This window comes from Oncorhynchus clarkii, chromosome 6 (assembly GCF_045791955.1).
Source record: "Oncorhynchus clarkii lewisi isolate Uvic-CL-2024 chromosome 6, UVic_Ocla_1.0, whole genome shotgun sequence".
Lineage (NCBI taxonomy): Eukaryota > Metazoa > Chordata > Actinopteri > Salmoniformes > Salmonidae > Oncorhynchus > Oncorhynchus clarkii.
This window is the reverse complement of record NC_092152.1, coordinates 42,267,274-42,384,508: the sequence shown is the minus strand read 5'-3', so window position 1 is coordinate 42,384,508 and position 117,235 is coordinate 42,267,274. Positions and strand designations below refer to the sequence as shown.

Here is a 117,235-nt window from a genome sequence, read left to right as displayed (position 1 = left end):
GGCCTGAAAGCCAAGCACAAGTCTGGAGGAAACCTGGCACCATCCCTACGGTGAAACATGGTGGTGGCAGCATCATGTTGTGGGGATGTTTTTCAGCGGCAGGAACTCAGACTGGGGAGAAGGTTCACCTTCCAACAGGACAATGACCTGAAGCACACAGCCAAGACAATGCAGGAGTGGCTTCGGGGCAAATCTCTGTGTGGCCCAGCCAGAGCCTGGTCTTGAACTCGATCAAACATCTCTGGAGACCTGAAAATAGCTGTGCAGCGACGCTCCCCATCCAACCTGACAGAGCTTGAGAGAATCTGCAGAGAAGAATGGGAGAAACTCCCCAAATACAGGTTGCCAAGCTTGTAGCGTCATACCCAAGAAGACCTGAGGCTTTAATCGCTGCCAAAGGAGCTTCAACAAAGTACTGAGTAAAGGGTCTGAATAGTTATTTAAATGTAATCTGTTATTTATTTATTTTTGCTAAAATTTCTAAAAATCTGTTTTTTCTTTGTGGGGTATTGTGTGGAGATGTATGAGGGAAAAAACAATTGAATACATTTTAGAATAAGGCAGTAATGTAACAAAATGTGGAAAAAGTCAAGGGGTCTGAATACTTTCCGAATGCACCATGTATAGTTTGATATACCACCCATTTTAGCCAATCAACATTCAGGGCTAGAACCAGTTATATAATTGTAAACAAACCAATTTTGCGCATCTGATTAATTATAAATCCGACAGGGGAGTTTGAGTGATGAAAGTTGAACACAGGGTGTGAAATCGTTATAAATGGCCCCTTTGCAAGATTGACTTGTCATTTCAATAGGCATAGGCTACAGACTAGAATCGGCGTTCATGATTGCATTTAAACTTTGCCTTAGTTTGCCTAGATAAAGGCAGGTAGCCTATTTTTTTGTTGTTGAGAAATGTCATGGCGACCGCGGTCCAATCCGCAAACAAAATATTTTGACGACATCGTTTCCAATGTATCCCAGTGGGTTGAACCACTGGGCAGATTGAGTCAACACATACAGTAGACTGTTCATAGAAGACGTCAGAAATAACTACGCCCTCTAGGGGTCTCGGTGCTAATTTAATCATGATTTTAGGATAATTTGTAGCGTATTTTATAGCTGAAACTCATCAGTTTCGTTTATAGTACAACATCGAATAAAACCCCACATTTAATGCAAGTATTTCACAGCTGGTAAAACTATTGTGGAGAGAAAATCTCTCCATTTTTCAGCTAAAAATAATTCCGTGTGTGCTATAATTTGTTTACAAACTCTTGACACGCCCTTTATGGCAGTGAATTGGCCCCATATGTCGAAGGACTACCTCTGTCGAAACCACACTTTCGACATGCCTAAAGAAATGTCTGACTGGCATAGTTCAACGAGTAGTGACTCACATTTAGGGTGTCTCCCTCCTGCTCAAGGCGAGCTCAACTTTTATTCTCTTTCCCTCCACCACCGCTTGCATTCTTCCAATCATTCACCACGCTGTGTGCACGCGAGTTCAAAATAGTTCCTGTTAATTTGTTTAGTATATTTGTACGTTCTATTTGCCTTTGAAACGAACGGCATTGTTGTTACTGGATTAAGTTTTATTTGTTGTTATGGGGGACTTGATTTCGAGCCACCTGGATGAGGGCAAGCGGGAGATCATTAAAGGTGAGTGCGTTGGGATTTTGTCAACATTTGCTTTTACCACAGTAATGCATGTTTTGTGTGTACATACATACTACAGATCATAAATGCGTGAATAAGAACTAGGGAACTGAACAATATAGCCGTCATAGTCAATGTTACCAGCAGCATTTTAGTGATCTGAATGGAAACACTGTCGTTCTCTATCATGAATATAGCAGGTAAAGTAAACTACTAGGCGTGTGTCTAATATATGGAATAGTTCGATTCCAGTTCCCAAGTTTTAGTGTTACCATAGCTCTCGAAAACCGCTCTCCATTGGTAGGGTTTTCAGCTTACATTCGCCCAAGGTTGGCTCCACGTGAACAACAATTCTGATGCTGTCGTTTAACGTTCTAAAGCGTCAATCAGCGCTTTTCAAACCGGTTTTCAAAACATATTCTTATATTTTATTATAAAAAAGATACACATACTCTAGCAGTTTTGAACAGATACGATACACAAGTTCTGTGCCCACAGTCAGCATGGTCTCAGACTTGACGTAACATAGTAAATGTAATTCCAGGATACTTTTAAATGAGTATATTTTAGGTTTGGCATGGGTACAAAAGACAAAGGTTACTTAAGGCGAAAGCGAAAGGTGGGTCGGTGGACATACAATTGAAGTCGGAAGTTTACATACACTTAGGTTGGAGTCTAACTCGTTTTTCAACCACTCCCCAAATTTCTTGTTTACAAACTATAGTTTTGGCAAGTCGGTTAGGACGTCTACTTTGTGCATGACACAAGTAATTTTTCCAACAATTGTTTACAGAATTATATTTAACTTATAATTCACTGTATCACAATTCCATTGGGTCAGACGTTTACATACACTAAATTGACTGCCTTTAAACAGCGTGGAAAATTCCAGAAAATTATGTCATGGCTTTAGAAGCTTCCGAGTCAATTGGAGGTGTACCTGTGGATGTATTTCAAAGCCTACCTTCGAACTCCGTGTGTCTTTGCTTGACATCATGAGAAACTCAAAAGAAACTCCCCAAGACCTCAGAAAACAAATTGTAGATTTCCACAGGTCTGGTTCATCCTTGGGAGCAATTTCCAAACGCCTGAAGGTACCATGTTCATCTGTACAAGCAATAGTACACAAGTATTAACACCATGGGAACATGCAGCCATCATACCGGTCAGGAAGGAGACGAGTCCTTTCTCCTAGAGATGAACGTACCTTGGTGCGAAAAGTGCAAATCAATCCCAAAACAACAGCAAAGGACCCTGTGAAGATGCTGGAGGAAACAGGTACAAAAGTATCTATATCCACAGTAAAACGAGTCCTTATATCGACATAACATGACAGGCCGCACATCAAGGTAGAAACCACTGCTCCAAAACCGCCATTAAAAAAAACCAGACTACGTTTTGCAACTGCACATGGGGACAAAGATCGTACTTTTTGGAGAAATGTCCTCTGGTCTGATGAAACAAAAATATAACTGTTTATCCATAATGACCATCGTTATGTTTGGAGGGAAAAGGGGAGGCTTGCAAGCCAATGAACACCATCCTAACAGGTGGTAAACACGGGCACCCTCATAGATATCATCCTGACCAACTTGCCCTCCAAATACACCTCTGCTGTCTTCAACCAAGAGCTCAGCGATCCCTGTCTCATTGCCTGCAGCCGTAATGGGTATGCGGTCAAACGACCACCCCTCATCACTGTCAAACGCTCCCTAAAACACTTCAGCGAGCACTTCACAAAATAGATGGCATCATGAGGGAGGAAAATTATGTGGATATATTGAAGCAACCTGTCAAGACATCAGTCAGGAAGTTAAAGCTTGGTCGCAAATGGGTCTTCCAAATGGACCCTAACACGGAACCCAAACCGTCTGCGTTTTTATTTATTTTAGCTAGAAATTTAGCTAGTTAGCTTGCACTTGCTAGCTAACATTTAATTTGTCCTATTTAGCTAGCTTGCTGTTGCTAGCTAATCTGTCCTGGGATATAAACATTGAGTTGTTATTTTACCTGAAATGCACAAGGACCTCTACTCTGACAAATTAATCCACACATAAAACGGCCAACTGAATCGTTTCTAGTCATCTCTCTTCCTTCCAGGCCATTTCATCGTTGAACTTATATGGGGATCGCATCTAAACCTTCATAGTATTACCACGACTACAGGCAAAACAGTTCGTCTTCCGTCTTTCAACAGTTCGTCTTTCAATATAACCAATGAGGAGATGGGAGAGGCAGGACATGCAGCGCGATCTGCGTCAGAAATAGGAATGACTTCTATTTGCTGTTGGCATCGCAGACACTCTTTGGCGCGCGCAATAATTGAATAACATGGATTTCTGCATTTATTTTGCGACGCTCGCGCACGCGACGTGTCCGGTCTGGTCAGCATGTTAGCATTCTTCCAAAGTTGTGGCAAAATGGCTTAAGGACAACAAAGTCAAGGTATTGGAGTGGCCATCACAAAGCCCTGACCTCAATCCTGTAGAAAATTTGTGGGCAGAACTGAAAAAGCGTGTGCGAGCAAGGAGCCCTACAAACTTGACTCAGTTACGCCAGCTCTGTCAGGAGGAATGGGACAAAATTCACCCAACTTATTATGGGAAGCTTGTGGAAGGCTACCCAAAACGTTTGACTCAAGTTAAACAATTTAAAGGCAAGGCTACCAAATACTAATTGAGTGTATGTAAACTTCTGACCCACTATTGACCATAGGTGGGCATTAATATGTAGTTGACCCCCCCCCAGGATTTCCACTAGATGTTGGAACATTGTTGCGGGGACTTGCTTCCATTCAGCCACAAGCATTAGAGGGGTCGGGCACTGATGTAGGGCGATTAGGCCTGGCTTGCAGTCGGCGTTCCAATTCATCCAGAAGCGATGGGGTTGAGGTCAGGACTCTGTGCGGGCCAGTCAAGTTGTTCCACACAGATCTCGACAAACCATTTCTGTATGCACCTCATTTTGTGCATGGGGGTATTGTCATGCTGAAACAGGAAAGGTGGAAGCACAGAATTGTCTAGAATGAGTTAACTAGAACTAACTAGTGCCAACTTTACAGTTGGCACTAATAATTTGTGCAGGTAGCATTTTTCCTGGCATCCACCAAATGCAGATTAATCTGTCAGACTGCCAAATGGTGAAGCGTTTCCACTGCTCCAGAGTCCAATGGTGGCAAGCTTTACACCACTCCAGTCGACGCTTGTCATTGTGCATGGTAATCTTAGGCTTGTGTGCGGCTGCTCTGCCATGTAATTCATGACAAACAGTTCTTGTGCTGACGTTGCTTCCAGAGGCAGTTTGGGACTCGGTAGTGAGTGTTGTCTGTCCTCAGTTGCAATCTTTACACGCTTCAGCACACGACTTGCTGGAAATGTTGCATTCTATGACGGTGCCACGTTGAAAGTCTCTGAGCTCTTCAGTAAGGAGTTGCACCTTCTTCACCACACTATGTGGGTGGACCATTTCAGATTGTCAGTGATGTGTACGCTGAGGAACTTGAAGCTTTTCACCTTCTCCACTGCTGCCCTGTCGATGGGGGTGTGCTGTCTCCTGAAGTCCACGATCAGCTCCTTACTTTACTTTTGTTGAGGGAGAGGTTATTTTCCTTGCTCCACTCTGCCAGGGCCCTCACCTCCTCCCTGTCGGCCGTTAGCGTCTATGAATGGGTTAGTGTCACCACAGACGGTAGTCTGATTAATCAGGCTGTAATACACAATGAATTGGTATATACAGCCTGTAACTTTTGAATGCAAAATCGTGTAAATGTTCCTTAAATGCCAGAATGTTGAATAATAAGTTATACAAAAATGTGTGGATTGTTCTCAGTCCTCCCATGATTCATAGTATATTATTTTCATTGTCATGGAATGCTTGGTTGAATAGCTATTGACAAGAGAACCGAATATCCAAAATAAAGCTTTACCTTGGTGCCAAACCATATACCTACCGGCTCTCTAAAAATGTGGTGAACAATATTTTCCTGTGGATATTTTGTCTCAAATTTTGAGCAGCTGAAGGACAAAATGCACAGAGATATGTTAAGTTCAAATGTAACATTTTTTTCAGAATTCTGTCTTTTATGGAACATATACACGATTATGCACACACGTTTCAGGCTCTATATACCAATTCATTGTGTATTACAGACTGATTAATCAGACAACCCAGAGGCATGGTTTAAAGTGTGTGTGTGTGTGTGGGGAGGGTAATTGTTAATTTTCTATGTAAATCCCCTTTACTTGAGTTGATAGCAATGTAAAGCCCACGTGGCTGTGGAAATGGTGACCATAAGAACTGAGTTTTATCTCACTGTATAATCATACTCTTGTGCAGCAGTCTGTATAATCCCAGTAGCTTCAAGGGTCTGCCTGTAGGAACTTGTCCACAGGCAGCTGAGAGGATGTGCCTTCATCAGAGAGGAATAACATAACACATGATTAACAGGGTTTTTTTTCTGAGTAGAAAAGTCTTGGGCAGGCTGTCAGTTGTTACGGGCCATCTACAGTACCAGTCAAAAGTTTGGACACACCTACTCATTTCAGGGTTTTAATTTATATTGACTATTTTCTATATTGTAGAATAATAGTGAAGACATCAACACTATGAAATAACACATATGGAATCATGTAGTAACCAAAAAAGTGTTAAACAAATCAAAATATATTTGAGATTTTTCAAAGTAGTTACTCTTTGCCTTGATGACGGCTTTGCAAACGCTTGACATTCTCTCAACCAGCTTCACCTGGAATGGTGTTTCAACAGTCTTGGAGTTCCCACATGTGCTGAGCACTTGTTGGCTGCTTTTCCTTCACTCTGCGGTCCAATTCCTCCCAAACCATCTCAAATTGGGTTGAGGTCAGGTGATTGTGCAGGCCAAGTCATCCGAACGGATGTTAGTATTCGAATACTTGACTATTAATTTTGTTGAGGGGGGGGATATTTGGCCATATTTTAACACTGAAGCCTTTTTCGAAATTAAAATATCCATGTGACGTTACATACAAGTGTATACCATGACATTTCTAATTATTCATTTGAAAAGCTTGTCGCTTTATTAAAGTCGTTTTTATGATGTGCGTGGTGCTCCCCCCAAAAATACATGTGGCCGACCAGTAGCCTTGACCTGTGTAGCTTTGCCAAGTTAATTGGCCAACATAAACTACAAAGAGACTCAATGTGTAGCAAGTGGAGCGCAAGTTTACTAATGCAATGCAAGATGGAATAAATTTACGGAATTAAAAGTAAGCGACATGAGGAGTAGGCTACAACGAGCAACCAACAGGTAGGCTGCTGTTTTTTCTGAACCGGGCTGGGGAGAAAGCGTAGCAGGTGGCCTCAGTTAACCTAGCTAGCTTCTCTTGGCTACTCCAGTCAACAGGCACTGTTGTATGGGATGATAAATAACATTGTGGCTTTCTACAAGTCTTAGCTGTAGCCGAGTTGCCTTGGCATCTCTCTCTCCCTCGTTCTGCTCGCTACAACAACGCCCCGTACCTTCTGCAGCGGCAGCAATAGAGCGCTAGCTTCTCCCTCACTCAGCAGGGCTTAGGTAAAAATAAGTATTTAGAATATCCGGATATCCAACGAAAATTCATGATACTATTCGAATAGTGAAATTATTTCAAACTCCCATCCCTAATAGCTAGACAGTCAGGGAGAATCTTTGATTTTATTTTTAATGATGCATTCAGGAGTTTATTTTGTTGTCATGACATAAGGCCACCATTGATTTTGTTATAAAATTTGAGGCACTCCGATAGCATAAACTGCGGCAAAATGTGTAGAATTGCTGGAAATCTGCTTTAAAACTGCAAAATGTTATCTCCACCACATGGAAAAAGGTGTAGAAATGTGCTTTAAAACAGCTTTCGGGCTCCCGACTGGCACAGCGGTCTAAGGCCCTGGATCTCAGTGCTAGAGGCGTCATTACAGACACCCTGGTTTGAATCCAGGCTGTATCACAACCAGCCGTGATTGGGAGTACCATAGGGCGGCCCTCAAATGGCCCAGCGCCGTCAGGGTTTGGCCGGTGTGGGCCGTAATTGTAGATACGAATTTAACGGATTTGCCTAGTTAAAGGTAAAAAATGTATTATGATAATAATACATTTTGTCACTGTGGCCAACAGGAGGGCTTCAAGAAATACAGTACCATTGGCCATGCCCACCACCTAAGCCCCATTTTGATCCAGAAAATAACCATGGGTAAGGGTGTGTTGGGCAACAGGAGAGAGTGAAGGCTCCCTCCCAACATTGACATTTAGGATCTACACCTACCTAGCCGTAGCACACCAATGCTTATATTCTTCATTGAGGTATCCTGACTCCTAATCAACTACCGATTTTTCTTTTGAATGGCCATGTGGCTTTATAAACCCTGGCTGCACACAATACATCAATATGAAGAATGTCGAGCTATCTTATGAAAAAACAAACATTTTTGTAGATAACAAGTGAAGTCTTTCTCTATTCCAAGTAATCCTGTGCCATTAGCAGGGAAACATCTGAGAGAGTGATCCTCTTGATGATAAAGGGAGCAACGTTCTTTTGGAGTCATACTTTTAATGCGTTGGCCAGCCAATCCAGAGACGCATATCAGATGTGGAATTACAGGAATGCATGAAAAAAAGCATGTGTGCTTGTGGCTGGAAAACTAGAATATTTGGGGCCTTGGGCTGCAGTCAGTCTCTTGCGAGTCTCGGACAGAGAGCGGAGCGCCACACAGTCTCTAAAGTACTGACTTTCAAGGGCCTGAAGACGTCAAGGTATTCTTTCAGTCTGCTCTGAGGAAATGTCTGTTCGTTATTATGTGCTGAGACGCACATACACACACATAGGTGCCCGCCTGTTTGCGCACACAAACCACATATTTACCTTAACAGCATGCCAGACAGAGAGGGACAGAACTCCTACTGAAAATCAGTCACTATATTCTGGATGTAGCCAAGGTGACTGTTCCTTTAGTTTGGATAGTTAATAATTGAATCATCAGATATCATTGTCATGACTCATTTCCCTGTTTTACTGGCTGCTTGGTGCGTTCTTCACATGTATATTCTGTCTCTGTTGAGAGAGAGTTAGAGTTGCCTTGATGCTGATAGGATCTACAGTCAGGGAATCCACACGTGGCCATGTTCCAAGACTGAACATCCTAACTGTATTCCAGTAACCCTTGAACGAGGTCATCATCTTGAGACTAGTAGGATAGGGTTGCAGCAAGAGCTGTGGCGGTCATGACATTTTGTCAGACCGTTATTGTCTTAAATGACTACTGGTCTCACAGTAATTGACCGTTAATTAACATAAACATGTTTGGAATCTCCAGGCCTCCATGCTTACAAGCCACTGATGCGTACCTTTGGAAAATCTATATTTAAAAGAATAATACATTCATTTTAATATACACCATCACAATAAATCCATTATTTATTTTAGGCAGGTCTAAAGAAAGAACCGAAATATGAGTAGGCCTACTCTATGTTATCTGGCTATGCGCCATGTAAGGTCGTTAATTTAGCGGACAAGATTTGCTTAAGTCCCATGCCATTATTTTATATGATTTTATAGTAAGAATAATATTATTGAACTTAGCTACATGAAATAGAACAGATATTGTTCCCATTCATATGCTCAGTCGCTATGGAAGTGGCTATGTCGAGCGTAAAAGTGATAATTTGAAACAGCTCCAATACACTAGATTTAAAGTTATTGGCTAATTTAGTTGTGATTGATTACAAACCTTTAGAATGTCTTAGAAATCAAAATATATATGGGCTGCGTGATGTGATTAGGTTATTGACTATTTGAAAAAGTCGCAAAAAAAGCTTGCTCTCTGTTCCTTCCCTCAGACTGAACACGCTGTTCTCTCAAGGGATCATATTTTCACCCATCAGACTATTCTCAATTTAATCTGGTCTTTACTGATATGTAAAATTAGTTTCGATATAGAATGGCACATTATCAAAGGGGCAGGGGAAAAAAATACATGTCACCCGTAAGCACTTGAATAGTGAATGGAAGCAGTTTCTTTTCAAATCATGCCAGGTAGCCTACTCTGGTTTTCATAGTGGAACGGCAGAAAAATAAATATAGTTGCAGCTGGGATCCTCCTCATTTTAGTGGCAACCATCAAAACTCTACTATCACAAAGGAATGCATATAGAAATGTCTGGGCTTATAAGAATACTTATTTCACTTCATTCATCAACCACTGTTTGAGGAGCATGCAGCCTCTTGCTGCATGACAGGTGACATTCTGCCCATATTCTGTATGCCATGGGCTCTCCAACCGTGATTCCTGCTGCTACCCAATGGTTCATTCGGGAAACTAAGTGAAATCTGTTCGTGAACACTGACAGTAACTTCGCAACAAAACATATTAAACTGTTTACAGCCCATATCTCTGCGTACTTGAGAAATAAATTAAGGCGAGAGAGGAGATAGAAATGCTCGGTGGTGAGATATTCTGTAGCTAAAAGGTCATGTTTCAGCCTATTAATTATGAAAATATAAAAAATTTCTCTATTACTAGGCTATTCAAATCGAATACAAATTCACTATAATTAACTCTGCAAGCCGCCCTGCACAATCAATGAAACAGCATCGCCTAGGCATATAAACTCAGCAAAAAAAGAAACGTCCTCTCAAATATTTGTATGAACATAACAAGATTCAACAACTGAGACATAAACTGAACAAGTTCCACAGACATGTGACTAACATAAATGGAATAATGTGTCCATGAACAAAATCAAAAGTGGCCACCAGCTGCATTAAGTACTGCAGTGCATCTCCTCCTCATGGACTGCACCATATTTGGCTGTTCTTGCTGTGAAATGCTACCCCACTCTTACACCAAGGCACCTGCAAGTTCCCAGACATTTCTGGGGGGGGGAATGGCCCTAGCCTTCACCCTCTGATCCAACAGGTCCAGAAAGTGCTCAATAGGATTGAGATCCGGGCTCTTCGCTGGCCATGGCAGAACACTGACAGTCCTGTCTTGCAGGAAATCATGCACAGAACGAGCTGTATGGCATTGTCATGCTGGAGGGTCATGTCAGGATGAGCCTGCAGGAAGGGTACCACATGAAGGAGGAGGATGTCTTTCATGTAATGCTCAGTGTTGAGATTACCTGCAATGACAACAAGCTCAGTCCGATGATGCTGTGACACACCGCCCCAGACCATGATGGACCCTCCACCTCCAAATTGATCCAGCTCCAGAGTACAGGCCTCGGTGTAACGCTCATTCCTTCGACGATAAACGCGAATTCGACCATCACCCCTGGTGAGACAAAACCGCGACTCGTCAGTGAAGAGCACTTTTTGCCAGTCCTGTCAGGTCCAGCGACGGTGGGTTTGTACCCATAGGCGACATTGTTGCCGGTGATGTCTGATGAGGACCTGCCTTACAACAGGCCTACAAGCCCTCAGTCCAGCCTCTCTCAGCCTATTGTGGACAGTCTGAGCAGTGATGGAGGAATTGTGCGTTCCTGGTGTAACTCGGGCAGTTGTTGTTGCCATCCTGTACCTGTGTGATGTTCGGATGCACCGATCCTGTGCAGGTGTTGTTACACGTGGTCTGCCACTGCGAGGACGATCAGCTGTCCATCCTGTCTCCCTGTAGCACTGTCTTAGGCGTCTCACAGTACGGACATTGCAATTTATTGCCCTGGCAACATCTGCATGCCTCCTTGTAGCATGCCTAAGGCACTTTCACACAGATGAATAGGGACCCTGGGCATCTTTCTTTTGGTGTTTTTCAGAGTCAGTAAGTAGAAAGGCCTTTTTAGTGTCCTAAGTTTTCATAACTGTGACCTTAATTGCCTACCGTCTGTTAGTGTCTTAACGACCGTTCCAAAGGTGCATGTTCATTTAATTGTTTATGGTTCATTGAACAAGCATGGGAAACAGTGTTTAAACCCTTTACAATGAAGATCTGTGAAGTTTTTTAGATTTTTACGAGTTCTTTGAAAGACAGGGTCCTAAAAAAGGGATGTTTTCTTTTTTTGCTGAGTTTATGATCTTTCCCAGACTCATGGATTGAAAGTTTGGAGCGTAGCATAAGGTAACCTGTCCATCCAGTATGTATAATAATACGGTCAACACTCAAAGGCGATTTACTAGAATTTGTTTAATTTTGGAGTGTAGGCTAGACAATATATATATATATATATATATATATATATTATTTTTACCAAAGACACCTTAAATCTTTAAAAAATATATATATATTTTTGCCATGAGTAAAATACAGTAGGCTGTTATGCTATGTATTGTTTAACCACACAATCATGATGTTTGTTGTGTTACAGCCTGAATTTTAAATGCATTATATTTAGATTTTGTGTCATTGGCCTAACACTGGCAATAATGTCAAAGTGGAATTGTTTTTCAACATTTTTACAAATTAATTTTAAAAAAAATTAACAGCTGAAATATCTTGAGTCAATAAGTATTCGACCCCTTTATGGCAACCCTAAATGAGTTCAGGAGTAAAAATGTGCTAAACAAGTCCCATAATAAGTTGCATGGATTACCTTGATTTTTGAATGACTACCATCTGTACCCTACACTTACACACTGAACAGAAACATGAACGCAACATGAAAGGTGTTGATCACTTGTTTCATGAGCTGAAATAAAAGATGCAAGAAATTTTACGTACGCACAAAAAGCGCATTTCTCTCATGTTTTGGTCACAAATTTGTTTACATCCCTGTTAGCGAACATTTCTCCTTCGCCAAGATGATCCATCCACCCGACTGCAGGAATGTCCACCAGACCTGTTGTCAGATAATTGAATGTTCATTTACCTACCATAAGCCGCCTCCAACGTCGTTTTAGAGAATTTGGCAGCAAGTCCAACCGGCCTCACAACCACAGACCACATGTAACCACGCCAGCCCAGGACCACGTCCGACTTCCACACCTGCAGAATCGTTTCCATAACCAAAGAATATCTGCACAAACTGTCAGATGCTCATCTTCGATGGCCACTAGAACGCTGGAGAAATGTGCTCTTCACAGATGAATCCCGGTTTCAACTGTACCGGGCAGATGTTAGACAGTGTGTAAGGCGTTGTGTGGGCGAGCACTTTGCTGATGTCAACATTGTGAACAGAGTGCCCCATGGTGGCGGTGAGGTTATGGAATGGGCAGGCATAAGCTACTGACCTCGAACACAATTGCACTTTACAATGGCAATTTGAATGCACAGAGATATCCTGAGGTCCATTGTCGTGCCATTCATCCGCCGCCATCACCTCATGTTTCAGCATGATAATGCACTGCCCAATGTCGCAAGGATCTGTACACAATTCCTGGAAGCTGAAAATGTCCCAGTTCTATCACGTCCTGCATACTAACCAGACATGTCACCAATTGAGCATGTTTTGGATGCTCTGGATTGATGGGTACGATAGCGTGTTTCAGTTCCCGCCAATATCCAGCGTGGGAGTGGGACAACATTCCACAAGCCACAATCAACAGGCTGATCAACTCCTATGCGAAGGAGATGTCGCGCTGCATGAGGCAAATGGTGGTCACACCAGATACTGACTGGCTTTCTGTCCGCACCCCTACCTTTTTTGTGAACAACAGATGCATATCTATATTCCCAGTCATGTGAAATCAATAGATTAGGGCTTAATCAATGTATTTCAATTGACTGATTTTCCTTACATGAACTGTATCTCAGTAAAATCTTGAATTGTTGCATGTTGTTTATATTTTTGTTCAGTGTAGTTCACATATGCCAGTCGTGGACTAATCGAACGGCTGAGAACTGTAGGGAGAAGGAAGAAGGTCACCTAGAGTTTGAGAGCTAGTGCATACCATACCCACCCACCCATAGGCTATTTAGCTGTTTAAGTGCAGTTGTTCAACATTTACTTCCCTAAAGTAATTAAGTAGTCAATTTGATGTAAGGATGTGGTTGGTAAAGATTTCGGCTGTATTCCAAAATGACACCCTAGGGTAATTCCACTCAAAAATATTTTGGGTATCTTAGATTGTTCTGGATATTCTCACACAGAAACTTCATTAGGAGGAAGGATGTTTGATATGCATTTTACATTTTGTATCACTTTTTTGAAAATAATTTTCAAAGTTGCCATTTTAGGCCCTTTTTAGACCTACCTCTTGTAAGAAGACTTTGTGAACCCTACATGATACAGCAGCATATTGGTGTCATTTTACTCCTTATGTGCTCTTAAAAATGAAGTATGTCTAGATTCTTCATAACATTTTTCACATTAATTTATTCAACATAAAAAAATATTCATATGAATATCTCAAAAGTACTCTTGATTTAAAAAAAAAATAGTTTGGAACAATGTGCTCTTCAAACACATTACATTTCTGCTGCCTTTGGCCGCTTTCATGATTTTCAAAAAAATGGTTTGATACAAATGTAAAAAGCATATCAAACATCCTTTCTCCCAGTGAAGTTCTCCCTATTCCCTATGTAGTGTTGCTATGGGGGACTTGAAAGTAGTGCACTAATATAGGGAGTAGGGTGCCCGTTTGGCTCTGCTCAAAAGTAGTGGCTTATAAAGAGATTAAAGTGCTATTTGAGACTGAGCGTTCTCCTGTGAGTCATTGGAACATGACAAGACAGTAACCCAGCTTTCACCCAGACTCAGCACTGCTGAGGCCCCCAACACAATTAGCTGGGACACGACGGCACACCAAATGAACAACCTAGCACAGCGTCAGCTTGTCTCACAATAACAGAGCCAAGATGCTCCCCGTCTCTATTTCTTCCATCTTTTTAACTCGTTTATCTCTTCTTCTCCATGAAAATATGAAAATGGATTAAAGGGGAAAATGAAGTGTTTCTTTGAATAGAGGATGGTAATATGGTGAAATGCAATTACCTTATTGCTCTCAGCCTCGGTGTTACTGCTTAACGGTGTAAAGATTAACTTTACAGTATACACAATCATGAATTTGACCTGGATTGCCAAACTAACTCCCACATAGTTGCCGCCTAGCCGGGCTGAACATGTACACAATGCACAGAAGGAAAGATACTCTTCAGTCCGGGCACTATAGCATATTGTATCTGACTGCCAATTGTCTGCAATAGTGATTTGAATTACAGTACTCTGATTTTCTCCATTTCAATTGCTCTTTTGTGCCTCCTAATTTGGGGCGGCAGGTAGCCTAGTGATTCGTGCGTTGGGCTCCCGAACAAGGCAGTTAACCCATTGTTTTCTGGTAGGCCATCATTGTAAAATATGAATTTGTTCTTAACTGACTTGCCTAGTTAAATAAAGGTTAAATATATATATATATATAATACACACACACACACACAGTGGGGCAAAAAAGTATTTAGTGAGCCACCAATTGTGCAAGTTCTCCCACTTAAAAAGATGAGAGGCCTGTCATTTTCATCATAGGTACACTTCAACTATGACAGACAAAATGAGAAGAAAAAAAATCCAGAAAATCACATTGTAGGATTTTTAATGAATTTATTTGCAAATTATGGTGGAAAATAAGTATTTGGTCAATAACAAAAGTTTATCTCAATACTTTGTTATATACCCTTTGTTGGCAATGACAGAGGTCAAACGTTTTCTGTAAGTCTTCACAAGGTTTTCACACACTTGCTGGTATTTTGGCCCATTCCTCCATGCAGATCTCCTCTAGAGCAGTGATGTTTTGGGGCTGTTGCTGGGCAACACGGACTTTCAACTCCCTCCAAAGATGTTCTATGGGGTTGAGATCTGGAGACTGGCTAGGCCACTCCAGGACCTTGAAATGCTTCTTACGAAGCCACTCCTTCGTTGCCCGGGCGGTGTGTTTGGGATCATTGTCATGCTGAAAGAGCCAGCCACGTTTCATCTTCAATGCCCTTGCTGATGGAAGGAGGTTTTCACTCAAAATCTCACGATACATGGCCCCATTCATTCTTTCCTTTACACGGATCAGTCGTCCTGGTCCCTTTGCAGAAAAACAGCCCCAAAGCATGATGTTTCCACCCCCATGCTTCACAGTAGGTATGGTGTTCTTTGGACGCAACTCAGCATTCTTTGTCCTCCAAACATGACGAGTTGAGTTTTTACCAAAAAGTTATATTTTGGTGTCATCTGACCACATGACATTCTCCCAATCTTCTTCTGGATCATCCAAATGCTCTCTAGCAGGGGGACACGTCTGGCACTGCAGGATTTGAGTCCCTGGCGGCGTAGTGTGTTACTGATGGTAGGCTTTGTTACTTTGGTCCCAGCTCTCTGCAGGTCATTCACCAGGTCCCCCCGTGTGGTTCTGGGATTTTTGCTCACCGTTCTTGTCATCATTTTGACCCCACGGGGTGAGATCTTGCGTGGAGCCCCAGATCGAGGGAGATTATCAGTGGTCTTGTATGTCTTCCATTTCCTAATAATTGCTCCCACAGTTGATTTCTTCAAACCAAGCTGCTTACCTATTGCAGATTCAGTCTTCCCAGCCTGGTGCAGGTCTACAATTTTGTTTCTGGTGTCCTTTGACAGCTCTTTGGTCTTGGCCATAGTGGAGTTTGGAGTGTGACTGTTTGAGGTTGTGGACAGGTGTCTTTTATACTGATAACAAGTTCAAACAGGTGCCATTAATACAGGTAACGAGTGGAGGACAGAGGAGCCTCTTAAAGAAGTTGTTACAGGTCTGTGAAAGCCAGAAATCTTGTTTGTTTGTAGGTGACCAAATACTTATTTTCCACCATAATTTGCAAATAAATTCATAAAAATATGATTTTCTGGATTTTTTTTCTTCTCATTTTGTCTGTCATGGTTGAAGTGTACCTATGATGAAAATTACAGGCCTCATATTTTTAAGTGGGAGAACTTGCACAATTGGTGGCTGACTAAATACTTTTTTGCCCCACAGTATAGTAGAGTCCTGTAAAATGCCACACTGTATGTTACAGTATGTACTAGGACTATACAGCACACGTATTACAATCTGTTGAGGGACAAGTATTGCATAGGAGTGACCCCCATCTGATGTGAGATAATACACATGCCCTGTCAGCACTCCCTTCCTCCCCCTCACCGCTCTTGACAGTGGGGGAAGAGACTTCTTGTTCTTCATGAAGAACAAGAAACCCTCACCCATCCTCTCACTGCAGAGAAAACTCACACACACATCTGAATCACATTTCTCACACTCGGGCTCCAAACCTCTAGGGCACAGGGTTGGTTATTATGGGATCTAGTGTCAACTAAGGCTGCATCTAAAATGGTACCCTATTCCTTATATTGACCTATGGGCCCTGGTCAAAAGTATTTCACTATATAAGGGATAGGGTGCCATTTGGGATGTACGTAAGACAGAAGCCCACAGTACTGTAGGATAGTTTTCATACAACACAATGTTTTGAAATTGAGTTTCCATTTTTGATTCAGGTTAAGTTTTACGAACGGCAGCAACAGCACAAAGTCCGAGTCGGAGAGTTTGCTGTTCATCAGGAAAGATTTCAGTGGACTGTTTCACCTTCACAGAAAAGTTCCAGGGAAGTTTATTCAACTGTAGACTACAAGACACTAAAGGCCAGTTGAATAGGGGCAGTATTATCTGTGAGCCCAGATACCGCATGCTGTCTAGTTAGACATCATGTACTGAGAGAAATTAAGCTTTTCATTTTTTTTTAAAGAAGTCCAGTGGTCCTGCCACCATGTGATCATGCCTCACAAACAACCGAGTAAATCAAAGGACAGTGTTGAGAGCATGTCAACTGTGTCATGCGCCAAATCAACCGCTCACACCTCATTGTGAATATTGTTAAGTGTTATGAAGTCTGCCAATGCCATACAGAGTGCTCTTTCAAGTTACCTTGTGACTTCAATCACTGGTAGGCTTTCTAAACACGTTTAACAGAGGATAAAGACTGCCAATCTGGCTGTATAATTTCATCGTGATTGCTATTCTAATGTCATGTTTGGGAACAATGAGAAGTGTCACTGTCTCGCCTTGATCACATGAAACTAAGTCAGCATGTGACTCAATCAAGTGACACACACACACACACACACGCACTGTTGTATTTTGTGGTTGTTACTCCTCAGGCCTGTCATTCCAAGCTTTCAAAAGTGACCACACCCCCAACATGGGAACCATTCCCAGGCCAACTCTCTTTCCTAGCTCCCTCTCACTGGTTCAGTTTTTCAAAGGGACTTTTTTTTTTTTTTTGCTGGAGTGGGTCTAAGCCCTGAACTGATTTCCAGGTTTTGTTCCATCAGTAGCACTGAAGACACGAGAGCCCCCCCCCCCCCCCCCCCCTCCCCTGACTAAGTTGTTATTAATAGTTACGTAACGCAGACACTTCCTCACCAGTCAGCCAGCTGGCCCACCAGGACATTCCCCAAGCTTTGTGTCATCTTATTTTGGGATAAATGGTTGGTCATACTCACATCCTAAAAAAAAAAAAACGGCATTCACTGTTTACTTAGTTCTAATTACCACCTTTTAATGACTTGGGCCCCTGAGTGGCGCAGTGGTCTAAGACGCCGCATCTCAGTGCCAGAGGCGTCACTGCAGTACCTGGTTCCAATCCAAGCTGCATCACATCCGGCTGTGAGTGGGAGTCCCATAGGGTGGCACGCAATTGGCCCAGCGTCGTCCAGGTTTGGCCCGGGGTAGGCAGTCAATGTAAATAAGAATTTGTTCTTAACTGACTTGCCTAGTTAAATAAAGGTTACACAATGACAATGTTTTGATCAAGAAGATCTTCATCAGGTCAAACAAAAGTTGTAATTACAGTGTTTGGCCTTTTCTATTCTTTAACCTTATTTCATTCCAAGAATTAATAATAACATTACTTTTGGTGGGTGCTTATACAGTATTTGTCCTATTTCAAATGTGTGTTTTTTGCATATGGTCACAGCCAGTATTACTACTTCTGACCTGACCATATTTTGGGCTTTTTCTGTAACAGAGTTGCAGTGCTTTAGACTCACTTTAGCCTGGTCCCAGATTTGTTTCTGCTATCTGGCCAACTCCCTATGAAATTGTCATGTTTGGCATGACAATAGCTGACAAGGAGAGCAGAAATATACTGACACACAGGCTCGGCTCACTCCACCTAGAGGTGACCTATGTCCGAATAGTTGTGGCCTGTTTAACCATCCATTGTCTTTGACCTATAACTAAGGGATTAAGCAGTCAGAATCTGTGGGAGAGAGTTTAGTTGAGCAAGCATCTGGTGACTGGATGGGTTTGGACTGACTGGAGGAGTGGAGGAGCCACTTGCAGTTTTAGTCCTCTGTCTACAGTCAGATGTTTGTTCAAGATGGATTGTGAGTCACTGCACAAACAGTGATACAGCTATGAAAGGCTACCCTAAAACCACCACCAACGTGTCACCTGCTATTCCTTCTCTGTACCATGGTCCTCAAGTCTCTGATAGACCCACTCTGATTACTTCCATCAGTAATCTGATGGAAGGCCTGTGTTGTGTTGGAAGGCCATAGGAAGGAGTGGCACAAGGTGCACTTTGCTGTGAGCCTATCATTCCCACAAAATAATTGGTGATATTTCAACCCCTCCCCATGTCTTCTTAGCCTAGTTCCTTACTAACCCGGTTCGTTCTAATGTCCAGTCCCCCCCAGATGCTGCTCCTGCTTGCCTAATGTCTTTACCAGAGCCCTTAATTATACTGTAGCCTCAGTCTTTAGAAAGCAAATCTGATCCACCTCTCATTATTTTCACCCAACCACCTCTCTCCCAGTCCCAGCAAAATAAACATTCCATAAACTTAATGCAGAACAGATGGGATCAGAGAGAGATTATCTCTGCTCCAACTATAATTACTATCTAACATTATCGTATTTCCCGTGTAAGTGCTATAGTATCAGTAATACACAATTTTCCAATTTTGTTTTGGCAATACCATTTAGTCACTCACTCGGTTGGGCTACTACTCACTCAATTATTTGTAGCAATTTTTCTCCTCAGCTGGGTCTTGGGTTGGTGGTCTTAGAATATGATTGGTCTAAAGAGCAGCAGATGGAAGGACTCTTGCCGTCCTCTTTCAGGAGAACCCAAACTATTTGACACCAGTCAGGTGGTTCTTTATTTCCCCAATTGGCCTCGTTCCATTTCTCTCTTTCTCTCACTTTCTGGTTGCGCGTCCCAAATGTTACCCTGTTCCCTACACAGTGCACTACTTTTGAGCAGAGCCCTCTGCCCTGCCAGCAGACCATTCCTCGCCACGCTACATTTATAGCACCACTCTCTAAATAGACAAGAAAAAACAACATTTGACTTATTTTTTTTCTTTATTCCCTTCTCTCCAAAATAGCCTAGACATAAAGAGACGATAACATCAGAAATAGCCTAGACATAAAGAGACGATAACATCAGAAATAGCCTAGACATAGAGACGACAACATCAGAAATAGCCTAGACAAAGAGACGATAACATCAGAAATAGCCCAGACATAAAGAGACGATAACATCAGAAATAGCCCAGACATAAAGAGACGATAACATCAGAAATAGCCTAGACATAAAGAGACGATAACATCAGAAATAGCCCAGACATAAAGAGACGATAACATCAGAAATAGCCTAGACATAGAGACGACAACATCAGAAATGGCCTAGACATAAAGAGACAGACAACATCAGAAATGGCCTAGACATAAAGAGACAGACATCAGAAATGGCCTAGACATAAAGAGACAGACAACATCAGAAATAGCCTCGCTCGGTATGAGAGTCACATAAAGAAAATAGTTTGTTGGAGAAGATGGTGAAATAAATCGATAGTTAGATAACGGGATGTAGTCTTTGGTATATCATATTTTTTTTACAATATTGCAATATAGTTTTTGTGCTTGTTGGCTGTACCTGCACCAGAACTCCAGTATTTGTCCTTCATAGCTTGTTCTCCACCCAATTTGGTTTCAGCACTTTTCATTTCCATGACTGATCAAATAAATGTTCTTATGGCTCTTGTCTCTTGGCTCTCTCTTGTCCCTCTGCAGCAGACATATGGGAAGCAATATGTTTGGAACATCGAATCGCAATAAAATTACAGTATCAAATAGCAATACATATAGAATTGTGAGAATCGCAATACATATCGTGTCAGCACCTAAAGTATCATGATAATATTCTATATTTTAGTATTTTAATAGGATCCCCATTAGCTGTTTCAAAAGCAGAAGCTACTCTTCCTTGGGTCCACACAAAACATATTGCAGAACATCAATAGACAAGAACAGCACAAAGACAGAACTACATAATAGAAAAAGGCACATGTAGCCTACATATCAATACATACACACAAACTATCTAGGTCAAATAGAAAGATCCCTGGCAATTTCCAGCTCTAGTCCAGGATATAACTTTGAAGTCAGGGCCTTTTCAGTTTCACAAACAAATTGATAATGTGCCAGATTTGTTTCCATGCCAACTCCATTACTGGGTAGAGTAAAAGGATCTGTGAACTGAAGGCTAACTCCAGGTAATGCAAACATGACTGTGTGGACATTCTGATAAAGGACCGTGTGAAATGCTGTACATTCTTCAAAGCCTGTGCTTTACTTTCCACTTGGAAACATTTTGTTGTTTTACACCGTGATAAACGTAGTAAATAGGAATTGAGGTAATGGTGCACTAGAACGAGAGAAAAGTGCCTGTTTGCTCTCTCAAAGACTATTACATACAGTTGAAGTCAGAAGTTTACATACGCCTTAGCCAAATACATTTAAACTCAGTTTTTTTTTTATTTTTTACAATTCCTGACATTTAATCCTAGTAAAAGTTCTCTGTTTTAGGGCAGTTAGGATCACGACTTTATTTTAAGAATGTGTAATGTCAGAATTAAAGGTCAACCGATTAATCAGAATGGCCGATTAATTAGGGCCAATTTCAAGTTTTCATAACAATCGGAAATCGGTGTTTTTGGGCTCTTATTATTATTATTTATTTATTTTTAATTTATTTTTTATACCTTTTATTTAACTAGGCAAGTCAGTTAAGAACACATTCTTATTTTCAATGACTGCCTAGGCACTGTGGGTTAACTGCCTTGTTCAGGGGCAGAACGACAGATTTTCACCTTGTCAGCTCAGGGTTCCAATCTTGCAACCGCAGTTAACTAGTCCAACTCTCTAACCATTGCACTCCATGAGTAGCCTGCCTGTTACGCCAAGGTAAATTGCTAGCTAGCATTAAACTTATCTTATAAAAAGCAGTTTAGCAGGCAATATTAACCAGGTGAAATTGTGTAATTTCTCTTGCGTTCATTGCACGCAGAGTCATGGTATATGCAACAGTTTGGGCTGCCTGGCTCATTGCGAACTAATTTGCTAGAATTTTACGTAATTATGACATACATTGAAGGTTTTGCAATGTAACAATAATATTTAGACTTAGGGTGCCACCCGTTAGATAAAATACCGAACAGTTCCGTATTTCACTGAAATAATAAACTTTTTTTTTCTTCGAAATGATAGTTTCCGGATTCGATCATATTCATGACCAAAGGCTCGTATTTCTGTGTGTTATGTTATAATTAAGTCTGATTTGATAGAGCAGTCTAACTGAGCAGCAGCAGGCTCATTCATTCAAACAGCACTTTCGTGCGTTTTGCCAGCAGCTCTTCGCAAGCACAGCGCTGTTTTTGACTTCAAGCCTATCAGCCTAATGGCTGGTGTAACCAATGTGAAATGGTTAGCTGGGTGTGCGCTAAAACTGTTTCAAACGTCACTCGCTTTTGGAGTAGTTATTCCCCTTGCGCTGCAAGGGCCGTGACTTTTGTGGAGCGATGGGTAACGATGCTTCGAGTGTGGCTGTTGTCGATGTGTTCCTGGTTCGAGCCCAGGTAGGGGCGAGGAGGGGGACGGAAGCTATACTGTTACACTGGCAATACTATAGTGCCTATAAGAGCATCCAATAGTCAAAGGTATATGAAATACAAATGGTATACAGAGAAATAGTCCTATAAATACTATATTAACTACAACCTAAAACCTCTTACCTTGGAATATTGAAGTTTCATGTTAAAAGGAACCACCATCTTTCATATGTTCTCATGTTCTGAGCAAGGAACTTAAACGTTAGCTTTTTTACATGGCCCATATTTTATATGGCGCACATTTTTACATGGCACATATTACTTTCTTCTCCAACACTTTGTTTTTGCATTATTTAAACCAAATTGAACATGTTTCATTATTTATTTGAGGCTAAATTGATTTTATTGATGTTTATATTAAGTTAAAATAAGTGTTAATTCAGTATTGTTGTAATTGTCATTATTACAAATAGAAAAGGTAAAAAAATTGGCAGATTAATCTGTCGGCTTTTTTGGTCCTCCAATAATCGGTATCGGCGTTGAAAAATCAGAATCGGTCGACCTCTAGTCAGAATAATAGTAGAGGAAATTATTTATTTCAGCTTTTATTTATTTCATCACATTTCCAGTGGGTCAGAATTTTACGTACACTCAATTAGTATTTGGTAGCATTGCCTTTAAATTGTTTGACTTGGGTCAAACGTTTTGGGTAGCCTTCCACAAGCTTCCTACAATAAGTTGGCTGAATTTTGGCCCATTCCTCCTGACAGAGCTGGTGTAACTGAGTCAGGTTTGTAGGCCTCCTTGCTCGCACACACTTTCAGTTCTGCCCACAAATTCTCTCTAGGTTTGAGGTAAGCGCTTTGTGATGGCTACTCCAATACCTTGACTTTGTTGTCCTTAAGCCATTTTGCTACAACTTTGGAAGTATGCTTGGGGTCATTGTCCATTTGGAAGACCCAATTGCGACCAAGCTTTAACTTTAGCTTTAACTGATGTCTTGATGTTGCTTTCTATATAGCCACATCATTTTCTTTCCTCATTATGCCATCTATTTTGTGAAGTGCACGAGTCCCATCCTGCAGCAAAGCACCACCACAACATGATGCTGCCACCCCTGTGCTTCACGGTTGGGATGGTGTTCTTTGGCTTGCAAGCCTCCCCCTTTTTCCTCCACACATAACGATGGTCATTATGGCCAAACAGTTCTATTTTTGTTTCATCAGACCAGAGGATATTTCTCCAAAAAGTATGCAGTTGCAAACCGTAGTCTGGCTTTTTTATGGAGGTTTTGGAGCAGTGGCTTCTTCCTTACGGAGCGGGCATTCAGGTTATGTCGATATAGGCCTCGTTTTATTGTGGATATAGATACTTTTGTACCTGTTTCCTCCAGCATCTTCACAAGGTCCTTTGCTGTTGTTCTGGGATTGAGTCGCACTTTCCGCACCAAAGTACGTTCATCTCTAGGAGACAGAACGCGTCTCCTTCCTGAGCAGTATGATGGCTGCGTGTTCCCATGGTGTTTATACTTGCGTACTATCGTTTGTACAGATGAACGTGGTACCTTCAGGCGTTTGGAAATTGCTCCCAAGGATGAACCAGACTTGTGGAGGTCTACAATTGATTTTCTGAGGTCTTGGCTGATTTCTTTTGATTTTCCCATGATGTCAAGCAATGAGACACTGAGTTTGAAGGTAGGCTTTGAAATACATCCAAAGGTACGCCACCAATTGACTCAAGTTATGTTAATTAGCCTATCAGAAGTTTCTAAAGCCATGACATCATTTTCTGGAATTTTCCAAGCTGTTTAGAGGCACAGTCAACTTAGTGCATTTTAACTTCTGACCCACTGGAATTGTGACACAGTGAAATAAACTGTCAGTAAACAATTGTTGGAAAAATGACTTGTGTCATGCACAAAGTAGATGTCCTAACCGACTTGCCAAAACTATGGTTTGTTAACAAGTAATTTGTGGAGTGGCTGAAAAACAAGTTTTACTGACTCCAACCTAAGTGTATGTAAACCTCCGACCTCAACTGTAACATATTAATTCAGAATACACTAACTAATACATCACTGTTAACATGGGGAATGTGTCATTAAGTAAGCATTGCCGGAGCCAGAATGGCCTATAGAGCAGGAGCCTCTTGTTTGGAGCATGTGGCTGTGTGTCATTATACACCACTTAATTTGTAACAACTGACCCCGCATCTCCTCCCTTCCCCATGCAGCCCGGACAGGCGAGGTGATTGGAGAGTTTGGCCGTCTGTATGAGCAGCAGTATGCAGTGGCCCTCTTCAACAAGGTCCGCTTTGACATTGAGGGAGGAGGGGGGCCCCAGCCACAGCTACTGCGCCGTAAGGTAATGAACACGTCCTCCTCTCCTGTCCCTGTTTTTTCTCCTCTTGTTCCCCTCTTCCATACTCCTTTATTCCTACTGTGCCTTCCCCGAGAAGGCGATGGAATAATATCTACAGTTTCTCATGAAGTGCTGACATTTGGAACACTTTGCCCACATTATGTTGAACCTGGAGCTCACATCACACTACATCAAATGAATGGCAGTCTAAGAGGGACTCAGGACAGATGCTGATTTACACTCCCATGCTTTCAGTGTGTTCTGAAGATTTAAGTGTGTTTAGATCACGAGATGGTTTATTATAAATACAGAATGACAGTCGCCTTGATTTTTGAAGGCCACATCCACTTCAGCCAAATGAGTCTGCTTTAGAGTTACATGGTACGGAGGGAAAGATCTCAGTTACCCTTGTATGGCTCTGTCTCTGTGTAGCAGATGTTAGCTAGCAGGCTAGTGAAGAACAAGCAGCCATGCTGTGTCGTGGTGACCTCATCTGCAGTGAGATCTCAAGTTAACCGTGCTACTGACAAAGTGAGAAGTAAGCTTGAACAGCTGCTACAGTTGACTTTAGGGCGAGTGGCGTCACACCTAGTAAACTTTTTATTTGTATTCTCCTGGATGTCCAGTGTCTCTAGCCATGGTTTAATTCACCTTTTTCAAGCCTGCACAGTGCCATTACCTTCTTAAAGAGAAACCGTTACATTCTGCAAGGAGTCATCATGTCAGGTAGTCCTGAGGCTTGGTCCTAGGGCTGAGGTCCTCCGAGAGAAAGAGAGAATTAGAGAGAGCATACTTAAATTCACACAGAAGACCGGGCAAGTACTCCAGAATAAACAAACAGACCCTAGCCCCCCGACACATACTGCAGCATAAATACTGGAGGCTGAGACAGGAGGGCTCAGGAGACACTGTGGCCCCATCCGATGATACCCCCGGACAGTGCCAAACAGGAAGGATATAACCCCACCCACTTTGCCAAAACACAGCCCCCACACCACTAGAGGGATATCTTCAACCACCAACTTACCATCCTGAGACAAGGCCGAGTATAGCCCACAAAGATCTCCGCCACGGCACAACCCAAGGGGGGGCGCCAACCCAGACAGGAAGATCACGTCGGTGACTCAACCCACTCAAGTGACGCACCCCTCCTAGAGACGGCATAAAAGAGCACCAGTAAGCCAGTGACTCAGCCACTGTAATAGGGTTTGAGGCAGAGAATCCCAGTGGGGAGAGGGGAACCAGCCAGGCAGAGACAGCAAGGGCGGTTCGTTGCTCCAGAGCCTTTCCGTTCACCTTCACACTCCTGGGCCAGGCTACACTCAATCATATGACCCACTGAAGAGATGAGTCTTCAGTAAAGACTTAAAGGTTGAGGCCGAGTCTGCGTCTCTCACATGGGTAGGCAGACCCTTCCATGAAAATGGAGCTCTATAGGAGAAAGCCCTGCCTCCAGCTGTTTGCTTAGAAATTCTAGGGCCAATTAGGAGGCCTGCGTCTTGTGACTGTAGTGTACCTGTAGGTATGTACGACAGGACCAAATCAGAAAGATGGGTAGGAGCCCATGTAATGCTTTGTAGGTTAGCAGTAAAACCTTGAAATCAGTCCTTGCCTTAACAGAAATCCAGTGTAGGGAGGCTAGCACTGGAGTAATATGATCAACTTTTTTGGTTCTATTCAGGATTCTAGCAGCCGTATTTAGCACTAACTGAAGTTTATTTAGTGCTTTATCCGGGTAGCCAGAAAGTAGAGCATTGCAGTAGTCTAACCTAGAAATAACAAAAGCATGAATACATTTTTCTGCATAATTTTTGGACAGAAAGTTTATGATTTTTGCAATGTTACGTAGATGAAAAAAAGTCAGTCTTGATATTCTCTGCTGCCAATGACTGGAACGAACTACAAAAATCTCTGAAACTGGAAACACTTATCTCCCTCACTAGCTTTAAGCACCAACTGTCAGAGCAGCTCACAGATTACTGCACCTGTACATAGCCCACCTATAATTTAGCCCAAACAACTACATCTTTCCCTACTGTATTTAATGTATTTATTTATTTTGCTCCTTTGCACCCCCATTATTTTTATTTCTACTTTGCACATTCTCCCATTGCAAATCTACCATTCCAGTGTTTTACTTGCTATATTGTATCTACTTTGCCACCATGGCCTTTTTTTGCCTTTACCTCCCTTATCTCACCTCATTTGCTCACATCGTATATAGGCTTGTTTATACTGTATTATTGACTGTATGTTTGTTTTACTCCATGTGTAACTCTGTGTTGTATGTGTCGAACTGCTTTGCTTTATCTTGGCCAGGTCGCAATTGTAAATGAGAACTTGTTCTCAACTTGCCTACCTGGTTAAATAAAGGTGAAAAAAATACAAAATTTGTCAAAAGAGAGATCAGGGCCAGAGTAACGCGGAGGTCCTTCAGTTTTATTTGAGACGACTGTACAACCATCAAGATTAATAGGGTGTCATTTGGGTTACAAGTTGTTTAATTGTCTGTGGTGAGTAAGTGAGGTTCTTGAGAAATGCCTGCTGTTTTCCTGAGAACAACAATACTGACTGGGTGGGCTTATGATTGGGTAAACTAAACAACACTACTCCAGTGTCTAGGCTACAGTTGAGATATCACGTATACACAGTAGTATCACACATGGCATGCAGTATAAGTATGCCTGATGTTTCTAAAGGAACGCAAAGGCTTAAAGTTTTAGGCCACTCCTTGGCTTTCTGGAGTATTACAAAATCATGGAATTTATTGTTGACGTAAAAATGTACTGCCCATGAATATGGCTCTATCCACACAGGTGATGTCCGTTCATGCCAGTCATCATTGGGATGTGTACTGATTTCCCTGTCTGTCCCACTCAGGCCCCGCTGGAGAATAGGTCCATCTTCTCTGGAGCTCTGTTCCAGTTTCTGGAGGAGAACAAGAAATGGAGAAACCGTTTCCTCTTCGTTCCTGACTCCTACAACATGAACTACTATGACAACAAAGCGGTACGGGAGAATTTAATTAAAATGTCCCACGTTTATACACACAGTGTACTAGTCAAAAGGTTTCAAGTTAATTTGTGGAATTTGTTTCCTTCTTTATGCGTTTGACACAATTAGTTGTGTTGTGACAAAGATGGCCCTATTTGGTATTTGGTAAAATACCAAGTCCATATTATGGTGAAAACAGCTCAAATAAGCACAGAGAAATGACAGTCCATCATTACTTTAAGACATGAAGGTCAGTCCATATGGAACATTTCAAGAACTTTGTGCAGTCGCAAAAACCATCAAGCGTTATGATGAAATTGGCTCTCATGAAGACCGCCACAGGAAAGGAAGACCCAGAGTTACCTCTGCTGCACAGGATAAGCTGATTAGAGTTAACTGCACCTCAGATTGCAGCCCAAATAAATGCTTCACAGATTTCAAGTGACAGACACATCTCAACATCAACTGTTCAAAGGAGACTGCTTGAATCAGGCCTTCATGGTCGATTTTTGCTGCAAAGTAACTACTATTAAAGGACACCAATAAGAAGAAGAGACTTGCTTGGGCCAAGAAACACGAGCAATGGACATTAGACCGGTGGAAATCTGTCCTTTGGTCTAGTGAGTCCAGATTAGAGATTTTTGGTTCCAAACGTGTGAGACGCAGAGTAGGTGAACGGATGTTCTCCGCATGTGTGGTTCCCATCATGAAGCATGGAGGAGGAGGTGTGATGGGATGGGGATGCTTTGCTGGTGACACTGTGATTCATTTCGAATTCAAGGCACACTTAACCAGCATGGCTACCACAGCATTCTGCAGCAATACACCATCCCCTCTGGTTTGCGCTTTGTGGAACTATCATTTGTTTTTCAACAGGACAATGACCCAAAACACAACTCCAAGCTGTGTAAGGGCTATTTAACCAAGGATATTGATGGAGTGCTGCATCAGATGACCTCGCCTCCACAGGTCCCGACCTCAACCCAATTGAGTTGGTTTGGGATGAGTTGGACCGCAGAGTAAAGGAAAGGCAGCCAAAGTTCTCAGTATATGTGGGAACTCCTTCAAAACTGTTGGAAAAGCATTCCAGGTGACGCTGGTTGAGAGAATGCCAAGAGTGTGCAAAGCTGTCATCAAGGCAAAGTGTGGCTACTTTGAAGAATCTCAAATATTTTTTGATTTGTTTAACACTTTTTTTTGTTACTACATGATTCCAAAGGTTATTTCATAGTTTTGATGTCTTCACTATTGTTCTACAATTTAGAATGTAGTAAAAATAAACACCCTTGAATGAGTAGGTGTGTCCAAACTTTTGACTGGTTGTGTGTGTGTGTGTGTGTATGTGTATATATATATATATATATATATATATATATATATATATATATATATATATATACACACACACACACACACACACACACACACACACACCTACACACCTTATCTCAGTTGCATTACGATGGTGTATTTTATGTCCGTATTAGCTAATAAAATGCTACTATATCTGCAAGTATCATTCTCTTAAGTCTACCATGTCCTTGTGTTCCTGTCCAGTCTCATGAGAGAGGGCTGCACCCCAAGGGAACCATCAACTGTGCCGGATACAAAGTGCTGACCTCGATGGATCAGTACCTGGAGCTACTCAACAATAGCCTGCCTGGTGAGAACATTTTACGGCTGAAAACCAGGGGTGGGCGTGAGGCACATGTTGCAACTGCTCACCCAATTGTCATATATAATCCATTAAATTGGAAGGCTTAATACTGTTCTGATTATGAACATCTCAATGTCATTTGATGTTCTGAAGAACTTGAGGCTATAGGTGTGATCATATGTTTCTTAATTTCACAGTGTTACTTTTTATTTAACTAGGCAAGTCAGTTAAGAACAATGACGGCCTAGGAACAGTGGGTTAACTGCCTGTTCAGGGGCAGAACGACAGATTTGTACCGCCCCAACTATCTTAAACTACTAGTATTCAAATACCATATAAAACACAGTAAAATCTGTTTTTTGACTATACTGGGCCTTTAAGTTGTTTTCAGTGTGAGTGTATGATTCCAAAACCATGCAGAAAGGGCGATGTGGCCACCGACTGATAGAGGAATGTGTGTGTTTCAGATGTAAAGGCTAAAGTGGGCAACACTCCCTTCCTGAAGTGTGCCACCGAGTTCCTTCTGATCCTGTGGCACCCGTATGCCCGCCACTACTACTTCTGTGTGGTAACGGAGAAAGAGCAGAAGAAGTGGCATGCAGTTTTTCAGGACTGCGTGAGACATACCAATGATGGTGAGTAAAACCTACACAAACATTCAACAAACATTCAAACCTAGACACACTGTAGAGCCCATAAAAATCCTATAATTCACATTTAATTATGTGGTAGTGGAGCACATATTAAACACAAAATTCCACAGATCTTAGGGTCATTCCACCAATCCACCAATTCACCTCATTTTAAGTCTGTCATAAAGAGCATCTGTTAAACTTAAAGAGCAACTGCCCCTAAACTACATTTTTGAAAACAGCCCATGAGGCATTGATATGAATCATAAAGTTTTGTTCTACTGACAAAATTCACTACTAAGTGTAAATAGGATAATTTTGGTCAAAAGGTCAGTCTTGACTGCATCACGACGTAAATTAAGGTTAGGTTTGTTTCAACCCTGCCCACAGCTGGCAGCACACAAGTAATCATCAATTCAGAATGCAGCTGCACGCTGTGTGTGTGTGTGTGTAAGGGTTGGATGTGTGGAGAGGGCAAATAGTCTCTAAGGTGAAGATGGTCTCAAGGGTGTAATAGTCACAAGGTGCAGGTCTGTTCAGGGAGACCGCTAAGGATATCTGTTCAACCGTCTGAAGGTGATAGAAGCTGTAGCAGAGTGAACAGTCAATCGCTCGGGTGACTGGATTCCTTCATAACCTTTTGGGCCTTCCTCAAACACCGTCTGGTGTAGATGCCTTGGAGGACAGGGAGCTCGCCCCCAGTGACGTTTTGGGACGCCTGCACCACCCTCTGTAGAGCCTTGCGGTTGAGGGCGTTGCCATACCAGGCGGTGATGCAGTCTGTCAAGATGCTCTCGTGGTGCAGCTGTAGAACTTCTTGAGGATCTGAGGGCCACCTCCGCTTAGCTGACTCTCAACACGGGGGCCTTCGAGGGGTGTGATCAGCCCCCTCCTGTACTCCCTGATTTTCTTAAGTAGCCTGAGGTTGAATAGGCGCTGTTGCGCTGGCTTCTCTACGGTGTTGGCGTGATTGGTTCATGTCAGGTCCTCTTTGATGTGCATGCCGAAGAACTTGAAGCTTTTCACCCTCTCAACTACAGCCCCGTCAATGTCAATAGGGGCGTACTAACTCGTTACCAAACTTCTGTCGGGAGTCGAATGCGTTGGATGCAGGGGCGGGGATTTGTACCCCCTTTGGTCCCTGGGGCCAGGACTGGGGACGCTGTATTGGCCAGATGGTATTTGAGCTGCTAGTGGAGAATAACTATCATTTTATTTCAGTATAGGCAGTTATGTCACTGGCTACAGTGTGTAGATAAGATTCCATTGTTATTGTGAGACCTAATTTATTTTATTCATTGTATTTTCTCTTTTGTGTATATTATTTATTTAACTTAAATGGTATTTTTTTAATCATTCTGCTTAAAAACATGTAAATAAATGATGCCTTGGTGGGGTGGGTGGGGGGGATAAAGGGCTGGATATGTTGTATTGATGTCAATGTCTCCATGTTCGCAAATTCAAAACGTACAAATAAAGAGCTTCATCAATACAACATATCCAGCCCTTTATCCCCCCCACCCACCCCACCAAGGCATCATTTATTTACATGTTTTTAAGCAGAATGATTAAAAAAATACTCGATCAAGCTCCTTGGTTTTGCTGACGTTGAGGGAGAGGCTGTTTTAACCTCCTCTCTGTAGGCTGACTTGGCAATCAGGCCCACCACCGCCATGTCGTTGGCAAACTTAATGATTGTGTTGGGAGTCGTGCATTGTCACGGGTGTACAGGAGGGCACTGAGCACACACCCCTGGGGGGCCCCCCGTTTTGAGTCAGCGTGGCGGAGGTGTTGTTGCCTAACCTTAGCACCTGGGGTCTGCCTGTCAGGAAGTCCAGGATCCAGTTGCAGAGGGAGGTGTTCATACCCAGGGCCTTGAGCTTAGTGACATGCCTGGAGGGGACTATGGTGTTGAAAGCTTGGCTGTATTCAACAAAAAGCATTGGCACATATGTACAGTATTCCTCTTGTCCAGGTGGGAGAGAGCATTGTGCAGAGCAATGACGATTGCTTCGTCCTTAGATCTGTTGTGACGGTATGCAAACTGTACTAGGCCCAGGGTGTAAGGTAAGGTGGAGCAGATGTGGTCCTTGACCAGCCTCTCAAAGCACTTCATGATGACGGAAATGAGTGCTACAGGGTCACCTTTGTTTGCTTGGGTACAGGGAAAATGGTGAACATCTTGAAGGATCACAGGGAAAGGTTGAATATGTCCTTAATCACTCCAGCCAACTGGTCTGCGCAAGCTCTGAGGACACGGCCAGAGTTACCATCTGGTGCGGGTGCTTTGCGAGTGTTCACGCTTGAAAGTCTTACTTACGTCTGCCACAGAGATCCAGAGCTCACAGTCCTCTTCAGAAGTATTGGGGGTTCTCATTGGAGGACCCAGGTTGATTGCCTCGAAGTAGAGCATGAAGTGTTTAGCTCGAGGTTAAATGATAAAATGACTATAGTAAGTGCATATTAAAGGCCAAATAAGATTGTCAACCCTGTTACTTTATCTTAAGCCATAAATCCCCTTGTGACAGGGGGAATGGAAGTTTGTTCTGTGCAACAGGGAGGGACTATTCAATTTAAAAACATTTCTAGTCTGTATCTGTGGGTAACAGGGCTGACGTGTTATGCTCGACCTGCTCAGTTTTCCACCACAAATATGCTTGTTTTTTTGCCAAACCAGCTCACCTGCTTTTACACTATGATTGAACTATTAGACGCTCAATGTTTCATTTGAATTTATCATTCTATTTTAAAGGAATAGTTTCGCCATATTAAAACGAGAGTTCCGTTCACGAAACAAGGTTGGCCTTAAAATGAGGGACACTTTTTTTATTAACCTGAAATGAATCACCAACCACATGAAATCACTCACTGTAGTCAAAGAAACCAAACAATAACAGCCCTTACAATGACGGTGAAAACTCTGAGAAATGTTGGCACTTTAGCAAGCTTTAAAGTCAGAAGATATATTTATTGAGTTTTAGCAGGTCCGAGTTATAGAATTGTTAATGTGCTCTATATTAAAAGGGCACTTCATTTAATATAACAGGCTTTTTTAAATGCAATATTTGTGCACAATTTCCACTTCAAATATCAAAGGGATGCAAAAGGCACCCCTTTTTGGGTTTGGTTATGTAGCTAGACTAGTTGTTGATGTTATGGAGGTTGAATCAACATAAAACATGCCTTGCAGTAATAACCCTTCAACTTCACTGTGAAGTCAATTTTCCATTTTGCAAGATGCATCACTAATTGACATGTTCATTGGTTACTCCCTAACTTTAGATGCGTTGCCCTTCCGAAAGTCTTCCTCTTTTTCCATTGTTTAGCTTTGTTTGCTTGTATTTCATGCCTGTGGGACGAGTCTAGGCTCTGATTATCCAACCTTTTGTCTGCCCTGCACAATGCACCGAATTGTAAACAAGACCGTGTGACACATGCACAGACAAGTGCCTGTCAATGTTAAACCTGTAGTTTCACATACCCGTTCTCAAACTTAAATATAGGGAATCAGGTGTGTGGCATAATGTTTCATGTAAGTTCAGAAATATGGTCAAATGTCAGCGGCAGCTCACCAGGCGGTACAACAAAACGGACCGTTAAGAGTGGCGGGCAGGTACTCCCGGCAAAATGTCTCTGCTGTCGTTACGGGGACCAGGTAAACAGCCGACATCACGTGCAGTCTATTCCATAGTCAAAACCTTTCCAATGCAACATCCGCCGGAGTTTCTGTTTCAGTCCACTTGAAGATATTACAGCTATCTAACTGTATGTTACTGCAGATGTCAATGATTGTGTGCTGTGGTTGCTAATTATACTGTAGAGAAACGGATGCATGCCCAATGAAGTCATGCCAAAACCATAGAACTATGTTTAATCTATGTAGTTATACTTTAGGCTGTACCAGCATCGTCGTTGCATGGCTCTTCAGAGCCAACATTTTTTATTTTTTTAAATTTATTTCACCTTTATTTAACCAGGTAGGCTAGTTGAGAACAAGTTCTCATTTGCAACTGGCCAAGATAAAGCATAGCAGTGTGAACAGACAACACAGAGTTACACATGGAGTAAACAATTAACAAGTTAATAACACAGTAGAAAAAAGAGTCTATATACATTGTGTGCAAAAGGCATGAGGAGGTAGGCGAATAATTACAATTTTGCAGATAAACACTGGAGTGATAAATGATCAGATGGTCATGTACAGGTAGAGATATTGGTGTGCAAAAGAGAAGTAAATAAATAAAAACAGTATGGGGATGAGGTAGGTAAAAATGGGTGGGCTATTTACCGATAGACTATGTACAGCTGCAGCGATCGGTTAGCTGCTCAGATAGCAGATGTTTGAAGTTGGTGAGGGAGATAAGTCTCCAATGGGTGCCCTAACCGACCCAAGACACTATCAATAGGTCCCTAGAAGTTAGTTAACATAATGTACTGGACTGCAAAACCTACTAAGCTCTTTTATTTTACCCATATGTGGATAGGATCTTGCATGAGAAACATGGGAGCCATCATGAAACGGTGAGGCTGGTGAGCAGAGAACAGCTAGAAGCCACAGTGCCTGGGATGAGTGGGTTCAGATGACATCACTTCACCACCAGTCAGTGTACTTCACACTGCTACAATGTAAACTACCTCACTCATATCTCTCCCCCTGTTTGAGTTATGGCTACTCTGGTATTAGGGAGCAGCTGTGACGGGACCTGGGTTCAAATACTGAATTCGTTGAAATATTTTCTGCGTTTGCTTTAGCCTGCCACAAGTGCCAGACGGGCAGGGTTAGGGACTATTCCATTGGTTCATGAAGCAAGGCAAGCTCAATCAAGCACAGATGAAGTATTTGTAAATGATTTCAAAGGGTAGTCGAACCTAGATCTGGCTGTGGGCGACCCTACCTGCTGCTGGAGTTCACTCTGCGTGCACTGTACATGGACAGGTGAGCTAGCTGTCAGTGGTACAGACCAGACCAGGCAGTCAACACAACCAGAGATGGAGAACAGAAGAGAGAGAGGAAGGCTCCCTCTGACTCACATGCTCTGGTACTCCTCAACACAGGACTCACAGTGCCTTTTGATTAGTACTCCAGGGGGAGTTGAATGTTGTGGGAGAGGAGTAAGAGGGTTCAAATGAACACCTTGGTCAAACGTGGTGCACTATAGGGAACAGAGTGCCTTTTGGGATTGACATGGGTCAGTCAAAGCACATGGATTGACTTACTAAGCACTCCCATTCCAAAATCTGTGACGGCTTAATAGAAGTCATTATGTGACATAATTGAGTTGTTAGTAGGCATGCTCAGCGCAGCCTGTGAGGGAGTATGTGAGTGGGCGGACAGTTTGTTGAATGACCTAACAAGTCAGGGTCGGCAGGCAAATTAGCCCAAACTGGAGGCATGAGCTGGTAACATGTTCTTGGTTGAGGTGAAGACATAATGAAGGAGTTGACTGGCACCAGGGGCTTTCCGTAGACGCCTTTTTTAGGCAAATGGTTACATGTAACAAGCTCTAACTCGATAGAGTGAACTTGGTAAAGGAATCTGTTAGCAGGCAGCTGTCATTCTTGGGATTCTCGACCGACACAACTTTGTTACTTTTCTAATCCGATTTAGTCCTCAGTGAAAGATCTCATCTGCCTGGCGGCCAGGGCTTCCGCAGATGTACAGCTCTTTCTTTCTGTCATATCAAGGAGTCTAGAATCAGTGTTTCCCAACTCCGGTCCTCGAGTACCCCCAACAGCACACATTTATGTTGTAGCACTGGACAAAAACACCTGATTCAACTTAGTTGACAAGTAGAATCAGTTGTGCTTGGGGGCCGCAACAAAAAATATGTACAGTTGGGGGGTACTCGAGGACCGGAGTTGGGAAACACTGGTCTAGATCATGCCCCAAAATTCACATTTGTACTCACTTTAAGTACTATAAGTAAGTTTGCCTTCTCCAGAGCCAGATCAGCCCTTAGAACATTAGTCCATCTCCATTTTCTGTAGCTTGAGGCAAATACTTCAAGTACTATTTGATATGTCCCTGTAGCCTTGTATGACCAGAGCAAAGACACAGGCCAACCTAAAAACAACACATCATTAAGTGTATACAATGTGTAGAAGCTCCAGCCTGAGCCTCATAAAGAAGGGGACCACAATGTTGTGATTCTGTAAAGGTCACATCATGTGCGCTTCCCAAATGGCACCCTGTTCCCTAGATAGTGCACTACTTTTGACCAGGACCTATAGTGCCCTATATAGGGAATTAGGGTGCCATTTGAAACATGCATGTCTTCATGTAGTCAAACCCTGAGTGGTCGGTCAGAGCAGTGTATGAACAACTGCTCTGTAGCTCGATGTTTAGACTGCAGGCTCAATAAAGTCTGGTATGTGGCGGCAATTAATTTCCTCAGGCGGTCCGCCCTGCTTTGGCTCTACCCACCCCCACCCTCCTTCCTAGAGCAGGCTGGGGGCTAGGGGCCGAACACAGAGGGACCCTGTCCAGCAGATGGACACCCTGCTGACCATGAATGAAGACTTCACCTTCAGGGGCCATAGGATTTACTCCTCATTCATCGCTTATGTCCAGCACTAGGGCTGTGTTCCAAATGGCACCCTGTTCCCAATGTATGTAGTGCACTATATAGGGAATGTGGTGCCATTTGGGACACATACTAGGACTCATGCAGACTGAAGTTAGCATGGTGGGGAGTGGCAGGAATAGCCAACATTGATGAGGTTGTAGAAGGGAAACGGAGGGCCGAGCACTCCCCCATTCACATCGATGGGGCTGTAGTGGAGACGGTCGAGAGCTTCAAGTTCCTCGGTGTCCACATCACTTTTTTTCTTATTTTACTAGGTAAGTTGACTGAACACTTTCTCATTTACAGCAACGACCTGGGGAATAGTTATAGGGGAGAGGAGTGTGGATGAATGAGCCAACTGGAAGCTGGGGATGATTTCTTTAGTGCCTCCTACTGGCCCTCCAACACCACTTCCTGCAGCATCCAGTGACTGACCAGGGCCAACACAGCTTAGCTTCAGCGGTAAGCCAGCAGTGGGATGCAGGGTGGTATGGACCTATCACTAAGGATCTATCGTGGCCCAAACACAGTTGTGAAGAGGGCAGGACAACTCTTCTTCCCCCTCAGGAGTCTGAAAGGATTTGATATGGGCCCTCAGATCCTCAAAAAGTTCTAAAACTGCACCACTGAGAGCATGATCACTGGCTGCATCACCGCTTGGTATGGCAACAGCTCGGCATCCGAACGCAATGCGCTACAGAGGGTAGTGCGTTCGTCCCAGTACATCACTGGGGCCGAGCTCCCTGCCTCTATACCAGGTGGTGTCAGAGGAAGGCCCTAAAAATTGTCAGACTACAGCCACCCAAGTCAGTCTGTTTTCTCTGCTACCGCACAGCAAGCGTTACCAATGCACCAAGTATGGAACCAACAAGACTCTGAACAGCTTCTACCCCCACGCCATAAGACTGCTGAAAAGTTCATTAAACGGCTACCCAAACGTTCTGCTTTTTACCGCCGACCTACATGTACATAGTACTTCAATTACCTAACCAAACCTACATATACTGTACATATTACCTCATTCACCCCAACCACCTTGTACCGGTCGGTACTCCTTGTGAATTGCATCGTTATTTTATTGTTATTCTGTTTCTGTGTTCTTTTATCTATTTGTTAATTTTCTTACTTTTTAACGGCATTGTTGGGAAAGGGCTCGAAAGAAAACATTTCACGGTAAAGTCTACAGCTGTTGTATTCGGCGCATGTGACATACGATTTGATTTGTATCTGTCAGTGGTTTCTATTGACCTCTGTCTACATTGGCAGTTGTGATCATGTTACTTTGTCCAACTCGAGAATATGATACTTCTTTATGGAAACCCACACTGTATGACTGTATATGATCTGGAAAATGTTGCAATGCCTGGAAAAACAGCTATGATCACCATGTCCGAAAAGCATTATGATATAGGGATTTTTAAGTTGATTAAAATCTCCATAGTCAGCTCTGAAGCTGGACCCTCTGACAACAAAGCAGACTATTAAAAAATAATTTAAAAAACACACACAACACTACTCACTATAAGGAGGTGTTGCTGAACCACAACCAGCCTCAAACTGACCAGGCCATTCTTTCTCTACAGATGCTGATCAATTGATATACAGTACTGGAATTTCAGCATAAACGTGTCTTTTAGTCTAGTTTGACTTTAGATCTGGGGTACAGACTTTATTGGGCTGGCAAAAATCCCCTCCACGTTCTCATGAGGCAGTGCCAAGATAAATGGCCTGGCTCCCACCCTCACACTCTTTCAACACACACGAACGCACACACACACACACACACACACACACACACACACACACACACACACACACACAGCTTTCAGAGAGGGAGGTAGTCTGGGGCTGTGGACTTCCTGCTTTACTTCCCCTCCCCCCCTAATTCATACTCCCAGGCCCCACTCTCACTCTCACAGCCCACTCACTCCCCCACCCTGCACAACATACTTCCTGTCTTTGTCATGGCTAGAGTTAATTTATGAATTCCCCATTTTTATCACAAGACAGGATTTCACATGCTTTGTTCTGATGCTGTGGTTAGACTAGCTCTCTCCTCATTTAAAGTACAGTGCATCCAGAAAGTATTCAGACCCCTTGACTTTTTCCACATTTTGTTACGTTAGACTTATTCTAAAATTTAGTTTGTTTTTATTTAAGCCATCTACACACAATATCCCATAATGACGAAGGGAAAACAGGTTTTTAGATTTTTTTTGCAAATGTATAAACAAAAATAAAAACCTTATTTACACAAGTATTCAGACCCTTTGCTATGAGACTTGTAATTGAGCTCAGGTGCATACTGTTTCCATTGATCATCCTTGATGTGTCTACAACTTGATTGGAGTCCACCTGGGGTAAATTCAATTGATTGGACATGATTTGGAAAGGTACACACATGTCTATATAAGGTCCCACAGTTGACGGTGCATGTCAGAGCAAAAACCAAGCCATGAGGTTGAAGAAATTGTCCGTAGAGCTCCGAGACAAGATTGTATCAGCACAGATCTGGGGAAGGGTACCAAAAAATGTCTGCAGCATTGAAGGTCCCCAAGAACAGTGTCCTCCTCCATTCCTAAATGGAAGAATTTTGGAACCATCAAGACTCTTCCTAGAGCTGGCTGCCCAGGGAAACTGAGCAATTGGGGGAGAAGGGTCTTGGTCAGGGAGGTGACCAAGAACCCGATGGTCACTCTGACAGAGCTCCAGAGTTCCTCTGTGGAGATGGGAGTACCTTCTCTGCAGCACTCTCCCAATCAGGCCTTTATGGTAGAGTGGCCAGACGGAAGCCACTCCTCAGTAAAAGGCACATGACAGCCTGCTTGGAGTTTGCCAAAAGTCACCCAAACACTCAGACCATGAGAAACAAGATGCTCTGGTCTGATGGAACCCAAGATTTAACTCTTTGGCCTGAATACCAAGCGTCACCTCTAGAGGAAACCTGGCACCACCAAAATATATGTGCAGCAACGCTCCCCATCCAACCTGACAGAGCTTGAAAGGATTTTCAGAGAATAATGGAAGAAACTCTCCAAATACAGGTATGCCAAGCTTGAAGCTTCATACCCAAGAAGACACAAGGTTGTAATCGCTGCCAAATGCGCTTCAACAAAGTACTGAGTAAAGGGTCAGATTTTTTTGTTGTTGAAATGTACAAAGAATTCTAAAAACCTCATTTTTGTGTAGATTGATGAGGGGGGACAGACAATTTAATCAATTTTAGAATAAGGCTGTAACGTAACAAAATGTGGGAAAAGTCAAGGGGTCTTAATACTTTCCGAATGCACTGTATGTTTGGATGGTGAGTCTACATACCAGAGTCTGATTCCTGATCCAAACACAGCTGGATACATTAATACATTCTTCAGGTTGACTCTTTCAGTAGAGGTGAAGATGATATAAGCGGGAGGTGTGTGTGTGTGTGTGTGTGTGTGTGTGTGTGTGTGTGTGTGCCATCTATTAGTAGCCTTGTTCACCAGTCACTCTGGCCCAACGAAGATGCTTTACCTTTGCCGTCAAAACAAACCCTGTTGCCAAAACAACATGTACAGTTATCATGCTATTACTGGCACTTTGTGTAGCTACTACTTCAATATTTGGAAAATGATTGTGTGGTTATAAAAAAATTATTTTAAATTTACTTTTTGGGGGATGACGACAATAATTTACTTCCCTAAAGATGGATAATGTGGAATCTCCCTGGGTTGCCATGGCAAAGCTCTGATAAATAACCCTAGCCACTCGTGACATGAGAATGATCCAGTTGACTTTACAGAGTGTATGTGGTGTGGTCATTGCGTATGACTGTTTCACTCTTCCCTCCATATTTAGATGGTGACCCTTGGTCCACGTACAGTGCATTCGGAAAGTATTCAGACCCATTGACTTTTCCCACATTTTGTTATGTTACAGCCTTATTCTAAAACTGATTCAATTGTTTTTTTTCCCCTCATCAGTCTACACACAATACCCCATAATGACAAAGCAAAAACCGTTTAAAAAAAAATATTTGCACATTTACAAATAATAAAAAACATCACATTTACACAAGTATTCAGACACTTTACTCAGTACTTTGTTGATGCACCTTTGACAGCTATTACAGCCACGAGTCTTCTTGGGTATGATGCTACAAGCTTGGCACATCTGTATTTGGGGACTTTCTCCCATTCCTTTCTGCAGATTCACTCAAGCTCTGTCAGGTTGGATGGGGAGAGTTGCTGCACAGCTATTTTCAGGTCTCTCCAGAGATGTTTGATCGGGTTAAAGTCCGGGCTCTGGCTAGGCCACGTAATGACATTGAGACTTGTCCCGAAGCAAGTCCTGCATTGTCTTGGCTGTGTGCTTAAGGTTGTTGTCCTGTTGGAAGGTGAAACTTCGCCCCTGTCTGAGGTTCTGAGTACTCTACAGCAGGTTTTCATCAAGAGCTGTCAGTGACCATCGAGTTCTTGGTCACCTCCCTGACCAAGGCCCTTCTAACCTGATTGCTCAGTTAGGCCGCACAGCCAGCTCTAGGAAGGGTCTTTGTGGTTCCAAACTTTCTCTATTTAAGAATATTGGAGGCCGCTGTGTTCTTGGGGACCTTCAATGCTCCATAAATGTTTTGGTATCCTTCCCCAGATCTCTGCCTCGACACAATTCTGTCTCAGAGCTCTATGGACAAATGCTTCGACTTCCTGGCTTGGTTTTTGCTCTGACGTGCGCTGGTTACTGTGGGAATTTATATAGAGGAGTGTGTGTGCCTTTCCAAATCATGTCCAATCAATTTAATTTATCACATGTTTTTATTTAATCAGAGTAAGACTAAAGTAACAATGTGGGGAAAAAGGTGTCTGAATACTTTCCAAATGCACTGTACTAGACAGTTCTCTTTCTGCACAAGTTGCAACAGACTCTAGGAATGCATGGAAACTCATTTTCAAGCATATTTCTGTCAAAACTGAATTCAAGATTTCAATTGAGATTAGCCTGGTGGAACCAGTCACAATTTGGTTTGAAATGTGAGCACAGCAGTCAGTCTGCTTGACCAGACTAGTGCTGATTTTATGATCAATTATCAAACTTGTACAATGTTTTCAAATCAACCTTCACAATGTCCACTTCCACTAACAATGCTAATCCTCTGTGGTTACCCCATAGGTTTGTTGGAGGAGAGTAAGGTGCAGACGCCAGCCTTCACAGACTCGGTGAGGCTTTTTCGCCAGGCCCATGGGCAGTATGGCACCTGGGAGATGATGTGTGGCGCACCTCCACAGGTAAGGATGGCACAGCCAATGACAGTGTCTGTGTCCCAAATGGCACCCTATTCCCTATATAACAGCACATTCTTGAGCTTTCCTCAGTACGAAGTCCTCGTCCACCCACTGTGCTGTCAGGCTCTGCGTGCTAATGGGGCTGACATCACTGGTCCAAATGTCAGTTGTGAAGCTAATAGCAGTGATGCCCATAGCAAGTAGCTCCATGGATGTGCCTTTCAACAACACAGGGCAACATCTAAAAAATAGCACCTAATTGGTAGTGTGTACCGGGGCTCGAGATGCTCGACCAGTTGGCGAAAGCCAACATCATCCACAACAGAGAACGGTTGATTGGGCAATGAATTCCATTATCTTGGCGTGAATGGATTTCGCCTTTGAGTTGTCTCGCTGAAATGTTTTTACTCTTTCAAATGACTGCTCGATACACACAGCAGACAAGGTGGGCTAGGTTAGGAATGCTGTGTTGCACGTGTAGAGCTATATTTTTCGTGCTGTCATTACATCATCGACCTACATTATATAGTTATGCACGTCAGCTTTGACGGCAGTAAACTAGACATCAGGCCGATGTTAGCATTTTTAGCTAATATCGTCTGTTTTCGATATGCTTACCGATTTCTATATTGCGCATCCCTAGCTGTAACGTAACAATGTGGAAAAAGTCAAGGGGTCTGAATACTTTCTTAGTGCACTGTAGTGCACTACTTTTGACCAAAGCCAAATGGGTCTATGTGGGGAATAGGGTATAATCTGGGATACAATCAGGGATGTAGAGTCCAGCTGAGAGATGATGTCACTATGCCCCCTGCCCTGGTGACACAGCATCCTGTGGGCATGAGCTCACTGTGCCCCCCCCCCCACATCTGCAGAGCTGTGTCTTTGTTTGTCTGTGTGAGTGTGATGTCTGTAGCTCTTACATCAGGGCCTGGGGGCCTTGACTCATACCCATCATTCTTAGTATCTCATAGACAGATTGCTCCAGTGGGAGATGGAGGGAACCAAAGGCCAGACGAGGAGCCTTGGGCTCAGAGTTAACCACAGAGTCAGGACTCCCATAGACCCAAAGGTCAGACACAACACAGCACTTTCAACAGACAGACACAGCCTGTGTATATACAGTGTACAAAACATTAGGAAAACCTGCTCTTTCCATGAGACTGACCAGGTGAATCCTATGATCCCTTCTTGATGTCACTTGTTAAATCCACTACCAATCAGTGTAGATGAAGGGGAGGAGACCGGTTAAAGAAGGATTTTTAAACCTTGAGAGTTGAGACATGTATTGTGTATGTGTGCCATTCAGAGGGTGAATGGGCAAGACAAAATATTGAAGTACCTTAGAACAGGGTATGGTAGTAGGTTCCAGGCACAACGGTTTGAGTGTGTCAAGAACTGCAATGCTGCTGGGGTTTTCACACTCAAACGCTTCTCGTGCGTATCAAGAATGGTCCGCCACCCAAACGACATCCAGCCAATTTGACACAACTTTGTGAAGCATTGGAGTCAACATGGGCCAACATCTTTGTGGAACGCTTTCGACACCTTGTAGAGTCCATGCCTCGACGAATTGAGGCTGTTCTGAGGGCAAAAGTTGGTTTAACTCAATATTAGGAAGGTGTTCCTAATGTGTTGTGAAATCAGTGTATACGAGATACATTTTGCACTTTGTCAATCAAAAAGAAAGGAAGACCAAGGCACTCTTCATATAATTAATTAAAATGCCTTTATTAGTTCAATAGAAACAAAGTTTTTTTTTTTTTAAACAACGCGTTTCGGCTGCATGGCCTTCGTCCCTCCCTGACGAAGGCCATGCAGCCGAAACACGTTGTTTAAAAAAAAAAACTTTTTAGTATGGCATGTTCAATAGAAACAAAGGCATTTCAATTAATTATATGAAGAGGGCCTTGGTCCTCCTTTCTTTTTGATGACCAATTTACCCCTTTTACCAAAGAGCACCTATCTACCAAAATGTACTATTGTGTACCTTAGTAGCGCTTCCCTTCCTCCTCTTTCTCCATCATTTTAACATTGTAATGAAGAGCACATATTTTTCAATCTCAAGTCGTTAAATAAAAAAACTACAATAGTAAGTGCCAAATAAAGTAACAGAGTTGACGATCTTAAGTCAGCCATTAACCCCCCCTGTGACAGGGGAAATGGAAGGTTGTTGTGTGCAACAGGAACGGACAATTGAATGCAAGCTCCACCAAAAAAACTATTTATTGGTCAAATAATTCTAGCCTGTCTATCTGTGGGTAACAGGGTTGACGTGTTACGCTTGACCCACTCAGTTTCCCACCACGACACACCAGAAAATTGACAAAAAGAGTAGAATGAGCTATGTTTATTTTTTTTATTTTTAAAGGAATTGTTTCACAATATTAAAATGTGAGTTCAGTTCACGTAAACAGGATTGACCTTAAAATGTGGGACATTTTCTTCCTGAAAATATGAAATATAATGATTTTCAGAAATGACTTTGTCAAAACAACAAAATAACTATGGCTTTACACTGATGAAAATGCTTAAACATTCTGGTGTTAAGTGGGTTCAAATCTTCCTAGAAGTCAGTGCACAGAGGGACATGCCCAAAATCATTAAATAAAAATATGATTTATTGAATGTTCAATGTTCTATTAAATGAAGTGCCCTTTAATATAACAAGCTTTTCAAATGTAATGTTGACGCACAATTTCTATTTAAAATATCAAAGGGACTCATTTTGTGGAATGACCCAGTAAATGTGAAAAGTATTAATTTGTATTGATTTTTTTATTTTTTATTTTTTTCTGTCAGCAGTGCACTGTGATACTGTTATTATTATACCATATCAACGTGTCACTGAGGTGTCAAACACCCGACAGAACATCTAACCTTTTGTGTCAGTAAAGCCTTGTTCACATTGGTCAGTTTAAAGTGACTCAAATCCCCCCAAAAATGTATATCGATTAGAATCTGAATCGACAACCAAAAGCCACATTTCAAACCACCTTCATAAGTGGTTTGAAATCTGATACAAATCTGATTCCTATTATTTGCCCTCAAGTGGTTTTTAGACTGTTATTTGGCATATTTTGCTTTTTTTGCTAGCTACTCTGTTGATAGTTTGACAAGAACATGGTAGCTAACTAGCTAACTGTTTACAAATAAATTAGTGAATGTGCTAGAAAGTTAAATGGCTACCTAGCTAGCTAGTTGGCTGTTGTTTCTAGACAAAACTGACACATTTGAGGCATTTAAAAGTGTTCTTACACTATGATTTTTAACATTCAAAGCAACTGGGAAATGTCCATGGCAGGCATTGTCAACTTAACTTGCTACATAACTTGCAATCTGTGCACTCCTTGGCTAACATTTTTACAATAACCAAACAGTGGTTGTCATTCATCGTGCCCTGCTGTGACACACCACCAATGAGACACCTACAGATAAGACCAGCACTCATCTTTCTGTTTCAAGTTGAAATACACCAGAATGGTAGAACAGAGATTCTCTGGCAGCATTGCCAACTCTACTCCTACACATTCCTCTGTCCCATATCATCAAGATCAGTAACTCACATCCAATGCAGCCTAGCCCAAAGCTCTTGACTTCAAGGCCAAATAAGTACAATAGAAGATAGTAATGATAAATATGTTGTGATGAATGTGTTAGGCCCCTTATATTCAACTCTGGACCTCAAAGCCAGTTCCACTTATTTTAGACCTGGGGACACCAGGTGGGTGCAATTAATTATCAGGTACACAGAAAACCAGCAGGCTGCGGACCTCATAGGGTAAGAGTTTAATACCACTGATCTAGAGCAATCAGGCTAGAAAAACCAGTTCTCAGGTTTCGATAGCTCTGACATATCTGTAGTGTAGAGTGCCGACCACACCTGAGAGGGTAAAGTACAGTAGACTAGTATACAGACTTTTGGAGGATGCCCTCCAGCAGATACAAAGCATGAATAGGACCTTCAATGAACCACTTCCCATGTATAAATAAATACTTTGCCCCGAGGCCATAGATTAGCCCCACTGCCCAGAGGTGGGTCGAGGGTGAGCTGGTATGACCTTAGTAGGTCATAAGAATTGTATCACTCTGGAAGTATGGCTGTATTGGTCTCAGTAGTTCATGAATCACTTTGCGTCTCTTTTTGGGAAATGTGTCTTGCATCTCAAACAGCACAGCGTCACCACACTTATTGTTGTCATCTGATCTTGAACCCACTACCATCCCTGTAGATTCTGGCCAACCTGGTGATGGAGACACTTCTCCCTGAGGTCAGGGATCTCATCACCCCGGGACTGAAAGGCAAAATGCACGAAAGGCAGAGGAACTGGATGCTGGTAAGTCATATCTCACACAATGGACCAAATACCCCTTTATAATAATAGGGAAAATGTCTTCTCCTTAACCAGCTTCTGAGTTCCCTGTTTTACATGAATCCATGTCATGTTGGGATGCAAGAATGCTGGTGATCTACATCTTTGTATTCCATGTTCACAAAGGTGGATAATATGGCACTTTGGTCAATGTTTCGGCCCAGTGGCTTTTCTCAATACAAGATGCAGACATAACACTCCTCTGTGTGTCCCATGCAGATCTGCGATGCTGTTTATGGTCTGGTGGTGAGGCAGGCCCAGGCCCAGTATGAGGCTCTGGTGCAGAGCTGTGAGGCTGGACGCCCCCTTCTAGAGGCCTCCATACGCACAGACATGGATCAGATCATCACCTCCAAGGAGCACGTCAGCAACAAAATCAAAGGTGAACCCTCAATGACCTGTGTGGTCCACCTGTTAGAGCTGCAGACCCCAGCTCATGCACACTAGAGTCGGCATGAGTTGGAATCCACACCATTGCACTTCTGACTTGCCAACTTTTCCGCCTTTCATGTCTCCTCTTCATTATCCCATCTTTATAAAATAAATAAATATACCACAATAAATATATTTAAAAGGTTTGAGCCCTCCACAGTAAGATGAAGTTGAGCCCTAGTCCCAGACATTGACCCAACGTCAGTTTTACAGTCCACCCAGTAATGGATTTTGGGGGAGTAAGCAGATCCTAGATCTGTGCCCAAGCCAGGTCAACTTGGGACCAACTGTAGGTAAATACCAGTAGTTGCAGTACAATGGTAGATTCTAGTTCATACTCTGAATACCTACAGTACATGTCTGGCCTGTATGTCATTCTGGGCTCTTTGCCAGTGGTGTGACAAATATTTGCCAACAGTTGGACAGGTGGTTGTCATAGCCACAGACAGTTTTGTGCTATGTTGACAGCCTGCGTCCATTGAGTTGAAGTCAGGAAGAATAGCAGCATTCCATCAACAGTTACATGGGGGACTTAGTCTGTCGCAATAACAGTCTTATATGGAGAGGAACTGAATTCCTTTGGACGAATCATATCTTGAGAAAAGCATGTGTTGCACTATGAGTCACAGTGGAACTTCTGCCAGTTTATAAAGTCATGTAGACTAGTCTGTGTGTTGACATCCTCTCTCTCTCTCTCTCATTGTGTTTCCTCCCAGCGGTGGCGCTGCCTAAGGCAGAGAAGCTGCTGAAGGTGAGTATCCAGCCCTACATCAGCTCTATCCTGGAGGCCCTGATGGAGCCCACCAGTCGAGGCTTCTCTGAGGTCAGGGACGTCTTCTTCAGAGAGCTGGTGGACATGAGCAAGAACACAGTGAACGACAGCACCAAGGAAAAACTGGGAGAGGTGAGAACGTTGTTATTCATTTATATGTGTGTCAGTCTAATGATCCAGCATAACAGTTTAGCTGCATGCTTTTATTCCACCCATTTTAGGTGATATCTGAAGTGTAGCATACAAATTGACGAGTGAATTGAAAGATGTATATCATCCAAGCCTGGTCTCTATGGTCTATGTGTTAATTCTGTCAACCCAGCCTCACTCTTCCTTCTCTCCCTCCTTCTCTCCCTCTCTCGTCAGCACATGGAGAAGATCTCTATGCTGGCTTTCCACCCGGTGAAGATGCAGAGCTGCTATGAGAAAGTAGAAGACCTGAGTCTGGACGGCCTGCAGCAGAGGTTCGACGTCTCCAGCCCCTCCGTGTTCGTCCAGAGGGCACAGATCCTCATGAGAGAGGTACAACTTAACTTGCACTGATTGAGGATGACGGTTTTACTTGCAATGACTGTGATAGGTTGTCGTACCTAGCTTAATTGAATGTGCTCCAAATGCAAACGTAAACTACACCCTCCTACACCTTATTACATTCTGCAAAACGTGACACAACCTCTTACTGATGATGTGGACAGTTAATCACTAAACTGACATATGGGGTATGAGTATGGTGAGGTACTAATTCAATAATTGCTGAAATGTCTCCATTTGAGTTCCTGACTGGTGTATGAGTGCTGAAAGGATGTGGCCTGCAGGTCTATTTTGTGGTTGTTGGTTGTGCTGTTTTGTCTGAGATCCTCAGAGCTACAGTATGGGGAGTTCTTTATTATTGTGGTTGGAGAACAAGCACATTCTGGTTAGTGAGTGGTGGTTTACTGTCATTGGCTGGCTGGTCTCTGTTGACAGGCTGTTGGTTGTTGGAGAGATATCCTAGAGCCAAGTATTCACCACTCTGTCCCCCACTGTGAATCACATAGGCTGTCCTCTTTGTAGTGGCTAGAAGCTGCTGGGGGTGAGACCTCTCAGACAGGGGCTAAGGTCTCAGAGAGTTCAACAATTGAACTTTGCTTTGCACCCAAGATTCTGTTTATAGTTCAGATATACAATAGCAAAGATCTACCCTCAGGGTTCAGAGTGTGATTAGTTTAGAATGGAGGGAGGGAAGGGTTTTATTGGACAGGATTCAACTAGTATATAGAAAGCAATCCTATTTTGTTATGCTACACTTTAAAAGGAATTGTTGGGAAGATGGTGTCCCCTTGTGGTGAATATATGAAAACTGATGGAATGTTTTGTTCTTGGCTTGGCATTTTGTGATTTCAGCAAACAGGCAAATCATGGACTTTATCTATATACTGTCGGATGACTTGCCCACATGATGATCCATTTTATAAACCGATTTCTCTGCGTTCTCTTTCTGTCTGGTAGAGTATAGACCATTTTAAAGATAGGTTTACTTGCAATGACTGTGATTTGTGGTTGTTTTTCCACTACTAAGCTTAGTTGAATGCACTGACTGTAAGTCACTCTGGATAACAGCGTTTGCTAAATGACTAAAATGTAAACTGATAAACAAACCTTTATCTGTGCAGCAAATGGACGATGCGGTGTACACCTTTGAGCAGATCCTCCACCAGAGTCTGGAGGACCAGGGGCCAGAGGGTCTCTGTAAGAACATCCAGCGCTGCCAGGACCGGGTCATCAAGGTAAGGCAGACAGGAAAGGGATGGCTGTTGGCCCAGTGCACACCATGACATAGGCACGATGACTACTCAAGACCATTGCGCTCTCCCCCAAAAAAGTTTAGTTTGTGCGTAAAATCAGTGAAGCACACAAATGTCATATATGGCTTGCTAGGCACATGGATGGATAACATTGTATTTTTATACATTTTATTTAACCAGGTAGGCCAGTTGAGAACAGGTTCTCATTTACAACTGTGACCTGGCCAAGATAAAACAACAACACAGAGTTACACATGGGATAAACAAACATACAGTCAATAACACAATATAAAATATGTATACAGTGTCTGCAAATTAAGTAAGGAGGTAAGCCAATAAATAGGCCATAGTGGCGAAGTAATTACAATTTAGCAATTAACACTGGAGTGATGGATGTGCAAGTAGAAATACTGCTGTGCAAAAGAGCAGAAAAAAAACAACTATGGGGATGAGATAGGTAGTAGGTTGGATGGGCTATTTAGAGATGGGCTGTATACAGCTACACCGATCGGTAAACTGCCCTGACAGCCGATGCTTGAAGTTAGTGAGGGAGATATAAGTCTCCAACTTCAGTGATTTTTGCAATTCGTTCCAGTCATTGGCAGCAGAGAACTGGAAGGAAAGGCTGCCAAAGGAGGTGTTGGCTTTGGGGATGACCAGTGAAATATACCTGCTGGAGCGCGTGCTACGGGTGGGTGTTGCTATGGTGACCATTGAGCTGAGTAAGGCGGAGCTTTACCTAGCAAAGACTTATAGATGACCTGGAGCCAGTGGGTTTGGCGGCTAATATGTAGCGAGGACCAGCCAACGAGAGCATACAGGTCGCAATGGTGGGTAGTATATGGGGCTTTGGTGCTTAAACGGATGGCACTGTGATGGACTGCATCCAATTTGCTGAGTAGAGTGTTGGAGGTTATTTTGTAAATGACATCGCCAAAGTCAAGGATCGGCAGGATAGTCAGTTTTACGAGGGTATGTTTAGCAGCATGAGTGAAGGAGGCTTTGTTGCGAAATAGGAAGCCGATTCTAGATTTAATTTTGGATTGGAGTTGCTTAATATGAGTCTGGAAGGAGAGTTTACAGTCTAGCCAGACATTTAGGTATCTAAAGTTGTCCACATATTTTAAGTCCGAACAGTCCAGAGTAGTGATGCTAGGCGGGCAGGCAGGTTCGGGCAGCAATCGGTTGAAGAGCATGCATTTAGTTTTACTAGCGTTTAAGAGCAGTTGGAGGCCCCGGAGTGTTTGGCATTGAAGCTCGTTTGGAGGTTTGTTGACACAGTGTCCAAGGAAGGGCTAGATGTATACAAAATGGTGTCGTCTGCCGATACACAGAGTCGAAAGCCTTGGCCAGGTCGATGAAAACGGCTGGACAGTACTGTTTTTTTGTTGATGGAAGTTATGATATCGTTTAGGACCTTGAGCGTGGCTGAGGTGCACCCGTGACCAGCTCGGAAACCGGATTGCATAGCGGAGAAGGTACGGTGGGATTCAAAATGGTCTGTGATCTGTTTGTTCACTTGGCTTTCGAAGAATTTAGAAAGGCAGGGCAGGAAGGATATAGGTCTGTAACAGTTTGGGTCTAGAGTGTTTCCCCCTTTGAAGAGGGGGATGACCGCGGCCGCTTTCCAATCTTTAGGAATCTCAGACGATATGAAAGAGAGATTGAATAGACTAGGAATAGGGGTTGCGACAATGGTGGCGGATAATTTTAGAAAGAGAGGGTCCAGATTGTCTAGCCCAGCTGATTTGTAGGGATCCAGATTCTGCAGGATTTGGGTGAAGGAGAAGCGGGGGGGCTTGGGCCAGTTGCTGCGTGGGGAGCAGAGCTGTTGGCTGGAGTAGGGGTAGCCAGGTGAAAAGCGTGGCCAGTCATAGAGAAATGCTTATTGAAATGTTCTATTATCGTGGATTTATCGGTGGTGAGTGTTTCCTAGCCTCGGTGCAGTGGGCAGCTGGGAGGATGTGCTCTTATTCTCTATGGACTTTAGTGTCCCAAAACTTTTGGGAATTAGTGCAGCAGGATGCAAATTTCAGTTTGAAAAAGCTAGCCTTTGCTTTCCTAACTGACTGTGTATATTGGTTCCTGACTTGTAGTTGCATATCACGGGGACTATTCGAAGCTTGTGCAGTGTGCAAGGACAGTCAAGTCTGGAGTGAACCACGGGCTATATCTGTTCTTAGTTCTACATTTTTTGAAAGGGGCATGCTTATTTAAGATGGTGAGGAAGGCACTTTTGAAGAACAACCAGGCATCCTCTAATGACAGGATGAGGTCAATATCCTTCCAGGATACCTGCTCGCAGAAGTGTTTTAGGGAGCGTTTGACAGTGATGAGGGGTGGTCGTTTGACAGCGGACCCATAACGGACGCAGGCGATGAGGCCGTGATCGCTGAGATCCTGGTTGAAAACAGCAGAGGTGTATTTGGAGGGCAGGTTGGTCAGGATGATATCTATGAGGGTGCCCATGTTTACGGATTTGGGGTTTGTACCTGGTAGGTTCCTTGATAATTTGTGTGAGGTTGAGGGCATCTAGCTTAGATTGTAGGACGGCTGGGGTGTTAAGCATATCCCAGTTTAGGTCACCTAACAGTATGAACTCTGACGATAGATGGGGGGCGATCAATTCACATATAGTGTCCAGGGCACAGCTGGGAGCTGTGGGGGGTCTATAACAAGACGTAACAGTGAGACTTATTTCTGGAGAGATTCATTTTTAAAAGTAGTAGCTCGAACTGTTTGGGCATAGACCTGGATAGGATAGTATGACAGAACTCGGCAGGATATCTCTACAATAGATTGCAACTCCACCTCCTTTAGCAGTTCTATCTTGATGGAAAATGTTGTAATTGGGGATGGAAATTTCTGAATTTTTGGTGGCCTTCCTAAGCCAGGATTCAGACACGGCTAGGACATCAGGGTTGGCAGCGTGTGCTAAAGCAATCTTAGGGAATAGCAATCTGATGTTTACATGCATGAACACAAGGCTTTTACGGTTACAGAAGTCAACAAATGAGAGTGCCTGGGGACACACAGGGCCTGGGTTAACCTCTACATCACCAGAGGAGGAGAAGGATAAGGCTACGGCTAAAGGCTATAGGAACTGGTCGTCTAGTGCGTTCGGAGCAGAGAGTAAAAGGAGCAGACTTCTGGGAGTGGTAGGATAGATTCAGGGCATAATGCATAGACAAGGGCATGGTAGGGTGTGAATACAGTGGAGGTAAACCTAGGCATTGGGTGATGATGAGAGAGGTTGCATCTCTGGAAGCGCCAGTTAAGCTAGGTGAGGCCTCCGTATGTGTGGGGGGTGGGGCAAGGGATCTAATCTAGGCATGTAGAGCGGGACTAGAGGCTCCGCAGTAAAACAAAAACAATGAGAACTACCCTAAACAACAGTATACAAGGCATATTGACATTAGAGTGAAGCATAAAGCAATCACAGGTTTTGATTGGGAGGGCTAAGACAACAACTGGTATAAAGCTAAGACCACAATAACGTGTAAATGGCGATGAATGGGCAGAGGGGTCAGTTGGCTACACACAGGGCCTGAGTTCGAGGCTGGGGCCGACAGATAAACAAAATGAAGTACCGTGTTAATGAACAGTCCAGTTGGCATCAGCTGTGTAGCCAAGTGATCATAGTGTCCAATAAGCAGCAATGGACGAAAAGGGAGCCGCTCGGCAGTCATCACTACGCTATGCGATTGGGAGACACGGCGCTCAGAGAGCTAGCAGGCCGGGGCTAGTAGCTGGGTCCTGACCGACATCAACGACGCAGAGGCCGGTTGAGAGCACATTGGCCGAAATACGTCAGCAGACCAGTCGTGATGGATTGGAGGGGCTCCGTGCCGACAAAGGGTACAGGCCAATTGGCAAGAGAGGTATTGTAGTTGGTTTGCTAGCTGGGCCTAGCTCGAGGCTAACTGGTGCTTGCTTCTGGACAAGGGCGTTAGCCACGATAGCCACTTGGTAGCAGCTAGCTAGCTGCGATGATCCAGTGTAATGGTCCAGAGCTTGTGGCAGGAATCCGGTGATGTAGTGGGGGGGAAAGGCAGTCCGATATGCTCCGGGCTGATATCGTGGATATCCAGGCTAAAGCGTCTGGTGTCTGTGCTAAAGGTAAAGACTGCTAGCAGTAGCTAACAATGACTAAATAGCTAGTAGCTAATTAGCTGGATAGCTTCTGAAGGCTAGCTTCTGATGGAGGTTCCGGTTATAAGGTCTAAAAAATAGCAGATCCGTACCACGTTGGGTGAGGCGGGTTGCAGGAAGCTGTATTTAATTCTAAAATGGAAAAAGAGTTTGAAATGTATACAGAAAGACGAAAAAAGCTGAATATTTACACGGAACAAAAACAAACGCGTATTGCTGCTACTCCATCTTGGAAAATGTAGGATTGAGCTGATTGATACTACATAAATGTTCTCTAAAAAATCATAACATCTCCTGTCTTTTATTTCCCTCCTGTCTGTCCACAGAAATTTGACTATGACAGCAGCACAGTCCGGAAGAGGTTCTTCCGAGAGGCTCTTCTTCAGATCTTCATCCCTTACATGCTGAAGCAGCTTACTCCCTCCGTCGCATCTGTAAGTCTAGCAGCTGTAGCCGGCTAGACAGTGTGTCTAGACGGGTCAAACGCATACATTGTGTGAAACTGACATTACACTTCCATGCAATAGCATTCCCTTTGTCACTCAGAAACTTACTGTTTCTCTGCATGTCTCTCCTGAGTGTATTCCTGAGTGTGTATGACACCTTTTATGGGTCCTCTGTTCTCATACTTGTTCCTATGTCGTGTCCAGGAGCTTCCTCGTTTCCAGGAGCTGATTTTTGAGGACTTCTCTCGTTTCATCCTGGTGGAGAACATCTTTGAGGAAGTGGTGTTGCACTCTGTCATGAAGGACATCATGATGGGTGAGTCTCACAATGGAAACAGTGGCTTTGTCCTTAATGGCACCATTACTCCCTTTGTATTGCATTACTATGGGCCCTGATCAATAGGAGGAATAGGGTGCCATTTGGGACGCAGACATATACTTCTCTTGTATTTCAATGCCTTATGTCAGGGTTAACCAACTGGCGGTGATTTCATTTGGCCCTCCAAGTTTTCTGAGCAAAAAATGTATTCAACATAAAATACTATAGAAACACAAGCAAATCTGCACCCAGTGAGTGTACAAAACATTAGGAACACCTGCTCTTTCCATGACAAACTGACCAGGTAAATCCAGGTGAAAGCTATGATTCCTTATTGATGTTAAATTCACTTCAATCAGTGTAGATGAAGAGGATGAGATCGATTAAAGAAGGATTTTTAAGCCTTGAGACAATTGAGACATGGATTGTGTATGTGTGCCATGCGCAGGGTGAATGGGAAAGACAAAAGCTTTAAGTGCCTTTGAACGGGGTATGGTAGTGGGTGCCAGGCACACTGGTTTGAATGTGTCATGAACTGCGACACTGCTGGGTTTTTCACGCTCAAAGGTTTCCCATGTGTATCAAAAATGTTCCACCACCCAAAGGACATCCAACCAACTTGACACAATTGTGGGAAGCATTGGATTCAACCTGGGCCAGCATCCCTGTGAAACGCTTAATTGAGGCTGTTATGAGGGCGAAAGAGGTGCAACTCAATATTAGGAAGGTGTTTCTAATGTTTTGTACACTCAGTCTACGTGAGCATATGTAAATAAGCAAGGTTTAAAATTATGTTTCAGTCAAACATTATATCTGTTGGGCTTCTAAGTGTGTCAATTTGCAAATTGTTTGTAATTATGTTCCGGCCCCCTGACCATCCACTCAAGAAAAGATCGGCCCGGTGCTGAATCTAGTTGATGATGTGCCTTATGTGTTCAGTGTATGGAATAAGAGTACTCACAGGCTATATTTAGGCCCCAGAGTTCTTCGTCACCAAATGACCTCACTAGGAAAAACTCCATGCTCTAGTGATATGCAAAATCGATGTGTTAGAAGAGATACCGCTCCTGAGTCGTTTCACCTCAAAAGCACAAGAAAGAAGATTGACAGCCACCATCTCTGATTGTTCTGAAATTGTTTCTGTAGTTAGAAACAGATAATATAAGCATTATTTTGTTGAAAGATTATTTGAAACATTTGAGAAATTAAATATAATGTTGCACATATTTGCCATTTTAATTTATAGGATTCATATAATATTCAATAAATATATTACCCATCTTCCAGTTTGGTGCAAACCACTTCTTAATAGTGTATGAAACATGAGAAATCCAAATAAATGGTCAAAAGCCTCCCACGGACCCCCCAAGCCCATCCCAATGGCCAGTATACAGTATCAGTTATCTATATTTGACAGGTAGTATGACAATGCGGCTTGGATTATTGTTTATTCATACTATGTAATGCATTTTCAGTGAATTTTGTGATGTCTTTTCCCTCCCCGTTCAGACAAATTTGCCATTGACGTTTCTTCCATTTCTGCCCATAAAATAGTGTGAAAGTACCAGGTTTTTCCCACTAGATGCCGCTGTTCATGTGTTTACTTGTGTTTTAAGTGGGGGAGGGGGGGTCTGAACGTTCTGATTAAGGCCTTGTTTTTCGGCTTGGTCAACAAGAAATGCAGAGGCCATGAAATCGGGGTTTGGGCATTATATTGAATTAATATTATATGAATCCTGTAAATTGAAATTGCCTATTTGTGTGCAATCAATTAGCTTAATTTCTCAGAATTCCAAATGTCTTTCAACAAAATAATATTGAAGTACATATATAATGTTAAAACAAATAATGCAACTACAGAAACCATTTCAGAACAATCTGAGATGGTGGGTGTCATTAATTTCTGAAATTAAATGGAACGAACCTCCGGTGTACAATGTCTTAATGACCTTTCTCTCTCTCTCTCTCTCTCTCTTTCTCTCTTTCTATCCTTTCTTTCTTCCTCCCTGTGTAGCTGTGAAGGAGGCAGCAGTCCAGAGGAGACACAACCTGTACAGGGACAGCATTGTATTGACCAGCAGTGACCCCAACCTGCACCTGCTGGGGGACAACCCTGCCATTGATTGGGCTGGGGAGTACGGGACAGGACCGGAGGAAGGACAGGGACAAGATGAGGTAGAGGGGGAGGAGACTGGTGATAGTGGGGAGGCCCATAGGAGGCGCAGGATGAAGCAGGTGGTCTCTATGATCCAGCTGGATGGCTCCCCCATCCTGGTCAACGAGTCCTGCCTCGAGGTGCCCAGTGTGGATGGCATCCCTGAGGAGAGGGAGGGGGAGGACCAGGACGCTCCATCGTCTCCAGAGATCATCCACCAGGATCCAGTCAAAGTTAATGCAACCACTCCAAAAGAAAAGAGGAAAGCCCCTCCACCTCCTGTCCAGCCAGAGAACAGTCCATCCCCTGCCCTAACGAACGGCTCTGTCCTGAAAGGAGGAGAGTCGGTGACGATCGTGAGTGTGGCCCCAGAGGTGCAGACCAAAATCTCAGAGGATGTGACCCAGGAAGCTGAGCGTGAGGAGAAGTACCTAGAGATTGAGAGCTCCTTACAGGACTCAGAGAACACAGCATCAGACATCGAGAGTGCCATACAGGAGATAGAGAATGCTGTGCAGGAAGAGGACAGCGAGCCAGGCGTGGAGGTGGCTGCAGTTTCACAGGAGACCGCAGCAGAAGTGTCCCCCTCAAGCCAGGAGGTTAGAAGTGTACCCTCAAGCAAAGAGAAGGAATCTCTGAAAACAGTTCCGGAAGAGGCTTCGGCACCAGCAGCTCTAACCCAAGAGGATATGTCTCCTAGTTCAGAGGCGGTATCTTCCCTACCCTCAATGCAGATGGAGGCAGTAGCAGTAACACCCATAGCACAAGAGGAGATCCCCATACCAACAGCCCTGGACACAGAGCTCCAAGTGCCTGCACCCACACAAACAGAAATTCCTGCAGCCACAACAACAGCCCTGGAGAAAGTCCCTGTCCCTGCACCAATGCCAGAGGAGTCGGAGAGCACTGAGAGCACTTCAAATGTCCAGAGAGCAAATCCACAACCCACGATGGATTTGAACTCCCTGCCCCCTCCACCTCCACATGACGACAGTGGCTTCCAGTCTCCCACCAGTGAGGCGGTGGAGAAGGCTGCCCCCAGTACAGAGGAGCCAGAGGCAGCAGAGGTGATCCCTGAGGCAGGGGGAGAGAGAGTGACTGTGTCCCAGGAGGGAGCAGCAGCGCAGAAGGAGGACTCAGAGAAGGCAGACGGCCCCAGTGTGGAATGAGTCATTGTTTGGGCTGTATACTGGTGTCAATTTGGAATTAGTTTTTTTTACCAAGACCGGGATATTATACACAATTAATCTCACAATAGCATAGACAATTTCATCAATGGAAATGGTTTGTATACAGTAGTTTTGCCAATAATTTTACCGCTTAGTTTTCGTTGTCAAGATTATTCTCTTAATAACGGTTACTTTTTTTCACCAATATTATCCACCTCTACCAAATCATCAGTCTGTATGTACATTGATCGGGGTTCAGGTGCAACTTCAATGCCTGTATATGTTGTTTTCCTATTGTTTCTATATTTTGACAGATTACGTCCACATTCCAGTTGATAGCATGTGCATTGTGGCTTGAGTGCCAGATGTTTGTGTGCTCATGCCAACTCTCACTGTCACTCATTGTCATTAAAAAAAACATGGCTTGGCAATAGCAGCTTTGGAATTAGAAAGGCCACAAACTGATCTGGAACCAGATTTAGGGACTCACTCCATTGTCCTTTTTTTAAACTATATATTCACTGGGTAGTGAATGAGGAGCACAATAGAAAGACCCAGTTGTGTCCATATTATGGTGTGCTGTGAATATGAAATTAACTCACACACTTCAGGTGTTCTTGGTGGGGTATATAACGTTCAATATCATCATTGATTTGTCCTCTATGATCTGCGCTACTGCTCAACCACTTGAATTGGCTTTACCCTGAATCCAAAAGCTGTCAACGGTCTGACTTATCTAGTTTGTGTTCAATTGTATTTAGAGTGGACCATGACAACATGAGCAAAGCTACAGTTTAGCTAGCCATGGCTAAATTCAAAATCACAGAGTATTTATTCCAATGGGTTCAACGACTGATTATGTCCATTGTTGTCATCTTATTGGTGTTCTTTCATTGTCACTTTCGTACAGTTGCTCTCTACTCTGAAGTTTCCTGTCCGTTTTTGAAATCTCTTTTTCTATCAGAGTAATTCCAATACTTTTATAATTGTGCATCAACCTCCAATAATATTCTTCTGACGTGTATTTATTGAGATATGTTGAAAAGGTGTCTGGGAAGCAAGCAATTTGTGCAAGCAATTCTGTAGTAACAGTGCCTTATGAAATACTAGAAAACATCTCATTCAAAGTACTTTTTATTTTCTGTTTCAAATTGAAATGACAATCCGTCAAACATATTGATGTGTTAACTGTTCTGTTATCGCAAGACATGGAAAGCAAGGCAAACGAGTAATGGTATTTGATATGTTGTCCTTAATATTTGACAAATTCTTATTGACATGAATACCTCAGTTAAAACATTGAGCTATTCCCAACAGAGAAAGCACCTGTACATACTGTATTTAATGCTATGTTGACTTCATACGTTTTTGACCCTTTTCACTGTCATATAGTCTTTCCACAGATGCTCGTCTTAGCAGCTGTGACACGTTTTTATTTTTTACTTTCTCTTCAGTGCCTTCATTGATACACTTAATATGATCTCCTCAATTATTTGTATTTATTATGTATTGCGCTCTGCATTTACGTCCCTGTCCCGCATCCCTTTTGATGCCTGTACTTTTAGATTTATTTTACTCAATGTTATACACAGGACTGTTACTGATAATAAATCATTGTTGATTAAATATGTTTGTATGTTTTTCCTTTGGAACACAAAGGTTTGTTAAAGGGGCAGTCTGGGATTTGAAAAACGACGTGGACATCTTGCCACTTTTTTTTTTTTTTTTAACAGCTCAGGGATGGGACTGGAGATATTTGAACTACTCACATTTTGAAAATGGATGGACCATCAATGATTGTTGGGTTCAAGTGGCGCAGTATTTAGTCTTGCATTCACATTGACTGTCATATTTCCATCTGGGCACAATCTACAGTTAGTCTGAAGAAAGACTTGCTACTACGCCTTGCATCGTTGCACCTTCCAGAATAGGACAATGTAGTAGCCTGCCATAGATTAATTGTGGTTTAAAAATGTTGTCTTGGGAAATGCCAAATGTATAGACCAGGGGTACACAACTCTTAACCTAGGAGGTCCAGAGCCTCCTGGTTTTCTGTTCTACCTGAAAATTCATTGCAAAATTAATTGCACACACCTTGTGTCACAGGTCTAAATCAGTCACTGACTAGAGGGGAACAATGAAAAAGTGCAGTGGAACTGGCTTTGAGTTTGAGGGGTACAGACTAGAGCCCTCAAATTCACTTCTGGACCTGGAAGCTAGTTCCACTGTGTGTGTTTTTTCCTCTAACTAGGGACTGATTTAGACCTGGGACACCAGGTGGGTGCCGTCAATTATCAGAACAGAACCAGCAGGCTCTGGACCGGACCTGTAGGGTAGGAGTTGAATACCCCTGCTCTACAAACTATAGGCCTACAACAAATGTATAATATGTATAACCCACATTAAGTATTGATCTTCCACAAACCAAACACTCGAAAAACGATATTTCAAGAGATATTGGTTCAGCACATAATTAAACAATATTTGTATCTCTTTTCAAGACTTAATTGATCTATTTCAGCCTTTTATTATGTAACCTTGGTGTCATATTATGTATGAATCATCAGTGTGCCCTTATACAGATTATTTTAATCCTTTAAAAAAATAGCAAAGGGCTTTTTATGAACACATTTCTCTCAGAACCGGGGAGGCACTAGAGGCACTATAGTCCCTTAAAATGCACCTGCTTCGGGAATGTGGCTTGTATTTGCGGCTGTGCGTACGGTAAAGCTGATTAGGCGCGCATCGTGACGACATCTACGTAACTCTCTCACGACACTATAGAAAGTCTGTGACAGACAGCAGCCCTGCCCTCACTCGTTTCTTCAACCGTCACACATAAAGCGACATAATGGGATCCTGCGCAAAACACATAGCAGACGAAATCGTTGACCAGCGCTCTATTACCGAATCTGGTTCTTGCAACTGAGCGCATTTTCTACCTCGCATTCTGACTACATATTTACAAAAGCTGAGCACCTTTCCAAAGCTTCTTTCTGTTCTAAGGGGATGGGGGAATGATCAACCCCGACTCCCCATCTCCAGCTCAGTTGTATCAGTTGTAAGAGCGCTTTGCAGTATGCCATCCCCGAGAAGAGGTGTCGATCACCGACCGAGAACCGCCGCCACGCTTCTAACCCAGGTTGCTGTCTTTGCAACCTTCGTTGCTATGAGCGCATGCATGCCAGGTAAGAACAGCTCTTTTAATATTTAAGTCTGCGTGTTGTGCGCACATTTATGAAAGTTGATCCCGATGTGGATGATGTCATATGCTGTCAATGTAAACATATTAATGCGCAGGTGTTACCGCGTTCCCTACAAAAGGTAACATATGGTAGGACTCTAGGCCTACACAAACTCAACAAATGGATTAAATACTATTCATTTCTGATCATAGGCTTTTTTAGATTTGAAAAAAGGGATATTTTAATTGGAATATATAAAGTATGTTTATATGTAGAACAAACATGCCTCTGAAATATAGAGTAAGGAATCATATCAGTTCTTCAAGGTATGTATATGCAATGCTCTAGAATATTTGGCAACTGATCCCCATTGTGATTGTTCTGGTCATTTCCAAGTAAAAGGACCCATGACCATGTCATATTGGGTGTCAATGACAGCTAAGAGTCTACTGTATCTCTCTCACACACATATATTATAATTTTTTATTAAGGTTTGGCAACCATTTTCCACCCAAAACATTTGGAATAAGCTAAAGCTTTTATTTCTGTTTAAACTGATGGAAAAGGGGTCTTAGACAACATCTACCATCATATGTCTTAAAAGGTATTAGAAATACGTCAAAACACTCTTAATTAAATCAAAGACCCCTGCCAACTAATTCCAGCACTTCATGTGTTCAGAAAGTATTCAGACCCCTTGACTTTTTTCCACATTTTGTTACATTGGATTTTTTTTTTAAATCTACACACAATACCCCATAATGACAACGTGACTTTGTTTACTCAGTACTTTGCTGAAGCACCTTTGGCAGCGATTCCAGCCTCCTTGGGTATGACGCTACAAGCTTGGCACACCTGTATTTGGGGAGTTTCTTCCATTCTTCTCTGCAGATCCTCATGCTCTCAGGTTGGATGAGGAGCGTCGCTGCACAGCTATTTTCAGGTTTCTCCAGATATGTTCGATCGGGCTCTGGCTGGGCCACTCAAGGACATTCAGAGACTTTTTCCGAAGCCACTCCTGCGTTTCCTTGGCTGTGTGCTTAGGGTTGTTGTCCTGTTGGAAGGTGAACCTTAACCCCCGTCTGAGGTCCTGAGAGCTCTGGAGCAGGTTTTCATCAAGGATCTCTCTGTACTTTGCTCCGTTCATCTTTCCCCCGATCCTGACTAGTCTAGGAGTCTGTCTCTGAAAAACATCATGATCAATGGAAACAGGATGCACCCGATCTCAATTTCGAGTCCTATCGCAAAGGGTCTGAATAATTATGTAAATAAGGTATTTCCGTGTCTGAATACTTCCCGAATGCACAATGCTGCTGAAGTATTGTGAAATCTTGGGTCGATACATTTAATTAAGATTATAGAAAGGTGAATGGCTAATAAATAAACAATAGAATGTACATAGATGATTACACTGTATTACTTGTAAGTTATGTACAATGCAAATACTTCAAGGAATTAATTATCATGGGGTGTCTTTCAGGCTATGGCATGCATATCTGGCAGTAATATTTGTTTTTTTTCTCCCACCCAGAATAATTCCCACCTTTTTTATATTATTAGTAAATGCACAGAAGTTAGGAATTGATTGAGATATTTTATTGAAAAAATACGATCTTATTTGGGAGTATTTCTCACAGTAGAGGAGAAAGTGCATCTCTGTCTCTACTAGAGGTCGACCGATTATGATTTTTCAACGCCGATACCGATTTATTGGAGGACCAAAAGAAAGGCGATACCGATTTATCGGCCTTCAAAAAAAAATATTTATAATTTTTATTTATTTGTAATAATGACAATTACAATAATCCTGAATGGACACTTATTTTAACTTAATATAATACATCAATAAAATCAATTTAGCCTCAAATAAATAATGAAACATGTTCAATTTGGTTTAAATAACGCAAAAACAAAGTGTTGGAGAAGAAAGTAAAAGTGCAATATGTGCCATGTAAGAAAGCTAACGTTTAAGTTCCTTGCTCAGAACATGAGAACATATGAAAGCTGGTGGTTCCTTTCTACATGAGTCTTCAATTATCCCAGGTAAGAAGTTTTAGGTTGTAGTTATTATAGGACTATTTCTCTCTATACCATTTGTATTTCATTAACCTTTGACTATTGGATGTTCTTATAGGCACTTTAGTATTGCCAGTTTAACAGTATAGCTTCCGTCCCTCTCCTCGCTCCTACCTGGGCTCGAACCAGGAACACAACGACAACAGCCACCCTCAAAGCAGCGTTACCCATGCAGAGCAATGGGAACAACCACTCCAAGTCTCAGAGCGAGTGACATTTGAAACGCTATTAGCGCGCACCCCGCTAACTAGCTAGCCATTTCACATCGGTTACACCAGCCTAATCTTGGTAGTTGATAGGCTTGAAGTCATAAACAGCTGCTGGCAAACGCAACAAAGTGCTGTTTGAATGAATGCTTACGAGCCTGCTACTGCCTACCATCGCTCAGTCAGACTGCTCTATCAAATCATAGACTTAGTTATAACATGATAACACACAGAAATACAAGCCTTAGGTCATTAATATGGTCGAATCTGGAAACTATCATCTCGAAAACAAGATGATTATTCTTTCAGTGAAATACGGAACCGTTCCGTATTTTATCTAACTAAGTCTAAATATTCCTGTTACATTGCACAACCTTCAATGTTATGTCATAATTACTTAAAATGAACGCAAGACAAGTGACACAATTTCACCTGGTAAATATTGCCTGCTAACCTGGATTTCTTTTAGCTAAATATGCAGGTTTAAAAATATATACTTCTGTGTATTGATTTTAATTAAGGCATTGATGTTTATGGTTAGGTACACATTGGAGCAACGATACGCACCGCATCGATTATATGCAACGCAGGACACGCTAGATAAACTAGTAATATGATCAACCATGTGTAGTTAACTAGTGATTATGATTGATTGATTGTTTTTTATAAGATACGTTTAATGCTAGCTAACAACTTACCTTGGCTTACTGCATTTGCGTAACAGGCAGTCTCCTCGTGGAGTGCAATGTAATCAGGTGGTTAGAGCGTTGGACTAGTTAATTGTAAGGTTGCAAGATTGAATCCCTCGAGCTGACAAGGTAAAAATCTGTAGTTCTGCCCCTGAACGAGGCAGTTAACCCACCGTTCGTTCCTAGGCCCTCATTGAAAATAAGAATGTTTTCTTAACTGACTTGCCTAGTTAAATAAAGATTAAATAAAGTTGTAAAAAAAAAGAAGAAAAAAATCTGTGTACAAAATTACCGATTTCCGATTGTTATGAAAATTTGAAATCGGTCCTAATTAATCGGTCAACCTCTAGTCTCTACCTCCCCTGGCGTGCAGGGACCACATAGACACTATTTGGTTAGCCCTGTCTTTTTGTGTCTCCCTTTTTCTTTAGCTAATTGCTGGTTGCTTGTATCTCTGACAGATTAGAGATATTCTGCCCATTTGTATTACCTTTTGATTGCCAAATAGCAATTTAGTTTATTCTGTGTTTTTGTTTCATCTTCACAATTTGTCAAGTAGGTTTTCATTTTTGTAACAATTTGATGAATTTCCTTGTTTTAATAATAGGGTTGTTTTAGTGTTTTTAACCACTGACATAGGGAACTCTTTTCAGGGTTCAGCTCTTGGGCTTCCAGTGCTTTGAATTGTAAGAATGTTTTGGGGCTTAATCTGAAATGATGCCAAAATGTTAGTGTCCTTTTCTTTTATATTTACAATTTAAAGGGAATCGTCCGAGTTCCGCTCTGCATGCATTATTTGGTACTTTCTTTTGGATATTTAGGATAATTCTGCAAAATTCTGTATGTAGATTTTCTATCTGTTTTTTCTCCCAAAGCTCATAATCGTAATTACAGGTTGGACCCCAAACCTCACTTCCATATAGTGCAATTGGTAAAATTACACTATTGAATATTTTGCACAAGATTTGGTTATGAATATCTATTTTTGAGATGTCTTTTTATGGAGTAAAATGCTTTGCAGGCAATCCACCAGAGGCACTGATTTTTAGTCCCAGGTAGTTGTACAATTGGGCATGTTCATCCATGGTATTTCCTAATTTGAAGGAGTGTCTTTTGAAGGAGTGTTTTGTTTTCTGTAAGTTGATGCTGTATTCCCAAATAATGTTAAGTTGTTCCTGTAGACCTTGCTCTGTTGGTGACAGTAGGACAAAGTCATCTGCATAGAGCAGGAATCTGACCTCATCTTTGAGGGTGTGTCCAGGGGCTGCAGATCAGTCCAACATCACTGCTTGTTCGTTGATATAGATGTTGGACTTAAACTGCACCCTTGTCTCACCCCTCACCCTTGTGCAAAAAAATCTCTAGTTTTATTGTTCATTTTAATGCTACATGTGTTGTTCAAGTAAATATATTTTATGATGTCATATACTTCACCCCCAACGCCACTTTGGAGGGTTTTGTAATATTATCCATTATGCCATATGGAATCAAAAGCATTCTTAAAATCAGCAAAACTCAGAGACATGCAAAGAACTTAGAAGCAACACCACAAATACTCTATAGATTGTGTCGTAGAATTACAACATTGTTAATCACATTACTCTTATATTAGAATGTAATCCTATATTAGTACTCACACTGTCAGTTTTTCTTAGCGGCAAGGCGGCAAGATTGTTAGAACTTTCATGTGTCTGTGTGAAGGGAGAGAAGCCTGAGATTTAACGCTGACAAGTAGATTCACGATGGCTTGGTGATAACCTAAAGACTGCATTACATTCCAAACCATGATTAGTGTCTGTGTTCCTGTCTGTCGGTAACAGGGAGAACCAACCACCTGTTTATTTAATGAAAGGATTTAGTATTCTAGGTTGCATTAGTATTTTTGTGTAAGCAAGCAGTAGATAAACTAGAGACATATTTTCCGCAATGTAAATCTTGATGTCTGTTACATGAGAGCACAATCTACCTTCTTGTATAATTTCAACATATCTGTTCTTCATCACATGGACTCAGGAAGACTATAAAGAGTTGTAACTGAATCCTGTTTATTTGGGTCTTAACTCTACACCATTGGGTGGTTGTTAACGTTCCATTACTGCAGTAATTACTAATAAAGTTTGTTTTTGAAGAACTCTAAGTCTCTCCTTTGATTAGAATAATTCACGACAATTGCTACACAAAAATACATTTTACTGTACTATATGACATAATGAGCACAGATCTGTGTCAATTCATGTTTAACCCAATCAAATAGTGTATTCTGTGAAGATGATGATTTTCTATGCCATTCATGGTATGGCATGGTCTCGCTCCTCAGAACAGAAGCAGAGAACATGTTGTGCTCTGAGTTTCCACTCCTATTTCCAGGATCGTTTTGTGTTTTCATTTCGCCTGCTTTATTGGAGTGCAGGACTGTTAACAGTGCTTCTCACCACCTTGATTAGTTCCTTTCATCCCTGTTTCCCTGGCCTGGGCACAGGAGAGGTGATAACATAACATCTGTGATATGAAAAGGGTTGCAGTGAGTGCAAGTGCGCGGCATAGCCCTGCCACTGGTCTTAGGGCTGCTGTGTTTGACGGGCAACATGAACCTGGATTTACTGATGTGAGCTCTTAAGCACCGGAATCAATGAGTTGGGCTGTGTCCCAAATTGCACCCTATTCCCTTTATAGTGTGCTACTTTTGACCAGGGCTCATAGGGAGAATGTATTGTGTGGTGTGCTGCAAAGTCCCCTTCATAATTTGGGATTCCCCCTATAGCTAGCTCGCTATCTAACTAGCTAGCTAACTTTAGCTAATAGCTAGTCATCTAGCTATGCATCGATGGAGGCACAGTGGGGCTGCTCATGTCGTGGCCCTATTTGTGAATGAATGGCTGGCTAGCTAGCTAGTGGCAATAGAGTACCACAGTATGAGTTGTCATAACCATAAAACCTAGCAGTCAAGCAAGTAAATGGTTCCAATTGTTTTTCCATCATACATTTTTCCCAAAGGGGATTTTTTGAAACATTTAAAATTAGCGCTGTGTTTTGTGTAGGCTTACCCTGGCGTGAAGTTTTGTTAACTGTGTAAATCTCTCTAGGACAAGGTGACTTATCAATATATTTGCCTGTATTTACCCCCCCCCCCCCCCCAAATTAAATGCTAATTAGCTGTTAATCTGGCTATCATAAAGAACTACAAATTCCATGATGATCTGGATGAGACTGCCAAATCAAGGCAAGGGTAAGAATCTCTGGATTAAATATGTTAGCTAAATTTAGTATGAATAAATACATTATTTTAAATTGACAATTCTGTAAACTTTCTTGTGCAAGTTTTAAATAGCAACGGTATCAGCTAAAAATGTTGTGCAGGAGGTTGCAGGGATTTGTAGTCTTGCATGATGTCTACTTTGATGCTGATTAGCGTTTACGGAATCTGAGGGTAACTAGAGCCGACTATATTAAAGTCACCTTGTCTGAGAGAGATTTACATGGTTATCAAAACATCACGTCAACCCTTATTTTAAGTGTTTTCTAAAATTTGCTATGGGAAAATGAATGGTGGAAAAAAGATTGGAACCATTTCTCTGTTTTGACTGCTAGGTTTTCTGGGTATTATGACACCTCCACTGTGGGGCTCTATAATGTAAAACAAAACGCTTTGTTTGGACTGTGTAGAGCAGGACTCTCTAACCCTGTTCCCATGTTGCAATTACTTAGTGCGCTGGCTACCTGACTGACTAACTACCCATTTTATGTAATTGTTACTGTAGCCTGCACAACTGACTTTTCACAGCTGTCACATCCTGTTGTGCTCCAGAGCAGTTTTTATTTGTCAAAAAAAAATCATTCCTAAATACATCTGTGCTCTCATTTGCCCATGTTTCTTGGGGATCCTGAATGGTTTTGTGATACTCTCAACTCATGTGGTACAGTATCAAACACATTCATAACTGTTTTATAACACCTCAAATGTCACTTTACTTACGGTGCCTGTGCACACACTATAACTGCATATGACATGGTTATGCCGCCCATCATTAAATTCAATGCAATAATGTGACAGAGTTTGGTAAATTATATAAGGATGTGATAACATCTGGTATGTAGAAACGTATGTACAGTAGCATGTAATACTGACAAGTTGTCATGCAGACTGTGTAATAGCAATTGTTTTTAACAGTTGACATTCTCTTATGGAATCAACCTGGGTATGTGTGAGCTGGATAGAAGGGCTGAGAGATGAGAGCTGGCTCCTGTTAAAGCTGTAGAATTGAGAACCTGATTTAGGATTGTGTGGAAACAAGAGAAATGGAGCTGTACAGTATACTGCTCCTAAAGGATATCTGCTGGGCTGGCACTCCTGTCCTGAACACACTGACTAACCATATGGCAGCATTATGTTAGGACTGTAGAGGAGATAACTACAGTTGTATAGTATTCAGCTCCTAAAGGAGATGTGCTGTGCTGGCACTCCTGTCCTGAATGAGCGACTAGGACGCCATTTAGGATGCAGCTTCTGACTGTTCAAGGAAACCAGAGACTATGTCTAGCTCTTGGAAAAGATGCCACTTGGAATACCAGAGCACAATTTTAAAAGGCTCTCAATGATAATTGATAATTAGAGGATTGACATTTTAAAGTGTAGGAAACGCTCATAATAAATGCATGACCGTCTGTATCGATTGCTTTGTCGCAGTAGAGATGTCAAATTTGTTGTATTGCTGCTGCCCCAAGAGTAGGGGAGGAGGGAGGGAGGGAGAGTTGAATTAAAAGGTTCTGCCTAGGTTTATTAGAAGCTGTGGAGCGTAACTGTGACAACCCGACCAGGGCAGGTCTGTTCCTTCTCCCGAAGGCGTTGGTTTTCAGAGCGTGACTGAATGTAGTTTCTTCATATCACCTTCCTCTTCTCGTCTCACCCAATCTGACGTCTGTAGAGGTCTGTGCTTGAGTCTCAACAAGCGTATGGACTTGATGTTAGACTGGCACAGCAGTCTTAAGGCCTTTTTCACAGTATGTGAACTAAGATCTGATTTAAACATGAAGAAACCTTAATTATTTTTTTTCTTTCTAGGTATTGTCTGGTCGACCGTGTGCTTTTTGTATGAAAGTGACTGACGTCACATGGTGAACTAACTGCTACCTGTCAGCAACTTTCAGATCTTATCGTGTCACAAAAGACCAAACGCTCCATACGGTGGGTCCAAAAACGTGTCTGCTGTGCGCGTGGCTGCGTGCCCCCAAGTAGGCTCGTCAGACTAGTGCTGGCTTGAAGATTAATCCTGTCGACGTGTCAGTGAGATGTTTAAAAAACAGGTTTTTAGAATTTGTCGCATTTATTTTTTATAAACTATCACATTAACATACAGTGGGGAGAACAAGTATTTGATACACTGCCAATTTTGCAGGTTTTCCCACTTACAAAGCATGTAGAGGTCTGTCAATTTTTATCATAGGTACACTTCAACTGTGAGAGACGGAATCTAAAACAAAAATGCAGAAAATCACATTGTATGATTTTTAATTAATTAGCAGTGGTTAACTGCCTTGTTCAGGGGCAGAATGACAGATGTATACCTTTTCAGCTCAGGGATTCAATCTTACAACCTTACGGTTAACTAGTCCAACGCTCTAACCACCTGCCTCACGAGGAGCCCGCCTGTTACGCGAGGTAAGTTGCTAGCCAGCATTAAACTTATCTTATAAAAAACAATCAATCATAATCACTAGTTATAACTACACATGGTGGATGATATTACTAGTTTATCTAGCGTGTCCTGCGTTGCATATAATCGATGCAGTGCGCATTCGCGAAAAAGGACTGTCGTTGCTCCAACGTGTTCCTAACCATAAACATCAATGCCTTTCTTAAAATCAATACACATGTATTTTTAATCCTGCATATTCAGGTAAAAGAGATCCAGGTTAGCAGGCAATATTAACTAGGTGAAATTGCGTCACTTCTCTTGTGTTCATTGCACGCAGAGTCAGAGTATATGCAACAGTTTGGGCCGCCTGGCTCATTGTGAACTAATTTGCCAGAATGTTACGTAATTATGTCATAACATTGAAGGTTGTGCAATGTAACAGGAATATTTAGACTTATAGATGCCACCCATTAGATAAAATACGGAAAGGTTATGTATGTCACTGAAAGAATAAGTGTTTTGTTTTTGAGATAATAGTTTCCAGATTCAACCATGTTAATGACTTAAGGCTCATATTTCTGTGTGTTATTATGTTATAATTAAGTCTATGATTTGATAGAGCAGCCTGACTGAGCGGTGGTAGGCACCAGCAGGCTCGTAAGCATTCATTCAAAAAGCACTTTCGTGCATGGTGCCAGCAGCTCTTCGCAATGCTTCAAGCATTGCACTGTTTATGACTTCAAGCCTATCAACTCCCGCGATTTGGCTGGTGTAACCGATGTGAAATGGCTAGCTAGTTAGTCGGGTGCGCGATAATAGCGTTTCAAACGTCACTCGCTCTGAGATTTGGAGTAGTTGTTCCCCTTGGGTAACGCTGCTTCGAGGGTGGCTCTTGTCGACGTGTTCCTGGTTCGAGCCCAGGAAGGAGCGAGGAGAGGGATGGAAGCTATACTGTTACACTGGCAATACTAAAGTGCCTATAAGAACATCCAATAGTCAAAGGTATATGAAGTAGAAATCGTATTATATATTTCTCTCTATATAACTACAACCTAAAACTTCTTATGTTAAAAGGAACCACCAGCTTTCATATGTTCTGAGCAAGGAACTTAAAGTTAGCTTTCTTACATGGCACTTTTACTTTCTTCTCCAACACTTTGTTTTTGCATTATTTTATCCAAATTGAACATGTTTCATTATTTATTTGAGGCTAAATTGATTTTATTGATGTATTATATTAAGTTAAAATAAGTGTTCATTCAGTATTATTGTACTTGTTATTATTACAAATACTTTTTTTTTTTTAAATCGGCCAATGTAATCGGTATCGGATTTTTTTGGTCCGCCAATAATCGGTATCGGTATCAGCGTTGAAAAATCATAATCGGTCGACCTCTAGTTTAAACGGTGTAATTAAAATACAATGTACAGCAGTATAAATATTTTATTAGCTATGTTGAGAATACATTATTTAAATACACAGTACAAAACCCTATGGCAGAATGAATAGAATTGCAGTAAATTAGCTTCCAGACCAGAGACAGGCAGTGTGCCCCCAATGATGCGTTGTGAGGCGTCTGTTTCCAAAAGAGCCAATTTGCGCTGTTCTGTGAAGGGAGTAGTACACAGCGTTGTATGAGATCTTCAGTTTCTTGGCAATTTCTTGCATGGAATGGCCTTCATTTCTCAGAACAAGAATAGACTGATGAGTTTCAGAAGAAAGTTATTTGTTTCTGGCCATTTTCAGCCTGTAATTGAACCCACAAATGCTGATGCTCCATATACGGCCTACAGGGAGGAGGTGAGGACCCTCGGAGTGTGGTGTCCGGACAATAACCTCTCACTCAACGTCATTAAAACAAAGGAGATGATTGTAGACTACAGGAAACAGCAGAAGGAGCACCCCCCCCCCCCCATCCACATCGATGGGACAGTAGTGTAGAAGGTTCCTCGGTGCACACATCACAGACAAACTGAAATCGTCCACCCACACAGACAGCGTGGTGAAGAAGGCACAACAGCTTTGGCTTGTCACCTTAAACCCTCACAAACTTTTACAGATGCACAATTGAGAGCATCCTTTTGGGCTGTATCACCGTCTGGTACGGCAATTGCACTGCCCTCAACCGCAAGGCTCTCCAGAGGTTGGTGTGGTCTGCACAACGCATCACCGGGGAAAAACTTCCTGCACTCCAGGATACCTACAGCACCCGATGTCACAGGAAGGCCAAAAAAATCAAGGACAACAACCACCCGAGCCACTGCCTGTTCACCTTGCTGTCATCCAGAAGGCGAGGTCAGAACAGGTGCATCAAAGCTGGGACCAAGAGACTGAAGAACAGCTTCTATCTCAAGGCCATCAGACTGTTAAACACCATCACTAACATAGACTCAAATCTCTGGCCATTTAAATAAATTGACTTAATAAAGGTGTCACTTTAATAATGTTTACATATCCTACATTACTCATCTCATATGTATATACTGTGTTCTTTACCATCTACTGCATCTTGTCTATGCCGCACTCCATCGCTCATCCATATATTTATATGTACATATTCTATTCACCCCTTTAAATGTGTGTGTATAAGGTAGTTGTTGTGAATTTGTTAGATTACTTGTTCGATATTACTGCATAGTCAGATCTATGCACAAGCATTTCGCTACACTTGCATTATCTGCTAACCATGTGTATGTGACCAATGAAATTTGATTTGATACTAAACTAGTCTAAAGAAGGCTAGTTTTATTGCTTCTTTAATCAGCACAACAGTTTTAAGCTGTGCTAACATAATTGCAAAAGGGTTTTCTAATGATCAATTAGCCTTTTAAAATGAATTATAAGCTTGGATTAGCTAACACAACGTGCCATTGGAACACAGGAGTGATGGTTGCTGATAATGGGCTTCTGTATGCCTATGTAGATATTCCATTAAAAAAATCAGTCGTTTCCAGCTACACTAGTCATTTACAACATTAACAATGTCTACACTGTATTTCTGATCAATTTAATGGTTTTTTAATGGACACAAAAATGTGCTTTTCCTTTACAAAACAAGGACATTTCTAAGTGACCCCAAACTTTTGAACGGTATGGTAGGTATTCTTCTTGTCCAAGTGGGATAGGGCAGTGCAATGGTGATTGTGTGGTCTGTGGATCTGTTGGGGTGGTATGCAAATTGTAGTGGGTGTTGGGTGAGGTGGAGGTAAAAATTATTCTTAACTAGCCTCTTAAAGCACTTCATGATGACAGAAGTGAGGGCCAAGGGGCGATAGTCATTTAGTTCAGTTACATTTTGCTTTCTTGGATACAGGAACAGTAGTGGACATTTTAAAGCAAATAGGGACAACGGACTGGAATAAGGAGAGATTTGAATGTCCACAAACACTCCAGCCAGCTGGTCTGCACATGCTCCAAGGACGTGGCTTGGGATACCGTCTGGGCTGGCAGCCTTGCGAGGGTTAACACGCTTAAATGGCTTACTCGCGTCAGCCGCGGAGATCGGGAGCACACAGTCCTCGTGAGTGACAGGAGCCCACATCGGCGGCTCTGTTTTCCTCGACGCGGGTGAAGAAGGTGTTTAGCTTGTCCCGGAGAGAGGCGTCGGTGTCCACATCGTGGCAGGCTTTCCCTTTATTGTATCTGAGTGCCTGGAGTCCCTGCCACGTTTCTCATGTCTGAGCTGTTGAATTGGGACTCCACTTTGTCCATGTACTGTCATTTTGACTTAAGGAGGTTGTAGCTGGTCTGTTTGTACATGTCCATGTTCTCAGTCACCCTGCCACGGTTCCATGCATTGGTTCGCGCTTTCAGTTTTGCACAAATGTTGTTATCCAAACCAAAAACCGTGTATAGATAAGTTCTAATCGTCACAGTAGGAACAACATCCTCTATTCATTTCCTGATGAACCTAGTCACTGAGTCATAGTATATTTCGATACTATTCCCAAAAGTGACCAGTCCCCCTGATCAAAACAATGTTGAACCATAGATTCCGACTGGTCAGACCAACATTGAACAGTCTTTACCACGGCTGCCTCATCATGCTTAAGTTTCTGCCTATAGGCGGGGAGAAGCAGGATGTAGGCTTGATCTCATTTGGTGGAAGGGAGGGCTGGGAAGGGCCTTGTAGCCATCCTGGAAGCAAGAAAAACAATGGTCAAGAGTATTCTCTCTGTGTGTAGCAGAGAACATGTGTTGATAGAATTTCGGGAGCTTTATCCTCAGATTTATTTTATTAAAGTCACCAGCTACAATAAATGCTGCCTCGGGATTTGTGGTTTCCAGTTTGCACAAAATCCAGTGTAGTTTTTGGAGACGTCGTGGTGTCAGCTCGGGGGTAATATACACCACAGTGACAATAACCAAAGATAATTATCTCTGGAGGTAATGCTGTCACCATTCTAGATCGGGAGAACAAAAGGACTTGTTCCTGTACGTTACCACAATCGCTTGGGGAGAAAAACGCCCCTTTTCTAAAAAAATAAATAAATACATTTCATTAATTAACTAGGAAGTGTAAACAATAGCCACTTATTTCCCTTCATAGTTTGTTTGCCTAAGCATGCCCATCAACTACATACCATTTTTCTTCTGCAAACATTGCTTTTTTTGTGTCATCAATTGGACAGGAAGGACTCGTCACCCCACGTTACCCTATGTCCTGTATTTCTAGGAGTACTTAAAAAAAAAAGAAATCACTAAGAGGACACTTGACATGTCTAATACCATCTTCGCTCTTGATTTCTCATTTTGTTTTCTGAAGAGGAATAAACCAAAGTACTTTGAATCATAGAAGACTATTTACGAAAGATACTTACTTTACGCAACAAAGATTTTCCATTGCAGTGTTCCATTCCCATAAATGCTCATATCATATGAAGGTAATTGCATTTACACATCCTCAAATTAAGGTTGAGGGATCATTTCTAATAATATAGCCACTCAGGCACTGGAATAGAAGCCTAACTCATTCCCGGCCGCTGTCAAACAACACTGATCAATGGTAATAATTTTAATCCATTCTATTTTAGTCAGTCTCTTCATCATTTAAAGCAGGGATATTAGTCTATAGAATAAATCATTAATCAGCCTAAACTGTATTCTGTATCACCTGAATCTGTTTTGATTTAACATTTTAATGTTGATCAGTAAATCAACATTGCAGTAACCAGATTGACATTATATTATATTTTTGTTTTCAGTACCAGAAATATAAGGGTACTACTACTCTGTTTATCCATACTAATTATTTTAAGTGCGTGTCAGTTTGCATGCGCAGTCTAGATTAACGGAGGTAAAATAATGTGAAGTGCGTTAAAGGACAGAATAAACTTGTTTTTGTCATATCTTTACACATTTATGCCTAAAAAACATTTATCTGCTCTCCTGTGACATTCGGCACGGCTAAACAAGGACACAAGAAGTTCACCTTGCATGTGGATTACCAGGTCAATCCAGTTCAGTGATTGCCATATGCAAGGTAGACTTGTTGTGTCCTTGTATAGCTGTGCAGAATGTCACAGGGGAGAAAATTTATTTAAGGATTAAGTTGTGTGGAAAGGAAATATCTGCCAGGCAGCTGAGGATATCTATAATACAACAGTCCTTCAATGGTTCACATGGGTTCACACCTGTAGGTTCTCTCAGGGGAGATCACACTCACTACTGGACATTGTTGTAATGGAAATATTCAATATCTACCATAGAAGTAATTACATTTGTATTACACATGTACAATACTTCAGACCTAACAATACTTCAGACCTAATCTTGTCCCCAGCTGGCTTTCCCTTTATGTGGTAGAAATTGAGCTTTGGGACGAGGTTACTTCACTCTACACACCAGGGATCATCAACTAAATTCAGCTACTGGCTGATTCCTTTTTTTTTTTAGTCGGTGGACTGGAACTTGACTACAAATAATTATTACACTGCAAATTGACCACAAGAAGCCCAAACAGATGTATTTGACTAAAACATAGTAATTTCAAACCTTGCTTATATTTGTATATGATCACGTCTCTCTATTATGTGTGGGAATACTTGGGAACAGATTTTCACTATTCAAATCAATTTTATTGGTCACACACATTTAGCAGATGATATTGCGGGTGTAGCAAAATGCTTGTATTAAGTAAAATCACTTAGTATTTTTTTTGTTTTTGTATTCCATGTCCAACAATGAAAATGCAAAAAATATATGTACACTGAAGAAAAATATAAATGCAACAAGTTCAAAGATTTTGCTGAGTTACAGTTAATGAAAGCCATTCAGTATCTGGTGTGACCACCATTTGCATCATGCAGCGCAATACTTCTCCTTCACGTTGAGTTGATCAGGCTGCTGATTGTGGATGTTGTCCCACTCCTCTTCAATGGCTGTTGGAGGCAGTTTATGGGAGAGAAATTAACATTACATCTCTGGCAACAGCTCTGGTAGACATTCCTGCAGTCAGAAAGCTAATTGCACACTCCCTCAACTTGAGACCGCTTTGGTGTTGTGTGACAAAACTGCACATTTTAGAGTGGAATTCTATTGTCCCCAGTACAAGGTGCACGTGTGACGATCATGCCGTTTAATCAGCTTCTTGATATGCCACACCTGTCAGGTGGATGGATTATTTTGAAATGCTTACTAACAGGGATGTAAATAGATTTGTGCACAGCATTTGATAGAAGCTTTTTGTGTTTATCGAAGATTTCCTTGATATTTTATTTCAGCTCATGAAAATGGGACCAACACATGACTTGTTTATTTTATAAACGGGGGGGGGTCAAATTAAACCAATTGGGGGACCCTGCCCTACAGTATTGCTTGCTCACTTACAAAACACCATGAACATTTCTATGTAATACACTTGAGACCATGGCCACTAGACACAGAGGGCAAGCAGTTGCCTATTTCAGGCCATTTCCCCCAGAGAACATTTTGAGGAAATGTGACATATTATTAGAGCATTGAGCTGCAGTATGACTCATATTTCTGTTGCCACAGTGTCCTTTGTCCCTCCCAAACGGCACCCTATTTATTTGTGCACAACTTTTAGCTGTTTGAATTCCAGATTGCCACTTCAACTGGCCACAAGATTGTTGGAAATTGCATCTGGAGATGACTAATTTGCATTAGTTTCAGGTGCAAACATTTATCTGTCTCAAATGTATTGTGTCCTGCTATCAATATGGAACAGATCACTAATATATGCATAACTGGCTTGCGTCATTACACCCATACCCATACACCCATTACACCAGCCAACGACCAGAGCTAGAAGGGAGCCAGAATGAAAAAGGGAAATCTGTGATTTTCAATTCAATACATAATGACATTTACTCATTTCATATGACAGGACAGGAGACAAGCAGTGAGGCTTTTTCTCTTACTGTGTGAATAGAAAAGTAAAGCAGATTGTCATGGCTCAACTATATAGCCGATTTTTTTTAAACTCAACGATTTACAATTGGAGTTGCGCGGCAACTAGTGTGGACTGACTGGAGCGCCCACGTCACATAAAATGGCATTTCTTAAAATTAAAAACACAATTGATTTCAGCACCCACAGAATAGCCTGCAATTACACACAACATTGTTCTGCATCATAAATCATGTGGAGTTTAGTCGGCTACTATATAGGACTATTGAGCGCCACATTGGACGCGTTTTAATACCCATAAAACCTAGCGGTCAAACACTGAAATGGTTCCAACTGTTTTTCCACCTTTTCATTTTATTTATTGTGGATTTTAGAAACACTTCAAATAAGGGATGTGTTTCGTGTAGGCTTACCCTGGTGTGATGTTTTGATATCCATGTAAATCTCTCTCGGACAATGTGGCTTTTATCAATATATTCGGCTCTATTTACTCTGATTCAAAAATGCAAATTAGCATCAAAGTAGACATCATACAAGACTACAAATCCCTGCAAGCTCCTGCACTTCATCTCTAGCTGACACTTTAGCTGTCATGTAGCTAGCTAGTGAACTTGATCCAAAAAAAAGATATATTGAACATTTTAACATTACTCTTCCATATTTTATTTAACTAAATTGTTTTTATTCATCATTTTGGTCTTGTACAGAAGACTATCCTAGTAGCAGTCAGATATTTATAATGTGCCATGAATAGTGGGCTAGTTTTTGCAAAGCAGCAATATAAGTAGCCAGCTACCTATCTGGGTGATATTAGCAACATACCTTTATTTTACCAGATCCTTTTCTCCTTCAGCCGGTGGAGGTCTTGATTTAATGCCTTATCATTTCTGACAACTATATGAACAAGGGGAAATCTCTTTCAATTCGTGGTAATAGAATGGACTCCTGTATTAAAGCAATTCCGAAGTAAATTGTTGACATGTCCTGTTGCAGATTTTAAGCCACACCACATCTATCCACAATCATAAATGAATAAGCATATTTATTTGAGAAAAATGCACCTAGTCACCCATTTATCAGGTCAAACACCTGAACTCCAACAATTGTTTAAAAAAAAATCAAAATGGTAAACAATACATACTCACCGGCCAGTTTTAGGTACGCCATCCATTCTTGAAAATGGGCCGCACCTACAGACAGTGAGTCATGGCTTGTTATATGATTATTTTTTCAATGTTTTATTTCACCAGGTAGGCTAGTTGAGAACAAGTTCTCATTTACAACTGCGACCTGGCCAAAATAAAGCAAAGCCGTGCGACACAAACAACAACACGGAGTTACACATGGAATAAACAAACATACAGTCAATAATACAATAGAGTGTGTGCAAGTGAGATAGGATAAGGGGGTGAGGCAATAAATAGGCCATAGTGGCGAAATTATTACAGTATGGCAAATTAAACACTGGGGTGAAAGATGTGCAGAAGATGAGTGTGCAAGTAGTAGTACTGGGGTGCAAAGGAGCAAAATAAATAAATACAGTATGGGGAAGAAGTAGTTGGATGGGCTATTTACAGATTGGCTATGTGCAGTGATCTGTGAGCTGCTCTGACAGCTGGTGCTTAAAGCTAGGGAGGGGGTTATGAGTCTCCAGCTTCAGTGGTTTTTGCAGTTCCTTCCAGTCATTGGCAGCAGAGAACTGGAAGGAAAGGCGGCCAAAGGAGAAATTGGCTTTGGGTGTGACCAGTGAAATATACCTGCTGGAGTGCGTGCTGCGGGTGGGTGCTTCTATGGTGAACAACGAGGGTATGTTTGGCAGCATAAGTGAAGGATGCTTTGTTGCGAAATAGGAAGCCGATTCTAGATTTAATTTTGGATTGGAGATGCTTAATTAATATGAGTCTGGAAGGAGAGTTTACAGTCTAACAAGACACCTAGGTATTTCTAGATGTCCACATATTTTAAGTCAGAACCGTCCAAAGTAGTGATGCTGGACGGGCGGGCAGGTGCTTGTCGCGATCGGTTGAAGAGCTTGCATTTAGTTTTACTTGCATTTAAGAGCAGCTGGAGGTCATGGAAGGAGAGTTGTATGCCATTGAAGCTCGTCTGGAGGTTAATTAACACAGTGTCCAAAGAAAGGCCAGAAGTATACAGAATGGTATCATCTGCATAGAGGTGGATCAGAGAATCACCAGCAGCAAGAGCGACATGATTGATGTATACAGAGAAGAGTCGGCCCAAGAATTGAACCCTGTGGCACCCCCATAGAGACTGCCAGAGGTCGGGACAACAGGCCCTCCGATTTGACACATTGATCTATGTCTGAGAAGTAGTTGGTGAACCAGGCGAGGCAGTCTTTTGAGAAACCAAGGCTGTTGAGTCTGCCGATAAGAATGGGGTTGTTGACCGAGTCGAAAGCCTTGGCCAGGTCTATGAATACAGCTGCACAGTATTGTCTCGTCTCTTATCGAGGTGCACCCATAACCAGCTCGGAAACCAGATTGCATAGCGGAGAAGGTACGGTGGGATTCGAAATGGTCGTTGATATGTTTGTTAACTTGTCTTCCGAAGACCTTAGAAAGGAAGGATAGGATAGATATAGGTCTGTAGCAGTTTGGGTCTAGAGTGTCTCCCCCTTTGAAGAGGGAGATGACCGCGTCAGCTTTCCAATCTTTGAACAGGCTAGTAATAGGGATTGCAACAATTTCGGCTGATAATTTTAGAAAGAGAGGGTCCAGATTGTCTAGCCCTGCTGATTTGCAACTCTTTCAGAACATCAGCTATCTGGATTTGGGTGAAGGAGAAATGGGGGAGGTTTGGGCAAGTTGCTGTGGAGGGTGCAGGGCTGTTGACCAGGGTAGAGGTGGCCAGGTGGAAAGCATGGCCAGCCGTAGAAAAATGCTTATTGAAATTCTCAATTATCGTGGATTTATCGGTGGCGACAGTATTTCCTAGCCTCAGTGCAGTGGGCAGCTGGGAGGAGGTGCTCTTATTCTCCATGGACTTTACAGTGTTCCAGAACTTTTTGGAGTTTGTGCTGCAGGATGAAAAATTCTGTTTGAAAAAGCTAGCCTTTGCTTTCCTAACTGCATGTGTATATTTGTTCCTAACGTCCCTGAAAAGTTGCATATCGCGGGGACTATTCGATGCTAATGCAGTACTCCACAGGATGTTTTTGTGCTGGTCAAGGGCAGTCAGGTCTGGAGTGAACTACGGGCTTTATCTGTTCCTGGTTCTACATTTTTTGAACGGGACATGCTTATTTAAGATTATGAGGAAAGCACTTTTAAAGAATAACCTGGCATCTTCTACTGACGGAATGAGGTCAATATCCTTCCAGGATACCCGGGCCAGGTCGATTAGAAAGGCCTGCTCGCTGAAGTGTTTTAGGGAGCGTTTGACAGTGATGAGGGGTGGTTGCTTGACCGCAGACCCATTACGGACGCAAGCAATGAGACAGTGATCGTTGAGATCCTGGTTGAAGACAGCAGGGGTGTATTTGGAGGGCAGGTTTGTAAAGCCGGCAGACAGGCATTGAAGCATTCAGGTGCTGTTTGGTTGAATGATAGAATAGGAAATTGTGACTAAGCAACTTTGAGCGTGGTATGATCATTGGTGCCAAGTGCCTGATCCAGTGTCTCAAACGGCTAAACTCCTGGGCTGTTCATGCACGACAGTGTCTAGGTTTTACCGGGAATGGTGCGACAAACAAAAAACATCCAGTCCTGTGGGCAAAACAGCTTGTTGAGTATAGGGCGGAAGAGAATGGCAAAAAATCGTGCAAGCTAACAGATGGGCCACAAACAGAAAAATAACGGAGTAGTACAAGAGTGGTGTGCAGAACGACATCTCGGAATGCACAACTTGTTGATCCTTGTCACGACCACACCGGGTTCCACTCCTATCAGCTAAAAATAAGCGAAATCGGCTTCATTGGGCACGCAATTATAAACACTGGACAATTGAGGAGGGGAACAACATCGCCTGGAACATGACCGCGAGATCCGTTTTCTTGAGTGGCCTGCTCAGTCTCCAGACCTCAACTCAATAGATCATATTTGGGATAAGATGGAATGGGCTGTAAGCAGCATGAATGTACCGCCTTCCAATCTGCAGCAACTGCGTGATGCCATCGTGTCAGCATGGACCAACATCCCTGTGGAACGTTTCCGACACCTTTGTAGAATGCCCCAAATAATTCAGGCAGTTCTGGAGAAAAAGTGGGGTCTGACCCAGTACTAGATGGGTGTCTCTAATAAACTCTGAGTGTATCCCTTTTATACATAACATATAAACATCTGAAATTTTAAGTAAACATTAAATTATTTTTTAATCAATGCCACAAACCTGGGACCATTACTATCCGAGAGCGCACAGATTCTTATGCTTTTCCATTTTAGGAATTAGACCAGCACAAATGGCATGTAAAACAGTATATTTTGGTGGATGAGTTAGAAATGGAAAAACTGGACAAGGAAGGTAGGTTTTATATAAAATACTAGGTCCGCTCCAGCAGAATGAGAAACACACTAAACATACTCAAAACAAGGAAGCCATGCCTAAACGCAGCTATATCAACACCTTTCTTGTCAATTTACCAGGTCCATGTTGCTGCTGTTAATTGTGAGCAGCACGTTTACCACTGCATTCAATCTGAACCCCAGAGTAAGCAGGAGGACAGCATTACACAGGTGAAAGAGGTAGCAAAAACGGTATACCACAACACTTAATTTTTTTTATTTTTAATTTAAACGCTACTAAGTCTAGATGTGATCAAATCAGGAGAAGAACAAGTGAAGGAAGCAGCGTAGGGAAAATGGGGGAAGGTAGGTTGGGTTTAAAGAGGAGATGGAGAGTTCCCGAATTGTCCGAAGTTGAGGGACCATTGGGCGTAAAAGGCTTATTGTGGAATAAGGGGTAGCTAGAGAGATGTTTGGTCATGGAAAAAAACATAAAAGTAGATGCTAAACGTTGACAGTACGTCCAACCGGCCTCACAACCGCAGACCACGTGTAACCAAACCAGCCTAGGACCTCCATATCTGGCATTTTCACCTGTGGGATCATGGGAGGGTTGCCGAGGAGTGTTTCTGTCTGTAACAAAGCCCTTCTGTGGGGAAAAACTAATTCTGATTGGCTGGGCCTGGCTATACCCTCCCAGACCAACCCATGGCTGCACCCCTGCCTAGTCATGTGAAATCCATAGATTAAGGCCTAATGAATTTATGTCAGTTGACTGATTTCTTTACATAAAATGTAACTCAATAAAATATTTTAAATTGTTGCGTTTTTATATATTTGTTAATTATAGAGATAAAGCCAGAAGATGAATGTACTTGTTGAACAGAGCTATAGCCAACAGTCTTGTGTGTTAATATGGTCATCACTCACTCACTGTTAAATTTGTCAAGGTCCCGACATCAGTGTTAGCTATCCTGCTACAGCGCTTTTTCATGTTGGGATGCGCACGCATCACTTGAACGTGCTGTTTGATGGTAAACAGAAAATGGCTCTAAACAGATGGATCAGAAGTGAGCCAAGGGCCCAATATAGAACTGTCTTTTCTATAACGCCCTCTGGAAGAGTGTAAGGTTGTGTCCCAAATGGAATCCTAGTGTTCCCTATATCGTGCACTAGGGCACTGGTCAAAAAGAGTGCACTATATGGGAAATAGGGTGCCATTTGGGACATACTTAAGTCTTAATAGTAAACAATAGCCTAAAAGAGGATGCTAATCAGTCTGGACATCCCTCAAACGGATAGACAGACAGACAGCTTGATCGAGGCAGAGTCTTCTATTTGTAAATGACATGACAGGACACTGCCTGTCATGTTTTCAGATTAGCGCCCCGGTCGCCACCCTTCAGTGCCCTAGGTACACGGGGCTGAATGTCTGGCCTCTGACAGCAGCGTACAGCTAGCTATCTGACCTCACACAGCCTGCCTAGCCCTGAGGATCACCAGCCCTAATAGGTGGCAGGTTGTGGAGGAGCTATCGCACGTGCCGTAGACCGTTCCGTGCCGTAGTGCTTTGATAATCCCCATAGTCATATCATTTTCATTTGAGTCAATTAACCCTTATGTGGTGTTCGTGTCTGTGGGGCCCATTTTAAATGTTTACTGAAAGAAAAATGATCAAATGTAATTATTTTTTCAACTTGAGACACATTGGCCTTTGCTCATTTTATGTGAAGAACATTGGCTGCAGAGAGACAAGCTAGCTGCAATCAGGTCAGTGTGGGACAAGTAGGTGGACTGCCTTCCCTTGTTTTACAACCCTGGGGCCAATGTTACTGTTGCTGAGCAGCTTCTGCCATTTAGGGGCTGTTGCCCCTTCAAGCAGTACATACTGTCTAAACCCACAAAATATGGAATCAAGATCTGAGCTGCCTGTGATGCTGCTTCATCATATGCGTGGAACTTGCAAGGGTTTACGTGGCAGTTAGATGGAGGAGCCCCTGAGAAGAACCAAGGGATGTGGGTTGTCCTGGATGTGACACAGGGACTCTGTGGCCACAACATCACATGCAACACGTTTTTACTTTGCACAAGCTGGGACAGGAGCTCCTCGAGGAAGCCGACGATGGTAGGAACAGTACGTAAAAGTACAATACCATAAAAGGAGAGATGGACAATTTAGACAAGCTGGTGACTGGCTACAGCTGCAAAAGAAGAACCCTACCCTGGCCGTTTGTGTTATTCTTCAACGTCTCGGCGTACAACACGTTTGTCATCTGGATGGCATTGAACCCAGATTGGAACAGAGCTCCAGAGGGGACGGCTCTTTCTCGAGGAGCTGTGTAAGACCTCAAATCCAGAGGAGGCAACATATCCCAAGGATCCCAGCTTCTGAGGCATCGTAAAGAGGATTCAGGAGGAGGATACTGGTGCCCGACCCACAGAACCAAGAACTCCAATACCGGGAGTAAGTATGAGTGATGGTGTGTGTGTGTGTCTGGACTCTCTTATTTTGGCCTGCTGTAACTATATATGTGAGTGAGATGTTTGTAAAATTCCTCAACTAAGTGTTTTCGTCATTCTAGATTACAGACGGTAGCAACAAGAAGAAGTGCTGCGACGTGTGTGTGTGTGGCCCAAAGAAGGGCAGGAAGACACACAGAACACATGCATCAAGAAATACATTTGCAACACACACACACAGTAAAACTCTGTCCATGTGGTGTGTAGACTGGCCTTAATGTGTGTTCATTGGGGCTCATTTATAATTTCCATAAAATACAGTGTCAAATTTGTCCTTCCAATTTGTTCAATTCAAAGCAAAAAACATCAGTAGTGATAACTTTTGCATTTATATTTGTTCAATATAAACATGATTTTATTCCACCCATGTCTTGTTTATATATATTTAAAAAAAGGGATAGCACTTTTATTGATATATGTGATCTAGCAGAGGTAAATGGCAAATGTTAACCATGTATGCTGTCTATATTGCTTGTAATTGATATGTCAACATTTTAAGTCTTTACGTAAATTGTTACAGCTGTATTGTTTTGAAAGTCCAACAACATTATTGGGTTATGAGACCCGCAAACATTGGATGAATAACAAAAAACATGACCCCCACTACACAAGGGTTAAATTTAAATTCTGTTTATGAATTCATTGGAGTTCCCATAAAATGATTGCCATTGATTTTCTATTCCAGGTCTTCAGTAGTTTTAAATGGAATTCACTTTGGCAGACAGTTCATAGGCATAAAACCCCTTCACATCAAAATGGAGGAGACAGTCTACTTGACTCACCTCAGTTTGGTAGAGTTGGAGAGATTGCAGTACTACATTTACGTCTTCTGTTTTGCATACAGTATGCTGCTAGATGGACTACAGCGCTTCCCAAATGGCACCCTATTCCCTTAATACTAGGTCCAAAGTAGAGCATTAGATAGGAATATGATGCCATTTGGGACGCAATGTGTGCTGCCAGATGAACGAGGCGACCTCAAGTGTACCCAGAGAGGATTTGGTTATATGCGTCAGTTGTGGATTTATTGACCCACGGATAGGTGTGGAGAATGATGAAAAACTTGTAGTCAGTTGTGCCTGCTTAGGCGGCAAGCAGCTGGATGCTGCCTATGGAAGACCATCACTAGTTGACATGGATGCTTTGTAAAGACCTGGGTCTTGTTGTTTGTTCATACCCCTCACAACCTATTTTCTCCTTTTCAATGTTTTTGTCATTTTTAATTACATGGTTTACAGGGTAATCTCAAGTAGTTTTTTTTTTTTTGTCACGCTGCTGAGGGAACCGTATTCCGTTCTCTCTCGTTGTTTCTTCTAAAGTTTCATGGCCATAGCCAGGGTCTAGACTAGCATATTGTTGAGAGACCGTGCTCTCTGAGGAACATGAGATGGGGGGGGGGGGGGGGGTGTGATTATAGCCTGCTGGTGCTGAATGAAGATTACAGGAGATCTGCTCTCTGTCAGAACCAATTGAGAAGTGTGATTTGTCAAGTGCAAAAACAAGCCATTTGGGCCAGATATTGAGTTAATTAGTCAGATCAGGAAAACTGAACTTGCGTACCAAATTGCACCCTATTCCCTACATAGTGCACTACTTTTGACCAGAGCCCTGGACGAAATAGGCTGCAATTTGGGACGTAGACCATGAGAATGAGGGAGAATAAATATAGGTCAGTATTTGTAGCTTTTTTTAGCTACTTTAAAATTACATTCAGATGAGATTCAAGGGTTTGTTTTTGCTTTTCAGGGTCAAAACTCATGAATATCTCATTGATAACGCTTATCAAAAGCAGACTGGAGCATAGTTTACTACTTAAAATAAACACTATGTCCTTTAAAGTTTACTAACCCACTTAAAATAAATGTTCTCTTCTCGCTATCGTTTGTCTTAATCTTAGTTTGTCTTAATCCCACTTTCCCCCACCCCTTCTCTCCATCCTCGGATTCTGCATTCACAGTTTGACTCACACCTGATGTCACACTGTCTTTTGCCATGGCAGTCGTTATGGCAACCACAGCAGCCTAGAGTTTCAGTGGTTGGCTGACTTATTTTTGGGGGGAGTCAGTAAGGGGTTAATATTGATAAGTTTACTTTTAATTATTTGCTTCCCTCAGCCTATTGAATGCTTACAGAGCATTGGCAGGCAGAGAAGAACAAGCCTACGGCTGGTTGTATGAATCCTCTAACAGCCTTGCTAAGTCGAGCCCAGCCAAGACCTCTCATACACACACACACACACACACACAGACTAAGGCTTCTTCCCAATTGGCTATTCCCTGGCCTATGTAGTGCACTACTTTTGACCAGGGCCTGTCATTTGGTCGGTTAGGAGTTTAATCAGCTTGCCTAACAGTAAAAACACCTATCTCAACATGACACCAAACATACAACCCAACAGGAGTCAGGAGCCTTGGGCAGACTGACTGACTCACTCACTGTTCTGGTCACAGTGAGGGTTACTATTCCATGAGAAAATGGCCTTTAGCTAACAGCACAGTCTTTTCCCTTATCTTAGCACCCACCTGCTGGCCCATATAGTCCCCCAGCCAAGAGAGCCTGTCCACCTCCACCCCACTACACACCGGTCAGGTGGCGACAGAGGCCACATGACCATGGCCCCAAAACAACATCAAACACCGGTCAAGAAATACTGTAGTTTAATATTCTGTTCACATCAGAGGGAAGGATTTCAACCTCCTCCATGGTAGCCTAAACCTGCAGAATCATTTCTGACCCTTAGATAACAAAGTCTACAAACTGAAGACTGCCCTCAGACTTCAGAGGAGTTTGGTTTCTCTGACTGAGATTTGGTACAGTGAGGAATTTGGCTGGTTTTCCTGAGAGGTAGTGAAGTAGATGTCCTACTAGGTGTATCCTCAGCTAAAACTAGAGCTGTGACTCAAATGGCACCCTATTCCCTATGTAGTGCACTTATTGTGACCAGTGCTCCGGTCAACAGGAGTGCATTACACAGGAAATAGGGTGCCATTTGGGACGCTGTATCTATTCTGATTAGCTGTAGCTCAGTGAGTGGTAGGGCTGGCCTGGAGGCGTATTATATTAGATGACGCACTGTCAGGCACCAGTAATTATGATTCTATTTTTTCCTTTGTCTATTTTCTCTCTTTCTCACTCACTCTTCCGTTGTCACCTTAGGCACCCTGATAATAGCTAGGCTATAAGACTCATGAGATGCCTCTGTGCATAATGTTATATGCTTAGTTCTCTAGTGTGTGTGTCCAATTTGTGTGGAAGCCTCAATGGGTATTGTCATAGACTGGTGTTTTGATTGACAATACATTTGATTGCCATTTTTACAGGAACATGTTAAAGTAAAATGTCTGCTGACGTTAGCACCAACAGTCAGGAAGAGATGGGCTCGCCTTTTCACTGTTAGCGCAGGTGCACTGGCGTTAAAATCCAAATGGATGTGAATACTAATGTTACTCTGTGTCTTACTATCTCCACAGGGTCTTCAGTATGCCCGCGGAGCTTAGACTGTGCCCGAGCAGGGCGTCATTTCTGCCAGCCGGGCAGCTCACACTGCGGCCCCTGCCTCAACCCGCTGGTAGAGAACTCACATGGCAGATGCATAGTGAAGAGGAGACACGCTCACGCCCCCCATTTTGGTATGTTCACTTATCCCTACTAATGCCAATGCATTGCTGTTTCACTGCTAGTGTAGAAACAGTAGCCAAAGCCACAAAGCACGTCTCGTTGCAAGCCTTGACCAAGCCTTTGGGCCAAATATCCCTTCTCCTTCCAAAATTCAAAAGATGCTGAATGTAAGTGTACCCTATGTTCCCTCTAAGCTTCTCCCTCAGGACTGCCGTGCAGAATAAATATCTGCCTGCGCAGAGAAGCACTAGTTTGAACTTCACTCAACTTTCTAGACTTTTCCCTGTTAACACTATCAACATTTCCCTTTACTGTGGTAATTGTGATTGAATCAACGCAATATTAGCCACTTTCAATGCAACATACCGAAACAAAACAAACTATGCAAGACTTGGGGTGTTTCTCAAAAAGCATACTACCATGCTCTGAGCACGCAAATTGGAGCATGGAAGGTTTGGAGTATGTCCAAGTATGCAAAATGGAGCATGGTGGGCACTTATCGAATGCGTACTCAATTTCTACATATTTTGAAGCATGCATCAATGCAAGCTTCAACGGAAAGTATGCAATTTAAAAATTAAAAAAATGCAACCACTTAAAAAATATGGTAACATTTCTTGAAAACAGTTATTTCATTATTTGAGCTGCAGCGAGAGAATATACACTCCGCCATCGGAATGAAATGTTTGATATGTTAATAAATAAACGCTGTGTTAATTTTGGCATGTTTACCTGCCTACATACCGTAGATCACAAGCCCATAATAAGTCAATAGGGCTATCTAGCTAGCTAGCCACAAAGAATTGGTAGGTACCCCCAAAATATTTACATCTACCTTGCATAACATTAATTTGTCATATTTGCCTGTTTAACTGGCAAGCTGGTTAGATTATTACGATTGAAATATCTAGCTGATAATAGTTATTATATTTGCTTTGTGAATATCTTGTTTTGTCTTGTTGCTATTGTCCTGGCTGGAAGAAGGTTCAGTAAATGGGGAGGTGAAGCATGAGGTAATACAGTAGGGGGAGTGCGAGTGCTTCTCAAATGTAATGTTTTATGCATTCTCCACATTCTCGTTCTCACAAGCGTACTCAAGAGAACATCGTCAGAGAATGCCCTCACAGCATGAGAGCGGAGCACTGTATTATGCATATTGAGTATGCAAAACTAACTATATATATATATATATATATATATATATATATATATATATATATATATATATATATATATATATTTTTTTTTTTTTTTTTTTTTTTGTTGTAAGCAGAATGCATCGTTGTAAGATTCTATTGCATTGACAGATATGACAGGCCCAAACTCTACACAGATCGGTGTGTCGTAACCAATCACAGCTGCAGTAGGCCTATTTGCAAATATACCGTTGCCATATATGGATCTGTGCCATTCACTTTGAACTGGACTATGTTTACAGCATAAGCGGTGTCATGACTCTCCTGTGAGGATCCAAAGATCAGGCTACAATCGATCAGCATCTACAGAGCCATTGGTGTGTGGGTTTTATGACACCTCAAGTCAAGTAAATTGTAGGCAGCAGACAACTCCTTTTGGTCTTTAGTATTGGTGAATGGAATCTCTTTGTTACGGAAGGTTTTGCAACTCAAAAACTCTAACGTCCAACAGTGAACACTGGGACAGTATATTTCAACATCCGAATGTGGGGAATGATGAGAGATGGAATATGGGAAATTAATTTATATATGTTCATGTCATTAAAAATGATATAAAAGTGATATAACAAAAATATATTGCAACTAGAAGAGCTTTCACACTGTGTATATCAGGTTTACATCCTTTACGCTGTGTAGGAAATATCAAAGATGAAGATAATAATTTTGTTAAGATAGGAATGTGATTTTAGATTTCTAACGAGATCATAGTTTTTGATGTTTTGCCCGACGTTTTGCATGACGTTTTGCCTGTTTTGCCCGTCAGTATGACAGAAATGCCTCTTTTTACCCAAGTGTATAAAAGACTGAGTTAAGAATTAACATACCAGACTAGAGGGACCACAAGCTGCAGCTAGGTCTCCATTGGTCACGACCCTAAAAAACAACACAAGTTGAAGAAGACAAAGTAGCCTTTAACAATCAATGTTACAGTACTTAGAACAGCTACTCAACCCTAACTAAGAAAGTGAATAGGACCATCCGATTATTCTCTTCAAATCATCGTCGACTACACTGCTCTCATCACAACTCTGGGGATCATCGACACAGCTGATTAGCTGTCCTCAGAAGACCACTCTTCCAGAATGAGTGAAAGTAAACACAGACAACTAAGGAGAAGGACATTGTGAACTCTTGTGGACATACAGAGACTTACACTAACGAACTAAGGAGAAGGCCCAATCAAACCCTTTTCACAAAGCAGAACCCTTTTAACGAAGGCCTGGGTCCAACAGAGATACAGTGCCTTGCGAAAGTATTCGGCCCCCTTGAACTTTGCGACCTTTTGCCACATTTCAGGCTTCAAACATAAAGATATAAAACTGTATTGTTTTGTGAAGAATCAACAACAAGTGGGACACAATCATGAAGTGGAACGACATTTATTGGATATTTCAAACTTTTTTAACAAATCAAAAACTGAAAAATTGGGCGTGCAAAATTATTCAGCCCCTTTACTTTCAGTGCAGCAAACTCTCTCCAGAAGTTCAGTGAGGATCTCTGAATGATCCAAAGTTGACCTAAATGACTAATGATGATAAATACAATCCACCTGTGTGTAATCAAGTCTCCGTATAAATGCACCTGCACTGTGATAGTCTCAGAGGTCCGTTAAAAGCGCAGAGAGCATCATGAAGAACAAGGAACACACCAGGCAGGTCCGAGATACTGTTGTGAAGAAGTTTAAAGCCGGATTTGGATACAAAAATATTTCCCAAGCTTTAAACATCCCAAGGAGCACTGTGCAAGCGATAATATTGAAATGGAAGGAGTATCAGACCACTGCAAATCTACCAAGACCTATATATATACACATACATATATATACATATATATATATATATATATATATATATATATATATATATATATATATATATATATATATATATATATATATATATATATACTGAGATCATGTGACACTTAAAGTCCACCTGTGTGCAATCTATTTAAATAATTATGTGACTTCTGAAGGTAATTGGTTGCACCAGATCTTATTTAGGGGCTTCATAGCAAAGGGGGTGAATACAGATGCATGCACCACTTTTCCTTTTATTTAGTCATTTTTTCTCTTCACCAATTTGGACTATTTTGTGTATGTCCATTACATCCAAATAAAAAATCAATTTAAATTACAAGTTAAATGGGTTAATGTCAAGCCCTGCATGTTTTTTTCCAATAGTCTAATCCAGGTATTCCCAAACTGGGTTATGCCAAATAAAAATGTGATTCACATTTAAAAAATTATAAAAATGTTTTGCTCGAAAATGGATAAATATTTAGAAATGTTTAAAAAGTAAGGCCCACGTCCATATAGGCACATACCAGCTCTACTGGTTGTACTGCTACTACCAGCAGTACTACACCTGCACCTGTCGATGACACAAGTTGTTATGCTTCCACGAGCACATCCAATGCTAGCATCAGTAATTCTATATTTGTTCTTAGCCCAGCTAGCATGGACACGGACAGTGAATCTGATGCAGCCGATGAGCTACTGCCCCCTTACCCGGGAAAGCACCACAAATATGATGAGAACTACATTGATTTGGGAGTAGTGCCTTTCCTTAGCCACAGTGTGTTATATGTTCATATTATCTTTCAACATGATGAAACCTTGACTCTTGCGCAGACATTTAGAATCAAAACATGCCAATTAGAAAAATAAGCCATGGGAGTTTTTTGAGTGAGAATTATGACTTCCAAGTAGTAAGACATGTATAAAAGCAACAGATACTATTAATAAGAAGGGGCTAGAAGAGTCTTATGTTGTGAGCTACCGAGTGGCTAGGACAGGCAAGCCCCATACTATTCTGGAGAAGTTCATTCTTCCTGCTGCCACGGATATGGCTGAAACAATGCTGGGGGAAAAGGCCCCAAAAACTATACAGAAAATCGCATCAGTGGCATGGCAGGAGATGTTTTGAAACAATTACTGGTTCGCATACAAGCCCGTGCAATATATGCGTTACAGCCTGATGAGTCAACAGACGTGGCGCTGCTCCTGGTATATGTCCGTTACGTTTATGGGGGGTCAGTTAAGGAAGACATCCTCTTCTGCAAACCACTGGAAACCAGGACAACAGGAGAGGATACTGGACAGCATCAAATGGACTTTGGTGGTCAAGATGTGTTGGTATCTGTGGCACAAAAGCCATGACAGTGAGACCTAGTGGGGTGGTAACGCGCGTGCAAGCAGTTGCTCCCGACGCCACTTGGGTACACTGCAGCATCCACAGAGAGGCTCTTGCTGCCAAGGGAATACCTGACAGATTGAAAGACGTTTTGGACACTACAGTGAAAATGGTTAACTTTGTTAAAGCAAGGCCCCTAAACGCTCATGTATTTTCTGCACTATGCAATGATATGGGCAGAAACCATGTAACGCTTTTACAACATACAGAAGTGCGCTGGTTGTCAAGGGGCAAAGTATTGACACGTTTTTTTTAAATGAGAGACAAACGTAGTTTGTTTTCATTTTCACTTGTCTGACCGCATGCATGATGACGAGTTTCTCACACGACTGGCCAATCTGGGTGATGTTTATTCTCGCCTAAATGATCTGAATCTAGGATTACAGGGACTCTCCGCAACTATATTCAATGTGCGGGACAAAATTGAGGCTCTGATTTTAATAAGTTGGAGCTCTTTTTTTGTCTGCATTAACAAGGACAATACACAGGTCTTTCCATTGTATGATTTTTTTGTGTGCAAATTAACTCACACTTATGGACAATGTCAAATGTGATATAGCGAAGCACCTGAGTGAGTTGGGTGCGCAATTACACAGGTACTTTCCCAAAACGGACGACTTAAACAACTGGATTCGTTATCCCTTTCATGCCCTGCCTCCAGTCCATTTACCGATATCTGAACAAGAGAATCTCATCGAAATTGCATAAAGCAGTTCTGTGAAAATGGAATTTAATCACAAGCCACTGACAGATTTCTGGATTGGGCTACGCTCAGAGTTTCTTGCCTTGGCAAATTGCGCTGTTAAGACAACCACGTACCTATGTAAGAGGGGATTCTCAGCCATCACTACCATGAAAACTAAATACAGGCACAGACTTTGTGTGGGAAATTATTTAAGACAGACTCTCTCCAATACAATCCAACATTGCAGAGTTATGTGCATCCTTTCAAGCACACCCTTCTCATTATTCACAATTTTCAATGAACAAATAAAGGTTTATATATAAGATGGCTAAATAAAGAGCAAAATTATTGATTATTATTATTTGTGCCCTGGTCCTATAAGAGCGCTTTGTCACTTCCCACGAGCCGGGTTGTGAAGACAACTCACACTCTTATGTTTAATAAATGTATTGTATTGTGTGTGTGTGGCAGGCTTACAATGATAGCAAACAAAACATTTGAGAGTCCCCTGCCCTGGTGCTAGAGGGGTACGCAGCTGGAGGTTGAATGTTTGAAGGGGTTCAGGACTATAAAAAGTTTGGGAAGCACTGGTCTTATCGAATGTAGGCCTACATTGAAAATCACACATTGGTTGCTACTGTAGGCTGAATGATAGAACAGCTATTTCCATGTTAGAATGTTATGGGATCCATTTTCTCCATTGGTTTTGATGGTAGGCCACTCTAATTTAGGACTAAATTATGATCAAATAGCCACAGCAGTCAACTTGAATGGGTACAGCCGCAGTGTTTGCAGTAAACGAGCGCCAGGAGTTGCACAGAATTTTCACAATGTTCAAGTTTGCGCTCAGCAGACCTTTTGAGGGAACATTGAGTGTACCCCCACAAGATTCGTCCTAATAACCTGTTATACAAAACGAGGGCACAGGGAAAACTGTTCCACATTGTCTGTCCCATCTCACGAGAGACTAGTTTAATGTGAAAAAGAAGTTAATATTGCTCACTTTTTAATGGATAATAGCAGTCTCCCCTCCAGTCCCCCACTGCCTCAGACTTTAACGAGTGTTAATGAGACAGCGTAGGGGGTGCGTCATCAGGGGACTGAGAGCTGATAGCTCGGGGAAAAAGGTTTGTTGTTCCAATGGAGAGAGAGGGCCAGAGCAATGGGAAAGGATTCATAATGGTTCAAAATGAGAATGGATGACTTTCATAAAGTGGTATTGATACAAAACAATTGGCATTAAAACCCATAAAGAAATATCTTAGATTAGATTTAGTCATAGGCCAGACAGACACTGGAGGGAGGGTGACTCCAGGAAAGCCCTACATTAAAGAAAGAAAGGAATTGAAAGACTGAGACCTGATTCACCACCGGTCTGTGAGATTACAGCCTAGCCACAACAAAGTCTAAACGAGTATCCCTCAGCACAGATTGTAAAGCATGGACTGTCTGCCAAGAAGGTTTTCCCTGATCCACTGACAGAAAATACATCCCAAATGGCACCCTAATCCCTATCGAGCATGCTACTTTTAACGCAAGCGTGCCATTTGGGACACATCCACTGACTGGCTCTAGAAGAGCTGATGGTAAAACAGAGTAAATCACTAAACAGAAGGTTAGAGAGGACCCTCTATCATTCTTTCCTCTTCCACATATCTCTCCTCCCCTCTCACTCTCTATCCTCCTTTTCTTCTCTTTTCCTCTTGCTGCCCTTCACACATGCTATCCTCCTCCTGAGCGAGCTCATCTGTGGATATTCTAGCCACTCCATACACACTGAGCACACTGATGTTGTGAGCAACAGTTTGCCCTGTTGGAAACGATCGTCAGCTCGTATGGATGGCCATGTTAACAAGGATGTTGGTTGTGATATAGGTCATTCTACCCGTTTAGACTTTGAGTATCTGTCATCTGGACATGTTTACTGGCTCTCATCGTGGGTTGCTTCCCAAGTGGTCCCTGTATGCACTGCTCTGACCATAGTCCGGCTTCTGTTCAACAATAGTGCACTATGTAGTGAATAAGGATGCCATTTGAGACCTCTGGATTTGCAGCTGTACCCACAGTTAATTCACCGACTTAGCCCACCGCATTTAAGTGGTATCCATTTTCCAAATGGCCATTTAGTTCTTTGCAGCCACTTGGGACATGACTGGCACATGACTGAATTTAATGGATAAGATTGCATCACATGCGAACCACTTTGTATGTTGTGAGGCCGGTTGGAGGGACTGACAATTTCTCTAAAATTATAAATGCTCACTAACAGGGATGTAAACAAATTTGTGCACAAAATTTGAGAGAATATTTTTGTGCATATGGAAGATTTCTGGGATTAATTGTTTCAGCTCATGAAACATGGGACCAACACCTTACATGTTTCATTTATATTTTTGTTCAGATTATATATACGTTTTTCAGTTGCTCAGAAAACTTGGGGGGCCAAATTAAACCACAGCACGCGGGCCGCCATTTGGGGAACCCTGCCCTACAGTATAGCTCGCTCACTTACAAAACACCTGGAACAATTATATGTAATACACTTGAGACCATGGCCACTAGGCACATGGGGCAATTGGCAGCGTATTTCCAGTAGACAATGGCTGCTAGACACACAGGGCAAACAGTTGCCTATTTAAGGTCTTTTCCCCCAAAACAAGGCAATATCTGCAGACATGTTCAAACGAGAGATTGGTCTTTACCCAGCCCCAACCACCCACTCGACAAACACAGAACATTTTGAGGAAATGTGACAGAATAATTACATTTGAGCATTGAGCTGCAGTATGACTCATATTTCTGTTGCCACTGTGTCTTGTGTGCTCCCAAACGGCACCCTTTCCCTTAGCTGTTGTTTTAAGTCCGAGATTTTCACTTCAACTGTGGCCACCAGATTATTGGAAATTGCAGCTGGAGTTGACTAACTTGCATTGGTTTCAGGTGCAGCCTTTTTCTCTGTTATCAATAGGGAATAGATCACTAATATATGCATAACTGGCTTGCGTCATTCAGACCCATATGCCATCGACCACAGCTAGAAGGGAGCCACATTGAAAAAGGGTTCCGTGATTTAAAATGCATTACTTACTGACATTTACTCATTTCATATGACAGGACAGGAGACGAGCATTGAGGCTTTTGTTCTTACTGTGTGAATAGAAAAATAAAGCAGCTTTATCATGGCTCAACTATATAGCCGATTTTTAAACAACGATTTACAATTAGAGTTTGGCGGCGACTAGTGTGGACTGACTAGAGCTCCGACGTCAGATAAAATGTTCTGTGTACTTGCAGGCTATTCTTTGGGTGTTGAAATCAATAGTGTTTTTTTATTTGAATAAATAATTGTATGTGATGTCGGAGCACCAGTCTGCTCACACCAGCTGCTGCTCAAACTCCATTGTATATTGTGTTGTTTAGTTGGCTACTATATGGGGCTATTGAGCTCCGCAGTGGACTTTTTAATTTGATTAACTAGGCAAGTCAGTTAAGAACAAAGTCTTATTTACAATGACGGCCTACCAAAAGGCCTCCTGCGGGGACGGGGGCCTGGGATTAAAAATATAGGACAAAACACACATCACGACAAGAGAGACAACACTACATAAAGAGAGCCCTAAGACAACAACATAGCATGGTAGCAACACATCTGTCAGTAAGTGTCCACGATTTGAGTCTTTGAAAGAAGAGATTGAGATAAAACTGTCCAGTTCGTGTTTGTTTGCAGCTTGTTCCAGTCGATAGCTGCAGCGAACTGAAAAGAGGAGCGACCCAGGGCTGTGTGTGCTTTGGGGACCTTTAACAGAATGTGACTGGCCGTGTCATAATACCCATAAAGCCTAGCGTTCAAACACTGAAATGGTTTGTTGTTTTTCCACCATTAATTTGATCCTTTGTAGATTTTAGAAACACTTCAAATAAGGGTTGTGTTTTGTGTAGGCTTACCCTGGTGTGATGTTTTGATATCCATGTAAATCTCTCTCGCACACAAGGTGGCTTTTATCAATATATTTGGCTCTATTCACTCGGATTAAAAAATTCTAAAAAGCATCAAAGAAGACTACAAATCTCTACAAGCTGCTGCACGTCATCACATGTGGTCTGCGGTTGTGAGGCCGGTTGGACGTACTGCCAAATTCTCTGAAACGACGGAGGCGGCTTACGGTAGCGAAATGAATTTAGAATTCTCTGGCATCAGCTCTGGTGGACATTCCTGCAGTTAGCATGCCAATTGCACACTCCCTCAACTTGAGACATCTGTGGCATTGTGTTGTGTGACACAACTGCACATTTGAGAGGGGTCCTTTATTTCCTTTACTTTGAAGCCACTGGTCAATTCATCGCCATTGTATTATTGTGCACTTCACTTTACTGACCTCTAGGCGAATCTCTAGAGCACCTTACAATGTGGTTGGTTGGCACAAGCTATGGAGGGATGATGTGTGTGTGTATGTATATATATATATAAGTCTCACATTTTGAAAATATTTATTACATCAGAAAATAATAATACCTTACAGTACTTGAAACAGCCTTTAGAAATGGGTATTTTGGTTCATTTACGGTTCTTCACCTCTGAACCACATATTTAATCTGACTCCAACCCCCCCTCTTTTTTAAAATGTGTATTTATTCAATCCTTATTTTACCAGGTAAGTTGACTGAGAGCACATTCTCATTTACAGAAATGACCTGGGGAATAGTTACCTTCTATCCTCTCCCTTCCCTTTCTTGGCTTCTCTCTCTGTTGCCCTGGTTATGGTTTTCATTCATGATTGCTCTCTCGCTCTCCCTCCGTCTTTCTCTCTCTATCGCTCGCGCTCTCTCTCTCTCTCTCTATCGTTCTCGCCCTACCTCCTCTGTGCCCCCCACCCACACGCTCAGAGCACCTCTTTATGACAGAGACGCTGACCTATCCACCCACACACCGCGACACAATTCCCCCACTCTCACTAATATGTAATGTACAGAATCTCTTACACACACAAATACACGCATGAATGCACACACACACTCTCTCACATACACACACTGCACCACTCTCCCTCACACACGCGCACACACACACACACACACACACGAAAGCACCTCACATTCACTCTGTCATAGACACCCACCCACACAGAGATTCTCTCACTTTGATCCAGCTAGCAACACACAGTATCACTGGTTTACTCAGACACACAGGCATTACAGCACCACACATACACACACACACACACTCTAACACTTACAGCACCGTACTGCTATGCAGTTTATCACCTCACTGCTCTCACCTCCCCTGTGAAACCGGCATTATTAATTACTGTTGATATAGTAACCCTTTATGATTAAGCACAAACCAATCCAATGAAACATGCAGCGTGTCATCTCTGAAAATACAAAGATGTTTAATGCTTTTGCAAGGCTGCAGTTTGTGTTTGCGCAAGCCTTTTCTACTTGATGAATGATTTGATTTGGATCCTTACACGTATCATCGACTCACTTGTTGGTGTAGGTGTGTGTGTGTGTGTGTTTATCCACACTGGCCACACGAGGGCAGCATGGACCAGTTCTTTCTAACTGGAATTCCTCTGTGTCCCCTATGAGGACCAGTACGGGGTATATGGATGGAGTCAAGGAGAGCCATGTATTTACACTGAACAAAAATATAAACACAACATGTAAAGTGTTGTGAGCTGAAATAAAAGATGCTAGACATTTTCCATATAAACAAAAAGCTTATTTCTCTCAAATTTTGAACACAAGTTTTTTTACATCCCTGTTCGTGAGCATTTCTGCTTTACCAAGATAATCCATCCACCTGGCAGATGTGGCATATCCAAGAAGCTGATTAAACAGCATGGGGACAATAAAAGGCCACTCTAAAATGTGCAGTTTTGTCAACCACACCACAGATGTTTTGAGGTAGTGTGCAATTGGCATTCTGACTGCAGGGATGTCCACCCGAGCTGTTGCCAGAGATTTAATGTTAATTTCTCTACCATAAGCCGCCTCCAATGTCGTTTTAGAGAATTTGGTAGTACTTCCAACCGGCATCACAACCGCAGACCAAGTGTAATCACGCCAGCCAAGGACCTCCACATCGGGCTTCTTCACCTGAGGGATCGTCTGAGGTGGTGCTGAGGAGTATTTCTGTTTGTAATAAAGTCCTTTTGTGGGGAAGAATTTGTTCTGATTGACTGGGCCTGGCTCCCCAGCAGGGCCAGTGGTCTAAAACGCTGCATCTCATTGCAAGAGGCGCCACTGCAGTACCTGGTTCGAATCCAGCTGCATCACATCCGGCCGTGATTGGTAGTCCCATAGGGCGGCGCACAATTGGCCCAGCGTTGTCCGGGGTAGGTCGTCATTGTAAATGAGAATAAGTCAAATCTTTGAAGTTGTTGTATTTATGTTCAGTAATAGATGCAATATGATGCATTTACATGATGACACTGTAATTCCATATGGTGGCCATGTTAGCTCCCCATTTTAAAGTGTTTGCCTCTGCAGTCAAGTACCAAAGGCTCTGGATTTTCCTTAGTCAGCAGGGCTGTGGTTTTCCTGTTGATCTGCCACCCTGAACTACCGCACTACTGTTAATACAATTATAGGACGAATACCTGTCTGATCTCTCCAGTAGTGTGACTATATGGCTCTGTGTTTCGTAGCCTTTCGTTCTGTATGGAAATCAATAGCTTGCGCAGTTGATTAAGTGTAGCTTGTGTTGTCAGCATCTGATGACTGATTCCCCATAGTCACTATGGTGGAGTAGAAGGTCATCATTGGCGATTTGTAGCTCTCTGACTCATACCTGCAATCACCTGGATGGTGGAGGAGAAATTGCTCGCTCTCTCGCTCTCTCTCTGCATCTACCTCTGTCTTCTCCTCTCCTCACATCGTTGTGTAAGTAATCATTGAAACCCAATGACCAAGATCATGTTCTCCTTTCAGCGGGAAAAGTGACAACGTTCCCTGAAGTGGATGAGGAGATAGACTTCCTGTCCACCATCATCAGCCAACGGAAGGAGTCGGGGGTCAAACATCCAGGTGAGAGAAGAAAACCTTTGGCTTTACAGTGCCATATTTTGACCTATGGCCTGCAGGCGCCCGGCCCGCGACAAGGAATCGCTGGAGCGCGATGAGCCAAGTAAAGCACCCCCTGGCCAAACCCTCCCCTAACCCGGACGACGTTAGGCCAATTGTGTGCCGCCCAAGGGGGTGGCCGGTAGCGATGCAGTGCCTTAGACCGCTGCGCCATTCGGGAGGCCCAATTTGAGCTTTTAATTGCGTAGTTATGGCATAATGTGACCAGGAAGATCATATGATTTGCTATATTAGTAGTATAGTTTTCCTTGCTATCAATTACCATTAATTCTCTCATTTTTGTATCTCCTAGCTCCTCTCTCTCAGGATTTCTCCAAAGCCGAGGAGGAAGATGACCGATCCATGGTCCTCACCCAACGGCCTACCACAGACCAGCCTACGACACACAGTACCACTACAGCCCCGTATAACACGACTACAGCCGCCCACACCACCACCCACATCCCAGCAGTTCGTAGTGGGCCCCTGATCATCCCTTACCCCTCCAACGATCATGTGTTTATTGGCATGTAACCTTCCTTATTACTTTTTAATGCTTCTATTTTAACAGCAAAATGCTTTCCTCTATATACATGAGTCCAGAACGTTCCAGTATTATCTACTCTATTTCTCATGGAAATATTGAACAGGGGAACCATTGTTCTCCAATCTGAAGTTTTTCCACATCCTGATTATCTTATGAATGCTTTTATTGACTTGAACTGCTCTTGGCTCTTAACTGAGGTTTATAGTGACCCAAATGGCACGATATTCCCAGGGATGCAATTTGGGATGCCCATACAACCTTGTGAATGGATTATTTTTTAGCTCCCACTGACTTCTCCTAGTCTGTGAACTAACCTAGACAGTGCCTTTAGTCTCTTGTCTTCTCCTCTGATCTATACCCTCTTCAGGATATGTCTTCCCTTTTCTCTACCAGCTGTTTTCATCCTCTTTTCCTAACACCCTTTCTTTTCCTCTTTACAGTCATGACCAGTGTGTTTGTGGTCATGGGATCTGTGGCCTTGCTCTTGGCTGGTGTCTGTTGGATCAGGTAAAAATTCTCCCTACATCTGCGTCTTGTTCCAGTCGGCTTTGGTTTCTTACATGTTGCGCGGTACTTTACTGTACACTGACTTAACTGTTTCACGAACGGACAGTTTGGTGTGTTTTTAGTAGTCACATTGTCGCTTCGTTTTAGTGTCCGTTTAAGTTGCTGATTGTAAATTGTATGCACTTCAGTTGTACGGACTAGTAGAAATTTACTCCATGTAACCATTTTAGTCTCGACTGACTCCGCATTAATAAACAACCGAGGTTTAACTTGCTACCTGACTATTTGTAAAATGATTACAAAGCAAATTCAGGGAGATTAGATTCATATTGGTCTAAACTTTAATCCAGAGCTCAAAATTGTGACCGAAATCCTCAAATTTGCGACCCTTTGACTTGGCAGTGCGACACCAATTTTTTAAATTGCTTTAGCTGGTTACGTTAGTTTTTGTTTCATAAAATTTTTTTAAAAAATAAAGATTTATTCCAACATCAATCGGTATGCAACAATGGGCATGCAAACCAGGTATTCAAAAAGTTTGATCCGAAGTCTTAGTTGACTTTGTGATGCGCAATTCACCCATCATGCGCTGTTTGAATGAACATTGTCTAAAGGCCTTCTGCTAACAGCTTCCCAATTAAATGTTGACTGCAAAGTAGGCCTACCTGGCAGAATGATATCATAATGATTTGTATCAATTGCCCGGCATTTGTGATGGAGGAGTTTGTTAAACATCATGCAGTCTACACTGTACAGTACAAAAACGCAGCTAGCCAAACACAACTATCTCTTCTGGTGTGGTTTAAGCATTGTTAGAATATGCAGTTTTTGTAGTATAATAAATATATATATTTCAAGAGTGAAAACCTGAAAAAACGTTGAGAAACTGGGAAAGATTAAATAGGGCCCTGTTCAAAATCGCTAACAAGTAACACCCTTTTTGAGATTGCGTAAAGGTTATATTTTTCCCTCCAAACAATAAATGCAAATATGATATTGTCAAGTTAAAATGTCATTCTGTTTGAGGGTATGTAATTATAAGCTACTTGCTCAGCCCACAAATTAAAGATGACATTTAAATGATGCGCGAATCATCTGCTTTTAATTACATACCCCTCAAACAAAATTACATTTTAACTTGACAATATCATACATACAGTGGGGCAAAAAAGTATTTAGTCAGCCACCAATTGTGCAAGTTCTCCCACTTAAAAAGATGAGAGGCCTGTAATTTTCATCATAGGTACACTTCAACTATGACAGACAAAATGAGAAAAAAAATCCAGAAAATCACATTGTAGGATTTTTTATGAATTAATTTGCAAATTATGGTGGATGAACAATGTGTTGGGTATGGCACAGAGCTAACTCTGATGTCCCTGTATCATCTCAGGTTGCAGAGAGGTGTGCGCCTGGCTCAGAAGGCAGACCACCCTGCTTATGGGGGTACGGGGCCCCATTCCTATGACAACAATTTGGTGAGTACAGAACACAATCGCATTACAAAGTCATGGTTACAATATTAATCATATAAATGTTTTTTTTTGTTTGTTTTTTTATCCTACGTTATCTTTCCATTTAGTTTGTATTTTTATTCATCGCTTTTTGCCTTTGTTTATTTTTTTATCACCTTCATTTTATTGTTTTACTGTAAAGTGTGTTTCAATTTCCAATGCAGTACTAATCACATTGAAACAATCTCACGTTCTGTACAATAATGTTCTATTGAAACACTCCCACATGGTACCTGCTTTTTATATAGTCTGTTTAAAATTAGTGTACTGTGTAGGGAGTAGGGTGCCACCATGCCCTCTAATGTAATCGTATGCCTTGCCTGCAGCCTGGGGATAAGAGGCTGGCTCAGAGTGCCCAGATGTACCACTACCAACACCAGAAACAGCAGATGCTCTCCCTGCAGAAGTGAGTCATGCCCCTGGCCTTCTAGCTCCACTCCGTCTGTCTTGTCTGCTACGTAACCAGACTTACCTGTCTGCCGTCTGTCCCTGGCTGTCTGAAAATGTTACCAGCTGTCAATTCCTTGTTTCCTCTTTTGTAAAGCTACTTGGTGGTGCTCCAAAGTGTTTTACCATGAATTGAGGTTGGAAAAAGGACAAAGGAAGAAGGCTATTAACGTTTCCAGACACAGCCCATGTCTTTCCTCTCCTCCTCTCCTCCTCTTCCCTCCCTTCTGACCTTCCTGTCAGTCTGTATCAGGGTGAATTGTAGGTTGTGGTGTGATGTTTGGATACCTCCCTGACTCCAGTTTTCTGTTCTTTGTTTTTCCTTATCCTTCAGACAACGGGATGAGCCAAAGGTGCCTGACTCTGTGGCCACGTCAGATGAGGAGAATGAGGACGGGGATTTCACGGTGTACGAGTGTCCTGGATTGGCCCCAGTAAGAGACAGACACACATAGTGTACTATACAGACATGCAGGCATGGTAGAGGCAACGATACACGACTGATATCCAATATATATTTACCTCCTAGTTTGAATACATTTTAGTTAAATACTGTACATTTACTTTGAATACAATTGTATAAATAGTAAGCTACAGACTTCTCTTCTTTTCTCTCTCGCATTTGCTTTATTGGCTTGACGTATTGATACATATTGCCAAAGCACACTGTTGAATTAGAAAATAGAGCAATTAACAATAGAAAATGAACAGGTTATGTAAATCAGAACAGAATGATAAAGTAACAATTTTAATCAGGGGAGGGGGGGTGGGGGAAATAAATGGACTCGATACTACTAATCAGTTTTATAAACTACACATTCTTCCTCATCTCATGGCAGGTTGTCATTAACTCTCTCTCTCTCTCTCTTTAGACAGGGGAAATGGAGGTGAAGAATCCTTTGTTTGATGATTCCACCCTTCAGCGGAGCCACAAGTAACCCTGACAACCCTGGACATTCTGATATGCACCTATAAAAGATGTCATCCTACACGTACAGGAAGATCAAATCACACTTAATTACTCGAACACCTACAAATACACATCGGGTTTCTCTATACCTAGCCTGTCTCACATGATACACTCCTAACACAGTAGGGCGGCAGGTTTGTAAGAAGAGAAGGAATGAGCGGAGGTTGTGAGAAAGACGGACTTGAGAAGGAGGAGGAAGAGAAGCGGTGGACTGTATGGACATTGTATCTGAATGGCAGATTGAAGTGGCATGCAGGTGAATCTCCTTTTGGATCGGACTGATATCTGGGACCCGTGATGTCTCTCGCACTTAGAAAACCTACACGACGTTGTACCTTTCCGTCTGGCCTAAAATATCCATTCCTTCGTATTTTTGTTATGTTTATCTTGTCTCTGGTGTAATTGATCCTGTAAAATTCTCTTTTTTTTCTGTCAAACATGTGCACACATCAACCAACAAACTGACTAAGAGATTGTGTGTATGATGATGGATAACATTCTCCAAGACCTGCTCTCCCCTTCAGTCCTTTGCGCTGTGTCACCCCTGTACAGAGGAACTTCTGGGTCGTATTCACTAGAAATCAAACAGAAGAAAATTGACAGAGGGACTGACTATACCTGAACTTTTCCAACAAGAAATGCTGTTTTCTTTTTCCATTGCAAAATGTATCACTACAGTGTGCGCTAATGAATACAACCCTGCTTCATACGACAGATACCCACAGACAGGTTCAAGGAGAACAGAGAACTACAGTGGGAAAATAAATATGTGTTATGGGCCTATAGGTAGCTGTAGACTTGAAAACTGGTCTTAGAAATAATTATGGAACTGCAGACGTTAGTTCAAGCCTTTTGAAACGAAGAATGGTTTGGCATAGTACAATTTATAAGGCTGTCAATGCTAATCATTGGCCAGACTAAATGGCTGCATTACAAAAGTCACCTCATTCCCTACATACGCATATAAATAGGGAATAAAGTTCCATTATGCATCTTAAATATCTGAAACTCATCATTGACTTTCTAATAATTTAACTTTCAAAAATAAATAATTTGTATTTTATTTTACTGTTTCATGTACACATGCAGTGTATATGGTAAACCTGACCTGTTAAAGCTCTCTTATATAGCCATTATCATTATATATGGTCCCTCTATGCATGACTTGATGACACTGGGTTCTGCTGAAAAGGGATAAAAGTCTATATGCATTTATGATTGTTATTCAAGTTTCCTGTGTAAACTTGCTTATGCTATCTAGATAACGTGAATGATTTCAAAGGAATTTGGAACCTCTTTTACAGAACTCTGAAACAGAGCAACCCCATTGTGTACACATATTTGTCCCCATGATTTGTGATGATGTTCATGTAAATAGCCACTGACGTGTACTGTACAGAGATGGCCAACTGTCACTAATGATGTATTTGTACACATTATTAGTCTATATTTCTGATTGCTGTGTCAAATGAACCACCGTTTGCTTTAGCCTAATGTGAGACCCAAATTGCACCCCAATCTTTTGTATCGTGCGTTTACTTTTTATGAAAGCCCAATAGGGCCTGGTCAAAAGGGTCGCACTATAGGGAAAAGGGTGCTCTTTGGAGCACACAAGTCTTTTCAGAAGTTGCCTATTGCCGTTGTCTCTCAGGAATGCTGATGTCATTAGCTCTTCTATGTACTTAACCATTTCTCTTACTCTCTGCCTCAACTCTCTCATACTGAATGAAAAGGTAGTCCGACACGTACAGTAACATGAATGATCTGTGGATGCAGTTTTATTTTATTTGCCCAGTTAGGCTTCAAGAACAATGTATGTGAGATAGAAAGAGGATTCTCTTAGAATGGACCCATCTGTTGATGTAGGCCTAGATGACTCGTGAAGATTGCTGAACATCAAACCTTGACTGTTTTACCACATACCTACAGGTAACTGCCAAAATAAAGAGAACCCCAATGCAAAGTGTCTTAATTGGAAGTGTTGCCACCACGAGCCTCCAGAACGGCTTCAATGCACTTTGGCATAGGTTCTACAAGTGTCTGGAACTCTTTTGGAGGGCTGTGACACCATTCTTCCACAATAAATTCCAGAATAGGAATTTTGTTGATGGTGGTAGAAAACGCTGTCTCAAGCACCGCACCAGAATCTCCCATAAGTGTTCAATTTGGTTGAGATCTGGTGACAGAGAGACACACACACACCAGCTTTAAACCCCCTATGCTCTTTCAATGTCACAGATTTCTGATTCTAGACATTGTAGCCAAAATAATGGCCCACTTGACATTTTTATACATGACCCAAAGCATGATGGGATGTTAACTGCTTAAAGCCCAGTGCAGTCAAACGCTTTATATATATACACTGAATGCACAAAACATTAGGAACACATTCCTAATATTGAATTGCACCCCCTTTTACCCTCAGAACTGCCTCAATTCGTCGGGCATGGTCTCTACAAGGTGTTGAAAGCGTTCCACAGGGATGCTGGCCCATGTTGACTCCAATGCTTCCCACAGTTGTGTCAAGTTTGCTGGATGTCCTTTGGGTGGTGGACCATTTTTGATACACACAGGAGTGGAAAACTGAGTGGAAAAAAACAAAGCAGTGTTGCAGTTCTTGACTCTCAAACCGGTGTGCCTGGAACCTGCTACCAGTTCAAAGGCACTTAAATCTTGTCTTGACCATTCAGCCTCTGAATGGCACACATACTCAATTGTCTCAAGGCTTAAAAATCCTTCTTTAATCTGTCTCCTCCCCCTTCATCTACACTGATTGAAGTGGATTTAACAGGTGACATCAATAAGAGTTCATACCTTTCACCTGGTTTCACCTAGATTCACCTGGTCAGTCTGTCATCGATTTCCACACTGAGGTTAGAATAACACTAAAATTGTGAAAATGATAATTCCCTTTTAGTGTAAGAGCTGTTTGAAAAGACTGCCTGAAATTTTCAGCCTACTGTAGTTTTGGCCTGCCTGGTGTCATACCCAGGTGTCATTAATAGACCAATAAGAAGAGAGTTCCAAACCTCTCTGCCAATAACAGCTAGTTTTCAGTTTTCCCCTCCTCACTCAGACCAATCCCAGACAGTCCTAGCAAAATTATTGTTTGAGAAGTTGTTCTTCGCTAAGAAGCTATTTTTGTTTATTTTTGATAATTTTAATTGAACACAATCACAGTAAGGCACTTAATTGTTACCCAGAAATGATTTAATATTGAGAAAAGCATCTGTTTTGGACCTTTAAGGAACCACACCTGTGTGGAAGCACCTGCCTTCAATATACAGTACTTGTATCCCTCATTTACTCAAGTGTCTCCTTTATTTTGGCAGTTACCTGTACATCAATACTGTCCCCTAGGCCCTATGGTTGCAAAATGCTGATAACCTAACCAAAAATCCTAGGTTTTCCATAAATCTTTGTTGAAGGATTAAAATTTGCTCTTTGCTTGCTTTCATGAATGTGGATGGTTAAGAATCTCCAGGAGTGACTAGCGACTACCCTTTTTTTTTGTTTTACAGTAAACCCCCCTCCCGGACTAGAGGGTAATTAACACACCAACCCTGAGAGATGAACAACCTCTTTTACTACTACTGGGATTGTTGAACATGATGCATGAAGACATATCAGAAAAATGTAATAATATAAATATTTTATCTTAACTGCGACATGGTCTGCTGTGCTGTGTTTTTTTTATGAGATAATGGACAATCTTGTTGGAAGATGATCTAAAGCTTCAAGTGAAGATTGTTTTTAAAAGAAAATCAAGCAAAAATACTAGATGTGATGCAAACATCAATCTGGGATCTCATGAGAGAATCAAAATATACAGTACCAGTCAAAAATTTGACACACCTACTCATTCCAGTCTTTTTCTTTATTTGTACTATTTTATAAAATTGTAGAATAATAGTGAAGACATAACTATGAAATAAAGCATATGGAATCATGTAGTAAGCTAAAAAGTTTAGCCCTATTTGGTAAAAGTCCATATTATGGTGGGAACAGCTCAAATAAGCAAAGAGAAACGACAGTCCATCATTACTTTAAGAAATGGAGGTCAGTCAATCTGGAAAATGTCAAAAACTTTGACCATTACTTCAAGTGCAGTTGCAAAAACCATCAAGCGTTATCATGAAACTGGCTCTCATGAAGACCGCCACAGGAAAGGAAGACCCAGAGTTACCTCTGCTGCACAGGATAAACTGATTAGAGTTAACTGCACCTCAGATTGCAGCCCAAATAAATGCTTCACCGAATTCAAGTAATGGACACATCTCAACATCAACTGTTCAGAGGAGACTGCGTGAATCAGGCCTTCATGATCGAATTGCTGCAAAGTAACTACTATTAAAGGACACCAATAAGAAGAAGAGACTTGCTTGGGCCAAGAAACACGAGCAATGGACATTAGACCGGGGAAATCTGTCCTTTGGTCTGATGAGTCCAAATGTCTTTGTGAGACACAGAGTAGGTAAATGGATGATCTCTGCATGTGTGGTTCCCACTGTGAAGCATGGAGGAGGTGTGATGGTGGGGGGGTGCTTTGCTGGTGACACTGTGATTTATTTAGAATTCAAGGCACACTTAATCAGCATGGCTACCACAGCATTCCGCAGAAATACGCCATCCCATCTGGTTTGCGCTTAGTGGGACTATCGTTTGTTTTTCAACAGGAATATGACCCAACACCTCCAGGCTGTGTAAGGGCTGCATCGGATGACCTGGCCTCCACAATCACCCGATCTCAACCCAATTGAGATGACTTGGGATGAGTTAGACCGCAGAGTGAAGGAAAAGCAGACCAAAAGTGCTCAGCATAAGTGGGAACTCCTTCAAGACTGTTGGAGAAGCATTCCAGGTGAAGATGGAATCTCAAATATAGAATATAGAATATACAGTATTTGGATTTGTTTAACACTTTTTTGGTTACTGCATGATTCCATGTGTGTTATTTCATCATTTTGATGTATTCACTAGTATTCTACAATGTAGAAAATAGTAAAAATAAAGAAACACCCTGGATTGAGTAGGTGTGTCCAAATGTTTGACTGGTACTGTATGTTATTAGCCTATAAAACAATTAATGATTTATTCTAAACTCAAGAAATCCAGTGGTGGAAAAAGTACCAAATTGTCATCCTTGAGTAAAAGTAAAGATACCTTTTTTGAAAATGAAAATGAAAATTGAAAATGACTCAAGCTAAAGAGAAAGTCACCCAGTAAAATACTACTTGAGTAAAAGTCTAAAAGTATTTGGTTTTGAATGTACTTAAGTATCAAAAGTAAATTTAATTGCTAAAATATACTTAAGTATCAAAATATACTTCAGTATTATACATAAGCAAAGCAGACAGCACAATTTTCTTGTTTTTTAAATTTACGGATAGCCAGGGGCACACTCCAACACTCTAAACACATATGGGACACAATTTGAGGGATTTTAAATGATATTATTAGTAACCAATCAGATCAGTAACCAGCCAGATCAATAGGACTGTAGATGTTTTCAAAGTGAGGAGAAAAAGACAGGAAATGTTGATATTTTGAGAGGAAAGCATTTGTGTTTAGTGAGTCGCCAGATCAGAGGCAGAAGGGATAGCCAGGGATGTTCTCTTGATAAGTGCGTGAACTGGATCACTTTATTGTCCTTCTAAGCATTCAAGTACTTTTGGGTGTCGGGTAAAGTGTATGGAGTAAAAAGTACACTTCTTTAGGAATGTAGTGAAGTAAAAGTAAACCATTTTGAAAATATAAATAGTAAAGTACAGATACCCCCCCAAAAAACTAGTTAAGTTGTATTTTTACTTAAGTACTTTACACCACTGAAGAAATGTAAAAAGCATATCTTTATTGTTTCCATATGTCATTCAGTTTTTAGGCAATCATGCCATCTGGTGGCCAGAGCTATATGTGCATAGTGGTCAATTATTGTTCCCTGAATCCATAGATATAGAGATTATAAAGCAACATCTCCGGAAACTAAGGGTGTATCCCAAATGGCACACTATTCCCTATACATTACACTATGTAGGGAATAGGGTACCATTTGAGATGCAACGTTGGTGTGTGTAACTTTCATTGGAACTAGAAATCCAATAATATGCATCACTATTGGTCATACAGTTACATCAGGTTACAGAGGAGGTAGTTTGAATTGAGTGACATGCAGCACTTTTAATGCACAGTAATCTCTCTGAGAGGGATTGCGTGAGTATTGGCACAGGGATTTTGTTTATGGTTTACTATTCTTTTTCAGGGGAAAAGAAACAGGGGTTGACCCAGAAGGACTTGGGAGGAGAGAGAACGGCCTCAATTGGTGTGATCTGGAAAAACCCTGAACCAAGTGTGATGGAGGACATTCATCAACTGCCTTACTCTCCCCATAAGAGCCAAGGGCTTAAGTCGAGTAAGTCACGCTAAGGTTGGCAACTTACTTGCATTAGTCATTATGCCTAAAGAAAGGGTATGAACTATACTGTATGCTTAAAACTTCAATTAAAAAAAACGTCAATAAAAAAGGACGAAAAAGAAAATGATGGAAATGAGGAAATTACACAACCGTGTCGGCTAGCTAGACCATGGTGAAAGACATTGTCTTGTGCCATTACAATTGCATCATGGGAAGTTTTAAAGCATACATTTTTACAAAAGTGAAAACCGCTCCGAAACCCGAAAATCCCTTGTTTGTCCCCTGAGCCTTCCCTATCCCTCCCACTTGCCCACCCACATTTGTCAACCTGATTAAATACAGAAAAAAATACATACTACTACTAATGATAAATCAAAGCATCTAACATATGAACTAAAAATGTATTGTGTCAGAAAGATGGGTGTTAGAGGAATGACTTCCCTCTTTTACAGAAGTTGTGATTTTCCTGTGGTGTTTCTGAATTAGGGCACAAAAGTCAATGTTGTAATGTCATCAAGCTGATGTGAAAGTGGCCCACCACCAGAACTGAACCAAATCAAATCAAATGCATTTATATAGCCCTTCTTACATCAGCTGATATCTCAAAGTGCTGTACAGAAACCCAGCCTAAAACCCCAAACAGCAAGCAATGCAGGTGTAGAAGCACTGAATGCATTTCAAGTTTCACTGCAGACTGCTGTTTTGTATGGGGAAAAAAACAGGCTACTGTACAAGTTCTTGAACATATTGTAGTACAAAACAACCTAAAATGCAAAAGCATCTATGATGTTATCTACTGGCCCATGCCTCCAGATCGTAGTACACCTTGTTACCTGGTAGTCTTTGATAGTTGACACAGATATTACAGAGCCTCTCTCTCCAGTCTGTGTACATCTTGATTCTATGTGTCTGACGCCACTTGAAGTAACCCTCGTAGCGTCCTCTGTCTGTGACCAACTGCTGTAGGAAGACAGCCAGCCCCTCTGTGCTATTGAAGTCACTGACATGGATGAACGAGCCTGGTGGCACAAGGGCCTCATAGTTAGCCCGAGTGGGCCCCAGAACCACAGGTACTGCCCCTGCTTGGTAGGCATTCCTCCACAACTTCTCAGTTATGTAGTCCAATGCCACTGAGTTTTCAAAAGCCAGGTAGAAGTTACAGTGGCCAATGGTGGGTATCAGACTTTGGTCGGTCAGTGGCCTCTTTGACCAGTGTCCATACACCTCTATGGGAATGTACTTCCTCAGGCTCTGGTAGACTTGACTCCTGGCATGGTCCGGCCTGTAGTTGCTGACCACCCAGCTGGCCAGACAAGCCCCCTTCTTGGGGATCACATAGCTGCTGCCGTTACTGATACCGTTATGTGGAACCGGAACTATCTTCCCATAGGGCATGGATATGTCAGCGTCGCCTCGGTAGCTCATGGTCCAGTTGAACAGTCCGTTGTACTGGGTCAGGTTGCCATTGTGCACCGGGGGCTCAAGGGACAACCAGAGCCAGCGCTGGGAGACTGACCGGGGGAGGTGGAGAGGCAGGGCAGAGCGGCCCGTCTTCAGCTCATGGTGGTGGAAGACCACCACGTCTGCCTGGGGGAACAGGGAGGTGTTGTCACTGAGGAGGCAGTCTGGGATAGCGTACTCGTCGCTGCACACATCTCCCTCCAGGCTGTAGGGACGGCCGAAGGGCCAGTGCCACAGCAGGATGGTGAGGTTCCTGGGTTCGTGTTGATGAGCGATCCCTGTCTGAGCCAGCAGTAGGAGCCTCTGGTGGAGCACATAAGAGGAGATGCTGAGGATCGTAATGGCTGAGAGGAACAGGGGCATGGAGGCAGTCATCTCTGACCCAGGGGATGACAGGCAGGCAACAGACTGACTGGTGGAATTGCGGCGTACTTTCGTTTCGTCCAGAATCACACAATCTCCCCAGGATTGTTACTCAAATAGTGTAATATTTCCTCCCTGGTAAGACAATAAGATAAATTAGTATGCAATAGATTCAAGGGCCCAATCAAAACGCTTAGGAAAAACATACCTTTTCTAAGTCTGATTCGGGTCTTTAAAGAATAGGGTTGGAAGAAGCTCTTGGAGTTCCTTATAAATTCAGACATGAACAATATGGCAGAAGAAAATAGTCACTTTTAAATAGTCAATTTCAGGAAACTGCATCAGCTCCACACTTACCATCAGTATTTCACAATCACTGTAACAGTTAAATACATTAAGTACAGCAAATTATTAGCCTTACCGAAGATGGAATATACAATATCTGAGGATTGGTTAATTGATTCAAGTAATCAGAAAATATTCATATATCACTACAAATGGGAATTATCTCTCTCTTTTTTTCACATAGCACATGAACATTAAACGCACATTTTCTGCCTCTTCCATATAGCTTCAAAGGAGATGAAATGACAGTCAGAGGAACAGAAATGGTTTCAGATGGTACTTGTTGAAGTGCTCTTGATTTGTGCTGATTCATGCGGCGTGAAATATAATGTGGAAGCCTGAATGGCCTCCTGCTGTGTGTGGCTATGTAATGAGATACAATGTATCATGCTGTGCATAACAAGAACCTTATTCTCCTGCCTTCCCAGACCCCTACACTCTTAGAAAAAATCATTCCAAAAGGTTTATTCAGCTGTCCCCGTAGGAGAACACATTTTGGTTCCAGGGAAAACCCTTTTGGGTTCCACATAGAACCCCTTTGGGTTTTATGTACATCTCTCTGTGGAGAGGGTTCTACATGGAACCCAAAAGGGTTCTACCTGGAACCAAAAAGGGTTATTCAAAGTGTTCTCCTATGGGGACAGCCAAAGAACCATTTAAGGTTTGAGATAGCACCTTTTTTTCTAAGAGTGTAGCATTCAGAACCATTGCATTCAGCGTGCATAACGACACATCCCAGAGATGTCCCAAAAAGGCCGCAACAACAAACATTTGATCTAATGCATAGATACTCTTTTATTTAGTATTCTCCCTGGTAGTAAGCCATGCCATCAGCAGTTCTTTTTAAAAATGTACCCAAATGAGCATCCCATTCCATAGAACCCTTTTAATAGCGCTGGCATTGTTAGAATACGTGTTAGATATTACTGCACTGTCGGAACTAGAAGCACAGGCATTTCGCTACACTCGCATTAACCTCTGCTAACCATGTGTATGTGACCAATAAAACTGGATTTGATTTGATTTGGCAAATAGAGATGTCTCCCGACACCGAGGCTCAATTGTTCTCACCTGGGTGAGGTCCGAAGGGCGTCTGTCAGCGTTTGCTGTCCTGTGGAGGTAAGACTCACTGAAGATGACTTTTCTCCTGTGAGATTATATAGTAACGTAGGCAGCGGCACATACCAGTGTGTAGGAAATCCTGTTTTTACCCCTTTTTTTTGCTCCCTTTTCACCGCATCATCTTTCTGTTCTCTCTCAACATGCACTTACCACAGACCACACCCTTGGTTGTGACTTTCTGACAGTCATTTGGATAGTACAGCTGAGCGTTGGTAGGGCACTCTTGTATTTACTCTAAGAATACATACATTTTACTCTCATTATTTACATTTTATATGGACTCATTCAATTGTTGGGAGCATATTTAGTGTGTGTGACTTTCTTCATTATTATTTACATTTAAGCCATAGATAGGCTAATTTATGAGACCAAAAATCTATCACAATAATGAAAGAGCCCAAAATAAGCGTATTTCAATCATTGGACGAGTTTTTGGTCAACCCGGACTTTCTACTAGATCCTAATCAGTAGATCCTAATCGGTTTTCTGCTCGGAATTCATTTCATATGTTCGAACTTCCCTTTTTTTTTTTTTACTGTATTTGAGCTTTGTTAGATCACTTTTCCCCATTCATAATCTAAGCTGTATGCTCAGAACAATCACTTCAGTTGAGGTCATCCGTAGGCACCAAGGGTGTGCCTTTCAAATTACTTAACCACAATGTTTTCTCGTCATTGTTGAAAAATGGAGAGGAAAGAGGTACCACACCATGACCACAGAATAACGGTTTTATGTGGCCAATGCCACTTCTTGCAGTTGGCTTGCCAGCAATTTACTTCTGAATCTTACAGTGCATTCGAAAAGTATTCAGACGCCTTGACATTTTCCACACTTTGTTACGTTACAGCCTTATTCTAAAATGTTTAAATAAATAAAAATCCTCTGCAAATTTACACACGGTGTAAATTATTTACATAAGAATTCAGACCCTTTGCTATGAGACTGGAAATCAAGCTCATGTGCTTCCTGTTTCCATTGTTCATCCTTGAGATGTTTCTACAACTTGATTAGAGTCCACCTGTGGTAAATTCAATTGATTGGACATATTTTGGAAAAGCACACACCTGTCTATATAAGGTCCCACAGTTGACAGTGCATGTCAGAGCAAAAACCAAGCCATGAGATCGAAGGAATTGTCCGTAGAGCTCCGAGACAGGATTGTGTCGAGGCACAGATCTGGGGAAAAGCACCAAAACATGTCTGCAGCATTGAAGGTCCCCAAGAACACAGTGGCCTCCATCATTCTTAAATGGAAGAAGTTTGGAACCACCAAGAGTCTTCCTAGAGAAGGGCCTTGGTCAGGGAGGTGACCAAGAACCCGATGGTCACTCTGACACAACTCCAGAGTTCCTCTGTGGAGATGGGAGAACCTTTCAGAAGTACAACCATCTCTGGAGCACTCCGCCAATCAGTCCTATATGGTAGAGTGGCCAGACAAAAGCAACTCCTCAGTAAAAGCCACATGACAGCCTGCTTGGAGTTTGCCAAAGGGTACCTAAAGACTCTCAGACCATGAGAAACAACATTCTCTGGTCTGATGAAACCAAGATTGAACTCTTTGGCCTAAATGCCGAGCGTCACGTCTCTAGGAAAACTGGCACCATCCCTTTGGTGAAGCATGGTGGTGGCAGCATCCTGCTGTGTGGATGTTTTTCAGCGGCAGGAACTGGGGGACTAGTTAGGCTCGATGGAAAGATGAACAGAGCAAAGTACAGAGAGATCCTTGGTGAAAACCTGCTCCAGAGCACTCAGGACCTCAGACTGGGGTGAAGGTTCACCTTCCAACAGGACAGTGACCCTAGGCACACAGCCAAGACAATGAGGAGTGGCTTTGGGACAAGTCTCTGAATGTCCTTGAGTGACCCAGCCAGAGACCAGACTTGAACCCGATCGAACATCTCTGGAGAGACCTTAAAATAGCTGTGCAGCGGGGCTCCTCATATAACCTGACACAACTTGAGAGTATCTGCAGAGAAGAATGTGAGAAACTCCCCAAATACAGTGCCTTGCGAAAGTATTCGGCCCCCTTGAACTTTGCGACCTTTTGCCACATTTCAGGCTTCAAACATAAAGATATAAAACTGTATTTTTTGTGAAGAATCAATAACAAGTGGGACACAATCATGAAGTGGAACGACATGAATTGGATATTTCAAACTTTTTTAACAAATCAAAAACTGAAAAATTGGGCGTGCAAAATTATTCAGCCCCCTTAAGTTAATACTTTGTAGCGCCACCTTTTGCTGCGATTACAGCTGTAAGTTGCTTGGGGTATGTCTCTATCAGTTTTGCACATCGAGAGACTGACATTTTTTACCATTCCTCCTTGCAAAACAGCTCGAGCTCAGTGAGGTTGGATGGAGAGCATTTGTGAACAGCAGTTTTCAGTTCTTTCCACAGATTCTCGATTGGATTCAGGTCTGGACTTTGACTTGGCCATTCTAACACCTGGATATGTTTATTTTTGAACCATTCCATTGTAGATTTTGCTTTATGTTTTGGATAATTGTCTTGTTGGAAGACAAATCTCCGTCCCAGTCTCAGGTCTTTTGCAGACTCCATCAGGTTTTCTTCCAGAATGGTCCTGTATTTGGCTCCATCCATCTTCCCATCAATTTTAACCATCTTCCCTGTCCCTGCTGAAGAAAAGCAGGCCCAAACCATGATGCTGCCACCACCATGTTTGACAGTGGGGATGGTGTGTTCAGCTGTGTTGCTTTTACGCCAAACATAACGTTTTGCATTGTTGTCAAAAAGTTCAATTTTGGTTTCATCTGACCAGAGCACCTTCTTCCACATGTTTGGTGTGTCTCCCAGGTGGCTTGTGGCAAACTTTAAACTACACTTTTTATGGATATCTTTAAGAAATGGCTTTCTTCTTGCCACTCTTCCATAAAGGCCAGATTTGTGCAATATACAACTGATTGTTGTCCTATGGACAGAGTCTCCCACCTCAGCTGTAGATCTCTGCAGTTCATCCAGAGTGATCATGGGCCTCTTGGCTGCATCTCTGATCAGTCTTCTCCTTGTATGAGCTGAAAGTTTAGAGGGACGGCCAGGTCTTGGTAGATTTGCAGTGGTCTGATACTCCTTCCATTTCAATATTATCGCTTGCACAGTGCTCCTTGGGATGTTTAAAGCTTGGGAAATATTTTTGTATCCAAATCCGGCTTTAAACTTCTTCACAACAGTATCTCGGACCTGCCTGGTGTGTTCCTTGTTCTTCATGATGCTCTCTGCGCTTTTAACGGACCTCTGAGACTATCACAGTGCAGGTGCATTTATACAGAGACTTGATTACACACAGGTGGATTGTATTTATCATCATTAGTCATTTAGGTCAACATTGGATCATTCAGAGATCCTCACTGAACTTCTGGAGAGAGTTTGCTGCACTGAAAGTAAAGGGGCTGAATAATTTTGCACGCCCAATTTTTCAGTTTTTGATTTGTTAAAAAAGTTTGAAATATCCAATAAATGTTGTTCCACTTCATGATTGTGTCCCACTTGTTGTTGATTCTTCACAAAAAAAATACAGTTTTATATCTTTATGTTTGAAGCCTGAAATGTGGCAAAAGGTCGCAAAGTTCAAGGGGGCCGAATACTTTCGCAAGGCACTGTACAGGTGTGCCAAGCTTGTAGCGTCATACCCAAGAAGACTCGAGGCTGTAATCTCTGCCAAAGTTGCTTCAACAAAGTACAGAGTAAAGGGTCTAAATATGTGTGTAAATGTAATATTTCAGTATTTTATTATTCTTTTTTGCTAAAAAATAAAAAATAAACAGTTTTTGCTTTGTCATTATGGGGTATTGTGTGTAGATTGATTGATAAGGGGGGGAACTATTTAATACATTTTAGAATAAGGCTGAAACTTAACAAAATGTGGAAAAAGTCAAAGGGTCTGAATACTTTCCAAATGCACTGTATCCGTTCAAACACAGCCCTGCCTAGTTTCTCTCCTGTTGAAGACCAGGTCCCGCCCAGGTCCCGCCCATGCCCCCAGTTTGGCTACTGTGCAAGAGCTGTCTGATTTAAACTGATAACTGTACCAAAATGGAAGGCTTGAAAGGGCTATCATTTAAATCGTGTTTTATCTACTCACACCTTCGCAATAAACCACTGAGGAGC

At 42.1% G+C, this 117,235-nt stretch overlaps 3 protein-coding genes across 3 annotated transcripts; 2 read left to right on the top strand and 1 right to left on the bottom strand.

Annotated features, from left to right (window-relative positions):
- Positions 1 to 1,444: 1,444 nt before the first annotated feature.
- LOC139411173 (protein Niban 2-like) lies at positions 1,445 to 59,146 on the top strand. Its single transcript, XM_071157086.1, has 14 exons — positions 1,445 to 1,664; positions 24,687 to 24,817; positions 27,695 to 27,823; positions 29,366 to 29,471; positions 29,933 to 30,100; positions 41,806 to 41,921; positions 46,151 to 46,255; positions 46,511 to 46,673; positions 47,440 to 47,627; positions 47,862 to 48,017; positions 49,148 to 49,261; positions 53,758 to 53,865; positions 54,082 to 54,193; positions 56,211 to 59,146. The coding sequence occupies exons 1-14, from the start codon at positions 1,610 to 1,612 to the stop codon at positions 57,518 to 57,520; spliced, it is 2,961 nt and encodes a 986-aa protein (XP_071013187.1). The 5' UTR covers positions 1,445 to 1,609; the 3' UTR covers positions 57,521 to 59,146.
- Positions 59,147 to 60,380: 1,234 nt separating this feature from the next.
- On the top strand, positions 60,381 to 103,692 carry LOC139412089 (neural proliferation differentiation and control protein 1-like). Its single transcript, XM_071158884.1, has 9 exons — positions 60,381 to 60,708; positions 87,132 to 87,290; positions 99,288 to 99,383; positions 99,733 to 99,945; positions 100,407 to 100,473; positions 101,867 to 101,951; positions 102,314 to 102,393; positions 102,769 to 102,868; positions 103,307 to 103,692. The coding sequence occupies exons 1-9, from the start codon at positions 60,600 to 60,602 to the stop codon at positions 103,370 to 103,372; spliced, it is 975 nt and encodes a 324-aa protein (XP_071014985.1). The 5' UTR covers positions 60,381 to 60,599; the 3' UTR covers positions 103,373 to 103,692.
- Positions 103,693 to 110,605: 6,913 nt separating this feature from the next.
- On the bottom strand, positions 110,606 to 111,652 carry LOC139412088 (alpha-(1,3)-fucosyltransferase 7-like). The gene has a single exon (XM_071158883.1). The coding sequence runs from the start codon at positions 111,650 to 111,652 to the stop codon at positions 110,606 to 110,608; it is 1,047 nt and encodes a 348-aa protein (XP_071014984.1).
- Between the last annotated feature and the right edge of the window lie 5,583 nt (positions 111,653 to 117,235).

Bases quoted from the DNA above. Each gene is read 5' to 3' on its own strand.
- LOC139411173 (XM_071157086.1), top strand. From the start codon at position 1,610: ATGGGGGACTTGATTTCGAGCCACCTGGATGAGGGCAAGCGGGAGATC. The intron at 1,665-24,686 runs GTGAGTGCGTTG...TTCCCCATGCAG, and splicing joins CAAGCGGGAGATCATTAAAG to CCCGGACAGGCGAGGTGATT. The intron at 30,101-41,805 runs GTGAGTAAAACC...GTTACCCCATAG, and splicing joins CGTGAGACATACCAATGATG to GTTTGTTGGAGGAGAGTAAG.
- LOC139412089 (XM_071158884.1), top strand. From the start codon at position 60,600: ATGCCATCCCCGAGAAGAGGTGTCGATCACCGACCGAGAACCGCCGCC. The intron at 101,952-102,313 runs GTGAGTACAGAA...CCTTGCCTGCAG, and splicing joins ATTCCTATGACAACAATTTG to CCTGGGGATAAGAGGCTGGC. The intron at 102,869-103,306 runs GTAAGAGACAGA...CTCTCTCTTTAG, and splicing joins AGTGTCCTGGATTGGCCCCA to ACAGGGGAAATGGAGGTGAA.
- LOC139412088 (XM_071158883.1), bottom strand. From the start codon at position 111,652: ATGACTGCCTCCATGCCCCTGTTCCTCTCAGCCATTACGATCCTCAGC.